The sequence below is a fragment of the Canis lupus genome, chromosome 14, assembly GCF_011100685.1.
Source record: "Canis lupus familiaris isolate Mischka breed German Shepherd chromosome 14, alternate assembly UU_Cfam_GSD_1.0, whole genome shotgun sequence".
Lineage (NCBI taxonomy): Eukaryota > Metazoa > Chordata > Mammalia > Carnivora > Canidae > Canis > Canis lupus.
In genome coordinates this window covers 11,623,232-11,767,410 of record NC_049235.1, presented here as the reverse complement: position 1 = coordinate 11,767,410, position 144,179 = coordinate 11,623,232, and the positions used below count along the sequence as shown (strand labels likewise).

Sequence of the window (144,179 nt, the reverse complement as noted above, 5' to 3'; positions counted from 1 at the left end):
CAGCTCAGGGTGCGATCTTGGGGTTCCTGGGATCAAGTCCCATATCAGGCTCCCCACAGGGAGCCTGCTTCTCCCTCTGCCTATGTCTCTGCCTCTCTCTGTGTCTCTCATGAATAAATAAATAAAATCTTAAAAAAAAAAAAAAAAAAAAAGAAGTACAAGGACCAGGACAAAAAGTCAGACTGGCCATCCTTAGGAATTAGGAGAGATAGACTAGTAGTTCTCAAAATGTGGTTCCTCCAACCAGTGGCAAAAGAATCACCTGGGAACTTGTTGTAAATACAAATTCTCGGGCCCCATTCTTGAGTTAGAAATTGAATCAGAAACAATGGGGGCAGAACCCATGAGTCTATATTTTAAAAAGCCCTTCTGGAGATTATCAAGAGGACATCAAGGGAGTTAAATTTACTACCACCACCAACTACCTTCCTCCCCCTCCTCATCATATAAGGTATACAGAATTCTACACACTGTATCTGAATCCCATTCCTTTTTGGGGAGGGAACTATAAAAACCACTGGGGTTTATTCTTGTCAGTTTAAGGCCTAGATAATATAGTATCTGTAGGCACAATGTCTTCATTGTTCACATCTGGCAAAATAGCTGCTAGGGCAAATGGATTAGCTATTCCAATCTGAGTACTAATATTAACTGGCCAGGTAATCTTAGTAAAGTCACTTCTGTATGCTTCCATTTCTGATTTCTGAAATGAAAGGAATGAATTGATGGTTGCTAAGGTCCTTTGCAGCTTAAAATTATATAATCAGTCCCATATTTTTTGGAATGAAAAGATATCCAGTATTTTTTTTAAATGGGAAAAAAGGCAACGCATTAGAGAACATAAGCAATACTATTTTTTTCGTTACTGCAAATGCCCTTTGGTGGCATAAAAATGAATATATAAGTCTTACAATAAGCCCACCTCTATTGCAAGAGGGGCTGGTAAGAATTTCAATCCCCTAAGGATAACAATCCTATTTCTAATTATCACAGCAAAAAGGAATGGGTAATTGGTGACTATGGTTTCATGGAAATGTCACTCTAATATGTATCATTTATATTCAAAACTAGATTGTATAAAACTTGATAATTGCTAAATCAGTCATGCTTCTCAATTTCCCATGACTGGGAGTTAATAATAGTTTTTTGGTTTTTTTTTTTTTTTAGTAGATGAGAAAAACATTGAAGAGTCAAGAATTTAGCCAGAGTTAATGGTTATATTATAATAAATGCCTTATTCCATGTTTGGAAATCTTTCAGCTCAAATCATTGTGTTAGAGGACCTTAGCAATTATATAGTTCAAATTCCTCTTTGATCTATGCCTAAAAACGGAAAAAGCAAAAAAGTGTAAGAATATGTAGATATATTTGGTTTGCTACATAGCAATAGCTGTTGATTAAATTTATCTAAAAATTCCATTGAAATGCAGCATAATATAATGAAAATAACGTAGAAATTATAGTCTGACCTCTATTGATGACCAACTCTGCAATAGTCAAATTGATTTCACTGTACCTCATTTTTCTCATCTGTAAAATGGAAATAATACCTATCCATGGGATTGTGGTAGGGAGTAAAATTGAAATTATGAGTATAACAGCACCTGCTACCAACGTGGCCTTTAATTGTTGCTCAGAAAATGTAGCTATTACTACTAGACAGAACTAAAGTTCTATATAAAAAAATAAAAATAAAATAAAATTCTATATAAACATGCATAACCTGAAAACCCTATAGCATGTAGATCAAATTTTAAAACATTTCCCTGCTATTTTCTCAATTCTCAAATTTCTCATCTAAGAAAAATATTTTGCCAATCTCATCAAGAAGTACAAATTTGCCATTTGTTTTAAGATTGAATCCTTAAATCTTAATATTAGATTACTAATTATATCTTATTATTTAAATCATTACTATCTTCCTCCAGAATCTATTTGTCCTTCTGTAGAGGTTTAAAAATTCCTATAATTACTGCTTGTATTATACCGGGTTTCCTAGAAGCAGAGTCTGAGATAGGGATTCAGGCACGCATGATTTATGGAGGGACTGTTCTTTGGGAAGCACTCAGTAACAAAATGAAGGAAGCTTCAAGGGGAAAGAGAAATAAGTCTGGCCTTAGCCTCATCCGGAGGATGAGGCTCTGAAGTATAAATTACTGCACAGAAATGTCACCTTGAGGCAAGAGGATCAGCCTTTTGTGGGTCACATATTTACACACCCAGCCATTGGCTTTGGGAGGAGGGAGCAGTTTAGGTGGTGATGTCCACTAGCCAAAAGCAATGTCACGTCTCTGGAGAAGAGAAGCAACTGTGAGTTGTTAGCACTTTCGACACTGGGAGCTGGATGCATGGATTGGTCAAGGGGATGGGGGAGGTAGGCCAACACTATCGTTCCTTCCTGGAAGGTTTCTAAATCCATGATTTGTCCTTTGCACTCACAGCATGCTGATTAATCATTTCTAGATTTTTATCAGCTGAAATCTAGTTCATGTTCTACAGCCAGGTCATGGGCCTTGGCACCCAGAGGGGGCACTTTTTGCTAATTCCTACAAAAGCACTGAATAGGCTAGTGACAGCGCTTGAAGCATAAGCTGCAAGTGAAGGGCCTCAGTATAGACTGCTCGGCAGGGCCAGAAAGGCAATACTAACAAATAAACGTTTAAGGAAAAAAAAATAATACCTAGATACAAATTTTCCTTTCATCAAAGCCCAATAACTGCTTTTCTCGTTTGAGAAAGCACTTAATCTTGATTTCATCACTTAATCTTGATTTCACGTGTTACCAGTGAAATGCAATCATTTCTTAGTCTCTAAAGCATCTGGAGGTTTATATTTTGTTTGGGTTAGACTCTTGCCTTTGGCTCTAACTCTGGAGTATTGTGAGACTTCAGAAAAACTTTGGCAATCAAAAACCCACAGAGGGGCACCTGGATGGCTCAGTTGGTTAAGCATCTACCTTAACCTCAGGGTCACAATCTCGGGGTCCTGAAATTGAGCCCCATGGTCAGCTCCCTGCTCACTGGGGAGTCTGCTTCTCCTTCTTCTTCTCCTCCTCCCCACAATCCCCAACATGTGCTCTCTTTCTCAAATAAATAAAATGAAGAAAAAAGATAGCGATGCTCATATTAGTCGTGGTCTAACTAAGGAATCATAAATGAAGTATTTAAGACAGAATACATTTAACCAGGATATTGTTTCCACAGGTGCTAGGAATGCTGAGAAACCAAAGAGGGAAGAGTAGAAACAGAGATTAGCAGAAAGAGAAAGTCACTAGAATTTCCTCTCAGGGGGAACCAGAGATACCTGGCGTTAGCTGGATCCTCAGCTGGTCTACTCAGTGGAAGCTCTCTACTGTCAGAGACCATCTCCAGAAAAGAAGGGGAGAAATTTCTTGACTTCTCTCTTTCTCTAGTCCTCCAGTCCTGAAAGGGCCTGAACCTAGCTGGAAATCAGCTGATTTGGAATTGAACCTCTGTAGGAGTCACCTCATTACAATAAGAACAGAACAGAGGAAGGGTGATAAAATTGGTTTGATAGCAAATTCTTAAAGACAGGTATGATATTATTTGCTAAAATAACCTTAGAAAGTTGTATGTAGCCTCCTAAGTTCCCAGTCCCTATGTCTCTCTCAGAGATAGCAGGATATGTATATATTTCCAAATTCATTTTCTCTTGACTGGATTTTTCTCATTCAGAGTTTCTACTCATTACTAGCTTTTATTTATTTTTTTTAAGATTTTTATTTATTTACTCATGAGAGACACAGAGAAGAGAGAGGCAGAGACACTAGCAGAGAAGCAGGCTTTCCGCAGGGAGGCCAATGTGGGACTTGATCCCAGGACCCCAAGATCATGCCCTGAGCCAAAGGCAGACACTCAACCACTGAGCCACTCAGGCGTCTCTCATTACTAGCTTTTAAATAATTTACTGACAATCAGATTCCACATAATATCTTTACTCTTCCATTTTCCTATAGCACATACCTGTTCTACAAAAGCTAATGTCCATACTGTCAAGTAGTGGTAGCCATGTTTATATTTTGTGACCTTGCCCTTAGAGAGTCAAATATAAGGTCTAAGACCCTCCTGAACATAGAAAATTGGACCAGGGCTGAACACCTAATCTCAGCTGGGCCAATCGAATTTGTTTCCTGAGATCTGGGAATGATATGTTCTAGATGCTAGCGCATGGTAACTGCATCAACTGAAGAATGCAAGGAATGTGTGGTAGCCATTTTCTGCTGGAATTTTCAGAGAGAAATTAAAATGAAGCAGACTTACAGAAAGAAGCAAAGATGGGAGCTCATGTGACCCCCAGACAGGGAGATCCAAGAAGAGTAGCCTGTATCGCTGCTAGCAGTCTAGTTCCTAGCTGCGGCCCAGTAGGGCTTCTACTCTTGGATACTGAAGATACCCATTATCCTATATAAATGCCTCTTTTTTGCCTTATTCCAGGGAAGGGGGAGGTACTATTACCTGTGACTAAAAGATCCTTGCTAAAGCTAACATTTTAACTAATTTAAACAAGGTAGTTTAAAAATTAAGTTACATATTTTGTTTCTCATATTTCCTTTTCTTCTCCTTTAGGATAGTTAGGAAAATATACACAGTGGAATACTGTTGTTGTTTTTTTTTTAATACTATATTTATTTGAGAGAGAGAGAATGCACGTGGGGAGGGGCAGAGGGGGAGAGAGAGAAAGGAGAAGTAGACTCCCTGCTGAGCAGGTAGCCCGATGCAGATGCAGGGCTCCATCCCAGAACCAGGAGATCATGACCTGAACTGAAAGCAGATGCTTAACTAACTGAGCCACCCAGGCGCCCCACTGGTACTTTTTTTTTTCATCTGGATGCTCTTCATACTAAAGCTATTGTATGTTTGTTTATGTTATATTCAGTTAGACTGGGACTTGGAACCAATGAAAGAGGAAAGCTCGAATAAGCATCAAAACTGACGTAGTATGTTGATTCGGTTCCTACATAATGATGGTATCTACATGCATGCACATTATAATGTTCTGATACTCATAAGGAAAAAAGAATGTGTCACCCTGTCACAATATCCTGTTTTAATGAAGGCTCACACAACATCCTAATCTTCCACAGACTCTCTAAGCACCATTGGATTTACTGAGTCATAAGAGACAAATTGGCAGACCACTTAACCTCAGGCTGAACTTACTGGAGAGCCTTCTTTTTACTTTTTACTTTTTACTTCTTTTTACTTTTTGGCTCCACTCTATAATAGCAGTTTGCAAACATTGGATTAATACATTGAAATAAGGCATTCAATTATATCTACTGACATAGCCATCCAAAGAAGTCCACCAAGCCTCATTTTTTTACTGGAAAGACATGTTAGGAATGGCAACATGTCCTTTATTTTGAAGATGTTTTTACATGTCCTCCTGAAACATCCCTATGGTATCAGACTTTTGTATTTGGTGATATTCACTTCCCCATCACATCTGACCAAGGCACCTAGAATACTTGCAACCTCCTGATCTACAGGTCAGTTTCAGTGTGATACTATGTTATCCAGTGAACTAACACAATATCAGGTGGAACGGGAACATGATCCCGGAGATCTAGCCTATGTTTGAGAAATAAACTGATCTGTGAGCCTCACAATATCCCTCCAATAAATTCCCTTTTGCTTTAGTTATTCAGGGTGAGTTTCTTCTTTGGACCTAGAAAGCCTAGATGGTTCTAAAATTTCTATCATAAATTTGGTTGCAGGTAACATATCATCAGGGAAGCTGGGTTACTTGGAATTGGTTTTCTGGCTATGATGGGGCAAGAGGCAGTGAACCTGTCATTCATATTTTAAGTTGGGAAATTAGTAGTGAAACAGCATAACATTACTGCCTATGGTTATTACAACCTAGAATCTATCAAGATTCTAGAAAGCTCTAGAGCAGAGGTCAGCAAACTATGGCCGGAGCTCCATCTGGCCTGCTGCCTGTTTTTATAAATAAAGCTTTATCAGAACATAGCCATGCTCATTCTTTTAAGTATTGCCTGTGACTGCTTTCATGCTACAATAGCAGAGCTGAGTAGTTGCAACAGAAACCTGTATAACCCACAAAGCCTCAAATATTTACTGTTTAGCCATGTATAGAAAAAGTTTGTTAACCCTGATCTAGGTAATTAAGTAATTTTTTGTCATCAAATAATAAAGGTATGAATAATTCAGTAACTGAGATAGCATTGAATAAATTAACCAGGGAGAATGACAAGCTTTAGTTTATAAATTTCTGCCTCAGAGCATAGCCTGATACTTGGGGACATTCAGTGATAATTCTGAAAAACATCTATCTTGGACTGATAGGACTATAAGACTGAGATAGCCACAAGTGAAGTTCATAATTTTATCCAGGGTTGCTGAACTAATGACTTACGGATTAGAGTATCTTAAATACTTTTTATTTTATTTTATTTTATTTTATTTTATTTTATTTATTTTATTTTATTTTATTTTATTTTATTTTATTTTATTTTATTTATTCATGAGAGACAGAAAGAGAGGGAGAGAGAGGCAGAGACACAGGCAGAGGGAGAAGCGGGCTCCATGCAGGGAACCCAACGTGGGACTCGATCGTGGGTCTCCAGGTTCACGCCCTGGGCTGAAGGCGGCGCTAAACCGCTGAGCCACCAGGGCTGCCCCTTTGGAATTATATAGGGATGACCGTTAAAAATACAACAAAGAAACTCACTGCCTATTTTATTGTAAATTTATTATAAGAATCATTGAACTTAAGATGTTACACTTTTTTGTTTTTATAATAATAAAGACAGCTTGAATCTATCCTTCCAATGACAATAAAGGTAACACAATATGCATTATGTCTGGCATCTCTATGCTCAATGAAGCAACATTTTGCCCTTCCTAAAACCTTTTATTTGCTGTACTCTACACTGCTCTGTAAACTTGCTGCATCAATGATTCACCTTCTTTTCTATATTTTAAGTATTTTCTTCTTCATTGGCTTTCTCCAAACAACATACAAATATGCTCAAATATTTCTCAAATTAAAATTAAAACTACTCTGATTGCTACTATCCTCTATCTCTCCTTTTCTTTCTTTCTTTTTTTTTTTTTTTTAAGATTTTATTTCTTTATTCATGAGAGACACACAGAGAGAGGCAGAGACATTGGCAGAGGGAGAACCAGGTTCCCTGCGGGGAGCCCAATGCAAGACTCAATTCCAGGACCCTGGGATCATGACCTGAGTCAAAGGCAGATGCTAAACCACTGAGCCGCCCAGGTGCCCCTGTATCTCTCCTTTTCACAGTCAAGTTTCTAAAAAGGGTTCTGTTCATTCACTGTCCCTATTCTTTCCTTTCTACCCCTAACATTCCAGTGACTAAGTTCACCAGTGACTTAGTAACTACTAAATCCCTCCCAAATGTATTAGTTATGTGACATATTGGTAGAATCTGACATTTTCTCTTCTTTGTAGGCTCTCTATTGTTAGTCAATAATTATCTATCTCTCCCGCGAGTATGATCACTCACTTTATTTTCTCTGTGGGCTTTGCATCTTAAAAATATTGATCCAACCAGAGTTCTATCATTTTGCTTCTTTTCTTTGGCTTCAAATATAGTAGGAGTTCTAACATGATCTGATGAATAGATTAATTCTAATTTGTTCATCCTATTTGTCAGAATAACATAAGCAAGCATTTATTGAGCACTAATTACATGCCAGACACCTTACTGAGTGCTTTAAATACATTCTCATTTAATTTAATTCTTTCTTGGCTTATGGGAAATATTTTTAACATTGCTTTTCAGATTTAGACAACTTGAGGAAGTCAGTGAGAGAAAAATTGGATTCAAAGCTGGTTATTTTGACAGATAGCTTATACCCTTAAACCGTGATACTTTTAATGCCCATGACTTTTTACTGTCATCTTTTTTTTTTTTAAGATTTTATTTATTTATTCATGAGAGACACAGAGAGAGGCAGAGACATAGGCAGAGGGAGGAGAAGCAGGCTCCATGAAGGAGCCCAATGTGGGACTTGATCTTGGAACTCCAGGATCACATCCTGAACCAAAGGCAGATGCTCAACCGCTGAGCCACCCAGGCATCCCTTTACTGTCATCTTTGTGATTCTTATATATCTCTCCAGACTTTTCTCCTGAGTCCCAGACCTGTAGCTTCAACTTACCAGCTCCTCCAAGTCACCATGCACAAATCTGAACTCATAATCTTTGCTACAAGTCTTTCCTCTTTAGGTGTTCCCTATCTTTGTGAATAGCACTGTCATATACTCTTCCCCAATCAGAAACTTCAAAATCATCTGCCCTTCTATCCCTCACACTGTCTCTGTCCTCTAAACTTCACTCACCATATCATGTCAATTTTACCTCCTTTAAGCTCTCTGTCCATCACCGCTTTCATCTCTCCTGCCTTTGCCCCAAATCAGGCCATTCATGACTGCCTTTATAGTCTCCCTGTGTTTAGCCTCACTGCCCTGCCCCCAATTCATCCTGCACATTATTGCCAGCAAGCACATAAGAAGCTCATCGTGCTACCCTCCCTATTAAAAATACTTCAGAGGTTCCTCATTGCTTACAGAGTAAGATTTAAGTTCCTTGCTCAGATGTCTGAGGCCCTTCAGTAGCTCTCTCTACCCACCTATTTGGCCTCCTGCTCTGATGGCTCCTCCTTCCCATCCTTCCTCCCTTTTTCCTCTCCCCACTCCTCCCTCTCTTCCCTCCTCCCCTTACACCGCATGCTTCATTAGTATTACAATGGCCTAAACAGGCCACATTTCTTATACCTTATTCCCTCTGATTGGAATGTCCTCTCTCCTTTTCTTTGTTTGTGTGACCACCTTTCCTTCAACAACCAGGTCAAGTATTGACCACTTTTGTGAAGCCTTTACTGAATTTCCCAGGGTAGGTGTCCCTTGCTCCTCTGTGCCCAGTTGCAATTTGCATGCAATTCCACCATAGCTTAAAATGAATTAAACGTGTTTGTACTTACTTGTTTCCTCATTTGATTCTAAAGAGATGGATCCTGTATTTTTACATGCATATTGTAGATTTTTCTTATACATGCTTCCCCTACTGCCTGGCACAGAGTCTCAATAAATATTTCTTGATTAACAATTGACAATTTCATAAACAAAGAAAACAAAACTTTCTTTTGAAAATGACTCTTGGGACGCCTGGGTGATTCAGTGGTTGAGCATCTGCTTTTGGCTCAGAGGGATCCAGTCTGGGACTGGGATCCAGTCCAATATCTGGCTCCCCACAGGGAGCTTGTTTCTCCCTCTGCCTATTTCTCTGCCTCTCTCTGTGTGTCTTTTATGAGTAAATAAATAAAATCTTTAAAAAAAAAGAAAATGACTTTTAATGACCAAAACACATTCAATAATAGAACTAGATTGAGCAGGAATCATATATTTATATAATTTGAATATATTTCCACTGCAAAAAAATGCAACATCATAGACTTAGAAGCTAATCATTTTGAACATTTTATTCATCATTCAAAATATATATTAGTCAAAACACTTGTCAATGTCCAGAGAAAATTTTTGTATCTTATTTCTTTTGTATTAACAAAGTCACAAGTGGTAAATAAAGAAAATGAGTTGTCACTCTGAAGGTGAATAAAGATGATAACCAAGTGGTGATGCTGCCTAGATAGAACAATCTTCTTGCTTTCTAAGCAAGTTGGGGCAGGGGTAGGGAAGAAAGACCAGGTCCGTATAGGTAAAGAGAGAAATTGACAGTATACAATTGTCAGGGATAAATATGTTAGGCATTATTGCAAGTCAAGGGTTTAAAACATAATCATTATGTGGAGAAATCACTGTTCTTAACATACGACAGTACTGGGTATCTGTTAATTCTATGGGGAACATGGTAAGAAAGGGACTTAAAGTCCTTTTCCCTAAATTTTGCCCTTGATACCCTTCTCAGTTTTCATAAATTTCTCAAAAGCAATAACTGCTAAAGAAATAGTTTGTCTTTTCAAAATTAATCCATTAGGTGGCAAATATTTATGTGGGTAGAAGAAAACATAACTTTTCAATATTGAAATGCTCAAAAACTAAGACTGAGAAGAATAACCACTTTTGCTGTTCCTCTTTCTGGAGTCAGCATTTCTTCAGCTAATTTGCTACCAAAATAGTGCAGGTCTTTATCTTCATCTTCATATTTCTTTAAACCAAGGCTACAACTGAAGCAAACAATATGCTCTTCCTGCTTCCTTAGTGTAGCAAAACATTGTTCCAAGGAGGTTTCTTCTCTGGGCATGCTCTGTCACTCTCTCCTGTGAGGTCAGGTTTCATTTTTTTATCATTCTCCTTTTCCTTTAGCTATTTTCATTTCCTTCCAAAGATATGTTTTCCAAGGCCAACTCCTGATATTTCTCTCATTTGCCTGTTGCTGTTGTTCCATGATATTATTCACTCTTTTTTCGACAAATGGGTTCTTAATTTTCTCACTCTCCAGTTCTTGTTCCTATAGTTCCTGGTTCACAGCATCTACTAAATTTGAATTAATAATAACTCCTATTCTGTTCTGAAAGACATTATGTTGATATTTTACCTATTATGAAAAGGATCCTAGTTGTAGTTGCTACAGAACTCTTCGTGTTACAAAAAGTCTTTTCTTTTTGTCATCAATAATAGTTGCCTCTGTTCTCTTGATTTTAAAGACATGTGAGTCTGCCCTTAATTAGAAATATAGGACATCAATACTCCAAAACCACCTCAGGCAGCAAAACCATAATTTTTTGCTACTCAGCTACTCTCAAACCCAGTAAGAAATGTGAAATTTAGAAAAGTTTTCAATGGAAATGCTCCCCATTGAAACCCCTAGGTAACCTAACTTTTATTTTGGCATGAAATTAGATCCCTGGAAGGCTACAGAGTTGTACCACATTAACTTAAACCACTTGTGGGATCAGAATACACTAAGTTATAGTTCCAAAAGCACTATGTTATAGTTTAAAAACTATTGACTTCAATAGAGGATTGTTATAACAAAAACTATTATGAATTCACTTTCATATTGATTATAAAATTATTGTTTGGGATGTTTTCCTTAAGTACTATGAGTTTAACAGGCTCTCTTTAAAAGTGCTTACTGAGAAATTTCATTTAGAATTTAGTTGCAGAAAATAGGCTCCCCAAAAGTGTTGACATAATTGCTCTTTTCTGATAATAGCTGTAAAATAATGTATTTCTACCCTATCCCCCAAAGCCCCACCTGCTCCACTCAGGCTAGTAGGATACTCAGAGGAAAATTTGATATCATATGAACACTCAGTGTTTTCAAAATTTCCAACATTTGCCTGATACCTTTGAGATGTTTGCCATCTCCTTACCCTCCCACAAGAATTTATAATCTCACTTTAATCAGATCTTCTTTTTTTCTTTTGCTTTAACAAATGTATTTTAAAAGAACACTTGGGTTTGATACACTAGCTATCACACTAAAATATTAAGCTGTTACAATAAAAAGTTACTCTATGCATCATGCTTAAAATCATCTCACACACTACTGGTGGTATAATTTTATCCATTGGAAAACATTGAACTGCTTTAACTTTTAGGATTGGCTTATTTTGGTTCTGATTTTCTATTAATAACCTCATTGTATATATTTTTTGCTGCCTCAAAATAACTTGCTAAAAGGGACCCAACTGCAAGTGATAGAATTCTAAGTGCAACGGGCTCATGCAAAAAAAAAAAAAAAAAAAAAAAAGAGAGAGAGAGAGAAAAGATTGGATTTATTGGTTCTCATAATTGAAAAGATCAAGACAGACTTCTTTTTTTTTTATTTTTTATTTTTTTTTTTAATTTTTATTTATTTATGATAGTTACAGAGAGAGAGAGAGGCAGAGACACAGGCAGAGGGAGAAGCAGGCTCCATGCACCGGGAGCCTGACGTGGGATTCGATCCCGGGTCTCCAGGATCGCGCCCTGGGCCAAAGGCAGGCACCAAACCGCTGCGCCACCCAGGGATCCCAAGACAGACTTCTTAAGGTGTAGGTGGATTTAGAGCTCATTGATGACGGTAGGTCCCAGCCCTTCATTCTCCACATTTCATCTTTATTCTATGTAGCTACAGTTCCTGGGCAGGTTCTATCCATGTGTTGGCTCACCGAAGCTCTAGGACTTAGCACCTACCGGCTTAGCAATTTAAGAAAATCTGCACTGCTCTTTTCCCCCAATCTGAGCAAAAGTCTTCAGTCTGTCTCTCATTGTCCCCATGGTCACATGTTCCTTACTTACCACTGTGGCATGCAGTGTGCAGTGTTCTAACAGGGAAAGGTTGGATCATGCACCTAGGGAGACGGATCAGTTCCACCCACACCACATATGCTTGTAGCAAGGTAGATAGTTTCTAAAGTAAAAGAGGGGTAGTGGTAAAAGAGCTGCTATGGACTCCATGTTTGTGTTGGCTTATCCCAAGAAACTTTAGAGCTAAAATGGCCTTGTAGAATATTTCCAAGATGATGTCAAAGAGTCACAGGATGTGACAAAAAGTCCATGATTTTGAGTGAGGTGGCTCTTTATATTTGGAGCAATCCCTTTAGAGGCCGGCAGCTGAAAGCTGTTGGCCAATAGCCCTTCCAGGAGCTGGGGTAACAAGTCCTCCTGAGATGGGGACCAGAGTGACTCATCACAATGTCCACCACAGTTAACCATCTCAAAGTTATAAGATGCAAATATCTGTCTACTTCATAATTTATATAGTCCTTTTGCAAATAATCTCATGGTGTATAACAGCTATCACAAAACCACAAGGGAATGAGATTTGAAGGGAAAAAGGTGACCATTTACTAATATAAGATAAAGTGACATAGGCAGATTTTTGGATTTCATAGACCAATGAAATTGCCCTTAAAAATTGAGATGACAAACATAAGGTTACCAGATTTTATATTTGCCAAGTAAGAATTTTTTTTTAATATGATCACTAAAGAAACAGTGTATTTTAAACTAAAAGTTAGGATGGACACAATACCAGAATAAAGGACTACTTAAGTTTAAATAAATATACCTTCATAAAAATGTACTGTATTGTTTTTTGTCTTATCATGGACAGGAGAAAAGTATGTCACCAATAGTGTGACTGTGAACTGGTATTAGGAATCATTACCATACATGACATAAAACAATCAGACAAAATGAACAACCAACTTCAGAAGTTCCATGTAGGATACCAGGAAAAACTTTGTAGGAAAGGTGACATTTAAATCTGGACAGTTCTGGAAAGCTATGTAGCATGATGAATCAGGGAAGAGGTTTCAAGTTAAGTGAAGAATGTAGGCAAAGACATGGAGATTGAAAAGATAGGGTGTAATCACATAATGAAATGTAGTAATCCTGCTCAGGAGGGACATTAGTCATATAGAAGAGTGTTGAGCAATGAAACTAAAGTATGTTGGGACTTGATTATTCAGTAAGCAATAGAGAAATATTAGAGGTTTTTGAGCTAGGAATGTACATGATTATATTTGTGCCTTAAGAAAAATAACTTCTTAGTAAATAGCTTTTATTCATGAAATATGCTTAAAATGGATTATATGGTGGAGATTCTGTGTCTTGTTATAAAGCTATTGTTGTAGTCGGCGAAAGGTAAAAGGAAGCCACAGATTAGGAATGTGGCATTGAGAATATTAAGAAGGAAATGGATGTGGAAATAGAATAGAAACGGAATCAACAGGATTTGGCCATGTATTGAATATAAGAGCCTAACGAGAAGGAAGAGAAAGATAGTGGGTAGTTCCATTAATGGAAAAATGAAAGTGGGCAAGAGACAGATTTTGAAAAAAGATAAAACGTTCAGTTGCAGGCATCATGAACTTAAATAATTTGCTTTAGGAAGAGTAGGCTGGAGAGAAAGTCTATTTCTAAAAATGCTTTTTCTTGTTTGCTATTATACTGTGAATTGTTTGGCTTCACCCAACAACTAAATAAAGGTAGTCTTTGCTCTGATATGAATCTTGTTCGTATCAGAACCATTTCCTCACTCCTCACTGAGATCAAATCTCAGTCAACATGGTACCATGCAAAATGAGAGCTGCCTGTAGGTAGATTTCAATAACTATATCAGGGTTGCTGTACCTCAGCACTTGGTGTTTTGAACTGGATAATTCTTTTCTTGGAGGGCTATCCTATACATATCTTTTGTATGATGTTTGGCAGCATCCATGTCCTCTACCCACTGAATGCCAGTAGCATCCTCCATTGTGACAGTCAAAAAATATTCCCAGATATTGCTAAATATTGCCTTCTGAGTAAAAATAGCCCTAATGGAGAACCACTGTGATACATGCACAAGTAGGTATAGATGTACAAATATAAATTGACCTTTATAGTGAGAGATGAACCTCCTTATTTTTGATCCATGTTGTAATTGATGGTAAAATGCCCAGTTGACAGTATGACGACCACTCCATGACAACATTTCTGTCCTCATTACGTCTACACAAAGACTAAACTTTGTTGAACGACCACTGATGAAATGTATTGAATTTATTGCTCATACTTCTGTGTCTTTACTCATGGATTCATCGGTATTTGCTCTAAAAAGGAGAGAAACCAATGTTTTTGAACATCAGGAGGATCTGTCAGCTGCTCCTCTCACAAACACTTCTACAGCCATTACTTATATTTGAAATTGTATTTGATTTCAGTCTACCCAAGTTGCTATTCTTTTACCTCATCGTCCATGGATGTTTGTAATCCTGTATTTTTCCCCCATATAAATTCAAGAGTTAGGCTATATTGCTTCACCTTTCTGCTAGTATAGTAGTTGCAATTTAGAAACCTTTGGTTGTTATAATACTTTGGCATTTCTGTTATGGGTACTTTGTACGTGATACCAATTACTTGGATTTGGAGAGAAGTCGCTAAGACCAGAAGCAGAGTGGTTAGTAGGTACAATCCATGGTAACAGCAACATCCAGTTAGAGGTCAGGCAACAGTGGGTACCAACATCTAAAAGTGGGGCATCTCGATGGGTGGCAAGAACATAATCAGATATGTGATACTCTGACATCTAGATGCAGTTGCCATTTGAGAGGCTGATGCACAAATAATACACCTTCCAACCATTATAATGTTGTTTCTGGTACAAAATTTCGAACCCAGAGGCTGAAGTGGTGGAAATGAGCAACTAGGCAAAACAATGGGACTGAAACTAAGAATTTCAGTGGTTTGAACTATATGGTAAAAACTGTCATTTACGGAATGGTAAATGAAACCAGAAGTACGATATCTTTGGAACAAAATTATAGAAGATTGGCTTAAAACCAAGCTTAGCCTTATGAAAATTGTTCACTGCCTAAAATCAGAAGAAAGTGCCATGGGGTGGGCAGATCAAAGGGCCCAGAGGACTATCTATCAACTGATGACCCACAGAAGCTGATTAGCTGATATTACAGTTAAAAAACTAGATTAGACAGCAAGCTACACAACACCCATGAAAAAAGAATGAATTCCAACTATTGGTGACACACCATGATGTCTCCTAAGATTCACTGGTTGTCTTGATTTGGTTTTCTTTTTTTCTATGACATTAAAACCTATATTCTCTCAGTAAAATATTTTTATGATGGATTAAATCTATTCTTAACTATGGAAGCTACTGGACATCTTTAGTCTTTTTTCCTGATTCTTGCTTAGACTTATTCTTTGTTTCTTCAGATTTTATAATCAATTAAGAAGTTTTTGCTGTTAATAGAAAAAATGGCCCATGTGCTCTTCTTGGATGAGTTTCTCTTTGTTAGGAAAGAACTATGAAAAGAACTATGCAAACTGTGATTTATCAGATTTCAGTCTAGTTTTACATTTTGAAAAATTAGATATTTACTATTTTAGTAATTTAGTAATTGTATTTAGGAATAATAAGTTTGCTTTGTTATTCTTTTTAATTCTTTCCCTCTTTTTTTAAAATTTTATTTATTTATTCACGAGAGACACAGAGAGAGAGAGAGGGAGGCAGAGACACAGGCAGAGGGAGAAGCAAGCTCCATGCAGGGAGCCCGATGTGAGACTCGATCCTGGGACTCCAGGATCGCGCCCCAGGTCAAAGGCAGGCGCTAAACCGCTGAGCCACCCAGGGATCCCCTCTTTCCCTCTTTTTAATGGAAAATTAAGATACATATAACCTGATCACTACATGAGATTACATTATTGGTTTATAAATTTCATATAATTTGTATTAGTTCAATTTTATACTAGTTCAAAAAAAAAAAAAAGGATAACCACAGTGGATGTTATATGCTCTTGGGGTAAATTTCATCACAGAGAATGTTTTTAGGTAGCATGCATTTCTCTCATGGTATTAGCTTTCAACAACTCAGTTTTACCAGTGTATATGTGTTCTTTATATCAACCAACTCATTGTTTGAGTCAGATCTTTATTGTTTGCTTTAAGTCCCTCAAGCTTGTGATTCAGAGTTCACAGAAATCTTAATCTAGATGAGAATTTTTAATTGTTCAAATTGAATTTCCTTCTTTTTTAGCAATATTCATTCTTTGTTTTAACCTCTCCCCTCAAGTTCTCTGCTTTTTCAAAAAATTTATTCATGAAGGACACAGAGAGAGAGGCAGAGACATAGGCAGAGGGAGAAGCAGGCTCCCTCCAGGGAGCCTGAGGCAAGACTTGATCCCGGGACTTGATCCCAGGATCATGCTCTGAGCCAAAGGTAGATGCTCAACCACTGAGTCACCCAGGTGCCCCCCTCTGCTTTTTATTAATGAATTCATTTAGTCAATCAATAAATCTAAATTCATCCATCCATTCATCAAACACTTGTCTCACCCTGTGTCATGCATGGCAGTTAGCTAGGCAGAGGACAATCAAGGGGAATGAGACATGGCCTCGCAAGCCGGATTCTTGCCCCTCTGCTTTGCTTGCTCGGTGGCTTGCCCTTCAATTGGTGAGCAAATTCTGTCAATTCTGCCACTTTTCCTGCTAAATCTGTCCCTTGTTGCTCCTACCAGTCTCCATTAACATCACCCTCGATCAGGTGTCTTTATCATTTCTCATCGGGAGAAACGCAACGGCTAATTACTGAAAACGCTCTTTCTCTGATTCATATTCAACTCTGCAGTCCTAGGATCTTCCTGAAATGCCAGTCAGATCTTGTCACAAGATACTCAAAACCCCATCAGTATCTTCTGGTCCCCTTACAATGACATCCCAATCTTTAATTCTTTTCCTGATCTGGCTCACATATATCTCATCTGTCTGATGCCTTGGCACTCTTCCCTAAAACTCTGCAGTAACCTGAACATGTGCTATTTCATCTTTGGGTCTTCTGATGAGCTTTCCCTTCTGACTCTTCACCTTGACATTCTTTATCTCCCCACCTCCTTCACCACCCTTTCCCTAGCTAATTCCAACTCATATTTAATGTCTCAGCTTTGCTATCTCTACTTCCAGGTAGCTTTCTCTGGGTCCGGTATCTCTTCTATGTGTACCTTTACCAGGGACAGTATTGAAATTGATTCTCATCTTTTCCTGTTGTCCTTTATATCCCTGCCTTCTTGTTTTTATGTCTCATCTTGTCTTTGTAAGAGACGGGGAAATGTCTATGTCACTCCATATATCCGGAAACTAGCTTAGTGCTTGTTACATTGTATGGGATAAATAAGTACTTGTTGAATGAATGAATGAATGAATGAATGAATGAATGAATGAATTAATGAATGATAGATCAAGAGAACACCCCAAACAAACATTTCAAATATTTTAAGAAAATACTTACAGGGAAGCTTGGCTGGCTCAGTCGGTGGAGTGTAAAACTCTTGATCTCAGGGTTGTGAGTTTGAGCCCCACATTAGGTGTAGAGATTTACTCTTAAAATTTTTTTTTAAATACTTTAAAAAGAGAATATATATAAATCTTTTAAAAATGCCATTAGTGTCCATTTTCTATACTCCATACTAGGACAATAAATAGAAAATAACCAATAATAACATGGTTGTTAGTTCTCACATCTGAAATAACACAAAAAAGTAAATACAGGAACAGAGTCACTATGCTTTGTGTCATATATAAAATGCTGAATGCAGCCCATTTGTGACAGGGACTTAGATTTAGACTTCTTAATTCTAGTCTCTGGATTTTGTTTTCTTTTTTCTCCCCATTAAGTGACCCACAAAAAGACCCTCTCCCTTTTGAAAAATCATTCTCTATACAAATCTCTAAAATAGTAAACTTCCCTAGGCAACTGATAAAATGGAAAGCCACTCAACCAGGAGTGGAAGATTCACAGCAATACAGAAATATAGAGGGGACCACATCTATCTCAAGTGTAGGTGCATACCTGTCAGGTCACTTGATTTATCTAGAAAATTAGAGGAGTTGGATCACCTAATACTTACTGCTCTATAGTACATTTTAAATAGGAATTAACCTACAAGTTTTCAACACATATAAAAGTTTCATGAAAATATCTACTTCATAAAGTAAGATATATTTATATATGTATCTGCATTTGAATTACTGTAAATTGTGGGTAAATCCTTCTATGACAGGAATGTCAGCTTTAAACTGGACAGGGTCCACTGTTGGAACTTTTGAAAACTAGTAGGGCAGGCCTAAGAAGAATCTGGTTTTTATGGGTGGGTTGCCATGAGGATTTTTGTTTTGCACTATAGGAAGTCTGAGGAAGTTTTATGCCTGGGTCCCTGGGAGCTAGAAACAAATGTTTCGGGCGCAACCTGTCTCTTGATTCACCTCTTACTGAATCCGAGCCTCTTGGAGAGAAGGGCTTTGAGTGGAAGCTGAAGGAGCATTTTCATGAGATAAGACAAGGTTTGGGAGAGGAACATTTTCTACATTTTGGAGGACACTTTGCCACCTAGGCATAATGAGTTTTTACCGGAATGTGGTACCATTTTTGATCCTTCAGCTTAAGATTTGGGATGCACTGGGAGACACAGCTTTTGACAGTGACCATATGTCCCTTCAACCGGCTTTTCAAGGGAGGTTGAAAAAGGGATTGGTGTGAACACAGGCAAGACACCCCTGGAGACTTTGAAAAAAATACTGTGAAGAATTTTGCAACAGACAGTTGTCCCATGAAGTACAAAGGAAAACAAGCTCATTAAATTTGATTAATTGCTATTAATAACAACTCCTTTGTATTCCCAAGATGATGAGACTGAGGAAAATTTGGGTTAAATTTACAAAAAGGTCACGTGGATGCAGTGTCTAAGGCCTTAGTACACTGCCTGGTGCTATTTTTATGGAAGAAATTCTCCCCCATTCTCCCATCACCTTCCCATGCTCTGTGCAAAATTGTAGCCACAGGCCATAGCGGTCTATTGTGTACTTGAAATGTGGCTGATCTGAATTGATCATGTAAAATACATGCTGATTTCTGAGGCTTGGTATGCTTCTTTTTACTTTTTTAAATGTAACCACAGGAAAATGAAAAATTATATATATATATATATATATATATATATGGCTTACATTATTTTTCCATTAGGTAAGACTACAATAATGAATATTTGGACACTAAATCATATGCCATTTATCTTATTTTTTTGTTGTTGTTTCAAGTTTTTACTTAAATTTTAGTTAATTAACATGTAGTATAACATTGGTTTCAGGAGTAGAATTTAGTGATTCATCACTTACATACAACATCCAGTGCTCATCACAACAAGCGCTGTCCTTAATCTCCATCACCCATTAACCCATCCCCCTCCCCTCCCCTCCCCTCCCCTCCAGCTATGTTCAGTTTGTTCTTTATAGTTAAGAGTCTCTCTTATGGTTTGCCTCGATCTCTCTCTTTTTTCATTTATTTTACTTTTTAATTCATTCATGAAAAATTTTTTAGCTTGATAAAATTATAAGGTCCTGGAGGATAGGTTCTAAATTTCTATTTTTTCATTTTTCCACATACTTAAAGCACTGATAGCATGTGATAGTTTTTACTGTACCCTTATGAATTTAAATTGATTTAAAAGACTATCCATTTATTTCCATAAATCTGTGAGCTACTTTTAGATTGTGTCCCAGATAAGCGTATTTTGATCATAAACAGAACTTTGTGTTGTTATAAAAAGTATTCAGTTCAGAAAATGTGCTAATGAATAACAGAATTATTTTAATTCCATCATGAACTCATTTTTCCATCTCTTGCTTTATACTCTAAAACAGGAATTTTAAGAAAGAAATTAGGGCAATTTTCTTTATTAATGTGTTTATTTCTATAAGCCTTTGATAATTTGATATAAGTGGGAGGATGTTAGCTAAATTTCTAAAATTCCAAATTATGATTTTTATTTTTAAATATTTATTTGGAAATAATTTTCCTACAGAAGATTTATAAGAATAGCATAACCTTCAGTTAGATTCATCATTTATATTTTGCCACATTTGCTTTAATACTCCATATCTATCATCTATCTATCCATATTTTTTTATTTTTTCATGAATCACATAAGGTAGTTGCAGACATTTTCTTTCTTTATCCCCAAAATACTTCAGTTAGTATTTCCTGAGAACAAGGATATTCTCCTATAAAAATCATAGCACAATGATCAAATTCATGAAATTTAACATAATTCAATGTAATTATCTATTATATAATACATATTTATATTTCACCAATTTTCTCTATGTTATTCCCTGCTATCCTCCTCATCTAGGATCTGATTCAGGAACATGCATTGTATTTAACTGCCATGTCTTTTTTAGCTGCCTTTAATTTGGAACTATTCTCTGGCCTTTTTTGTTTTTTAATTTCATAACAACGATATTTTTAAGAGCCTGAGCTAATTGTTTTGTACTGCATCCTTTGATATGAGTTTGCAAGTGATTATAAGCAGGTTATGAATCTTTTGACAGGAGTACAACATAAGTGATGCTGTGACTTTCTCATCTTAGGCACCACATCAGGAGAACATATCAGTTTCCCATTTTGGTGATACATTGATAAATGTGGTGTCCACTAGGCTTTTCCACTGTAAAGTTACAAATGCAATCACAAAAAATTTACAACTTTTAAAATTAATTTGTAATTCATAAATAATTAGGACAGATACTTTAACTAACTAAATACCTATTCCACCCATATTTTTAGCCTATGTTGATGATTCTTTTTTTTTTTTTTAAGATTTTATTTACTATTCATGAGAGATACAGAGAGAAAGGCAAAAACATAGGCAGAGGGAGAAGCAGGCTCCATGCAGGAAGCCTGACATGGAACTCCATCCCGGGTCTCTAGGATCACACCCTGGGCCAAAGGTGGCACTAAACCGCTGAGCCTGGGCTGCCCTATATTGATGATTCTTATCTGAACTAACTCTACTTCATATTCAAGCAAAACAATATACCTCAGTAGAGTAAATGCAGAAAAAGATATGAGAATCCAGATGAATTCTATCAAGCAGACAGTAAGAGATTTGTGAAAATGTAGAATAATGCTACTCTTCTCCACTAGTTTATTTATGGTTTGGAGAATTAAGTTATTTCCATACAAATATGTTATTCATGTTAATGAGTTATAGGTTTATGATTCCACATTTCAACTAACCTTTATTATTTTAAAATGAATTAAATACATTTTTTAATTTCTCACTATTAATTTCTGACATAGTAAATATCAATAAATATAACTCATATAAACCAAAGCTCTGTGAGATCCTCTGTAAGTTTGAGCGTGTAAAGGTGCCTTGAGAACAGAAAGCTTGAAGACCATTGTCTAAGACCAAATGACATGCTGATATCAGTGCTATATTCTGGAAATTTCTTAGGAAAGTGTCCATGACATGGAACTGAAACTAAAATTCTAGGAGTAAGTTTACCTTTTAGACAAAAGTATCTTCAGTATAGGCCTGAGTTTTTCCACAGAAAATTCTTATCTTTTAGAGGTATGTAATGTAATATTAAGAGGTAAAGTAATATGATGTCTGAAATTGGTTTTAAAATAATACAAATGATGATAATGGTAGCTGTGGTAGTGTTGGTGGCAGTGCTAATGGCGTGGCAGGGGGGATGGCAGCGGTGGCGGCGGTGGTGGCAATTGGCAGCAGCAGTGGTGGCATGGTGGTGGATGTGGTGGTAAGGAGGGTATAGATGAAATAAAATTGTGTGGTTAACCACTGAAGCTGTGCAATTGCTACCTGGAGGTTCATTATAAAATCCTATTTTGAGTTGGTTTGAAGATTTTCAAAGCAAAAGTTGTTTTAAAGTCTTCATCTCTAGATAAGCTTTTTAGTAGTATAGGCTTAGGAGAGACTCAAGCTTAATTGCCTGAAATGTCATAATTATTTAAAACATGTTAATTATAGTTTCATGGATTTATGTAATACCTTTCTTCGGAAGAGTTCAAACTGACTAACCTTGGCTGGTTTTTTAAACATGAATACTCATTATCTATTTCTTTGACATTTTGAACCCCTTAAAGAAGTTTGCAAAGTAAGAACAAACACGTTGAGTACACAGCAAAAACGATCATTCAATAAGTAGTATTGTGTTTTTGGAATTAGTTGCAATAAACTAATTGATGCTTGCATGCAGATTGTGTTGTTCTTTAAAAAAGTGTAGATCCTAAAATCAGATAGATCTGAGTTTGATTCCTGTTTCTGCTACTTTACAATACTTACAATAACATTAACAATAATAGAAATAATATACTAACAAAGCCAACATTTATTGTGCTTAATATGTTACAGGTTTTGTGCTAAATCCTTACATTAGTTTAGTCATTGAAGCCTTACAACAATACTATAAGTCACTTTTGTTTTAAAGTTTATTTATCTTTTTCCAGTAATCCTCTACTCAAAGTGGGGCTTGAACTCACAATCCTGAAATCATGACCTAAATGGAAACCAAGAGTTCAACACTTAACTGACTGAGCCACCCATGTGCCCCAGTTTAGTTTTTCTTTTTTTGAAAGTGTATTCCAAAAGAAAACTAATCCTATAAGATTAGGGTGACCGACCATACATCCTGGATTGCCTGGCATAATCCCAGTTTACAACTATTATCCTGGCATAATTAACAGCTCTCTCTTTTGTTCCCAAAATTGTCCCAGTTTAGGCAACAAATTACATGGTCACCCTTTATGTAAGATCTTTGCTGATGGAACAATTCCTTGGTCAAATAAGTTTGGGAAATGAATCTATCCTGCTCTTAGAGATTTATAACACATACTAGCATTTGAGAAGTCATATAAGACAGAAACTTTGTTTAAATCAATGTTTGCTTAATTTACTTCATTATGGAGTTCCTTTTGTTCCTATAGAACATATTAACATCCCACAGAACATACTTAAAGCTAATTTAGTCATATTCAGAATTTTTCAAAGCCAGATTTTTGACTAATAGTTGCATTACTTTTTATCATATATAAATAAATACAAAAAAGTTTTTAGATTTATTTATTCCAGAGAGAGATGTTGGGTGAAGAGGGGCAGAGAGAGAGAGGGAGACAAGCAGACTCCCTGATGAGCAGGCAGAGAGCAGGCTTTATTCCAAGACCCTGAGATCATGACCTGAGTTGAAACCAAGAGTCAGGTGCTTAACCAACTGGGCTCCCCAGGCACCCATAAATATACGATTTTTATATAATCAAACTCTCTGCCTTTTTCTAGAGTATAGCAGTAACATGAACAGATACCTACTTAAATATTTTTCTTTTATTCATGATCAGAAAATCTGAATTTCAGCTCTGAAATTCTGATTCACTTCGGTAAATACTTATCATATGTCTTTTCTACATCAAATGCTAGCCTAACGCTGATAATCCAAAGATGAATCAGATATGATCATTATCCTCAAATTGCACATAAATAAATGGATTGATTTGCCTCCTCTATGCAGGGACTTTTCTATTTTTGGTTGGTTGGTTGTTTTTTAAAATTGTATTTCTAGTTAGTTCTTGCCAAAGATTTCCAAAATCCTATAAATGTTAGTGGGGTTAATCTAGCAGTAAAGTACAGATGATTGCATTAGGTGCTATTTGCTTGAAACGGAAGTATATGCAAAATGACTTCCAAAGGCTGAAGGAGCTGGAGAACCAAACAAAAAGGCTAAGAAGTACAGCTTGACAGGAAATATTTTATTAAGGGGACTTATGAACAGAGGCATGTCTTGTGGGGCCACAAGATGAGATCTCCACAACCCCACCTCCCATAAGACCTGCTTTTATAGCCCTACAGATTAGCGAGTACATGCTGGGGGACCACCCTGGAGGGGAATGCTTGAGAATACATATGTGTCACAGTCATATCTCCAGAGTAGATCAAGGACATTATGCCTTAAGTATGTACTTAAGGGTGTGGTTAAACAAAAGAAAAGAATGGTGGGGGGGGGGGGGGGGGAACGCTGTGTTCAGGAAGGCTTCAGGTCATGAAGCAGTCATGGCAGATTTATCCAGGATGGTGTTAATCTGGTTCACATAACAGGTATAAACAAAGTGACATTAAAACACAGTACCAAAACAAAAACAAAAACAAAAACACAGTACCTGCTCACCTCTACCCAATGTCACTGAAAAGGATTTTACTGAGGAGGTGCTATGTGAGCAGAGAAGATTAAAATGACAGGCAGAGGTAGAAGTATTTCCAGGCAAAGAGAATTGTTTGTAGAAAGAAGAAATACCAGAAAAACCCATGATTCACATTGCTGGGAGTAGGCAAGGGTGCTGAGGGGACAAATAGAAATTTAAAGATAATTGGGAACAAAATATGAAGGCTCTTTAAATAGTAGTTAAGGATTTTGAGGAAATTACCTATGATTCCCATGACTATGACTTTATGACACAAGTGAGTACACTTCAGTGTTAGAGGGCTAATTCTTTAAGATCCTGAAAAGGAACTTTCACAGGTATGTTAAAGTTCTACCAGTGAGATAAAATACAGTGAATCACCACTGTGCACAATAGCATTTGACCACTCTCTTTCAATACAGTAATTGTCATAAACTATGTTTATAAGCTAATCTTTTTTTTTTTTAAAGATTTTATTTATTCATGAGAGATAAAGAGAAAGAGGCAGAGGGAGAAGCAGGCTCCCCACAGGGAGCCTGATACGGACTTGATCCTAGAACCCTGGTATTACAACCTGAGCCAAAGGCAGATGCTCAACCCCTGAGCCACCCAGGAGCCCCAGGCTAATCTTGTTATTTTAGCAAGAACTTTCCAGGTATCTGGCTGCTGTGTATATGTGACTGTGTCCATGTAACAGCAGCAGAGTATATTTGTAAAAGAGGGTTTAATTCTGTGGTTTAAATGTTATTTACTTTAGTCTCCCATCTGTATCATAAATAATTATACTGGTATTTTCAAGTATGTCCAGTTTTGATTTTTTTCAAATTCTTTAATTTCAGTCTATTTATTAAAATAACAAGGAAAAAAACTAAAAGAAAGCACACACACACAATGAAAAAATAAAATTAAAATGTTGCCAGATGAATGATTTCAACATATTAGTCAGAAATTTAGCACACTTGCTGTGTACTACATAAATAGCAATAGTAATTGAGAATCTTATATTTTTCACCAGTTGAAAAGCTGCTTAATTCAATTACAAAGTGTGACATAACCCCCACACTGACCTCACTTAATGACTAACCAAATAAAAACAGAAGTTTAGAGGTTTCACAGCTGCTGACTGAGTCCGTGGAAAGAATTATTTTGGAATATTCTTACTGTTGCTAAAGAAGGGAATTAAAGAGGTCAGAAATAAGAAACCAGGAAGAAAACAAGCCTGTCAGCATTCAAAACTGATTACTAGGGAATTACTTTGTGGTTAAAAATCCACAGTGTTTCAGCAACTTTGTTTAGGAATGTTTATCCCAGAGGACTTTCCTTGCATGTATTTTGCTACAAATAACTTTGCTTACCTTAACTCTATCAAGAGCCTTATAAGCCACAACTGCTTAGATTTGAATTTGCCAATTTTCACAACAGCTACCCACTCCATTGAAAACCAAGAGACTTTCAGGATGTGGGAGGGGCCCTGGCAATCACTGGGTCCAATTATGTGGTTGTCCCTTTTGTTGTGATTCACATCTTAGAAGGAGTCAGATCATGAGCCACAGTGTCCACCATTTGCAACTAGGAGCCTGTTAATTGTGTAGAGGACTTTTATGTTGAGTGTAACAAAGGGAAAGATGGTGTTTTTCTAACCTAAACCAGTTACTTTACTTTCATCCTTTCAGTTGCTTTAATATTTGTGGAATAAACAATTACTGAAACATTTAATATATTGATTTCTTTGAACAAATGAAAGACTCACTTGGATTGGACAGCCACGTGCCTGTTTTGGGGGATGGGGTGGGTAGCGGGGCAGCACATCAACTGAGATTCAGGGGACCTACACTCCATTTTCTACTTATTTACTATCAGATTACCCTTGTCTAAGATAAGTTAATTTCCTCAGTAGTAGCTTCATAATCTTTAAAATGGAGGTGATGATGCCTCATAATGATGTGGAGATCAAGAGAGACCGTGTATGCCCAAGCAGTTCATTAAAATAATAATTTGCTATATTGCATCAATTCCTCTCCTTCCCATAAACACATTTTAAGTTCTCAAAGTGCCTTGAACTCAGAGTTAGATTAAGGCATGGCATGGACAAATCCAGCCCAGTGCCAACCTATAAAAGTGCTGCACAGCCCTGGATTATGTTGGTAATACGTTGCCAGATAATGCAGGCTTTGACCTGTCATCCTTGGCCAAACTTCATTTCTGCCAAAAGAGGCAAGCCCTTCAGTGGAAATAAAAATCTAAAACAAAACTCCCCTTGCTAGAATTAGCTATCTATGCTGAACTTTCTTGCAAACAAGCAGTTACAAACAGCCACAATTCCAAGGTCCACAATGCAGGTCACAATACTACTTACTGGGGACATAATCTTTTTATTTAAAATTGTAATCTAAGGATCTGTATCCAACTAAGTGGTCACATTCTTTCAGAACATTGACCATGCTCTGACCAATAGATGTCAATCAGTAAAGGAATTTATTTCTATGTCAAATTTTTATTAATATAATTTTCCATACCCTCTAAATAAATGCCCAACAAGTAGTTTTTATATATTAGTTAAAAGAGATGCCAAATCATTCCCTTGCCAATAATGCTCAGGTTTTCTTGCACTGCTGTGTTTTCCCACATATTTCCATCTACACACATGCTGTCTTTACTTCATTTTGTTCACTACTCATCTTTTTTTTTCTTTTAAAGATTTTATTTATTTATTTATTCATGACAGACACAGAAAGAGAGAGGCAAAGACATAGGCAGAGGGAGAAGCAGGCTCCATGCAGGGAGCCCGATGTGGGACTCGATCCAGGTACTCCAGGATCATACCCTGAGCCAAAGGCAGATGCGCTTAACCGCTGAGCCACGCATGAGTCCCTACTACTCGTCTTTTGAATCAATCAAAAAATCAATTCTATATGGTGCTTTCCTTTCTCCCTCTTAGCTCCCTAGCGGATTTTGATATTTTCTTGATTCTAAGGTATCAGCTTTTTTGCTAAATCAAAGCACACAAGTAGAATATTAAAGATATGCATCAGTTTAAGACATGTGACATTTAAGACATTTCCAATACGAAAATGTTAAAGTGATCAAACACATTTTAAAAGCTAGAAAATACCGTAGTTGCTTACTACTATGAGCACATAGTATCCACTCTATTTTAGTAGTTATCACACCATATGTGTTATAAGGGATACAAATTTGCCACATGAGACGTGGACAAAACAAAAGTTGTATTACCTTATTATAAAAAATCAAAATAAGTTGCACCTGGGTGGCTCAGTTGGTTAAGTGTCCAACTCTTAATCTCAGCTCAGGTCTTGATCTCAGGGTTGTAAGTTCAAGCCCCATGTTAAAAAAAAAATAAATCAAAATAAATCTTGTCTGAATTCCCTTGTCAACATATCGGTTTGTTTGTTTCTTTGTTTGTTTATTTATTTATTTATTTATTTATTTATGTATTTATTTATTTATTTATTTAACGATTTTATTTATTTATTCATGAGAGACACAGAGAGAGAGGCAGAGACATAGGCAGAGGGAGAAGCAAGCTCCTCACAGGGAGCCCGATATGGGATTCAATCCCCACCCTGAGCCGAAGGCAGACGCTCAACCTCTGAGCCACCCAGGCGTCCCAACACCTTTAATATTAATCACTAGAGAGTCCTTCTTTGAGGTTGTTCATGATTCCCCAGGAGTATTATATAGTTCAATTCTACATCATCATGGAGAAAGGATTCTTGACTTGAGCTCATTCTTGTCGCCCAGTTGTCATGTCCATTGCTCAAGCCCATGTGGCCTACTGGAAGGTAGGCTACTCCGTTGCTTGTGTAGTGCCCTTTCTACAACTCAGACTCAGGGCTTGCAAGGCTATAGCTGTAGAGACTGAACCACCAGCCACTGATGTGCGCTCCTTACCACCGGTCATTCCACCTACTGGGATTCTGATTGGATATAGGACCCTTGTCCTTACCCACTTCAGGAATTCAATTCCAAACAATAATTCAATTTCTCTATCCACTCTCCTTCTGAGATAATTCAATATAATCTTCCTCAATGGGCCTGAATCCCAAACAGTTAAATTTTCTGAATTGTTCTGTTTGTGTATTTTGGGTGAGGGAGGGGCAGCTGCCATATAAAGAGAAAATAGACCTTATCTTTTCAGGTACAAGTTAGGAAAGGAGACCATTTATTTTACTATGACAAACTGACTAAATTTGCAGGGAAAATTAAAATGATATTAAACAAAAATAAAGATTTACCAGTTGGTGTTTGTGTCTACTCCCATAAACAGTGGTCTCTTTGAGGGTAGGGGCTAGATGTTGGATCTTTAGCATTCAACATAGTGCTACTATATGTTATCAATCAATCAAAATTGGATCAATGAACACAGTATACTGTGGATTATTATTCTTATCTTCTAGAGTGATTCTGGTTTTAGGATTTTTAGGTGCATTAAAATGTAAAACTAGTTGAATAGAACTGAAGAACAAATCTCTATCCTCCAGTCATACCATTTTGATGAGCTTTTCCCCCAAGGTACAAGGAATATTGGATGTCAAACACATTGAATTAGAATTTTAAAATTCTTCGATCTAAAATAGATTTCAGCTCTGCTTTTTTCCCCTAAGAAGTCCTTGTATCTCTGTGATACTGTGTCTATTTACGTAATGTGAAGTTAGTAAAGTGTTCCAAATTTGGATGGAAAGTACACATTGTTCATTGGGGGCACAGAAATATCTTTGAAAGTGAAATATTTGATAAGTACACAGACATTTGTACTTTGCTTTTGTTACAATTTTAGCAGTGAGTTTATATCACTGATAAATATCAGGAACATGTCATGGGAGAACAAGGAAGTACCTTGATTACTGTATAGTCACCAGAGTACACTTCAAAGCCTGTGCGATTTTACTACCTCTGTTCACAAAATTCCCTCACTTAAAATGTCATTTTAAGCCAACTCTCAAACTCAAAGCTAAAGCCCAGGCTGCTACTGTTCATTCCTTTACTACCTAATAAATGCTTACCACCAGACCACTACCATACATAAAAGGTTACAGTCACTCTGATAGAAGTTTCTTTTAGGACTTGCTATTGTACAAATTAGAGAGAATAACTTAAAGCCCAGAAACCAAAATGACCCAAAAGTTTATTTATTCACCATGTATTTATCAAGACATCCTAGGCAAGGACCTGGAGCAGGCTCTGATGAAAACACTGATTTATCAGTAACTGTTACCTTCAAGAAGACTTTTTGTCAGGGTGGGAACAACAGAAACACACACAAACTATAATTCTGGACATAAAGTGATGAATACTAAAAGAGGAACAGAGTTCAATGGAGGTTGTAACCACTTTCAACTAGAGGCATTGGGCATTTCAGTACAGAAGGGTCATTGAACTGGGCCTGAAAGAATAGGTCACCTCCCATCTGGACAAAGGATGACTGGGAAGGCAGGTATTTCTAATGCAGGGAATGTCTTGAGCAAAGACACACATTCAGTCCCCAAAGGCAGATCTGCTACCCCAGATAATACCAAACATTCTTGTTTCATCCTATTTCCTATGTGGGTATATTAAGTGTGCATATTTCACAGATATAATGGAAGGTATTATTATGAAATACACTCTGTATTTGCTCCATATTAATTTATTCTGTCTGGGAAGCCCCGTGGGTGAACTATGCCTGCACTCATTTCATTCTCACAACTCTTCTCTTATCCCTAGGTTGCTGATCTTATGCTTCTCTTTCCTTCTGGACAGTAGAGAAAAATCCTTTAGGGTCCCATGATCAGAGATACTTCAACAGTTAAGCCCCTTAGGTCCCTGCCTTCTGCTTTCATTGCCTATTCAAGCTGAGGGAGAGAAGGGAAATGTCAGGGAAGATCAAGCACAGCCTCTTGCTGCCACTACTCCTTCTGACATTTGGGCAAACTACCAGCTCAGGCTTGTTCTTCCATAGCTTTCCATAGGTTCTGAGGTCCCTGTCTCCAGACCAACCTCCTTTGGGGGATTCCAGTTCCATAGACTGATTTCTGGATGCCTGAATACAACATGTGAACCAGGTTTGAGCACTCTTTTACAGATCCTGGGAGCATGCAAAACAAGATGTACGTCTGGGCATCTGTTTCAGTCCTTGGGAGCATTCTGTGATGGTCACAAAGCTCCTGGAACATTCTGTCACCCAAAGCTGTGTTATCAGGGGCATACAGAGGACCTTATGTCATGCTCCGACTTTGACCTACTCTAAAATATTCCTTAAAGCAACTAGTGTCTGCTACATGGTAAGCTACTAGTAAACATAATTCCCCTTTGTCTTCTTTGCCAAAGAATAATTTGATATATTTGGTGGATAGTTAGCTATAAAATATATTTGATCTTTATGCCAACCTAACTGTTTTTGTAGGGAAAAAAAAATCTGTGAGCCAGAATCCTCTGGGTCGTGTTAAACAGAGCATCTCAGGACTTGAGAGCTTACTATCAATGTAGCCTACACAATTATAAGCATGATTGGGTTTTATTTTGTTTTGTTTTGTTAAGATTTTACTTATTTATTCATGAGAGACACAGAGAGAGAGGCAGAGAAAAAGGCAGAGGGAAAAGCAGGCTCTTCGCAGGGAGCCCGATGTAGAACTCCATTCGCAGACCCTGGAATCATGCCCTTAGCCGAAGGCATACACCCAACCACTGAGCCACCCAGACATCCCGCATGACTGGCTTAATCAGAAAAACTATTAGTAGAATGTATAATAGTTACCAGGGAAGAGACATGGCCCCATACCATGTTGAGAGCCATTTCAGTTTGGACCCCAAGAAGCAAATGGAGAAGAATAAAATGAGTTCCTCCGGTGCCATGTGACAGAGACACATAGGGTAGGATGCTCAGGTTAAGAGTAAAGAGCCAAGAAAATAAATAAAAACCTTCCCCACAGTTTATAAGTAAATCAGGAAGTCAACTGTTTGCAAACTATATTGCAGGGAAATGAAGCCTCTATAAAGCTTGTATTAAAGTGAATTTTGAACTTTTGCCAATGCAAATAATAAATACTATTTAAAACCCTGTAAGACACTGAAGAAAAGATGTAACAATTCAAATAGGGAATGGTATGGAGGTAGACATCATGGGAGAACAGAAAATGATTGGCAGAGCTGGGACAGTTGAGGAAGAAGTATCCAGATCTGACCAAACCTGAGAATATTCCTTATGTCATTCTGGTTTAAAGATTCTCACAAAATCTTTAAAGAAGAAAATCTGGGAATTCATTTTAAAAATCCACTTAGGTGATGTTTATGGATATATTATGAGTCTTTCACATTGTTATTTGTTTAATCTTTAAAACAACCACATGAAGTACTATTGGTGCCACTTTATAGATAAACAAACTGAGGCATAACTTGCCCCAAAACACAGGGCAAGGAACAGAGAATTAAAAAATCAGGTAGTCTTGATTAAAGACAGAGTTATCATATGATGTAGTAATTTCACTCCCAGGGCCTACTAACTCTGTTCCAAGAGAAATGAAAACATATCCACATAAAAATGTGTGCACTAATATTTATAGCTGCATTATTAATAATAGCCAAAAGATGGAAATAATTCAAAAGTCCAAGGACGCCTGGGTGGCTCAGTGGTTGAGCATCTGCCTTTGGCCTGGAGCATGATCCTGGGATCCTGGGATTGTGTCCTTCATCAGGCTCCCCACAGGGAGTCTGCTTCTCCCTCTGCCTATGTCTCTGCATCTCTCTCTCTGTCTCTCATGAATAAATAAATAAATCTTAAAAAAATAATTCAAAAGTTCATGCTGGGGGAATGGATGAACAAAATGTAGTATATCCATACAAAGGAAATTATTCAGCATAAAACAATGAAGTGCTGATATGTACTATAACATGGATGAACTTTGGAAACATAATGCTAAGAGAAAGAAGCCAGTTATAGAGATCACTTATTGTATTATTCCATTTGTATGAAACGTCCAAAATAGGCAACTCTGTAGAGACAGAAAGTAAATTAGTAGTTGCTTAGGGTGAAAGGCATGGGAATTAGAAGTGAGAGCTGAGGGATAATAGAATCTCAGAAAATTGGGAATCTGGTAAAAGAGTCTGGGCTTTCAACCTTTGGGCTATGCCATCTCTCTTGACCACAGAAGCCTGCTGACCAGAAATTTTGGCTATATATACTCAGATACTTTAAAATACACATGGTTTGGGGGCACCTGGGTGGCTCAGTTGGTTAAGTGTCTGCCTTCAGCTCAAGTTAATGATCCCACATGGGGTCCTAGGATTGAGCCCTAAGTCTGGCTCCCTGCTCAGTGGGGAGTCTGCTTCTCCTTCTCCCTCTGTGCTCTCTCTCTTGTTCCCTCTCTTAAGTAAATAAACAAAATCTTAAAAAAATATATATATATGGGGGCATCTGCATGGCTCAGTCAGTTGAGTGTCTGCTGGGATTGAGCCCTGCATTTGACTCCCTGCTCAGCGGGGAATCTGCTTCTCCCTCTCCCTTTGACGGTCCTCACTGCTTGTTCTCTCTCTCTCTCTCTCTCTCTCTCTCTCTCTCTCAAGTGAATAAGTGAAATCCTTAGGAAAAAAAATACAACATATGGTTTTGAGATGCATGGAGGAAAAGTCAACTAAAAAGAAATCTTAAAGAAGTCTGGCTTGATAAGGCTCAATGATAAATGAGTGGATAGCTTGTACCCTTCCCTTCCTATGTAAAATGTCTACTATTCTCTTTTTGCTGCTGAACATCACAGAAAATATGAGATAAAAGTATCAGGGTAGAATTCCAGATCAGATTTATTACATTGTTGCTCTATTTAACGAAGTTAACCTTTCAAAAATGGCCAAATTGAACTCCAAACTTAATCTCGCAAGGAAGCAATCTTCAAGTTGTGAAAAAATGTCAGCTAAGTAAATGGATACTTCAGAACTGAAAAGCTGAAAACTTTTTTATTTCTCTTGCCTTTGTCAAAAAAAGAAAAATTTAACAATTATTTCTGGTACTGACCAATAAACAGGTATGAAGAAAGGCTCCCTGTTGGCGCTTTACTAATAATTGGAAGCCAGTACTCAGTGTCTGGGCCTGGCATGTGTAAACTGTCTAAAATTACCAAGATACTAGGCTCTTTGATGCTAATAGTCTCAGGTTGTAAATAACCCTCTCATCATCACCAAGGCTGCTTTAATTGACCTGCGTTTCATGTGAACAAACATCAGTCAGAAATGGTAATACGAAAAGGCACATACCATGCATTTGTCCCTGTTTTCTCAGATGAGGATTTGATTCCTCAGGTCTCAATTCTAAAGCTCCCAAAAAGTCTCATTTGAAAACCTGATTATGTCTATGGCAATAATAATTTTAAAAAGCACCCGCAATACGCATTCAGTGATTCTCCACATTCTTTCTTTCTTACCCACCAGATGGTGCTACTTCCTTACATTTCCTAAATATATCAATTTCTTATTACGTTAGGTTTTAGGGTACCCCATGTTCATATTCAAATTTGCACATTTCTCTTATTCCACATTCTGTAATGTAATAAGGAATTCTGTAAATGGAAACCTGTCAGTGTAAGTGAAAAGCTGGGCGCTTGACTTTTTAAGTCACTCTTTTATATTTAAACCAGTAGAAAGGCCAAGTAAGTGGTCACAAGCGAGTAGTGGTGACAGAAACCACACAATCACTAGAGACCCTACGTTTCTACTTGCATGGGTATCTTATTCCCAACATGGGTAAGAATAGATGTGTTCTCATCACATAAACACTACTTCATTAAAAGCAAAATAGAAGGCAGCTCCTGTGGCCCAGCGGTTTAGCGCCACCTTCGGCCGGGGGTGTGATCCTGGAGATCCTGAATCGTGGCCCACGACGGGCTCCCTGCATGGAGCCTGCTTCTCCCACTACCTGTGTCTTTTTCTGTATCTGTCGTGAATAAATAAATAAAATCTTAAAAAAAAAAATAGATTACCTGCAACGACCTTAGAACTGTAACTTGGTCTTTTTTTTTAAGATTTTTTTTTTTTTTTAATTCATGAGAGACACAGAGAGAGGGGCAGAGACACAGGCAGAGGGAGAAGCAGGCTCCATGCAGGGAACCCAGTGTGGGATTCCATCCCAGGACCCGGGATGACAACCTGAGCCGAAGGCAGACGTTCAACTACTGAACTGCCCAGGCGTCCCATGTAATTTTACCTTTAATAAAGATTTACAAAGCTCTTGAAATATTCTTCCCCAGTCACAAAATGTAAAGCAGTCTCTAAAACAAGGATAATATTTATTCTGAACCTAAAAGCAACCTTGGAAATGAAAGATCTGAAATTAGGATTTCAGATCCTAATTAGGGAAATTTCCTTTCCCTAAGCTGAATGTGTGGATCAGGGTTCACAGGGCTGTGACAGAGACAGAGCAAACATTCCATTTGCTCTCCTACTCTCCCTGGCTCCCTTGCAATTGGGTGAGTATAAAGGACTTGTTCTGACCAGTGAAATCTTAGTGGACATAAGTGTGTTATTTGCAGGCTGAGAAAGTCAAAAGCCCATGAGAGTTTCTCAAGTATCTTTCTTCCCCTGATGAAATACTAAGGAAGGTGCATGCCCAGGATGGTGAAGCTAACAAAATGGTGGCAGCTTCATCTCTGTGTAGATCTCTGTGTGGACCAGAAAGTCTGTCAACTCAAATGGGAGATGTAATGGAAACAGAAAATAAATTTTTGTTCTATTAAGCTACTGAGATTTTGGGTTGATCATAACGCTTGAGCATTTGCCCAGAACAATGCCAGCTTGCTTCCTGCTCTGTGGCTTTCTTACATCATTCCTAAGCAATATATTAACTTGATTCTGTTTCAGATTATTTGCTTTTTTGGGCTTTTGTTAGAATGTAAATTTTTAAGTTGATCTGTCTTCATCCATGTTACATACTGGAATCCTTGACTTTTATTTTCCTTTCTTTGTAAGTATTAACTACAAAAATTTCAAGAGAAAGCATTTTAGCATGAGTTTTGTAGACAGAATGGTTGGAGTCCCAATAATGTAATTTGATAATTTGTATTATAAATTAAAAAGTAAAAATATCTTCATAAGTATCAGTTTCTTCCCTAAAATAGAAGTAATAAGATCACTGGACATATAAATTTGATGTGAAGATTGATTGACTCAAATAGTAATTATGAGTACTTTAAAAAAATTGAGAATATAATTTTCTTTTTTGCTTTTCTGAGCTCATGACTTTCATCTTGGTTTTAAGGAAGCTTCCCTTTGTGTAAGATGAATTTAAAATTTGTTATAGTAGCAATGCAAATGGAATAAATTAAGATTCGAGGCACCTGGGTGGCTTAGTGGTTGAGCATCTGCCTTCGGCTCAGGTCGTGATCCCAGGGTCCTGGGATCGAGTCCTGCAGCTGGCTCCCCACAGGGAGCCTGCTTCTCCCTCTGCCTATGTCTCTGCCTCTCTCTCTGTGTCTCTCGTGAATAAATAAATGAAATCTTGAAAAAGAATAAATAAATTAAAATTCTGCTTTTCATATGTAAATATGAATTGTGCAGCAAGATAATAGCCATGTTAGCTTGAAGGATATTTGGCTAAGCAGTTCTCCAGCAATAGAGAGATGCCACTCCTACCTATGATTGCCAGGCCTTCTCTGGGATAAGATACATTCCTTTTTGAACTAAGGAGAATAATGGGAAGAAGAAGAGAGTAAGAAAATAAGATTGAGGGGAGCAGATGTCTCTGTACTTTTCCCTCTGTGGGTTTTGGCTCTGGCCTAGAGCAAGCATTCTTTAAGTGAGAAGAACACTGAGAGCAGAGGAGTACTTTTCCCTCCTATTCACCATTTGAGATTCTGGAAGGAAGCAAACATGCTGGCTGCCATACACCAATTTTAAGCAGAGCCATCTAAAAATGAACTATGGTCACGTAGCTTTCCTGGGCTGCCTCTGATTCTATGTGGTACGCATTGACCCCAAGTTATTGAGCGTCAGACTGGAGAGCATGCCAGAAGGAGTCACCTTAGCAGAGCAACAGGCCTAGTGGCCAGGATGTTAGAAGAGACTCGGATCAAATAGAAAGCACAGCCAGATCTAGAGCAGGGACCTGGACCAGCGGGACATAATGATATTTAGCCACCCAGGAGTTATTACCATGAAACTAGACAAACCAAATGACAGCTGCGCCCAACTTAAACTTCAGCCTTAAATACCTCCAAAGGTAGGCAATATCCTGGTAGATAAAGAATATTATATTACAAACCAGAAGAAGCAAAAGACCTTACACTCAAGATCTTTGCTTTTTTTCCTGCTGCCATGAGGTTATTTAAGCTCCCCTTATGTACCCCTACATGAAAGGATACCACTCTTGTTGAGAGATGTAGAAAAATGAAGGAGGCCATAGAAAGATTGAGCACTTTTATTCTATAGAAAGAAACATAATACTTTTAAAGATGTTGGATTTGATTGCATTTAAATGGAATTAAACAGTTAATTTGTTTTTTTAATTCAGAACTAGAGGGGTTAAACTGAAGACCAAAATAGTTGTAGACAAAATCAATGAATCCAGGCATCGCCCCCCCCCCCCATCCATTCTTTTACAGAAACCAATGAAAAATTTAAAAACATAAAAGAAATCCAGGCAATCCCCTGGTTAAAATCCTTTCATGACTTTTCTCTACCTTTTTAGAATAAAATCTAAACCTGTCACCTTCAACAACAAAGCCCTACATGGTTTGGTCTCTGCTTGGCGCTGTAACTTCATCTCTCACCTTTCTTCTTCCCCCGGTACAAACCATACAGGACTCCTTGCTACTTCTCAGTCATGCCAGTACTTTCGCACATGTCCCCTGTCTGAAATTCTCTTTCTCTGGATCTTTGCAAAACTAGCTCCTTTATAGTCTAAATACATCTCATCTCAAATATCACTTTCAAAAGACTTTTCTGACTATCCCAGGTATTCTTTATCAAATGTTTATCTTCATTATAATATTTATCACAATATATAACTATTTTGATTTTGAAATTCTGCTTACCTGTTTATTGCCAGTGTTCTCCCAGTAGGCTCTGTGGGAGGCAAGAATCTTTTCTATTCACTGTTGTATCCCTATTACCTAGAGCCATTAGCTATACATAGAAGGGTTCAACAAATATTTGCTGAAAGAAGAAAGAGGGAAGGAAGGAAGGAAGGAAGGAAGGAAGGAAGGAAGGAAGGAAGGAAGGAGGAAGGAAGGAAGGAAGGGAGGAAGGAAGATATGAAATGCTCCCAAGTCCAAACCACTAATAAAGTTCATTATGATTAATGTAATATATCTTAACCTATTTTTTTTTTTTTTAGATTTTATTTATTTATTCATGAGAGACACAGATAGAGAGGCAGAGACTTAGGCAGAGGGAGAAACAGGCTCGCTGCAGGGAGCCTGATGTGGGACTTGATCCCAGAACTGCATGATCACACCCTGAGCCAAGGTAGACACTCAACTGGGGAGCCACCCAGGCGTCTCCTTTAACCTATTTTTCTACTATATAAGTCAAGATTAAGCCATTTATTATTTATAATGAAACTGGAACTTACTTGCTTTTTACAGTCATTGTATATTCTGAACTAATTTCACATGAAATTTTATTAATCTTGGTTATTGAATTGATTTATCAAATGCAGTAGTGCTATTTGTCAAATATTTTCAGGTTCCTGCCTTCAGATAAATGGTAGGAGTATACTTTTGGTCCCTTTTTCGGTTGGGTGGGGCCAGGTGACTAGTTCTAGCTAATAAGTAATGAACAGTGATGGAAGTGGTGTGTGTCATCCTCAAGCTGGAGCGTATAATTACTGATACAAGATGTTTCAAAGATTTCTTTTCTTCTGCCATAGGTTCACCAGAAAAAGTTGCAGTCTTTATGCTACTTTTATTTTTATATGTTCTTTAAATGTTTTTCCCCAATTAAATTTTGATGAAAGTATATATTTTCACTGCATTTTGTAAAGCCACTATTTCAATATGTCTTGGAAATATATATATTTAAAATTTTTATTGTTAAAATATAGTTGACATATCATATATTAGTTTCAGGTGTACAACATAGTGATTTGGTAACTCTATATATTATGCAATGCTAATCACAGTTAGAGATAGACAATAAATGTGATATTTAAGTAAATTATATAGTATGTTGCAAGGTAATAAATACCATGGAAAAGAGAAAATGTAAGGAGAATGAGAAGTCTGGGATTGGGAAGAGGTGGTCAGGGTAGGCCTTACCAGGATAGTAAAGTACAAGCAAAGTATTGAAGAAGGAATAGGACTGAGCTGGGCAGATATCTGAGGCCAGGCTACCCCAGGCTGGAGTGGATTCACGAGAGGCATGATTCTCAATGCTTTAGTCTCAGGACTCTTTTATACTCTTAAAATATGTTAAAGACCCCAAAGATCTTTCATTTTATTGTTGACCATTCATTTTATTGTTGACCATTGAGATCGCATGAAAAGATCCTGAGGACTTACAGGAATCCCTAGGTCATCCTTTGAGAACCACTGAGCTGCAGCAAAGTCCCTGAGGGTGTGGCCTGGTCTGTTGCCGGGACTTCAAGGATGCTGATGTGACCAGAGAGAGGTCTTTGGGGGAGATGGGAGAGGAGTCAGAGAGGAAACTGTGACCAAATCATATAGGGCTTACTAGGATGCTATAAAACCTTAATCTACTCTGAGGGGCATGGAGACCATTGAAAAATTATGAGCAGAAGAAGAGTGGCATGATCTGACAAGTTTTTAGCAGGACGCTGTGGTTGCTGTGTTGCAACTAGACTGGACAAAGCAAGAGAACAAGGTGAGAGACTGGTAAGAGGCTGCTGCAATAGTTCAATGAGGGTGCCCTCATTGGTCAGTCAGCTCTGAATGCATCAGCAAACTCATCACAAGCTCCTTTAGTACCCGTTATATTAATGCTATTTCCCTTTGATCCTCATTCAATGTACTATTCTCTCCTCTTCCTTTCCCTAAGCCTTATGTAGACACTGTTGTTCCTTAATTGCACATTTCCTTTAATTTTCTTGTTAAAAGGCAATGCAGAAAAAATTATTTATTTTTATAGCTCATTTTTAGCCAATATTTTCAATTCCCTATTCTTTTATCAGTAGGATCATTTTTCTAGGTCTTTTAAAAAAATACAATACTTTCAAAGGCAATTATGAATCCTTTTGTTAACACTTTTGTTAATCATTTCCCATTTATTCATTTGACTCCATGCTTTTTGTTCATTTTGTTCTTTTTATCAGACATATTTTTCTACAAACAAGGGTCTTGTATTTTAAACTAGGTCTGTCTTTGATTTCAATTCTAGTATAAACTTTTTTCTCAATATATTTATTGGTATGTGAATTCATTATAAAGTAAAAACAGAAGTTCCTTCTCTTTTGGTACTTAAAAATCAAGTAAGTCTATCATCTGCTATGATTCAATTAGAATGTAGTCACTATTTCTCTGCATTTAAAAAATTCTTTCTAGTGTAATACTCATTTTTAATGTCAATGTTATTTTGAAATATCGTTCATTATGCCACATTGTTTTTTATGCCTATTTCATCCACTAGATTGTAAACTTCTTGAAAAAATAGGCTTCACTAATCTTCCTTTACCTATTACCTATTTATTTCCTTACGCTTTGTTGGCTTATAAGAATATACTCAATTATGGCATTTGTTCATATTATTTCTCATTTCATTTTTGGTTTCCATAGTGAAGCACTTGGAAAAAAAATTTTTTTTAAAGTACTCTATGCCCAATGTGGGGCTTGAACTCATAACCCCTAGATCAAGAGTTGCATGCTGCACAGATGGAAACTACCAGGGGCCCCCGCACTTGAAAAAAATTTATAAAACTTATTAAAAATTTCTAAAACTTAATTATTAAAAGTCTTTTTCAAATTTAAGTGGAAATAAGTGGAGGTGGGAGTAGTATTGGGAGTTATTAATCCAGGAAAGAAATTTTGGTCCATTTTCTATCTGTGGACCTTAATAGTGTCACAAAAATAGATGAGATATTTCAGTGCACGCATTAGCTTCAACTAATGACTATATGGGACCTTTTCCCTCCTGGGAACAAAGAGTAAAAAAGTATAAATCACTTAATTGAAGATGACTAACAATTCTACCCTTTTGTTATTTAAAAATATGTATTTAAAAATATGTAAAATATGTAAAAACTGCGTATTCCTGGGGTGCCTGGGCGGCTCAGTCAGTTAAGTGTCTGCTTTGGGTTCAGGTCATGATCTCAGGGTTCTGGGATCTGGTCTTGAGATCGAGCCCCACCTGGGGCTCTCTATTGATGGGGGTGGGAGGTTCTGCTTCTTTTCGCTCTTTCTTTCTTTCTTTCTTTCTTTCTTTCTTTCTTTCTTTCTTTCTCTTTCTTTTCTTTCTTCCTTCCTTCCTTCCTTCCTTCCTTCCTTTCTTTCTTTCTTTCTTTCTTTCTTTCTTTCTTTCTTTCTCTTTTCTCTCTTGCACTTGCTCTCTCTCAAATAAATTAAATATTTTTAAAACCCTGCTTATTCCTACTCAGTTTAACTCATATATAAAGTTAATCAAAGTATCATATATAATTGACATCAATTTTATTGCGTGTTTGATTTTATGATTTTTTTTTTTTTGCAATTTCAATTCCTCCATTTTGTAGGCTAAGTAGAAAGTTTTAAATAACTTTTCTTCCTTCCTTCCTTCCTTCCTTCCATTTCCTCATCTGCATCCTCCCTCTCTTGCTCCCCCGAAGGAAGAGAAGAAATAACCAATATCAATGGTGAATGGTGTTGCAGAAGCAAACACTAAAAACCAGCTTCACAGTCTGGAGAGATGCTGCGCCTCCTCCCGGTAGTTTCCGGTGCTCTACACATTGAGAGAAACTTCTCTAGTAACAAATTGTAGAAATGATCCTTGAAAGTATAGTCTTTAAAATTTTTATTTTAGGTATTGTGTGTCTCCTGAGTATACATAGGGCAATTGCTACATATGTAGGGTGTCTATAAAATTTATTGTCTGAATTGGGAAGTTTTGAGAATTAAAAGGTGGCACTGCTATTAACCACCTGGGAATAATGAGTATAAACCATGACTGTGCCCAGCAAACCAGAATGTGTGGTCACCCTATAGACAGACGAGGTGTTAGGCTTTTATGTCCTTGAGGGGAAGGAATTTTCTAGAATAGTAAGGAAAAGAAACCACCTTTATCCTTTCCCTCATCCCTCCCAAGGAGAGGAGGAGTGATTTTGCTGATTGATGAGTTTGGGAGAAGAAACAGAGTATGTAATCTCCAAGTATAACTACTGCCAAAGCAACCAATGTAATGCTTTATACCTCTAAAAATAAAGATTTCTCCAGATGCTTACTGCAGAAGTTTCTGACATTATATAAAATAATATTTTTTTTTGCTTGATAATTCTAATTTTAAATGTCCATATGGACTTTTGGAAAACTAAATTTAAGCATATCCCTTTCTTTACCGTAGCTCCCTCTACTGTAAATCTTTTCATATGTTCAGGTAATATGTTCTTCAGGAAAGCTTTCCTATTTTTACACATCACCCAAGAATGCCTTCTCTGTTTCAGAGAATCCTGTTTAATTAAATTTAAATTGAACTCTTATCTTTTTGCATCCACTAGCTTTTTGATTTAGCTAATAAATCAGGTTTAATCTACTTTATTTTGTGTATTATTGAGCTACATTTATTAGTAATCTAAAATTTTTTTAAAAGATTTTTTTTTAAGTAATCTCTACACCCAACGTGGGGTTCGAATTTACAACTCTGAGATCAAAAGTCACATGCCCTACGGACTGAGCCAGTCAGGCACCCCATATTATTAATCAACATTATAAAATTTAAACTAAATCATAGAGATCAAGTTGGGGTGATCTCTTTTTTTCTTTTTTATTTATTTTTTTTTCAAAGATTTTATTTATTTATTCATGAGAGACACAGAGAGAGAAGCAGAGACACACAGGCAGGGAGAGAAGCAAGCTCCCCAAAGGGAGCCTGATGCAGGACTCGATCCTGGGACCCTGGGATCACACCCCGAGCCAAAGGCAGTTGCTCAACAAGTGAGTCACCCAGATGTCTTTTTTTCTTTCTTTCTTTCTTTTTTTAAGACTTCCCTGGGAAGGAGTATAGCTTGTTTGTTACTTTTGAGCATGGTATAGATCTTTCTATGATACTGAATCTTTAATGTTAAAGATAAAATCAAAAGACACCAAAGGCAAAACTAAAGAATAACAAATACCTATTTCTCAACTGCTTGCAAAGATGAGAGTGGTTTAATAAATAATCATGAAAGAAGCCGTGCTATTCCACATATATCTTTTATATTAGGGACATCTACAGTTGTTTAGTGCTCTCTTACGCCTCTCTCTTAAATCTCTCAAAACCAGCCTTTCTGTTACTTCAGGACAAAAAGACACCAAGTTCCATGCACCTAACTATTTACTAGGACTTCAAATTGAGTGTCAATCTCTTCCTTTAGCTCTTCAGGAGTATATTGAGTTGAGTACCCCGACATTGAGAAGCCTGTACCAATTAGGCATTCCTTCTTGAGAATGGCTCCCCCTCCACTCCAGCTGAAAGCGCTTGAGTGGGAGATATTGAGAGGTCACAGGGAAACTATACTCAAGTCTAAGGAACAATACTGCTTTCACTCAATTAATTTCCTCATAAACCCCTTCATATTTTGAAACTAGTCAACATCTAACTGCCTCAGCAAGTTGCCTTTCCCTGGTGTTCATCTTCTACCTTCCTTCCTTAAATAACAAGGCCCCTCATTTTTAGGTACACTACTGTCCTCCAAAATTCTGTGATTTTTGTTTTTTCTTTCTGTTGTTGAATATTTTCTCCCTTTGATTTTGAGATTATCCTCAAAATTCTGTCTTCAGGTCTCATCTCTTTTCTGTAGATATTTCCCTCCTTTGTGTTAACCACCATGTCAATGCAGAAGACTGCCAATTCTACACCCCTAGAAAAATTCCTAACTGCTTGCCAGATGTCACCATCTTAAGATATCTACACCTCAAAAAGCAATGTCTGTTACCATTTGTATGTGCCCTTTGTCTTCCTTCCTCTGTATCTTTCTTCTTGTGATTCCCTCCATCTGGAGTCCCTTTGCAATTTCAGCCTGTTCAAATTCTGCTGGCAAGTTAAGCCTTAAGTATCATCTCCAGCACAAAGCTTATCCAGTTTTCCTTCTTTTTTTTTTTTTTTTTTTAAGATTTTATTTATTTAATTAGAGAGAGAGAGCATGCATGGGGAATGGCAACAGGGAGGAATAGGGACAAACAGACTCCAAGCTAATCATGAAGCCTGATGTGGGGCTCGATCCTAAGACTCTGAGATCAGGACTCAAGCTGAAACCAAGAATCAGACGCTAACCAACTGTGCCACCCAAGTGTCCCTTATCCAGATTTCTTTAACCACATGTGATGTCTTCATGTTTTGAATTCATGTGGCATTCCAGGTATGTCTAACTTAGAGAACTGGATTTTATTCCACATAATTTGTAGGTTATTTATATAATCACCTTATACTATAATTCATAAGTTAGTCCTACTATATACTATATACATGTTAGTATAGCTTTCCTCCATCTATAGCTAAGCTGATTATCCTCACAAGCTACCATCTGCCTGATGTGAATAAAGCACAGAAGTAAATGGCATATATGACATGACATTGTTTTTCTAAAGAAATGTATGATAGTAGGGTTATGCACATATTTTTCCTGACTTCATCTACCACTGAGGATAGATGTTTCACATGTGAAATAATACACAGAACCCCAGGGCTCTGATATCCCTCATGTGGATGATCATTTCATTCTGATTGCCCTCTCCAATTTTTACCTTGTGGATTCCTAGAGGAAGGGAGAAGAGTCTCACTTAATCAGCCCTTCACATTCCTTCTGTTCAAGCATCATATGCTCTTACATTGTGACCTAGTTTGCTCAAGGGTCTGGTCCCTGCCCTTTCCTGCATGGTCACCAATCTATTCCAGACCACTACAAACTGATCCTTTTATCTCTATCCTGGTAGGTGAGAATCTTGTCTGAATTCCACAGGAGAACTATAGGTCCCTACAATGGTGGGAAACAGGGCTTTTGAGTAAAGGACAGGAAGGGCTAGGTAGGGAGAGACAGGTAGGGGTCTATGGGATCAGGCTCACAGAAATCATAAATGCAGACGTGTAAGAAAACCAGAGGTATGGGAACACACTAGATCACCCTGCCCTGTGTGTCAAGGGAGGGGTGGTGGTAGTCTTTTTTAGGACAGTCACTTGTGACCAACAAAGAATAACCAGATGCTAAAAAGAAAGTAAGGCATTAAAGATGTTATTACTAGTCCTTACTCAAACCAAGACATCATAAGAATAAAGCCACAGGCTCCTTGGTCAATTCTAAATAAGACTGTCAGTGGAGGCCCACATTAGAAATCCTGTTGGGACCTCTCTCAATCCTGAGAGCTTTTTCTGTATCTTTGCTTAATAAAACTGTTGCTTTACTCACTCTCCTTTGTCCATGAGATTCACTCTTCGACTCTGGAGACAAGAACCTTACTCTCCTGCCTTACTTTCTCCTATCTCACAACTCCTATATCCAGAGCATGCAGGCTTCTGAAGGAGCCAAGAAGAGCTCGAGAGATGGTCAAGCCCAATCTCACACAATCATTGTACCTGTTCCCTCCAATCTTTGGATGCTGAAGTTCAATCTACCTAGCCCTCAAGACTATTATACCTTCTGGGGCACATGACTGACTCAGTCAGAAGAGTGTGAGACTCTTGATCTTGGGATCTTAAGTTCAAAACCCATGTTGGGCTAGAGCTTACTTAAAGAGAAAAAAAGAAGGAGAAAGAAAGAAAGAGAAAGAAAGAAAGAAAGAAAGAAAGAAAGAAAGAAAGAAAGAAAGAAAGAAAGAAAGCAAAGAACGAATGGAAAGGAAAGAAAGAAAGGAAAGGAAGGCAGGAAGGAAAGGAAGGGAGAAGGAAGGCAGGAAGGGAGGAAGAAGAAAGAAAGAAAGAAAGAAAGAAAGAAAGAAAGAAAGAAAGAAAGAAAAGAAAAGAAAAGAAAGAAAAGAGACTAGTATACCTCCCTTGTATTTCCCTCCAGGACTCTCCCTCTAGCCATCTCTTTCAGGGAACCTGAATTAATCTAACTGAATTTACACATTAGAAGCCTATCTACAAGGGAGATTCATGTTTTCTTCCACAGTCCTGGGCTTCATAAAAATCAGAAATCATGTCTTCTGGACTTCTGTTCCAGTGTCCCTATCTCTGATATTAAGTGTCTGCTCTACCAGGAGCTCACAGAGAGCCCAGATATCCAGACTGCCTGATGCTACACTCTAGTGGAACAGAGTCTCTGCTCATACAAATGTGGACTAACATTTAGAGAAATCTCTGTAAAAGTGCACAGAAAAATATTACTTTGAGGGTAATGTAAATACAATCAATCCGAATTTTTCTTTATATACTTCCATATTCAGTACAATAATAATTAATTTTATAAGAAAGCAGCTGTTTTTTAAAAAGAAAAAAGTTAGCACTTGTGTCTTTCTGCCTGGTATTTTAATTGAGATGTATATTTCCCTAGCCTCCCCTATTCCCAGTCTATGCACACACACACGCACACATCTGTATATATATACACAGGTCCCCACACACATTAGCCTGAGTTCTTGGACCTAAGAGACAATTTGAATCAACTTTTAACATCAAGCATGGTGTTGTGAATGTGGTAAACTGTCAAAATTCATCAAATCCAAACGTTAGTATCTCTATAAACTTTGGTGCAATGAACCAAATGTTTGCATACCCCTAAAATACATAGATTAAAATCCTAATCATTAATGTGATGGTATTAGGAGGTAAAACCTGCTAATTCATGGGTGGAGCTCTCATGAATGGGATTAGTGTCCTTATAAAAGGGACCCCAGAGAGTTTTCTCACCTTTTTTTTTTTTTTAAGATTTTATTTTTATTTATTCATGAGAGACACAGAGAGAGAGAGAGACAGAGACACAGGCAGAGGGAGAAGCAGGCTCCATGCAGGGAGCCTGACGTGGGATTTGATCCCCAGTCTCCAGGATCAGGCCCTGGGCTGAAGGTAGCGCTAAACCGCTGAGCACCCCCACCCCCACCCCGGGCTGCCCTTTTCTCACCTTCTTTTTGCTGTGTAAGGCTACAATGAGAAATTGGCATTCTACAGCCTGGAAGAGGAACTTCACTGCAACCTGAGGGTGCTTGTATTCTGATCTCAGAGTTTCAGCCTCCAGAACCGTGAGAAAAAAAAAAATCTCTGTTGATAAACCACCTAGTCTATGACATTTTGTTATTGCAGCCAGAACTCACTAAGCTATTTGGCCATAGCTGAGACATTATTGATCTCTTTATGTTAGTGAACTTTTACCAGACCTTATAATTTTTTGCCTTAAGCATAATAATTTCACAGATTAGGAATATAATCTATTCTCATGTCCAGAGGTGAGGGTGGGTTTTCCTAACCAGGATCTCAGAGACAAGTCTCCTCCTCCTCCTCCTCCTCCTCCTCCTCCTCCTCCTCTTCCTCCTCCTCCTCCTCCTCCTCCTCCTCCTCCTCCTTCTTCTTCTTCTTCTTCTTCTTCTTCTTCTTCTTCTTCTTCTTCTTCTTCTTCGTGCTTTTATTTATTTATTTATTTTAATTTGGGAGAGAGAACAGAGCACAAGTGGGAGAGAGGGGCAGATGGAGAGGAAGAAGCAGAATCCCTGCAGGGCAGAGATACCAGTGCAGGAGGACTCCATCACAGAACCCTGAGATCATGACCTGAGCCAAAGGCCGAGGTCTAACTGACAAAGCCACTCAGAGACAAGTCCCTTCTTAATCTCTGGCCTCTCTTCCCCAAGTAGTTTGGGAAGGTGGAGACAGCATGAGTCAGTAGATGCACTGTTATGTAGTAAATGGCAAGGGTAGAGAAATCACAAGTCCATTTATTTGGGTCTCTGATAATATATCTCAATGCAGATTAATAACTTTTATTTGTAGCAGTCTTACACAAGTTTTCAATCTTTAATTACATTCTCTAGCTATTTCCTTCTGGTGAATAGAAATACACCAGACTTATATATTAATCTTATATCCAGCTACCTGTTAAACTCTGCTATTTCTTTTTTCAATTCTTTGTGGATCCTTTTGAGTTTTCTACATAAGCAGTAATGTCTGAATATGGCAGTTTTACTTTCCTATTATGTCTGTAAAAGCAGGGGCGTGAATAAATAGAATTATACTGTTGTTGTAAAGTTATTACATTTGTGGAGCGTGGAGTATAAAATGTCAAGTGGAAAGTGAGAATTGAAAAATGGGAAACAGAAACTGTCAGGTATAAAAGGTCAAGTGTGAATAGTGATAATATTGACAGTAAATAGACATTGATGAGCTAAGTAATCCTATTGTTAGTTGTAGAACAAACATCAGCAACATAATAAGAAGAGATATGGCTAAGAAGCCAGTAGATAAAATGGAATGAGAAAAAAAAATATTCAGGTAATCCAAAAGAAGGCAAGAAAGGCCTAACAGATCAACAAAAAAGAGAAGATGTAGAATGAAAATAAGTAGCCATATTAGAGACTTAAATCAACTATGCTGAGAATTACATTATGTGCAAATGGACTAAACACATCAGTTAAAAGGCAGAAATTGTTGGACTGTGTTAAAAAAAAAAAAGCAAGTCTCAACTGTGTGCTACCTACAGGAGAAACACTATATATATATATATATATATATATATATATATATATATATATATATATATACTTAGATTTTATTTACTTATTTGAGAGAGAAAGACAGACAGCATGTGCAGGAGAGGCAGAGGGGAGAGGGAGAAAGAGAATCTCAAGCAGACTCCACGTTGAGGGTGGAGCCTGAGATAGGGCTGGATCCTAGAACCCTGAGATCAGGATCTGAGCAAAAATCAAGGGTGGACACTTAACTGACTGCACTACCCAGATGCCCCAGGAAAAACATTTTAGATAAAAAGATACAGACAGCCTGGAAGTAAGAGGAAGGGAAAAGATACGGTGCTATGAAAACAGTAAGCATAAGAAAACTGGAGAAGCTATATTAATATCAAAATAGACTTCCTGACAGAGTACTGTAAAAGATAAAGAGGTTATTACATAAAATAAAAGGAACAAAAAATAGGAAGACATAGCAATGTAAAATATGCATCCACCTGTTATATTACGATTTATAGTAAGAAATGTTATTGATCTTTGGTTGTCATTGCCCTTTTTGGCCAGAACTGCTAAAACCCTTGCAATTTCCCTTGAGGAGAGGATGAAAGGTGTCTCTTGTTATGGTAATGAGGTGACTTTGGAGGCACCTAAGGTTACCAGGGGAACCAGTCAGTAATGAGAGGGTTGGAGTATTCAGTCCCACAAGTTTAGAGAGCAGTTCTCAAGGATTCAGCTTGGTATAAAAGCCTCAGCCCAGTGCTCCTTGTGTTTAAGAAACGGGAAGGGACAACATAGTCCAGCTATTCCATATGAAGTCCTTTTGTTGCTGATGCTATGGTTGTTCTACAGTTACCCCTGCTCTGGACATTTTTTGGGGAAAATAATGTTGTTTTGAAGTGGCTCTAAAACCATAATGGCCTGCATAAGTAAATCCAAGTTTATGCTTCAAGATGACAAAATTGAGATCTAAGGACAACCAATCACAAACAGCCAACTAGGCCTTTAAGCTATAGCCAATCAATAATTGCCTTGCTTTACTTTCACCTTCACCCCATAAAAGTCTTTCCCAGAGCTCCTATCAGAGTTCTTTTAAGCACTTCTAGTTTGGTGCTGCCCAATTCTAATTGGTTTTTGTTCAAAAGAACTCTTAAAAATTTAAATATGCCTCAGTTTCTCTCTTAACAGTTCACATAATTTCTTTTACCCAAATTTAAAGCCTATATGATAAATAGCAACTTCCCTACTTATTTCTGGGGAAAGTATAAATCTCATAAGCTTTTCAGAGAATTTTGTTATTTCCCTCTTTTTTGGTACAGAAATTTAAATAACTTGAATTTGACTTAGGTTGTCATTTCATTAGAAATTGGAAATATGGGTGAATTTGAGCAAAATACTCTATTGAATCAAATCTGCTTTAATCAATCTTTCTCTTCTTTTTCGTTTTACAGAACTATAGCTCTTTCTCTGAGAAAATAAAAACCATAAATAACCGGCAGGTAAGAAAAATAAGTACAAAACCTATTCTAAATGCTTTCAACAGGGCTCCAATTTTCACTCAAACAAGACCTCAGCTTGAGAGAAAATTTCATCTTTGCCCGAATGGCCCACAGTGTATTTTAAGAGGTTCTAAAGAATAGTCACAAACTTTTTTTTTTTTAAACTGGATGCCTGCCCTCAGGCCAATGCTTTATTTTATTTTGTTTTTAATACTTTATTTATTTATTTGAGATAGAGCAAGAGAGCATGTGCAGGGGTAGGGGAGCGGTAGGAGAGGGAGAGGGAGAAGCAGGCTCCTCACTGAGCAGGGAGCCTGATGAAGAGTGGGGATCAAGCCCTGAGCTGAAGGCACTTAACTGACTGAACCACCCAGGTCCCTCTCATTTCTTTTTTTAATTTAAAATAATCTCTATACCTAACCTGGGGCTTGAACTCAGGACCAAGGATCAAGAGTCACATGTACTGCTGACTGAGTTAGCCAGGTGCCCCTAAACTTTTGTTGGTTTAAAATTATAAACCCCAGAGAGATTTTTTACTGGATCCTAAGTTAATAATGTATTATCATAACAAGCTTAGTGATTAGTCATTTTATCATGTGTAAAAAAAATACATCTCTCTGGGAGACATCACAAGATTTGCTATCATTGAGTGGAAAGAATAAAATCCCCAATCATAATGAATTTGGACTCTAATATATGTACACATACACACCTATATTTAGAACCATCTTAATAAGTCCACATTTCAGTTGAAGAAAATGTATAACAAAAGCATGGTAAAACCGTATCTTTCTCACCTTTGACACAGTTCTTGGCAGAATTGAAAACAGAGACCACAGAACTCTGAATGCTATTGGCAAAATGACCCCCTGTCCCCCTACTTCTCACTGCAAATACCTAAGATACCAATAACAAGTAGGTTTTCATTGGAACTGATTATTAACCTCCCTTTAAAAGCCCATCAGAACTCATTCCGTCATGCCTTTAATGCATAAAACCCAAACTCCCAGGTTATTTTTATCACTTGTATTTTCCTCTCTGTATCTTCTCATTGAGCCAAATTCACATCACTCCCTGGTCTGGCAAAACTGTCCGTTATATCCTCTGTAACTGAGAATCTGCAATCAAGAAAATCTCCTACATCATACAAAGGATTCAGGCAGCGACACAGCTTTTCTCCCCCGAGTCCAGACCTTAAGCCACAGTTTTTACAGTCAGGGGCATGGTGGTGAGGTCAAAGGGCAGTTATCTAAAGTGGTGCCACCTGCACATCATAGGCTCTCTACTAGTTATCTAATGTGGAGCCTTCTAGGCACCATTTAGGGAGATTAGAACAAGTCTTCCCATGTTCCAGGCAGGGCTTACATTAACTTCCATGGGGCCTGGAACAATAGCCCCAAAGGAGGCATGAACAAGATGGAGGACCAGAGATGGAGTCAGTGTCATCAGCACTCCTACAGATTCGTTGAACAAAAAACAAAGTGCATGTAGGTATGTGTATATGTGCATGGATGTAGGTTAAAAGTCAGAAAATTTCGATCTGGCTTTATATTCTGAGTAATAAAAATCGCTAAAAAATGGAATAAAATCTCAGTAAGCATCATGGGGAAAGAATTAATTATATTTAAAAATTCATTGTTTAATAATGCATAATTTTGTTTCTATAATAGAAGTTAATTACAAAATGCATGCCAGGGCCCAAGATAATGCCAAAGTCTTTACAAACTAAGGTGCTATTTTGCCAGAGTCAACATATGATTTTGGCTGGCATCATTTCTTGCATTTAATATATTAAATAAAGACAGCAAGAACTACACAAGATGTATGACTCTCAAAAAGATACTGAGTCTAATTACATCAGAGAAAAATCTGTGATTCCTTTATGTAAAACTATACATGATAAAATAATTTTGATATATAACTTCAACTCTACTGCTTTCTAAATGAGATCTCATTGGCTGGAATGTGTCATTTATTAGGCAGTCTTCATATTCTGGGAAGATTCTTTGGCAGTTTTTGGTCAACTGACTATTTAGAAGGGATTTTAAAGAGCAAAGTTTCATTGGGATTTAACTGCTGAAAAGACAGTCTAATATCTTGATGAGAAAACCATGAATTTAAAGAACTAATACATGTTTTAAGGCTTATTTATGTTCCTGAGAGAAGACAGCACCAAATCCATAGTCAATAGCAGGTAAATGTCATGTCTGTTTTGTATTCTAGCCTGTGCTAAATCCAAGGGTGATTGCTTTCTTTTATAAACAAAACAGATAAAGAAGTAGACAAATCTTTGAGGCCAGTGCATTTCAAATAGCAAGAAAAGTATTGCTTATTGCTGATATTAGTTCTTTTTAATTCTAATTAATAGTTGTTAAAATGTCAATATTTGTTAATTTTTAACAGGGCATATTCTTGGTCACTTTTCCAGTAATCAAGGAGCTATGGCAAACCATTCATACTTTTATTTCCTAGTTTCCCTTACAACCAAAGTTTTGTCTATACAGGATGATTTATATCAATGTAGTCAAGAATAATAGGAAATTAAAACCAGAATACCTCACAGGTAGAGTTGACATAACTGAGAATTTGTGTGAAGATTTTTACTTTAGTTTTTATTCATTGGATTTTGCTTTCACATTTCTAGTGTTAAAAAAAAAAGTTTCATTTTCTCTCCCCTTGTTCAAATGAAACTATAAATTAGGCCTAGATATCAATAAACCTCATAAATCTATAAAAAAATTGGTCTATCATTTAAAGAATAGCTTGAACACCACTGTGAGTTTACTTCATTTGCTACTCACTGTGTAATATGAAACTAAAGGGGCATTTGACTCCATCACGTCTAATGATTTTTCCTTTTCTTATTTTTAAGGAGACTGCTGTAATGGTGAAAAAATGTGTAACCCATGGGTAGCATGGTTAGGAGTGCTGTTGCCCTTGATCAAGTTCACTCATTCAGTCCTCAAACCAGCACTGCCTCCAGTGATCAAGAACCAACCTTTCAACATTTTCTGGGCTGTCCCAACAATGCAGTGTCAACATTTCTTCAACGTGGATTTGAATCTCCAGTTATTTAATATTATATCAAATCCTTTAGAGACTCAGAAGGGATCAACAATTGCCATATTTTATCCAAATGAATTAGGGTATTATCCTTATTTCTCTCAAGATGGAAAACCCTTTAATGGAGGGATACCACAGAATATAAGTATTCCTAAACACCTCAAGAAGACAACTGATGACATTGCAAAAGTTGTCTCTTGGTGGAGATCAGAAGGTCTTATTATCATTGACTGGGAGAGCTGGAAACCTCAATGGGATAGAAATTGGGGCAATAGACTAATATATAAAAACCACTCCTTAGCCTTCACTAGAAACCTCCATCCTGACTGGTCAGAAATGAAAGTGAAAACAGTTGCCCAACAGGAATTTGAAAATTCTGGGAAGAATCTTATGAGCACCACTCTCACACTGGCTTTAGAAATGAGACCAAAGTGCTTATGGGGCTTTTATCTTTACCCAGACTGCTACAATTATGATTATAGGATAAATCCACAAATGTACACAGGTAAATGCCCAAATGATGAAATTTTACGCAATGACCAACTCCAGTGGCTTTGGGAAAAAAGCACAGCACTTTATACTTCAATATATTTGGATAAAATATTGAAGTCAAGTTTAAATGCTCTGAAATTTGTTCATTATCGAGTTAGGGAAGCCATGAGGATTGCTGAAATGGCTAGACATGACTATGTTTTGCCAGTTTTTATTTTTTCCAGACCATTTTATGTGCATAGTATTGAAGCTTTGTCACAGGTAAGAAAAAGTACAGTCATTCACCTAAAAATAGAAATTTAGTACAATGACTATATAAAATCTGTGAAAAAATGTTTTAGTATAATTATTTCCCTTAATAATAGAACACTATTTTATTATTAAAGGTATATATTTCTTCAAATGTCAAGCTAATTCTGAAATAGTATCACTGACAATTAGATGTTTACTTGGTTTTAAGATGATGATTCTTATCAGCTTAGCATTTTCAGGGTTTTCCTGCAGAACAGTTGTTAGGCTTGAGTTAAATGATGCAACAGATTAATTTTAGCCCTGCAGAAATTTCAGAATCAGCTTTTTAATGTGAAATAGTAGCAGCAATTTTTCAAATCTAAAGCATACAGAATAAACCTTGGGTAAATTATTAAGCAATTAGTTTCTGTTATACTGCCTTTTTATGTTTTAATTGTTCATTGCAAAATAGTAGATTCTATTGATTTTATGTTTAAGAGTCTACAAAGTGATCTAGTGGCCAGTGTCAAGGTGTTAAAAATGGTTTATGAAATAGATATTTAGTCCTTAGACTTGACACAGAGTAGGAAGCATAAAGAGGTTGGAATGAGCTGGTTTGGAAGATAATGGTTTGAAGACACTTGGAAGTATTCAAGCTTTAGCTAATTGTCATTTAGATAGAACATTGTTATAGGACTTCAATCATTGGATAAATAGATAAGAAAAGCTTGAAATCTCCATCCATACCTGTGAGACCACAGCTCTCTTATTCCACTACCCAACACTATCCAATGGCAGGGCCATTGGATAGACTTCCTAGACCACTTGTCTGAAATGAGGAAACCTAAAAGCAGTATCAATTCTTCCTCAAATATTTCAGAATAAATATCTATTGACCCAAATGCTATTGGTTAGACTTGACATTTCTATCATTGAAGGATTACTCATTAGTGGGATGTTCATTCAATAAGTTTAGGAGGAAAAGAATCACAGCATTTTGACAAAAAGCTGGAGGATCTCAGAAGTGTCTAATCCACCTCTCACCCAAACATGGATTCTTACCTGGCCTCTGCTTCAGCACTTTTTAATGGGGCTCTCCCTATTCCAGAAGAAAAACTGCCATTTGGGGACAATGTTAATTCACAGAAAGTTCTTGAGTATGTTCAGTCTACTCTGCCCCTGGAAAACTTCATACCATTAATTCTACTTCTACCTTCCGGTGCAATCTAGAATACATAAATCCTTTTTTCAAAAGTCAGGTCCCCAGGTATTTGAATACATCAGTTATACCTACCCAAGTCTTCTCAATAAGTTGTTCCTCAAGTAATGGGTCTCAACTCAAGTCACTTTCTGAAATCCTTTTAGGAAAAAGACTGGGTTATATTTATTATTCCAAAATTATTTATTGAGTGACTATACTGTGTTATTATATTATTAATAATAACAGTAATAATATTATTAATGTTAATAATAAAAATGGTAGAAACTGGGATCCCTGGGTGGCGTAGCGGTTTGGCGCCTGCCTTTGGCCCAGGGCGCGATCCTGGAGGCCCGGGATCGAATCCCACGTCGGGCTTCCGGTGCATGGAGCCTGCTTCTCCCTCTGCCTGTGTCTCTGCCTCTCTCTCTCTCTCTCACTGTGTGCCTATCATAAATAAATAAAAAATTAAAAAAAAAATTTAAAAAAAAAATGGTAGAAACTAATAATAGTCCATATAGTTAGATAGTTTGTCTTGATAGAAAATGACAGAATGAGGGTGCCTGGGTGGCTCAGTTGGTTAAGTGTCTGCCTTCAGCTCAGGTCATGATCCCAGAGTCCTAAGGTAGAGTTCCTCATCAGGCTTCTTGCTCGGGTGGGAGCCTGCTTCTCTCTCTCCCTCTGCCTGCCTCTCTCCTTGCTTATGCTCTCTCTCTCTCTCTCTCTCTCTCTGTCAAATAAATGAATAAAATCTTAAGAAAAGAAAGACAATGAGAGAATGATATGAGCCACATTTTAATGAAAGTCTTGTTCATAACCTTTTCTTTTCTTTTTTTTTTTTTTTTGTGCTATTAGACTTCTGATGTAAATTACGGGCTAAGTATCACCTCTGAGCTCTACTTCAGGAATCAATAGACCACATAATCTACTCACTAAAAACCAAAGAATTAATCTGAGTATTATAATGAAACATTTTCATACTATGCTATTGCCTTCATCAATCAACAAATGATATGGGTCTTCTTTCCCTATTGTCTAAATAACGTAACTTTTCAATGAAATAATTTAAAATACCAACTTTGTTTGATATTTTCTTTCAGAAGTGTCTCAATTTAAGTGAGAGACTTGATTTACATTTAAGGAATGTGATACTAGCTAGTAAAATAAAAGGATGGTTTCCTTTCTTGTTGTATTACCTATATAAATTACAGAAAATAAGCTCTAGTATTACTGGAGACATCCCAAAATGCCAGGATGCTTTGTAGTGGCATGGCCGTTTTCTCATCCTAATTTTTGAACATTGTGTCTTTGCACCAGATCTCTGGTTCTCCATACCTTGGAGGGAGGGGAACAATGAAGATTCCTTCATCTATCATCTTCTCTGTTCCATCTCCCCTTATTCCTTGCTTCTTTGTTCTTAATCTATAATCATAAACATAATGTCCTCAAGTCTTGGTAAATTATAATCTACTTAATCACTCAGCTTGAGAGTCATTTGTATCCTCTCTTCTTTTTCCATTATCCAATAGATAACAAAATCTTAATTTTCAAATCACTTTCAGCCTGTCCCCTCTGCTTTATAAGGACTGACATTGCCTTTGTTGAGACCCTCATCATTTCTCATTGAGCAGTGTCCATCACTTCCTAATAGGTGTCCCTTGCTACCATGTTGACTTCCTCCTCCAATACATGTTTTATGTGACAGCCAAAAACATCTATCGAAGTTGCAAATTTGTGGCTTTCTGGTACTAAAATTTTTTTCATAGTCCTAACAATTTAAAATAGCATAAAATAATTCTTTGTATTTGGATCCTACTTATATACAAAGATTTAGATTCCTTCACTTCTTCCCAAATCCCCTGTGCTTTACCATAAGAGTTACTGGCAGCTCTCTGAGTTGATTGTATTTTTCTACATTGGAAACTCTGCCCTTATTATTCCTACTGTACACAAAATTCTGCTCTCTCTAATCAGTCTTACAAATTTTTACTAATTTCCAAAGACATATCTGAAATCTGAACTCCTGAAGAAAGCTTTACCAGACTCCTCCATATAGCATTAGCAGTACCTATAATCTATATGTCTAGTGGGACAATATAGAATTTAATTTATTACACTATAATTACTTGTTTTTTTTATCACAGCAAACTTTGTTCTCTTTATTATTATTATTATTATTATTATTCAGTGTTAGAGGTAGTATAACATCAAAGTTAAGAGTTCCAGCAAATTAGGGGCGCCTGGGTGGCTCAGAGTTGGAGCGTGGGCCTTTGGCTCAAGGTGTGATCCTCGGATCCAGGATCGAGTCCCACATCCGGTTCCTAGCAGGGAGCCTGCTTCTCCCTCTGCCTATGTCTCTGCCTCTCTGCCTATGTCTCTGCCTCTCTCTCTGTTTCTCATAAATAAATAAATAAAATATTAAAAAAAAAGAGTTCCAGCAAATTATAATTACTTGTTTATATGTCTGCTTCAACCATCACACTAAGAGCTCCGTTGAGGACAGGAACTGGAATCTATTTCATTTTTATATTCTCGGTGTCTAGAAAACTGCCTGGAACATTATAAATATTTATCAAATCAAACTAAGTATCCAAGGCAGAATTACTTTTTCTAATTCTGCTCTACAGACCATCATTTCAAAAACAAGGATAACATTATCAGTGTGTTTTTCACCACTATTGATGGGTTGAGTCTTATCACTGAAATGTCAATGCCTAAATTTAGTTTGGCAGAAACTATTTGTGGTACTTCTCTTTTTTAGGAAGATTTAGTACATACAATTGGTGAGAGTGCCGCATTGGGGGCAGCAGGAGTAATATTGTGGGGAGGATTTGAATATTCTGATTCAAAGGTAAGCCGTGATTTCTCTGTCAGCATCGTGAATATATGCTAGATATTGTTTTTTGTTTTAATTTTTCACATCAGAGGCAAATAGTTATCTGCTCTCATGACTTTAAGTTTAAGGAATATAGGGACTAACATTGCTTGAGCACCAGTTCTGTACCAACCACTCTGTTTAGCAGTAGCATGGAAAGAGCACAGGTTTTCCATTCAGACACCCCTAAAGGAGAACTCAATTTTCATGTTCTAGAAGTGTAATCTTGGGCAAATCAATTAACCTTGCTGAGTCTCAGTTTCTCCACCTAAAAATAATACCTACTCTGCAGGGATTTCAGTAAATGCAATGATATAATTTATATGTGACAAAGAGAAAGAATACTAAATTTAAAAAATATTATTTCATCTACACTAAGGAGGATGGCTTTTCTAAAAATGGCTCTTTATTGCCTGATTAATCATGATAGAAATGCTTGTGGGAGGAAAAATTGTATGTATACAAAGGTTTATTAACAATCTGCTCTTGAGAGTAGTACATACACAAAATAACTATTATTTTCCACAACTGACTTTGAACATGTTCTATTGGTTACCTGTCGCACTGCCTAAGTGAAAATTCTGAGCCACAGCTTTTCCTCACTTCAAGGTATGAACAGATAGTCTCATTTTCAGATATTAAAACATCCAGTCTCATAAAACATAAAAACAGCCAGCATTTTTCATTCAGCATGACATGAATCAGAATCAGCATGGTGGAGCTGGTAAGAGTAGGAGGCCTGAGGTTGGGTTGCTTGGGGTCCAGTGCTTGCTTTTTGTCACCTGCTAGCCATGTGACCTTGAGCAACTCGTTGACTCTACAATTTCTTTATCCGTAAAATAGGGAAAGTAATAGTATCTGTCTCATTGGGCCATTATGAGAATTGCATCATAACATATATAAAGCACTTAAAACAGTGCCTGGGGTGGCATATGTGCCAGGTATGTGTTGGCTATTATTATCTGGATTAACATTTCCAGTCCTTTGTCCACACACCCCACACTTAGGTCCTAGGTATGGGGAAGAGGAATATGGGGCAATTTCTTTGTCCATTGCTTTAAGGATGGGTGTGAGAGACTGGGTTGGGGAGGAGACAAAGCGGGCAATGTGATTTTTATTTATTTGGAGGCATTTATAACTATTTTTGTTTTTCGAAGTTCTTCTCCCACATGGGGTCTAGCTCTTTCTCTCATGAGAGGTCACTGCGGTTTGGTTAGAGACACCCCCAGTTTGCACACAACACCCCCCCCCCCAGGGCTTTGGTCCTGAGGCACTGGAAAGAGGAAACTGGCATATTCTCAGATGGGGAAGGCTGCCAGAGTTGCAGGCTGGCAAGAGGATCAGGAGATCAGATTGGAGCATAAGTTTGAAATGCTTGTGAAGCATGCAGGTGGAGATGTCACATAGGTAGGTGGGTATGCAATTGGTTCAGGGATAAAGTCTGGGAAATACACATTTGGGAGTTCTATTTAAAGCAAGGATATAGGGTGGAAATATCCAGAGAAGTACAGCTAGAGAAGAGAAGGGGTCTAAGAATTAAGCCTAAAGTACTCCTGTGCTCAGAGGCAGGAAAGATGAGCAGGTGCTAGTAGAGGGCACTATGAAGAAACATTCAGTGAGGTAGAAAAAAACCAGGAGGGTATGACGTTCTGGAAGTTGGGACAGAACAGGAGATGCCTAAGTTGAACTGGATTGTATTTACCTGTGTTCTCTGCTCTCCGTGATTACAGTCTTCCCCCAATCTTTTTCTCTCTCCCTTTTTTATTCAATGGTTTGCTTGTTTTTATTTTATTCCATCTGTCCTGAAAAACTCCTCAGATAAGGAGTCTTATTTTGATTAAAAATAGCATTTTACCCTAAATATAACATGAAGCTAGCTTAGATTGATGTCCCTGGACCAAAAAACATTACACACCGGATTTTCAGCACTTGTTCCTGCCCAAAGTGATACCTTGTTTAACCACCTGTCTTTAGGAGCTTTATTCTGCTTATGCCTTTCCACTGGAACCCTGTAAGTCCTTAGGAGATGCATTCACAGTGCTGGTGCCTCTTCTCATTGAGAAAACATTTTACATTAATTGGACTTTAATTATGGGCCAGTGTTCATATTGATCAAAATAATTGAAGTGCTAACAGAGAATTCAATGTATTTTATTAATAGATCTACCAGGATTTTCCCAAGGTTCTTTCGATATGGATCAAGGCAGGAATTTATCAAGGTTCTAGCCAGATTCTTTTGGGCTAGCTGATGATATCATGTCAATTAGTCCAGGCTATCCTAGCAAGATCAACAGGAGAAAATGTATCCTAAAGTCACATCAGTGACATGTAATGGCAACTTGTGAGAAGACTACCTTCCTCACTATCATTGGACCCTATATGCTAATACAGGTGACTTGGACATTTGGTTATAAATAATGATCTTTTATATTGTACCTACTAAACCCTGACTGATAGATAAAGTATGCTGTATTTATACCATAAATACCGAATTACAGCTAAAATGAAAAAACAGACCTATATATATCAACATGAAACAAAAATCTTGAAAATGTTAGGTTTAAAAGGCAAGTTACAGAAAATAAAAATCTCTAATGATATAAATTTATGTGAAAGTTTAAAAACAAGATAATATTATAACTGCTCATAATTACATATATGTGTGAAGATTATATATATATATATATATATATATATATATATAAAAGTTATAAAAACATGGATGCAAAGACGACTACCCCCCCTTGACTTCAGGAGGACTGTTACATCGGTTGAGGTAGGGAGATGAATGGCATAACTTGGCAGTCTTAGAAAAATCTGACCTATAATATTAATGTATATTAAGTATTGGTACTGAAGATATTTCACAATTAAAGTTAAATTTAAAATAATCCTACCATATTAGTGATGATCTTTTCAAAGTGTTACTACAACTATCTCTTTATATTAATTCCCAGTTAAAGACCTGGGTCTTCCTCCTCAGCTCTACCAAATACAGGTTTCAGGTATGAGTACTACCTGCATAACAGAATCACATTTTGAGAGTGATGTAAATGGATCTCTGTTTTTCCTACAGGAGACCTGCTTATCTGTGCAAAAGTCCATCCAAGGGCCATTGGGCCATTATGCTGTTAATGTGACATCTGCAGCCAAATTCTGCAGTCAAAGTCTATGTAACAATAATGGAAGGTGTATCCGAAAAACACCTGAATCCTCCTCCTATCTGCATATGCCTGAAAGTAGCACTAAGAAATACATCCTAAATAAGAGTTTCAGATTCATCATTTCTTCAACCAGTAAACTGAAGACAACAAAGGTCATGAAGAATGGATTTGTGTGTCATTGCTATTATGGCTGGCAGGGAGAATCTTGTCAGCAACCCTCTTCAGATATCTTGAGAGGGAAGAATAAGGCTCCAAGGACTAGCTTTATTGTACCAGTTTTTCTCAGCATGACCTTATCTGTGATTCTATGGAATGTTATCACCTCCTCTTACAACGTCAATTTTTCCTTGAAATACTGAAGAGTAAAAAAGGCTGCTTTTCTTTCCTTTAACGTTAAGATACTCCTAAAATATTATTGGCTTTAAAGTAAAAATAATTTTTTAAAGGGATCATTGGCTCCATTCCTTGCTAGAGGGATTATTTTATTGGGCACTTCTTTCATGCTAGGCACTAGGGATGGGGAAGTGAGTGCACGGAAGTCCCCACCCCTGGGGAACTGAGATTTGCGGGAGAAACTGAACAATAATAAGTAAACAATAAATAAATACATATATATTCAATGAAGGTAAGTGGGTGGAAAATAATAAAGCAGGGTGAAAGGAGAAGGGGTGTGTGGAGGAGCACTGGAAATTATATGTAGACAAATAAGCCCCCTGTGAGAGGACCTGAAGACAGAGGCAGATCGCTAATTACATCCATGTTCTTGGAATGAGGAATATGGAAGAGCAAAGGCAAAAACCAGTAAGTGGGGGACGCCTGGATGGCTTAGCGGTTGAGTGTCTGCCTTCAGCTCAGGGCCTGATCCTACTCAGAAGACTGAGTCGCCAATTGGGCTCCCTCCAAGGAGCCTACTTTTACCTCTGCCTATGTCTCTGCCTCACTCTGTATGCCTCATGAATAAATAAATGAATAGAATCTAAATAAAACAAAAAACAAACAAAAAAAAAAAACAAAAAACAAACAAACAAAAAAACCCAAAACAAAAAACCATTAAGTGGGAGCAGAAGTGGAGTAATTCTGGACATCAAGAAGGCCAGTGTGGCTGCTGCAGGAGGAAGAAGAGGGGAAGTGGAGAGTAAGGTCATTAACTTTGTAAGAGCTAAGAGTCTGAGCAAAGGTACCTTTTTTTTTTTTTTTTTTTTTTAATAAAGACAAATTTCTGGAGGAAAGCTGGTCAAATAAGATATAATATCTACATTTAAAAAATAAAGACACACAAGTTGGATAGAAACAAGAGCATCTTTTAGGAGTAGATGGGTATTGTTACAATGTTCTTGAGACTCCCAATCATTTATAACAAATTGGAAACTTTAAATTAGGTCATATGGAATATGGCACACACAATAAGCTAAAGAAGGCAAACAGTATGTTCTAGCTACTTGTGCTCCAAGGATTGGGAATTTCTAAGTAATTCTAGTGACCTCAGGATACCAAGTCATAGGGCAAGAGGGAATCTATGCTGAATTCTGTTGGGTTCAATTTTATCAGAAGTATCACTAGAGCTCTTAGAAATTGATTTGGCAATCATCCTTATCAGAAGGTAAATCTTAGTAGACTCCTATAAAATGGAATTTGTATAAGAAATTCTTTGATATTTGTTGCTTTCTTAAAGTATACTATATCTAAGCAATTCATTTCCTTTTAACTCTTGATGCATGGTAAATGATTTGAAAAATTCATTTGGTCACTTGGGCTGACCCAGTTATAATCCAGATTAATGTCTTTTATAAAGGCTCAAAAGAGATTAATAGTATTAATAAGTCTGACACTTTCCAAATATTGCATTTTCACATGTATGAAATGTGGATATATAGAGAGTGTGGATAGGTCGATCATACTCAGATTTGGACTTCATTTATTCATTTGTTCATTCATTTTCAGGAGAAGTAGAAATTGAGGCAGTGAAATAGAGTAAATCGGATTGAGAGCTATTTGTTAAATTCCTCTATTTTGTTAGTATTCTGCTACACCAAGGCTGAAATTACAACCATTCAATCCCTTTACCCAAACAGGAAATGGTTGTTTTTTTTGTTTGTTTTTTGTTTTGTTTTGTTTTGTTTTTTGAAATGACTATCAAAGTTGGTACTAAGGCATGATAAGTGAAAAGGAATGGCTCTTATCCTTACAATGATGTTTTAAACTTTTATCTATCAAGGTTTTGATATGCAATGAATCCCCCTAAAGCAGGAAAAGGCAAATATTAATAAGTTTTGAAAAATATTTTATTTATTTATTCATGAGAGACAGAGAGAGAGGCAGAGACACAGGCAGAGGGAGAAGCAGGCTCCACGCATGGAGCCCAGTGTGGGACTCGATCCTGGGACTCCAGGATCAAGCCCTAGGTGGAAGGTAGGCACTAAACCGCTGAGCCACCCAGGGATCCCCTATTAATAAGTTTTATCACCAGTTTGAAGAAGAAGAAAGTAAGATAAGGAGAGAATAAAAGGTATAGCCAATTTTACCTACTAATCAAGAAATAAAAAGTAAGGATACACATCACTGCTCTCTACTGTTTAAACTTACAGTGCTTCCAAAGTAATCTGGGAATAAAAATTAAGGTAGATGAAAGAGAAAGGGAAAACATATAGAAAATACATTGAAAAAAACAGGAAATATCCCAAATCTATAACTCACAGAAAATCATTTTTCTCTGAATACAGAATGTTAAATTTTATGCCAGTTAAAATTATTTTAAATATTTTATTTATTCATGAGATATACAGAGAGAGAGGCAGAGACATAGGCAGAGGGAGAAGTATGAGCCCCATGCAGGACCCAATTCCAAGGACCCCAGGATCACGAGCGAGCCAAAGGCAGACACTCAACAACTGAGTCACCCAAGAGTCCCGTTATGTCACTTAAATTTAATAGCAAGCAAAAGAAACTAAGACCCAAGGAACTACCATATTTCTAATAACCGATTCTTCAAAATTTTGTTTTGTAAAAAAAAAAAAAAAATTGCTCAAGTTAAAAACAAACTATAATATTTTGCTTTGTTGTAATTTATTTTGACTTACATAATTTTGGGTTTCCAAACTATAATACTTAGTCAACTATCTCATAAAGATGGGAAGTCATCAATTATGTCCAATCCAAAGACAAACATGCACCTCTCTATTTTCCTTGTAAAAGATCAAAATTTAACTCTATTCCTATGCTATGATAATTCATCAAGAGACATTAATAAAGGATACAGCAATAAAAATAGCTTATAAGTACTACAAATCACTTTAGTAAATGAAACATATTTTCCCAGATGATAAGTAGTCCCCATTAGAAACCCAAAAAGCATCCATCTCTCTCCTGAATAGCCTGAACAATGACACTTTGTCTCTTCAGGGAAGTGTTGTTTCTTACCACTCATTAATCGTTCAAAAATCACAGTACCTTTTCTTTGAACACAAACTTTTTGATCACATTCTTGTTTTTTTTCCAGTGTCTTAATTGTTTCACACCACAATTGGATGGAATGTGTGTCTTCATCTCAGAAACAGAATGTTGTCATTATACTTTCTGGTCCTCAGTAAATTCACGTCATCATCTTCATTTTAAATTAGAGATATTCTTTCAAGGCCTTGTAGCTTTCCCTTTTAATTTAGACTCTTATCTTTAGCTCAGGATAATTTTCTTGCATTATTTTTCCATGGTTTCCTTTCTTCCATTCTCTCTATCCATTTATGAAAGTACTATTAGATGGATCTTAGGTCCAGATCTACACTAGATGTTGTTTTCCTTTCCAGGATTCTGAGTCTTTGTCTTTTTTCCTTTGTATTATAGATTCACCCACCTTTTCTTCTAGGATATTAGTTAAGTTTCATCATACTTTTAATTCCAAAGAACTCTTTATTGGGGGTGGAAGGAAATCACTCCTTTTTCATAATAGCCTTGTTTTGGTTTGTGGATTTGATAGCTTCCTGAATCTCTCTGAGAATATCAATTGGATTTTTTTTTAAATTGTAGCTGTTGTTAAGTGTAATATTCTGTTCCACTGTCTCTAAGATCAGTTGTTCCCTTTATTCATTTCTTCTCTTCCATACTGTTCATGTGTATTGAATGTTTGGCGATCCTTGGTCATCTATTTCTATTTATGAAGGACCAGCATGATAAAAAATACTGTCACAGGGATTTCCCATCCCCCCATTTCTCTGGGCATATTTACTTAACAAGATTCTTATGTGGGATAGGAGAATGGACTGCATGTGGACAGTGAAAGGGGCTGAGGCATGTTCAGAATCTGACAAATCAGATTCTGTCTGGAGCATGTAATTAGAAAGTAGGCAAGTCTGGAAGGAACCCTCATAATTATCAAGGTAAAGAGAAACTTATCCTGGATGAAGAGTATAATTCTTTAGGGGCTGAATAGCCTTTCTTTTTTTATCCCCTTCAGGCCCAGTAGGGAGACCAGTTCATCTCTGCTTTTGTAGTTGGTCCAATTGCTAAACTCTGAATTCTACCTAGGAAGATCTTTATATTTAAATGTCCTGGGGTCATGGGGCACCTGGCTGGCTCAGTCAGAAGAACATTCGACTCTTGATCTCTGTGTTGTGAGTTCAAGCCCCACATGGGGTGTAGAGATCACTAAAAGAAATAAGTAAATAAATAAAATAAAAATAAATGTCTTGAGGTCAAACACCTTTGCTACTTGTCATTCTACATACTCTGTGAAGTTGAATGGTCTGACTGGCTCTGCTACACCAGAAGAAATATTTAATTGATTGCTCTGATAATGAGTCCTGAACATACTTCATCTTTGGGATCTCTTATCTCTGCACTTAGGATTTCTCTCTCCAAAGGAAGGAATAGTTCATACCTCTGCAATTAAATTTTTTTTTAAAATTTAAATTTCTGATTCAATTTCATGTTTTCAGTCTTTGGATCATCTCACCACTTCTTGTTTCAGGTTTATATTATATTCTTTTCTAAGGGCATATGCTGAAAATGATGCAGTAAACACATGTGCTTAGTTCTAGTAAATTAATGTTATATTTACTCAGGATGATGGCTAATGCCTTGTTAAGGGTTAAGACAGCTCATTAGAATCTATTTTTTAAATAATATATATTGTAGTACACATAGATTTGACCTCCTTTTTTCTCTTTAATCTGGAAATCTTTTAAATATAGTTTTCTTTACCTCTCTATTTTCCAACTAAAGTCTCAATCAAAGTTTTCTTTCTTTCTTAAGTCAGTGAATTTAAGTTGGGTGTTTTCAGAAAGCAATTGTCACTTCTACCAATATGCTTTCAAGAGAGTCTGAGTTTGGTTTTAAAGAGATTTAATGCAAGCCTCCAGTTTAACTTGGAGGACTGAGTCACCCTTGTAATGACATGTTTCTCTGAACCACCACAGGGCATCCTTTGCCACTCAATCTCTGCCTGGCATCAGGTGACTAAAGAGCCAGCAGGAGAACAAAAGAAAGGTAAAATATACTTTCTATCCTGTTGGGAAAAATTTAAGGACTATTTTTAGAAATATGCTCTCTTAGGGGAGTTAGAAGGAAACTTACTTTGTTCCTTGGAATACCCCAATTTCTTTTCTGGACTAACTTATTTACTTCTTATATACTTTACTTTTCAAAATGTGAGCTTGCTTTTATGAACCTAGCACTCTACAAAATATATCTGTCACTGATAGTTTAAGTTAAATTTCAGTTAGTTTTTTATTTGTTGTAAATTTATATTTGAAAATGATTCTTATTAAAGACTTATTTCTCTTCTACATGCACAATTTCTTTGAAAAGTAGCTTTTTGCAGTATGTTGGGTTATTATAACCTAATAACTTACCTTTTCATAATATCAGAATGTATTCCCTGAAGTAGATTAGAAAACTAACTGTAAATAAGCCACAGAAGAGACACTATTTTTAAAATATTTTTAATAACATAGCTGTGAGGAATTCCTCAAGCTAACTTTATATACCTAAATATTTTCTTTAGAACATAAGTGCATTTCTTGATTGGATAAAATCGATTTTATTTTTGCTCAATTTTTAATGAAGGATATTTTTAAAGATATGTTCCATAGTTATTATCATAACTACCATGATGGGCAATATTAGAAGACTGTTATTTAGAAAAGGAAATTCAGTTTTTAGGAAATATATGGCATTTAAAAGGGTTCAAAAAATGGATTTTTTTTTTTTTTTGGTTACACAAATGGGTTTTAAGTTTTGTTTTCAAATACTAATAATGGGATGAATACTTAGAGATGACAATCAACAGCACTTCAAATAAGAAAATCTCTCAGTAATTGGGAAGAAGATATATACATAGATAAGTAGATTTAGATTTCCAGAAAAGAAAGAACAAATGCCAAAATGATAAAAGAAGATAAATCTTAAACCATTTGATCCAGAGACAGGAAATCTTAAAGTCAAGAAATCTCCTAATGATGGGGAAAAAAAGTTGTCTACTTCAGTGGCTACATATATCAAAGGTAAGGTGAAAGATTTGAAAAATTATGAGTTGAATAAGGTAATGTAGGCAATAAAATTGGTGTCTCTAAAACCTTTGCCAGTTCCTGAATAATTAACTTAAGTCTAGAACCATTGTTAATTGAGGTACTTATCTTACAGGTAGCTACTCACATTGTAGTGATAGCTAAGAAAGTTTAGTTACATGATTTATTTCAGCCTTGTTTGTAAATTCAGTTTGATGACGGAGGAAAGATATCTTGCTGAAGTATTCACAGATTCTTAACATTTAAGTGGAGTCCCAAGCAAAGAATTGAAATGGTGTTAAATGGAGAAAGTTAAGAAAAACTAGAAAATAAGTTATAAAAAATTCATGTGCAAAGATTCAGGTTTCATATTCTTTATGATTTTTTTTGAGAATTATAATGTATACCATATTGTCTTAGCAATAAGCTTCTTTGTTGGAAAAATCTTTATCAAGTTCAGTAGAGTTATATTTATACTTACATCATCATCTATAATTACTTGTTTGTTGAAATATTAGTGTCCTTGGTTTTAGCACATTCCTTGACTTTTTCTATGTATAATAGAAGTGTAAATGCTGTGAATTTCTAACAGGAACAGTTTCCAGTTGTCTTTTTGACAGAACAAAGCCTTTCACCTGAGCACCGGTCTAGTGTTCATTATAGGTCCAAATGAATGAATTCCATTTTCCCTCTTATCAAGTATATTTGAAAAATCCTACTCTTCAAGGAGCACTATATCTTAGACATATTCTACTGGATGGCTCCAGAATTGGCTCTTATTCTAGGCTGGCACTGCTCTGCCTCCGTCATAGGCATTCCAGAACAACCTTGCTGCATCCTTAGTCTAACCCAGAACCTGCAAGTGGAACATTTCTGCAGTTCCCCATTCATAGGAGACCCTCTCAAGGTTACATTTGGAAATTAAAATCTATTTCCTAATATTTTCAAGGTATATGGTTTGCATAATTAGATTGCATGCAATTATGGCCTTGAGTAAATAGCCTTATTTTTTAAAAATTAAAGTCTGTGTATGAAAAAGTACTTATGCCATATTTATTGTTAACTTGCATGACTGCGAAACTCAGTTAACTTTTTGTTATTGTTTGCTATTGTTTTGTTATTGAAAGTTATTGTTAACTTTCATGACTGCAGAAACTCAGCTTTCTTTATTAATCTCCAAATGTAACAGAGTTCTCATCTCTTATGAATGGGCAACCAAAGTAGAGAACACGTTCTCTAATGATCTGTTTAAAATATATGCAAATTGTTGATTAGTTATATACTATCTTTGGTGTTTCAACAGTTTATAATTATTTTATTAAGAAACAAAGCATAATCCACTTGGTTGCACAACAATACGTATTATTTATTATTCAAACTTGATGGAAATTAGCCTAACTGGCAGGGTCAGTTGCAATCAAGAGCGCATCATTCATCCAGCAGGTGTACCTGGAGTGAAAGCCCTAGCCTTAGAAGGAGCTATGAGATAGCTCTGTAGCTCCTTATACAAGATCCAAACCTAAAGAGTGAAAAAAATACAGGTGAACATGACTTCACCGGCTCTTATTTTTATTATATGCCACAATCTTTTCAGATAACTTAATTTTGATGAGCTTGACAGTTTATCATAAAGTTTAGCAACAGTTGATGGAGATATTTCAGGTAGGAAACATTAGTTGCAATGCCAAAGGGCACTGCAAACTCAGGTGTAATTCAGTTGAATACCAGAAGATTAGACCATAGTGATGATATGTCCGAGAGCAATCCAATTCAGAGAGATAGGCATATTGAATAGAAAATCTGTCCTGTGTGAAAATGCCAGCAAGAGGGCTAGAGTTGCAGCGAGGCATGGGGAAGGGTGATGGGCAATATTCTATCCCATATTCATACATTTTAAAGATTAAAATGAAATTTTAATTTTCAACAGCCAAGACTTCAGCTCATTGGCAGAGAATAGACATCTATATTGTGTTTGGATTTATAAAATGCTATCATTACTTATCATCACTACTCCCCCCAAAAGACAGTATTGTGACACACAGGAAAGGCTATTAGAAACAATAAAAATTAAAATTAAATAGGTAAGACCATGAAACTTTTTCTAGTGTGTTGGATGGTAACTAGCCCTGGAGTCTAAGTTTTTATCTTTCTTTTTTTTTTTTTTTAAAGATTTTATTTATTTATTCATGAGAGATAGAGAGAGAGAGAGCGAGAGAGAGAGAGGCAGAGACACAGGCAGAGGGAGAAGCAGGCTCCATGCAGGGAGCCCAATGCGGTACTCGATCCCAGGACTCCAAGATAAGGCCCTGGGCTGAAGGCAGCGCTAAACCTCTGAGCCACCCATGCTGCCCATGGAGTCTAAGATTTTAAACTCTGCTACATACTGGCTTCTGTTATATTACACTGAAATTTCCTTATTTTGTCTTGTAAAATAACACAAAAGGATAGCTGAGCAGAATTTTTTAAAAGCAGTAAGAGTTGAGAAAGGATTTATTACAGGAAAGTGTGAGGAAGAATAAAAAGAAATAAAAAATAATGCCGTGAACATCTGAAGAATTAAAAAACTGTCAGAATTTAAGCTTTGTCAAAAAAGTCTAATTGGATAAAATATAATGGAATTGAAGTGCTTAGGAAAATTCAAGGAAAAATGATCTGAAGTTGAATAGGTAAAATGCAGCTACCTGAGTTTTAATTTAAAATTATGCTAGATAAATAATTGAAACTAATACATAGTCAAGGAAGTAAGGAGAACCAAAGCATCTTTTTCATATTCAATTTCTCCAGGCACTTTTATTGTTCTAACTAGAATTTTGCATTGTTTACAATCAGACAAGGCCTATTACTCTACAGCATATTTTTCTACTTGTAATAAGTAACAAACTCATGTTGTGTACCACATTTTGTGGTGCGTAATAATACTAATCATTTTCTTCAAGCCTATCTTCTGTGTTTCTACTGAGCATCTCCTAAACCATTAACCCCATTAGTTTTTCATTACTATAGATAATTAACCAAACTGTAATTAGCCACATGTCAGAATAGAGTGGTAACTTAAAACTGGATGATGGTATTCACTTCCACTACAAAAAAAAAAAAAAAAAAAAAAAAAAAAAGGAGGAGGGGGCTTTCTTATTTCCTGAAAAGGGCATTTCTTGCCAGATTTCAGCAGATCATAGCATTTTCTCAAATAACTTTATAAAGAAATAATCTTTGTAATAAAAGCCAACTCAGATGTTACCTTTTTAGGAAGGCAAGCCTGATTCCTTAAAGTCAGAATCAATTTGTATCTTCCTTTTTTGTTTGTTTCAAGAGAACTTTACTAGTTTTTTAATTCAAACAATGGTTTTGAATAACTGGTACATTAACATAGGACAAAATCCCAACAGAAGTTGCCGCTCAAAGAAATTTCACCTACTCTTTCCCTCTACCACCAGCTATCCTTCCTAGAGGCAAGCAACATAATTCTTGAGTGTGCCTCCAGATGCATTCCTTAGTACTCAAATTACATGCATATGCATGCACAAATAAATATAAACACATTCCTTTCTCAGAAAAATAATGGCGGCATTCTATACACATCTCGCTTTTTAAAAATGTTAAATATGTGTACGGATATGTATATAAAACAAAATATACCTTAAAGAATAATTATGGTATCATGAATATCCATATCAATATGTAGAAGCAACTTCATCTTTTGCTATAATTGCATAGTATTCCATTATGTGGAAATCCACAGTTTAACCACTTCCTTAATAATGGCCATCTGTTCTCAACTTAATAATTATAGGCAATGCTACTATGAATAACATAGAAGCAGAATTTCTAAGTAAAAAGTTTTATGCATTTGTAATTCAGACAGAAATTTCCAGTTATCTGTTTCCATCGGGAATACATCATAGTTCTTTACTCTTTCCTCATTACAAACAGTTTGGAGTCTATGCCTGCATATTTCACCTTGCTCAGATTTTTACCTGGCTGAAATATGTATGCCGTACAGAGAGATGGGTGCCAGCTGGAAAGCCAGGCCAACCCTAATTTCCCCCAAGGTATTGCTGTCAGGACTCAGAATATGAAATTACGCCATTAAATTAAATCAAAATTTTGTGATCTGGCTACAACCTCTGGCCTCTCGTGTGCCTGTCCTTCCACTCCAGCCCTGTACCCTGACATTCCCATCTAGTATCTGGAGAACGCAGATCAAACTCTCCTGTGTAAATATGGCTCAGGTCCTCAGGCCTGAGGTTGGGCCTCCGCTCCCAGTTCCTGTGTACCCTGCCTGGTCTGCCACCCAGCTCTTCCAGTCAGTGGCTTGGCTCATATCTTGGGAGGAAGGAGGTGTTTTCAAATATCATCTTGACTATGGACACAGAAAGGACTTAAGTTAACATTTCACAAACCATTAGATTGCTTTACAGTTCAAAAACTTTAATTAGAAAGCTGAAGATTCAAATCAACCTAATGTTATTTTAAGGAGCTTAGTTAAAAACAGGTTGACAGAGAGAACATTTTATTCAAAATGTGGTCCTAAGACTTTGTGTGCTTTTCCAAGAAAGCTGTTGATCTTGGCTGCAAGAAATTTCAAGTCCTAAAGGAAAGTAATAACTTTTTGACAAAGACTAAGTATATACTCTTGCATAAGGACAATTACATTCTCTTTCAGATCACATTTCTCAAAACAGAAATTGTTCTTGCTTCATAAAAAATATGGCCTTCCCCCCCGAAGGGTGAATTTTCCATTAGCACGAGTGACACTGAAATAGTCGTTTTTATGTACTTAACAGAATTTAAGCTTATATTTTAGGAAGACTGGCAGGGAAGCAGTTTCATACAATCAAGATAATCCAGGAGTTTTAAAATTTGTTCTGATGGAGGGATATCGTGCTCTTTGATAAAGGCATGAAATAGAGTTGTAATAAAATGAGTACATAATGATGAATTTGGGGACTTAAAGAGACATTATCACATAGTGGATTCTATTATAAACCAAGTTTATAAGATATTGGCACCAAGTTTTTAAGATAAATGTATGGGGAAAACTTAAGTGAGAAACTTCTATCCATTACAGTATATTTTTTTCTTCTGCTGGAACATCCAGCTTTCACAGTATTGATATTTCACAATACTGATGAGAGAAGAACTTAATCATTAGGAGAAGACACTGATTGACAATCTAAGTCAATTGACAATGACTAAGGCAGTAACATCCTTTAAAGGAAAGAATAGATGCCTATTATTGGTTTTGCTTTAATGAGATTTTATTAGAAAGCAGGTCAGCAATTAGCTCTACAGAGCTGAGGGTACAGCTTTGAACTAAGTGGTTCTGCTGTATCTTCCATTCTTTTTTTTTTTTTTTTTTAAGATTTATTTATTTATTCATGAGAGACACAGAGAGAGAGAGGCAGAGACACAGGCAGAGGGAGAAGCAGGTTCCTCACAGGAAGCCTGATGTGGGACTCGATCCTGGATTCTGGGATCATGACCTGAGCCCAACCGCTGAGCCACCCCGGCGTCCCTATATCTTCCATTCTGATAAATATTTATGCATATATTTGTATTACTAGCAACAAAATTTCACTTTGGTCAAACCTTTCCTGAAAGGCTTGGAAATAAAACACTGCATTTTTAAATTTCTCCCCAAAATGGGGTTCACTGGGATCCCCGCTTAGGGATCATGACCTTCAGGATACTCTTTTAAATCTTACTGATTGGGGGGGGATCCCTGGGTGACCCAGCGGTTTGGCGCCTGCCTTTGGCCCAGGGCGCGATCCTGGAGTCTCAGGATTGAGTCCCGTGTCAGGCTCCCAGTGTGGGGCCTGCTTCTCCCTCTGCCTGTGTCTCTGCCTCTCTCTCTCTCTCTGAATAAATTTAAAAAATAAATAAATAAATCTTACTGATTTAGGGGCAGACACTTGGCATCTTAAAGTTTTGATAACAAAATCTCAATATCATGAAAAAAAGAAACAAGAGTTGTAGATCTGGAAAATTAATTCCTCCTACCAATACATTGAGATGGGTGTGGGTATGTATATGTTTAGAAGCCTTCCCAGAGTCTTCCATCTATTTAGAATTTAGAGTTGCAGTCAAAATTAAAACAAAACTAGCAGGATTAATTTATAGATTTATAATATTATTATATTTCTCTTCTGGTGATTGATACAAATACTGTAAAATTCTGAATATCTGGGTTGCAGCACTCTCATCTCTATCCTGGATTATTGCAAGAGCCTCCTGTTGGGCTTCCTGCTGCTTCTCTTTTGTGCTCTTTCCCTTCTGGGCTTGCCTAACACAGCAGCCAGAGGAATCCAGTTAAACCCAATTCAGACCAGGTCATTCTTCTCTCAAAACCTTCTAATTCTTTCCCATCTCACTTAGAAGGAAAGCCAGAGTCCCAGCAAAGCTCTACAAGACCCTCACACTTACTTCTCTCTTTTACCTGGCCACCAGTTTCTTTGAAGTTCTACAAACATGGCAGGCATCCTCCTGCCTCAGGGCCTTTGCACCTACGTGCCTCCCATGCTTTCTCAGACATCCTTCAGGCTTACTTCTTTTCTCTTGTAGATCAGTGAGGCCTTCCCATCTACAATGAATCCCTGCTTTTTTTTTTTTCCATTACAACCTTCCAATGTACTATACATTTTATGTACTCATCATGTTTATCATTCGTCTCCCCTGAAAAGGTTTAAACCTTAGAGGGCAGGGTTTTTTGTTTGCTTTGTTCACTATTGTATTCCTAGTACTTACCGTGGGAAACCTGGTATATAGGTGCTCAATAAATATTTCTTGAACACTAACTACTGCCTTCACACAGGTGTCAATGCCCCGAAGACTACCTGGACCACACCTACAGTTGAATGAGTTGGGTTTATTACATGTTACAGCAAGGGAAAATGCGCAGCATGAGGAACTGTGAGGTCTCTCAGTAAGAGGGTATCAGCAAGAGCCTGGGAATAGAACTTCAGTTTTAGTTGGGTCATCTGGCAGAGGGTCTAAGAAAATGGATGTTTGGTCCATTGGATGCTGTCAAAAAGCCGGAGCATATCTATAATTGGGTAAAGAACAGCAGTTGTTCATTCAGCAAGAGAGAGGGATGTTCGATATCATATGGGGGGCACGCTGACCTTGTTTTATAATTTTTTTTAAATTTTTATTTATTTATGATAGAGAGAGAGAGAGAGAGAGGCAGAGACACAGGCAGAGGGAGAAGCAGGCTCCATGCACCGGGAGCCCGACGTGGGACTCGATCCCGGGTCTCCAGGATCGCGCCCTGGGCCAAAGGCAGGCGCCAAACCGCTGCGCCACCCAGGGATCCCCTGACCTTGTTTTTATCTGTGCTTGGGCAAAATGAAAACGTGGCCTTGCTTTGTTTCATTTTGTCACAGCCTGAGATCAAACTTGTTTGAGGTTGGTATTCTGTGAAATTGTTAGTCTGACAGGAGAATAACACGGCATGGCTCTAAGTGCCTCCAGCTTCTGAAATCTGGATGTTGCTTTTGTTTTTCCCCCTTAAATGTATCACAAGCAGCTACACACTTGTGGGGAAGGAGTGACTGGAGAAATAGGTGTAAGGAGAGGATAGAAACTTCTCTGTTCTCTGCAGACTCTTGTATGTCCACATGTCGGGCCTGTCTCACAGGGGACCCCCCTTTTTCACCATCCTCCACGTCGGAATGGGGTGAGGACTGAGGCCTGCTCAATGTAAGGCAGTCCCCCCTTTTCTGTTATCTTTGTCACATTCCCCACTAGTGGGCTAAACAAGTCAGAGCAGTTTCAGCTAAGCCTTCCTCATGGTGGCTCTTCTTTCTACTGCGGGAGGGGTTTGAGGAGAAAGCTACCTCCCTTTCCTCTCGGGTTTTCAGGATTGTGAGACTTTGCTGGGAGTCATTTGTTCAGGGGCTTTCAAAATACCTTCACAGAACTTTCCATGGTGAAGGAAGGGAACTAGTCCTTCATATATGTTCCCAGAACAAACCCTATTCCCACAAAGAGAAAACTAGGTGATAAAATCTAGGGGTGACGTCCAAGTGAAACTCCTCACTTATCCCCACCTCCGATATCTTGCCCCCAACGCTTCCTAAAATTCCACCAATTAGATTTGCTTAAAGAAGCAAACCTTCCCAGGATGATTGTAAGGAAGCAAAGAAGGGTGTTGCTACTGGTGACTCCTGGTTCAGTGTAACTGCGCAGACAAGAGACAGGTGGAGCTGGGCGGTGAGGATTTGAGTGGTTCACAGCGGTCCTGAGGCCAAGGGCACGTTCGGAAGGGCAGGCATGGGGAGGTTCCCTGATGCAGAAAGGAGGGTGGGAGAAGCAGCCAGCCAATGATTGCACAGTGCAGGCAGGGGACCCCAAAACTTGCTGACAGGTGCCGAGTGAAGGGATCTCCTCTCAGCGAGCTATGTTTAATTAGGTGAATGACAGAAGGTGCACCAGCACCCTGTCCTGCACGCGCAGGAAGCAGAAAGCTGAGACCAAACAGGTGACGCAGGCACTGAATTGCCCTTTTTCTTTTTTCTTTTTTTTTTTTTTTTTTTTGCTTGTATTTGTTGTGTAAAGCTGCACATTTTATTAGGAGTTCTAGGGACACCTGGGTGGCTCAGTGGTTTAGCACCGCCTTCAGCTCAGGTCGTGATCCTGGGGTCCTGGGATCGAGCCCGCATGGGGCTCCCTGCCAGCAGCTTGCTTCTTTCTCTGCCTGTGTCTCTGCCTTTCTCTCTGTGTCTCTCATGAATAAATAAATAAAATCTTAAACAAAAAAAAGGAGTTCTGCCTACCACCTGCCATGGAAAGTGCACCTCCCATCCATCCACCAGAATCTGGGGAATAAGGAGGAGAGAATCGCTTGGTAACTTTGTAATGAATGGGCGAGGATTTCTGAGGCAGTAATGAGGGGGTTGACCAAAGGGAAAACAGTAATCAGTGGAAAGCAATGTTTTGAATAAAACTCAAAGCAGAAAGTGTTCTGATAGGTTAGATTTTTATATATACATATATAGCCTTCTCTAACATAAAGTGAATTTTAACTTTAGCGAAAGCTTTTTCTCCCCTATTGATGAACACATGTGCAGATAAATCCATTTTTCTTATCTTGAGGCAGACTATAAAAAAAAATCAAAGATAAGGAACACTTTTAAGGACCATGATTCTTATCGTATTCATAAAATTATATTCCCTTTAAAATACCATTCTCCTGGGGCGCGTGGGTGGTGAAGCTGGTTAAACATCTGCCTTCTGCTCAGGTAGTGATCCCGGGGTCCTGGGATCACCCGGCATCAGGCTCCCTGCTCAGTGGGGAGCCTACTTCTCCCTCTCCCTCTGTGCATCCCCCTGCTTGTGTTCTCTCTCTCTCTGTGTCAAATAAATAAAATCTTTTAAAAAGAAAATACCATTCTTTTCAAATCATAATTTATACCTTCAGTATAACATATATGTTGATAAGCGAGGTAATCTTACCCATCTTTGTGCTATGGAGGAATACAGACATTTATTCAATTTATGGATGAAGAAAATATCTACCTCCATAGCACTTGAAAACTGATATTTTTGTATCTATCCATTTACTTAGTACTCCTTAAATGTCTTTGAATAAAGCTTTTCATATTATTTTAGTAATTGGTCTGTTCAGATTTTCTAGTTTTCATAAATTATTTTATTTATTTATTTTTTCGTAAAGTATTTTAAATTTTGGTTTTACCTCCGTGTTCTAGACCTAAAAAATGTTATACAGTTTAGCTGGTGACATCTAGTGGTGAAAAATGTTGATTACATACAACATGCAGTGCTTGCAGCTTTGCTGATACTCAAAAGCCACAGATTCCATGGAAAAAAAACCTATGTCAGTCGAAGTTTCTAGTTGTAACCAATCAAAACAAAATCTCACTGATTTGAGCCAAAAAGTGCTGTCCCAGGAGGACAATGTTGCCACTTAACACCAACACCATGGATATGTGGTTCTGGATGCCCCAACAGGAGCTGCCACTCCTGGACATGGGAATTTCTGGCACCACCACCTTTCAGGTTCTTTGGTTCTTAAGATGTCAATTCAAAGTCTAGGGTAGGAAGAAAGGCACACACACACACACACACACACACACACACACACACACACAAGGTCTAGAGTAGGATGGATCTTGGCCACTAACACATATGGGTACCCTAGCTGCAAGGGAGCCTATGTAAGCATCTGGACGTTTGCGCTTACTTAATGAAACAATAAAAAGTTATTATAAGATTAAATGAGATGACTATTTGGTAAAGTATTTAATCTTGGTGCCCAGAATTTGATGAGTTTTCCAGAATGATAGTTGATATAATTCTACATTTTTATTCAATCGTGAGCTTTTTTTGAGGGTAAGGACCACATCTTGTTCATTTTATATTCTGGACATAGGGCATGAAGTTCTGTGAGTGTTTTTCTTTTTTTTTTTTTTTTAGATTTTTAAAATTTATTCATGAGAGACACAGAGAGACAGAGAACATAGACAGAGGGAGAAGCTGGGAGCCTGATATGGGACTCGATTCCAGAAACCCAGGATCACTACCTGAGCTGAAGGCATACGCTCAATCACTGAGCCACCCAGGCATCCCAGTTCCATGAATATTTATTAAATTGCACTGCTTGCCTCTGAATAGAAGCAAGCTTCTATTCTACCCTTGCTTCTATATCTCAATTTATGTATAGTCCTCTTTCAAACCTTTAAAGAAAAAGCACTTTAAAATAGAAATATATACCAATAATAATAATATCCATCCAGTATTTGAAATTTTTTCCTCCAAATTATCACTAATAGAAAATTACATCTCCCTACAGGTCTTCCACAGTACATTAATGCAGAAGATAAGATTTTATCTTATGAAAGTATTATCTGATGGACAATTAAGGCTTTGTGTTGTTCAACCAATACATCTCACATCATGGCTGCTCATATTCTTCATTCTGAAGTCTATCTCCTCTCTAAAACCTGCCCGGCTTCCAATTTATCAAAGGAAACCTTTTATAGCTGCTTGGAATGCCCCAACGGATCAGTGTTTGATAAAATACAATATAGGATTAAATTTGAAAATGTTTCAGGTTATTGGAAGCCCACTGGCCAAGGCCAGGGGGCAAAATATCACTATATTTTATGTCAACAGATTGGGATACTATCCATGGTATACATCACAGGGGGTTCCCATTAATGGGGGTCTCCCCCAGAACATAAGTTTGCAAGTGCATCTAGAAAAAGCTGACCAAGATATTAATTATTACATCCCTGCTGAAGATTTCAATGGACTGGCTGTTATAGACTGGGAATACTGGCGACCTCAGTGGGCCCGTAACTGGAACACAAAAGATGTCTACAGACAGAAGTCAAGAAAGCTGATTTCTGACATGCAAGAGAATGTATCAGCTACTGATATTGAATATTTAGCCAAAGCAACCTTTGAAGAAAGTGCAAAAGCTTTCATGAAGGAAACCATCGAATTGGGAATTAAGAGTAGACCAAAGGGCCTCTGGGGTTATTATTTATATCCTGATTGCCACAATTATAATGTTTATGCCCCAAATTATACTGGGTCATGCCCAGAAGAGGAAGTTTTGAGAAACAATGAGCTCTCTTGGCTCTGGAATAGTAGTGCTGCTTTATATCCTTCTATTGGTGTCAGAAAATCTCTTGAAGACAATGAAAACATTTTGCGCTTCTCGCGATTTCGAGTGCATGAATCCCTGAGGATCTCCACCATGACATCCCATGATTATGCTCTGCCTATATTTGTCTACACAAGGCTAGGCTACAGAAATGAGCCCTTATTTTTTCTTTCTAAGGTAAGACATCCCTTGCAAAGATGGGGAGATTTCCATCCTGTTCTTAAAAGAGACTTTTTTTTTTCTTCAAAAATTTATTTTATCTATCTATTTATCTATTTATTTGAGAGACAGAGAGCACAAGCAGGGAGAGGGGCAGAAGGAGAGGGAGAAGCAGACTCCTGCTGAGCAGGGAACCCCATACAGGGTTGATTGCAGAACCCTGATGTCATGACCTTAGCCAGAGGCTGATGCTTAGCCTACTGAGCCACCAAGATACCCCTAAAACAGACATTTCTTTGTTAATTCTCTTCTTTGAAGAATTCCCAATTATGCTCTTTCCTAAGAGCGTAATTGTTCCTTTAACTACCATCCACTTAGACTCTTTATTTATGCCAACTGAATCTTAATTATTTATCATTCTTTTAAGGAACATGGTATGGAAGGAAGGTTAGAAGGCAATAAGAACAACTCCTCCCCACTTTCCTCCCCAATTGATGGTGCTCCCTCATGATTGGCCTTTATTGGGAGCAGGTTGTGGTGGACCAGCTGGAAAGTCAGAGAGGGGATTTTAAAATGGAGTAGTTTGCTCACACATGTGAAAGTGTAATTGGAAGTGTTCTTGCTTCTGGCCTCACCATCTAATATCAAGAGGAAAATATTTTCTTTTTAATGTTTTTAATGTTTTAATGTTATTAATGTTATTTAATACCGGTTTTGATAAAAGGTACAAGAGAGGCACAACAATGTGAACACATGTAACACTACTGAACTATACACTTAGAAATGGTGAAGGTAGTAAATTTTATGTCTTTTTACCACAATTAAATAGTTCTTAAAAATTAAAAAAAATTTTTTTTTAAAGGCATAGGGGCATTACAAATCTGCAAAAAGTAGGTGGATCTATAGATTTAGCCATCTGGTTTATTCTTGACTCTATGACCATAGCTAATGGAAAGTGGGTAAGAATGGTGCAAGTTTTTAAATTCAATCATAAATTCATCACCAGTCCATGATTTTGCAATCCTAGGTTAAAACTTACAAATACAAGTTTTAGTCTATTTATTTTACTATTGTATCCAAAGACCTCCCATAAACCACAAGCGTAACTTTTAAAATAGATGAACTTTTGGCCCAATTATCTCTCCCTTCTTCTCCCCTTGCTACTCTACTCACTCAGATGGAAACTTCTAGAAATAAAAACTTAGGGATCCCTGGGTGGCGCAGCGGTTTGGCGCCTGCCTTTGGCCCAGGGCGCGATCCTGGAGACCCGGGATCGAATCCCACGTCAGGCTCCCGGTGCATGGAGCCTGCTTCTTCTCCCTCTGCCTATGTCTCTGCCTCTCTCTCTCTCTCTCTCTCTCTGTATGACTATCATAAATCAATAAAAAAAATAGAAATAAAAACTTAAAAGCAGATGACACTCTAGTGGTTAGACTTGGATAATTATGTGTAAACTTACTATGTTAAGAAGAGTTGAGACTTGTTCAGGCTTTCACATGGATGGTATAGTGGTATTTTAAGATATTATTGGATACTATGGGCTTATCACATTTCTTCCTTCTCCACCATTACAAGTTTCAACTCATCAGTGTGTCTTAAAATATAAAGATGTTCTGACTGTGAGGCACCCAAGGGAGAAGGCTCAGGAAACATCCAGATGAGGATGTTAGTATGACCAGTAGGTATCTATGGAGCATATAGGGAGTACAGCTTAATCCTCAGAGGAAGAAAAGGCACAGATGTATCGGGATTTGGTAAATGCTAAGCCTTGGACACCATTGATGAGGTCAGTAAGAAAAAAAGTCTTTATTGTGAACTGATATTTGTACTTCCAGAAAAGTCAGCAACAAATGATTAATAATGATAGGAAATCAATACTACCCAGGAGGTTTAAAAAGTTCTCTAGAACTGCTTGACCCTGGAACTGAAAGTTAAATACTACTTCCTTCTATGAAACTTCTTTACATTTTATATTTGGCTTAAACAAGTTTCTATCTTTGATGATAATACATTTACTTTTGAAAGAAATAAACTTTAAAGGATGAAGTGTTCATATTGAAAGATTAGACTACTGGTACATTGTGCACATTCTATAAACCTAGATAAGCTTCCTTGAGTAGCTATAACCTCAGAAATGTTTCTGTTCTAAGGAAATAAGGAACAAAGGTTAGGGTCTCATTAAGAAACAGCTCTCAGGCAGCCCTGGTGGCTTAGCCGTTTAGCGCCACCGTCAGCCCAGGGTGTGATCCTGCAGACCTGGGATCGAGTCCCGTGTCAGGCTCCCAGCATGGAGCCTGCTTCTCTCTCTGTATCTCTAATAAATAAAAAATATTAAAAAAAAAAAAAGAGAAGAAGAAGCAGCTCTCTTTGACAGGCCCAGGAATCATTCTGTAACATTCTGAAAACTTTCTGAATGGGAAGGTATTTCCAAATATTTCAAACCATCAGTTCAGCCACCATTTTACTATACCCTCTGTAAAAATATGCCCACAAAATTTTTGAAACCTGATATTCATTTACACCAAATCATAAATGACAAATAATGGCTTCCATTTCTAATCTTCCCCAAGATAGCTGCACTTTATTTTTAAGATATTTTTATTTTTAAGTAATCTCTATACCCAATGTGGGGCTCGAACTTAACAAACCTGAAATCAAGAGTCATATGTTTCACTGGCTGAGCCAGCCAGCACCCTGATATCTGCACTTTAGAGTAGTCGTGTATGTGTGTGTTTGCACAAGTATATACAAACACATATAGTTAGGATTACAAAAATGATTTAACAGTAAGTAGCAAATTTCCTCACCTATCCAGACCTCAGTACCTCAGTGTCTTAAGATATACAATGAGGCACTATTACCTGCCCTACCTACCTAGCTGTAATATTATGAAAATCAAATGAGAAAATTTGAGACGCTAAAAAAATATATGTAATATAGAGTTTCTGATTCAGCATGGTAAGAAGCCTGGACATTGCCACTCCATCCTAACAAGTGAAAAACTAAACAGACTGAAAAATCAAAGCTTCATAAAAAAAAGAAAAAAGAAAAATCAACTATTTTTAGATTCATGAGGACACAAGACAAATTCCTGCCCTCAAAATTTGAGAGGCAGACAGGTGAATACAGAGAATCACAACTTACTAGATCAGAAATCTCTGTGGGAACCACTGCCAGAGTAGGGAAATCTGAATTACAATTGATGAGTTGCTAGAGACTCAGTGAGGACAAGTCTGAGAAATAAAAACTCCAGGGGACTCAGTCATGGGTGGGTATGTACTTTTGTGAGTTTTCCCTCTAAAAGCTTATCAGGTGCTCACAATGAATATCAGAGAAAAATCTTCTTATGCATCTAGCAAGGGGCAGGAGAAAAAGAACTGTTTTGAATACTCAAGAACATTCTGTTCTTCTTAACAAGGTCTGCTCTCAGGAGAAACTATTTAACCAGAGCCAAACCTACTGGGGACTTAGCAGAGCCTAAGTGAAGGGGGCAGGGGGAGGGAAATAAATACTCAACTCCAGTTGGCTCTGGTCTCCCACTTGCAAGGGAAATGCCCTGCTCTAGCCCCATCTAGCCAGCCTATCTCACCTAAGAAGGGGCTAGACCAAATTAGAGCCTGCAGGGCCTTAACACTGTATTGCTTTGCCTCGTCCTGGGATCCAAATGACACAAACCCCCTCCGGGTCCCTGTGGAGGCAAAGTCCTCAGGGGAGTGTTGCAAACAGGGAAGAGAATTTAGCTAAGAGGAATGCAAGGTATTCTTCACATTCGGAGAAGAAAAATTTCTGGGTCATGTACGGATGGCTGGTTTGTGTGCATGTGGCCTTAGTTGACTTTGATTAAACAGCTTCTGTTGGCTATTTCTAGGCTGTCATCAAAATAATATCCTGTTTGGAAAAATTCAAGCTTTTCCTTAAAAATATTTAGTATGCTCTTCCATGTGAATATGGAGTATAACTTTGAGCCTTGGTTTGTTCAATATCTATTTTACTCTGAGAACTAAGGAATCATCCTATTATATTGAACTCAACCTCGAATCCTAATCCCTGGCATGCTGTTTTATAGCCAAATGAATAATGAACTCTATTGTCTTCAATCTAGCAAGATCTAATCAGTACTATTGGAGAAAGTGCTGCCTTGGGAGCTGCAGGCATTGTTATCTGGGGAGACATGAATTTAACTTCATCTGAGGTAAGGCAGTACCTTGAAGGTATAGTTAATATTATTTAAAGTATTTGCTCTTTTCTTTTATAGCTAACTCCAGTCGGAGCTCTCATGACTCCCACAATAAACCAGCTTTAGACTTCAAGTCCAAATCAGTGCCTAATACATAGAAGGAGCTCAATAGTATTATTAACTTTTGTTAAGATAGTAATCATATTACTGACATTTGTAGACTATTATGTGCTGGGATTGTGTGCTAATTGCTTTTTGTTTTGGATGTGCTCACTTACTGGTCATAATAACCCTAATGCGGTAGGGTTATTTATTTATAAATGAAACAAAAGAGGAAATCCAACTAGGGTAAATTAACTACAGTTTGACTGGAGCCCTTGCATTTAACTACTACATACAATGTGTCATATCCTATTTTGAGAAGAAGAAGAAGAAACATATGGTAACTTTTTAATCTCTGCATTGAATCTATTTTTTCTTTATGGAGAAGTTAGCTGAAAATTAATAGCATTTAAAATGAGACCTATATAGTTCTTTTCAAATTTCTCCCAGCTCAGATATTATTTACCCTAATAAGTCTTTCTAGTTTTCCCCAATCCACATTAGTCACAGCCTCTTCTGTATTTCCAGATGCTGTTTGTTTATATCTCTATAATACGATATGTTTGCCTGGAATTGTAATGCTCATATCCTCAACACTTTTTGTTAAATTGAATTTTTTGCAAGTTCATGATGATATGACATTATTCTTAGGATTGCACAGGCTCAATTTGTTGCTGTCAAGGTATCTGTCATGAAACTGTGACAATATAAGGTTAAAGTTTCCTCTGTCTAATATAAGAATTTGGTAGAAGTAGGGAGAATCAATTCCTGACCCTCTAGGTGTGACATTCCCTCCCCCAGCCCATGCGGCTCAAGAGAGGAGCTCCATCAGGAAGCTGAGTGCACAAACCAGGTGGCCTCTGTTTAGAACACATAATCGGAACCACAAAAAAATGACCCAGTCAGCCTTCCAGGCTTTCCTGTGTTTCAATTGTGTACAGATGTCCAGAATCCAGGGCAGTTGATATTTGAACATAATTAACAGGAAAATCTAGGAAGCTACAGGTTGCCACTTAACAATTAACTGGTAGAATATGAGAATTCAGGTTCCTACACAACCCTGAAAGGTGGCCAGAGGACAGCAACTCTGGCATGATTTCTAATTTGGGTTTGTTCTTTTTTTCACATTCCATTAATGTGGGGGGCCAGAAGGAGAAAAAAAGATGTAAATGGAAAGAAGGCAAGGTCATCATATGCTGACTCTGGGACCCATTGACAAGTTCAGTTGCTTAGCCCTAGTGTAACCTATTCTCCATCTCCTGCCTCTTGGACTTGCTTCCTTTCTTTTTTCTTTTTTCTTTTTCCCTTGGAAGGATTATATTTATTCATGAGAGAGAGGCAGAGACATAGGCAGAGGGAGAAGCAGACTCCCTGTGGGAAGCCTGATGTGGGACTCCATCCCAGGACTCTGGGGTCACACCCTGGGCTGAAGGCAGATGCTCAATAACTGAGCCACCCAGGTGCCTCCTTGCAGCTTTCCTGATCAGGTTCCCTGTGTTGCAGCATCTGAGCCTAAGAGATCAACAACAGGAGCCAAATGTTAGGTTTCACTCAGGTCCAAAGAACTGCCTCGTGGGCCCAAATGCTCTAATCCTATTAGTGCCAAAACCCACTAAAACCCATTTGTTTCTACATTTCTAGGGCAACTGTACAAAGGTGAAGCAGTATGTGAGTTCTGACTTAGGACACTACATAGTCAATGTGACCAGAGCGGCTGAGGTGTGCAGCATTCACCTGTGCAGGAGTAATGGGAGATGCATAAGGAAGGTATGGAAAGCTCCTGATTACCTGCACTTGAACCCTGCAAGTTACCACATAGAGGCCTCCAAGGATGGAGAATTTATTGTGAAAGGAAAAGCATCTGATATGGACCTGGAAGCGTTGGAGGAGAAGTTTTTCCTGTCACTGTTATCAGGGATACGAAGGAGCCGACTGTAGAGGAACAAAGACGGCTGACAGCTGCTCTGGGGTTTTCTCTTTTTCTAGCTCACTAATAACACTATGCCTGCTGGTTTTAGCAGGTTATCAGAGTATCCGGTCATGACATAATTGAATTTAAATGGAACTGTGTGCCCTGTAGAGTAGTCACTTAAAGAAAAGATGAAACTTAGGACCTTTTTTTTTTCTCTTATGAAATACATTGAAAAGGTAGCATAAGCAGACATTATGTATGTCACTTAACATAAACAAGAGCATATTGCTTTATTTGGCCCTGATTTGGCTAAGAAACCAGATCCAGGAATAAAATCAGTGCAGTCCTCTTCCTTACTGGAATGTTTAAGTTGTGTTCAAACTAGACCTGTATATTTTAGTCTTTATATGAACATATGTGTATGTACATCTACATATTAAATTATTGATTTCAAAGCCTGTGGGTGTTTTTGTTTGTTTGTTTTGCTTAGAAATGTATTAAGGACAGATTGCTAAGCAATTATCTGAATCAATGGAAGAAGTCACCTCAGGGTATGAACTGGTCACTCGATCTACTGAAAAGGACCAAATGCAAAGTTCCTTGTCCCAGCCTAAGGTTCACACTGGGCTTCTGTTCCCCACCTGAGCTCACTGAGTGCAAAACTAGGTCCTGATGTGGCTTCTCATGGGAGGTGCAGAGACTGAGGCAAATGGAACTGTTCTTAACTCATTGCAAAGCCATCTATTCCAATATGGTGCTTCTCTTACCCACTATGAGTCCTTCTTTCACAGACCTTGGCAATTTAAACATCGTAAAAGGCTTCAGGATAGTAGTCACGTTTGCCTAGGCTGACATTGTTCTAAATCCAGAAATTGATGTCATGCTAATAAAAATGTAGTTTGTGTCTTTTGCAACAAAAATCATCACTAAAAATATATTTAATAAACACTTAAGGGACCCAGAAGTGCCATTGAGAAGGGGTTCTACCAAAAATATTTGATATTTTGGTTCCCACATGTAAGTTTTTAAGCAGTGGTTTAGAGTCAGTTTGAATCTAATTTGAATCATGCTTTCATTATTCAACTGGATGTGCAACTCTAGCTAAGTTATTTATATTTCCCATTTTCTCATCTGAAATTTGGTAATACAGTTCTCAGCTCAGTGGATTCTCAAAAGTAAATGGAATAGCACATCCCATGCATACTTTGGCTCTTATACATGTTGCTAATCTTCAACTATCTTCCCTTAATCATCAAAGTAACAGAAACACTTAGAATAAAACAAAGTCTTGGCCAATTTCCTCCTTCTTCTTCTTCTTCTTCTTTTTTTTTGAAGTTTTTTTTTATTTCTTCATGAGAGACCCAGAGAGAGACAGAGACCCAGGCAGAGGGAGAAGCAGGCTACATGCAGGGAGCCCAATGCGGAACTTGACCCCAGGACCCTGGAATTACAACCTGAGCCAAAGGCAGATGCTCAACCACTAAGCCAGCCAGGCGTCCCCAATTTCCTCTTTCTGATGTTATGTTTTCTTTTTTTTAAAGATTTTATTTATTTAGTCATGAGAGACACACAGAGAGAGAGAGAAAGAGAGGCAGGCTCCATGCAGGGATCCCGACGCGGGACTTGATTCTGGGACTCCAGGGTCACACCCTGGGCCAAAGGCAGGTGCTAAACTGTTGAGCCATCCAGGGATCCCCATTATGTTCTATTTATAAACCACTTATGCGTTGTTGAGAGGCATGTTCTACCCCTGGAGAAAATTTACTTAGAAGGTAAACCCTAGATACATATAATGCTATAATAGAAGGCATCTTTTCTCTTTTCTAGGAAACCTTTCAATCCAAGTGTGCTGTTTTTAGCTCTGGGTCCAGCTTGTCAGACTATTGGACATGGTTAAGGTCTAATTTCTAAATGTGAAATACAAGTGAAAACAAAAAACTTTTATAATACTATGAATGAGAGGTATCATTGCATAAACTTTTACAAATTTTATTTTTTATATCAAAGATGATATAATCACATAGAAAACTTAGAAAATAGAAAAATAAGGAAAGTCACAAATAATCACTCTTGACATATTGGTCTATTGGTAACTTTTGGTGTATTTCTAGCCTTCTAAAGAGTTTTTTTTTTACATGATTATAATAAAAATTCATGCATAATTTTGTGTCCTGTGTTTTTCACTTAACCATGCTATAAGCAGACTTCGTACTATTTCATAATCTTCATAAATGTCATTTGAATGTCATCTTTAAAGCCACATAAGAATCTATCGACTGGATGGAGCAAAATTTCATCAACAATTTTCCATAAGTTTGTTTGTTTGTTTATTTATTTATTTATTTATTTATTTGAAAGAGGAGGCAAGGGGCAGAGGGAGAAGGAGAGGGTGAATCCCAAGCACATTCCCTGCTGACCAGGGAGCCTGATGTGGTTCTCCATCTCATGACTCAAGACCATTACCTGAGCCAAAATCAAGAGTAGGAAGCTTAGGACTGAGCCACCCAGGTGCCCCCCATAAATTTTAATTTTTAAATGTCAAGCTTTTACCGTTTAGTCACTTCATCAGAGAATACTTTCCAGATCACCCTCCTAATTCATTCATTCACCTAATAATCAGTTTTTACATTCATCAATTTATTAAGCATTACTTCTTATCAGGCACTGTTGAAATGTATGCTTGAACAAAACAGAGGTTTGTCTTCCCAGAATTTACATTTTAGCTGGAAGAGACAGATATTAAATATACAAATAAGCAATTTATATCAAATATTAGCTCTTTTTATCTTTCGGCCTGTAGTATTTATTATCATCTGACATGGTGTATATTACATATTTGTTTATTTCTGTCTTCCCTTACTAGAATGTAAACTAGAAAAATGAGGACTTCATTATGTTCAGTATTTGCTAGAATACTACTTGCTATAGTGCCTAGCACATAGTATGTGTCCTAAGTATTTTGAATGAATGAGTCATTCAATGGTTCAGTAACTTGAATCAATGGCAGCTACATTATTTATGATAAGGGTTGTTTTTTTTTTAAATTCTACACATTAATAGTAAGATATTGCCAAACCATACTCAAATACTCAAGCATTAGTGTTCTATTCTAATCCTAGAACAATAGCTCTTGAAATCTGTAGTTTAACTCCTCTGTTGAAGAACTCAGGCCTAAAGAGAATGAATCACTTGGCAAAGTCAAAGAGCCAGTTTGTAAAAGAACCCAATCTGGTGGTGGGGGATGGGTGAAGCAGGTAATGAGCATTAAAGACTACATTTATCATGATGAGCACTAATTGTTGAATCACTATATTGTACCCCTGAAACTAATACAACACTGTATTTTAACTATAGTGGAATTAAAATAAAAAGCTTAAAAAAAAAAAATACTCCTCTCACTCCCCCCACCCACCTCCCCACCCCCCTGGCAAAAGGAAAAGTTTTCTTTCCTTTTTGGAAAGGAAAGAGTTTGGAGTTGCTGAATTTTCTTTCCACCCTAACTGGTTGTAATAGAATCCAAATATATTCTTTCAGCTTTTGACCATGAATGTAATGCATTTTTAAAATTTAATTTGGCCTACTATTTCTAATCATGTTCAATCAAACTCCAGATATTCCAGTCGTAGATTCTCTGTTTAATTTGGCTCACTTCTGCTGGAAAGGATATCTACTTCCTGAGCTGCTTAATGACCATAGCTTCTTTAGATTGTCCTAACTTCCCTTTATGGAAACAGCAAGGTACTTATCCTCTCTAATCTGCAATATTCTATTTTATAAAAGGGAGATAATAATGGTTTCTTTTGTCCTTTTATCCTGACTTAATGAAATCAAGTAGGTAAAATACTTAGCATAAAACCTGGCATATAAAAAACCCCTAACAAATGTTAACTATTATTATCAAGTACTTTCAATATGGGTCTTCATAAAAGCTGTGACAGGCAATATTATCTCTATTTTGAAGAAAAAGTTACGTATGATTCAGAGTATTGAAATGACTACTTAATATTGCAAAGAAGTATCCAGGCCTTGAGCCCTTTTTTGGGAAACTTGTTTTTCTTTTTAAGATATTTTATTTATTCATTTGAGAGAGACAGAGAGAGAGAGAGGGCACAAAAAGGGGGGAGCGCCAGAAGAGGGAGAAGCAGACTCCCCACTGAGCAGGGTGCCCAATGCAGATGCAGGGCTCAATCCCAGAACCCAGGACCCCAGGATCATGACCTGAGTGAAAGGCAGATGCTTAACCAACTGAGCCACCAGGTGCCCCTTTTTGGGGCATTTAAGAAACTTAAATTAGTTATCTTTTCATCAGATCTCAGCAGAATACAGGAGATTTATTTGTACCAAATTTCTTTATACTAATCTATAGATATATAATCTACAAATATACTGATTCTGGTATCAGGTATTCAGTGCTTTTTTTGACCCCATGTAAGAAAAATGGTTAAATTAATCTACTAGCAATGTACCCTTAGCTTGCATACTCTAAATATCATTTACATATAAAAGAAACCAAGTTCTCTTAAGTAAATGTCCGATTTTAGGTCTAAGAAGGAAATGTACGCAATAATCAGAAATATCTTGTTATACCATTAAGCAGGGATGCTATCAAACATCACTAGAATTGTATCAAAAATACTCACTAGTCAACTTAGAGTCTTCTGCTGCCAAATGTGGGAAAATTCAAGAGTCATTAAAGAAGTGCAATCCATGAAGTCAAAATGATATTAAAGAAAAACCTTCATTGATCACCTTTGAAGAATATTAAGGAACCAACTTATTACTTTGAAAACTGTTAAATACAAGGGAAAAACCAACCATTTATTATCCATATCGTATATGAACTCTATACACCTCAGGGTAACCAAATAGTGGAGTAAGGAAATATTCAAGGGAATAAATGAAGAAAGTATGAGACTATTGGAATATAACTATTTTGCAATTCCTAATGAATTAATGAATAAGGCACAGATCATCACGGCTGCTAACATCATGATAAAAGATGAAGCCAGACATTACATACCACCTAACCAAAGTATGTAACACTAGCTAAGGATAAATCCTTCTAGAAATCAGCAGAAATCTGATCAGGTATCTTCAAATTCACAGGAAACATTAGGAACAAAGGAAAATGCAGAACAAGATGACAGGGATATAATAATCAAAATTCAGCTTTTAAGGAGCTTTATAGGACAAATAATCAGTTTTATCAACAAATAAATTGCAAAAAAATAAATAAAGGAGAATGAACCCACCTGTATATCAACATAGGGCTTGTTAAGTGAATTATAGCAGATCTAGACAATGGGATAAGATTCAGCTCTAAAAGGGAATGAGGAAGTTCTCTGTATGCTGTCAAAGGATCTCTAAAATACAACTGTCTTGTTTGGGTTTCATTTTCACTTCTATCTAATCATATTGGAGGCAACTCATGACCTTATACATTAGAAATGTATTTCCAAAAAGAAAAAGAAAAAAAGAAATGTATTTCCATCATGTTTTAGATACACTTTCTGGGTATAGCTAAACTAATCTAAAATTTCTTAAGATCTAGTGGTTATGGGACTCTGAAAGGATCCAAATACAAAAGCCAAAATTGACCAACTAACCAACATAAGCCATTATTAAGTCATGTACCTCAAATATAAAGTAATATATAGGTTCTATTCAATATTTTTTAGAAATTTGCTTATTCTAAATCTTGGGCAGCAGCTCTATTATTAGAATTTAAAATGATAGAATAAAATTCAATAATGGGAAAAATAAATGTATCAAAGTGAATCTTAATATTGTGCTTTGTGTTTCTACTAGAGAACTAAATGTATAAACTTACTGCTTCCTCTGTCTTTAATGCTAATTTTAAGAACTTGGAAAATTTTTAATATTGCTGAACATTTGTTTATGAACTTGACACTTTGTTATTCTCTGCAGATCCAGGAACCATCAATTTTTCACTTCAATGAAATTCACTTCAAATCCCTTTTGTTATGGAAACTTAGAACAGAGTACATACTCCATTCTTTGTATTTGGAAAATAAAAATCTTAGGTCACCATTGAGACTGCTTATTGCATTCTGTTCTAATAAGATACTAAGAGAAGTAATTTTCTGCAATCAAATTTATTGCTACACCCAAAATAACACAATTCCTTTGTCGAGGAAAAAATAAACAATAAATATTATTTTTCTACCATATTGTCTATTGTACTGTTTATACATCTAAGTGTACAAGGATGCTATACTCTTTCACCTAGGAGCACTTATTGATTTTAAATTAATTTGTTTGTATTTTTAGAATCTATATTTCCCTCTGGGCATATGAAATCTGTCCTTACTCTCTTTAAAAAATATTAATTTATTTTGCCCTTTGGAGGTAGACAGTGCAAGATTCTCTTCCACAAAGAACACAGGGACTAAATATTGTCAAACTCACTACCTGATCATCTCAAGATGGTGCATGACATTCTAGCTATTGCCTCTGAATTCCAGGCAGCACAATGGAAGAAAGTCCAAATAAAGCAAACACAATAAATCTCTGTTAGTTTATATTCCCAGAAACTGTCTGGGGAAATAATGCATTAGTTTATATCCTTTGGTAGAATTTGATCACTCAACTCCATTTAGCTGCAAGGAAGACTGGCAAATGTGGTCTTTATTATTCCTGACAGCCATTTGGCTAGACCATTAAAAAATGGAACAGGAGATTGGGAAATAATGAATAATCTATGCAACTACTACATCCTGCACAGTGGACACTTTTTTCATTTAATTTTTTCCTTTTGCTACTCACTAAAATTTCCTGAAAAGTAGGGACATCTTATTCACCATTGTATCTCTAGACCAAACTCAGACCAGGCACACAGGAAGTACCTGAAAAATGTTTGTTAAAACAATAAATAATAACTTGCTAGCCAGAGACGCATATTAAAATCATTTGGGGAGCCAACCCAAAACAAGCATTCTTGGGCCTTCTAGCTACTGTGGTGTCAAAAGTCTTGAACTTACATGCATATTCTGAAAAAGGTCCCCAATCAACTCTCATGTGTATTCCCAGTGAGAAAAACATTAAGCTAAATAATAAGAGAAGAAAAAGTAATGTAATCTTTTAAAAAACATTAATTGGAGTTCTGCTTCACAACCTAAGTGGTACTGACCGCAAACAGATTGTTCTTAAGAATTGTGAAAGCCATAATGTGGGAATGCTTTCCTCTCTCTACTTCTCCCTTCTTTCTTCTTTTCTTTCTCCTTTCCTTCCTTCCTTCCTTCCATCCTTCCTTCCTTCCTTCCTTCCTTCCTTCCTTCCTGTTAAATTGCATTTCTGTCCAGTATTTTACTTCTTTTCATTTTAATTTCCCAAATTAAACATGATTACTATTTTTATTATATATAGACACTTTAGCTTTACTTACACATTTACCTTTGATTCCCTCATTTTACATTTTTATATATCAAATTTCTGTCTAGGATCACTTTCCTTTTTACTGAGGGTCATCTTTTATAGTTCCATTAGTGAAAGTCTACTGGGGGAGAACTCTCTATGTTTTTAATTTGATAATTTCTTAATTTTACCCTTAATTTAGAAAGTTAGTCTCAGTGGGTATAAATGTATAGATTGATGGTTATTTTCCCTTAGCATTTTGTAGATCCTTATCATAGTTTCCTAGGTTTTTGGTGATAAAACTGCTTTCTTTCTTTCTTTCTTTTTTTTTTTTTTTTGATAAAACTGCTTTCTATCTAATTGCCTTCCTTTGTAAGTAATCTGGCCCATTTTACAAGTCTAATTTTGGAGTTTTGTAGTTTTGGTTTAGGGTCTAAATGTTTTTTTTTCTGCTTATCCTGCTTATCATTTGATAGTCTTTTGCTTAATCATTTTTATTATTCCATATTGCTACTTTTTAGCCTTTTATACATAGATATTTAATATTTTATATTTGATATTTATAATTCTTGAACATTAGGAGATTGTATATTTAATGTTTCTTATTCTTGCTAACCTTAATAATAATACCATATTTGTTTGTGTGTTTAGCAATTTTTCATAATGAATTCATATTTTCTTGATTTTAATCTGTGAGAATTCTAAGTGTCAAAAATTTGGGCTGCTTTCTTATACAGAGGATTTTTAAAAAATTGTACAACTTAATTGAGATATAATTCACATATTATATAATTCATCAAAGTATTCATTTCAGTGGTTTTTACTATATTCACAGAGTTGTGCATTCATTACCCCATTAAATTTTAGAATATTTTTATCACTCCCCCCAAAACTACAAACCCTTTAGCAGTCACTCTTCATTATTCCCCAATTCCCCCATCTAATCCTAGGGAATCACTCATCTACATACATGACATGCCTGAAAGTGACAGGTGGAAGAAGTCAGCCCCAGAGTTAATGCTCTGTTCTAGAAAAGTCTTCACCATTAAACGAGTCATAAGAGTTTTTCAAATGCTCTCAGCTTGATTCTTATAAGATAAAATTTTACTTCACAAGAGGATTAAGAATGACATTTCCTCCTGTTTGTATTCTCTCATTTTCTCATATAAAGAAATAAATAAAATCTTTAAGAAAAAAAATAACATTTCCTTTGTGGAGCCTATATCCTCCAAGAAAAAATAGTCTGAGATGCTGATGAGAGTCAATATCAGGGGCTATTTTCCAGTTGCTCCAGAAATACAGCAAAGATGTTCTTTATTAGCAATAGTACAAGGTTAAATCTTGTATTCCTTAGCCAAGACCAAGCATCCCCTTTTCAATCTATCACCTCTTTTCATAGACTTCCAAAGTTTAACCTATAGTTATTTACTTGGCTTTCAACTTATTCAAAACTGACTTTCTCCAAAACTTTGTCACCATCGAGGTTGATTGTCAAAATCCAGGAAGAGGTAAGGGAGAGGAGAAAACAAATTGTACATGAGTAATCACTAGTGACTAGGTCAGGGTGAACTAAATTGTCCTGACTGTGTAGATTGTTTCTGTTGCCTAGTTTAATAATTAATCACAAGTAAATAATAAGATTTCCACACTGAAATCAAATGTTGCTTTTGAACTTCCCTATTCTTTCTGTTCATTGGTCCTTGAACCATATATTATTAACAGACACTGGCACCGCTCACACAGGTCCCCCTAGGTCCCTTATATAATCTGTTGTGTATCTTGTTCCCAGAGTTAGTGTGCCATTCACTGTGGTTTTGCTTCCCGCAGCCCTTACCTGGATCCCTTGAGTGAGCAAGCTTATGCTGCCCTCCTCAGGACCTTATTGAAATTGCATCATTTCTTGGCTACATCTCCTTCTGCTTCTTTTATTCTCCTTAAGCGTTTTTTTCCTGAGAAAACTTCCTTAATAAATCACTACACATGAAACTTTATCTTAAGTTAGCTGCTAGGGAACCTCACCCAAAATTCTTTTGTTCTCCAAATATTTAGAGACAAGCATAAAGAAGGAAGCTTACCTTTTATGTGGATATAATATCACAGCAAGTTAAAACACTAATTGGAGAACACATTAGAACATGTGACAAAGTGCTAGTTGTTCTATATAAAGAACTCTTAAACAGATCAATTCAAAACAATGCAAACCGGGACGCCTGGGTGGCTCAGCGGTTGAGCGCCTGCCTTCCCCCCGGGGGTGTTATCCTGGAGTTATGTGATCGAGTCCCACATCGTGCTCCCTGTATGGAGCCTGCTTCTCTCTCGGCCTATGTCTTTGCCTCTCCTTCTCTGCGTCTCTCATGAATAAATAAATAATCTTAAAAAAAAAAAAGATGTAAATCTCACATGGGAAAAGGACATAGAAAATCACAGCAAAGAAACTATGAAATGGCCCAATTTCTTAAATAAAAGAAATTGTGATTAAAATGACAATGAGATGCCATTTTTACATCACCTAGGTTGGCAAAGTCTTTATAAAGTATAACAATACAATGTTAGTTTGGATATGGGGAAATCAGGCTTCTCAATTCTTGGAGAGAGTGTTAACTGATATAATCTCTTTAAGAGTCAACATGGCATATTTCACTTAAACGTGGACAAGGCTTACCTTTTCAACCCCCATTGCTATCTTTCTCATTCTTCTTTCAGGTTTTATAATAGCATTTGCTATAGTCTCAATATTTGTGTCCTCTCAAAATTCATAAGTTGAAATCCCAAGGTAGTGGTATTAGGAAGTGGAGTCCTTGGGAGGTGCTTAGGGCATGAGGGTGGAGTCTTCATGGATGGGATTACTGCCCTTATGAAAAAGCCCACACAGAGCTTATTAGCCTTCTTCCACTATGTAAGGATACAAAGAGAAGTCTGCAACCCGGAAGAGAGCCAACACCTAACTATACTGGCACCTCGACCTTAGACTTCCTAGCCTTGACAACCGTAAGAAATAAATTTCTGTTGTATATAAGTGACTTAGTCTGTGCTATTTTGTTATAGCAATCCAAATGGATTAAAACAGCATTTATCATTCTGAAATCATTTGCTTGTTTACTTGCTTATTGTCTCCTCACACTAAAGCTCTACAAGAGCAGAGACTGGCCTAAGTGGTGTCCTCCATGCCTGTGCTTAACTTGTAATAAATGCTCCATTTAAGATAGTTGAATCAGGGTGCCTGACTGGCTCAGTTGGTGGAGTGTGTGACTCTTAATCTCAGGGTTGAAAGTTCAAACTCCACAATGGATGTGGAGATTAAAAATAAAATCTTTTAAAAAATAAAATAATTACTTAATTTATTAAGTATTACTTAATTTATTGATTCAACTAAGTAATCAGCACCTATGGTATAGCTGGAGATGCCCCAGTGAATCTAGAACATCTCAATATTCTTCTGTAGTATCTAAAATTCTCACTTAGGCAAATAATTAAGACACTAGGGAGCTTATTAAACTAAAAAAATCTAAATAGAAGTAAATTGACTAAGGAATCGGAGCAATAGAGAAGTTGTAACTGAGGTTGTGAGCCAGGTAAGATCAGAATCATGAGGTAATCTTAATTAATTGCAAGCAAGTAGATGGCAGACCTTGGCAGTAGTGTCAGAAGCTTTACTTGGGTTGCAGAGCTTATAGCCAAGAGATGTTTTAAGATAAAGTACAAAGGAGAAACCAGAATTAAAACCAAAGCAGGCAGAGTACTACAGTGTTCACACTGTAGCAGAGAGGTGTTCTAAGCAGAGAGGTGAAAACCAGGGCACAGGAGAATATCCTTCAGGCATCAGAACAAAGCAAGCGATGAAAAGCTGTGGGGTACAGCCAGAGCCTATGGAGGGCAGCCCATGAGTGCAGGCATAGAAGAGTTAAGGGGAATATATGACATTATTTCTAGATGAAGAGAGAGGCATTAGAGGTGCCAGCAAATTTAGGCAGATTATGACAAAAATAATGGAGACCCTCCTTTTTGCCACAGGTAGGAATATGGAAAGGGGCTGGGCTGAGGTGTGGAACAATTCTGTCACTTCGTACACTATCTTATATTTGACTACAGACACCAGTGCTGCAAGACTGAACCTCCAGCCATGACTCTTTGGGCTGTTTCTGGAGTTCTCTCCCTGAAAATTTAAAATTTGAGTCTAAATCTTTGAAGATAGTCAGAAACTTTTCGCATGTCACCCTTTTTTAATGAAACAAATCTCATGAACTGAAGAAGGCACCTGGGCCACACAGGAACTGGTTTATTTTCCTCATCTGAACTGCTGACGTAAGGCCCTCCAGGACTTTGGCAATGTAGAATATTGGTTCTGAAATCTGAATCTAAGGGATTCAACTGAAACTTGCCTGTCTGAAGTAAAAAATAAAGTTGAGTAGCATGTATAAAACAGACAAAACTTGTGCCTACCTCTGAGGGTTATTATTGGGAATAAATGTGTTAATATGTGTACAGTGTCTAGAGAGAGAAGGGAAGAAGGGAAAGGGAGGGAAGGAAAGGAAGAAAATTAAAATGTTAGTGACTATTCAACTCTCTTCTTAGATTTGGGACTGAAGCTAGACTCAAGCCAGTGCCGTTTGTCCTCTGTTATCTAGTGTGCTTTATATGACAAAGATGTAGGCTCAGTGCTGATGGGCACAGACTTCACCCTCTCTACATTGTACTTTTCTGAGAAAGTTATATGACAAGGCTGTATTTTATCACTGTTGGCAAAGTTAGAAGGTAATATACATTAACCAGGAAATAAAAGACCCCCATAAATAGTTCAAATATACTTCTAATTTAGATTAAGTATTAGTCTTTTAGTTTAAAGGATTTCTTATTCTAACTTCTCAGGTCCCATAATGTGGAAAGTTAGTAACTATGAACACAGCATTTCCACTTACCTGTTCAAAACTGAGTAAATGAAGTCAAAACATAAAACATAATTTGCTATCCTTCATACAATGTATCATTCAGAGTGAATGAACAAAAAACAATAGTTGTGCAAAAAAATTAATAGAAAGGGTAAAGTTGTCTAAACCCAAAGCAGACAAGTGGTTTAGGAGTAAGAGCACTGCAAATGGGGCCTAACTGCACACCTTTTTTTTTTTTTTTTTGAAGATTTTATTTATTTATTCATGAAAAACACAGAGAGATAGAGAGAGGCAGAGACATAGGCAAAGGGAGAAGCAGACTCCTTGCAGGGAGCCTGATGTGGGACTTTATCCCAGGACCCTGGGATCACGACCTGAGCCAAAGGCAGATGCTCAACCATTGAGCCACCTACATACCCCTAACTGCACACCTTTTCATGTCTATAATAATAGTGACTTGTCCAGTAGAGGACGTTGTAAAGAGCAAGATCTTCAGAATTAGCTAGAACTCTGTTGGTGGGCAAGTTATCTAATTTTTGCTAATGCTTACTTCCTCATTTAGAAAATGAGGATGATAATTCTTACCCCAGAGTGTTACGGAGATGTTCAAATACGATAATTAATTGTTAACTAAAAATCATTAGATGGCTTCATAATTACTTGTTGATTGTCTGATTTTAAAGATTGCTTGAAAGAAATTGCTTTTCTGTAAACAGTCTCTTAATGACATTTTGCTGAAAGGCTTGCTGTATTCATGTTAACATTTAATATATAACAAATATTGCACATTTGTGTAAAGCAGTTTAGGTGACCAATAAATATTACTTATATCTTGGATTTTTAAAACTGTAGCTATTGCTTGTTAAGAATTAAAAGCAAATAAGCGATACACAATTGAATAAAAACAATATTTTTTCTTAAAATTATAAACATTCATTAAGTAACTAAAGTACTAATTAGATTCAACCTCGAGAGACTCACTGCCCTATAATTATGTTGACAAGTGAACACGTGCCTTGGAAGTTTCTTCTTAAATCTTTGAAGTTATCTTGTTATCTACTGTTTTGTGCTTGTTTGTTTTGGTAGCAAAATACTAGGTTTTATAAAGATCTTATCCCCATCCACTAAACTCATACTTGGTCCATCCCCCACCTTCATAGTTGGTCCAAACTCTTCAAAAGTTCTAAAGCAGAATTTCTGCTCCAGAAATTCTGATTTCCCCATTCTCTCAGAATTCCTTTTTTTCTTGAGCTCTCTCCCAGTAGGTGAGTCTTAGGGACACTCCCATCCCGTCATAAATTAGCCAGATCCTAGTTGTTCGTCACTCTGAGTTCCTGTTTCCCTTGTCTCAGGTGAGAATCATAGGGTACTTCTGCTCTCCTCTGATCTTGGTGAAGAGACAAGTACAACTGCCTGCTCTTCTCATTTTACAAGGGTAAATGTGCTCAGGCTTTTATGGAATAGTGTACGGGGGCAGAAATAACTATAAATATTAATGGATCTTTACAATGTTATTAGAAGATTGACTTTGTAGTTAAGTTTTCTTTTTGGATAGCATCTGTCACACATTTTGATATATGTGATATGTTAGATGTATTGCTTATTTTAATAACAACAGTAATGATTATTTGTATTTGTAGACGTAATAAGCATGCTAATAGCCAAAAGAAATTTGATACTGAGAAATAATTTTGTTAACTATTGTATCTTTGAGTTTTGGTAACTGCTCTTTTTCTTTTATGAAATGGAAGCGGAGCCACCTCATTTGGCCAAACTAATATATAATCACCCAACATTATAGAGATATCTGAATCCTACATTAATAATTTTTGCCATTATTCATTTTAAATGTTATTTATTTGCCACTTACTTATTCCACTAATCCAATATAAAGGCTGAAAACTGTCTGGATAATCACATTTGACAAGCTAGAAAAATATTTCCATCAGGCTGAGAGAAGAGTTTGAAGTCTGAGCTTGAAGAGGTTGCTTTCTTAGTGGACTCCTCCATAAGATGCCAGGAAGTAGTCACAGCCAAATTAATGCAAGGCACACTAAGGCTAGAGCCAGTCTGATCTGCTGATAGAGTCATGATCCATGAGGACTTTCTCATGTAGGTTTCCTCTCAGATCATGCTATGTGCTGATGAATGCCATTGGTAGGCACAGCAACATCATCAGATCTGGCTCCATGGAGGTATGAATTTGTTGAGTATCTCACTTCCACCAGAATAAATCCATAATGCTTTATTATTTAGAGTAAAAAAATATATATATATATATATATTTTTTTTTTTTTTTAATTTCCTAGGGAAGCTTTAAAACTAGCAGGCTTATGAATCATGAAATAGTCTTGGACTTTGCCTCCGTTTGTCATGCTTTTCCCTGCCTTCACACAAAAGAGGGTGGAGGCAAGGGATAATATTATTAATAACAACAGGAACAACTTACGTTTATTTGGTATTTACTCTGTGTCAGGTATATGGTAGAAAGAAGAACTTGCCTTTACCCTGTTAGATTCTGCACCTGGAGCCTGTGAGTTGAGCTGACAAAAGACAGATTAACAGGAGAAAAATATATAGACTTTAACATTTTTACAGGCACATGGAAGCTGTTATGGTAGTTTAGTCATTTATGGACATTAAAGAGTCTTCAAAGGGATCAGAATTCTATACTGGGTGCTGAAGAGATTAAATTATTGAGATTTGAGAACTTGACTAAGGCCCACTCAATAAGAAAGGGCTTGTTCTCGATATTGAAAAACCCAGGTGCATCAGACTCCAAGGCTTCTGCCATCTGAGTGGCTTGAACTGTTCCACGGTAAAAAATACATTTTATGTTATGACCAAGGGGACAAATTTGTAAATATATAACTGACACATATGGTTCATAAAATAATATGTTTTACTGCATGTGATGATTGGTATTCTCTTGCTTCCAATTCTGTCCTGCCCTGTTCTATCCTAGCTTAGCCATTCCACTGTATGATAATTGATTTCACTTCTTTTTTAAAAAGTGCTCATTACAATCAGTTAAATCAGTTTTATGCCTCACCAATAGTCCATGGTCTGAACTTTAGGGGAAAAAAATCCTAGGAATAGGCCTATCGAACATCACTTTCTTGGATAATCAGTAGTTCACAACTACTCTCCATTTTTGCCCAAAATGCATCTAAAATACTGGGATGATGTTTAGCCCTTGCTCTGCAGTGCTCTTTTTCCTTGAACTAGAAGCATGTGATCTCCTTGGAGGTCAAACAGCAGCAACCTCCCAAACTGTAGGTGAAGATAAGGGGGCACTTTGACTGTAAATACAACTTTTACTGAGTTTCTACAATTTGAAGTAAATTTTGCAGCTATGATTCTTCCTCTTCCTTTCTGCCTTTTTCACTGACCACAATCTTTATTTTTTTAATTTTAAAATATTTTACTTATTTATTCATGAGAGACACAGAGAGAGAGAGAGAGAGGCAGAGACACAGACAGAGGGAGAAACAGGCTCCATGCAGGGAGCCCGACGTGGGACTCGATCCTGGGTCTCCAGGATCACGCCCTGGGCTGAAGGTGGCACTAAACCGCTGAACCACCAGGACTGCCCACTGACCACAATCTTTAAAGGATAGTTAGAGTCTGGCTATTTCCCCCAAACTTGTCCATATCATCTAAAAATTTCAGTATCTGCAGTAAACATTTCTTTGGTGTTCTTGGACTAGGAATTCACAATCCCTAATTTTTTTTTAGAGGTAGTCCTAGTCTAATTACATATTTTGACTTTTCCAATTGCTAGAAGTCAAAAACAACTGACACCTTGCACCTTACTTTAGATGTCATTCTTATAGTCTGGGATAAATGCAAATGAACCATCACAAGGAAGATTTCATAATATAAATAGTGCACTCTATATTTGTATAGCTTCTTGTAAAAAATACTTCATAGGTATCATTTCACATATTATCCCCGCATCCCTGCGAGTGAGATTGATCCAGGTACCACCAATATATTTCTAAAGAGTTAATACCTAAAGATTGAATAATTTGAATCTTCCAGCTATCCAGTGCTTATCCCATCAAGTGCCCTCCTTAGCGCCCTTCTCCCAGTTACTCCCCCCACTCTCCTCCCCTTCTGCCACTCTGTTTGTTTCCCAGAATTAGGATTCTCTTATGGTTTGTCTTTCTCTCTAATTTTAACCCACTCAAGATCTGAGCTCCTTAATCCCTTTAGCTGTGAGTGTCTCCATCCTTCAGGTCCCACTGGCAGATGGAAGACTCAGTTAAGATAGAGAGAAAAAAATTAAAAGTGAATGTATGAAGAGGAGAGAAGAGTCAACTGCCAAAAGAGACACCACTAAATGTTACTAGTGATACTCTGTGGCATATTTGTTCTACTCTTGAGCTATAGCACATCATTAATTGGACAGAATGGTAGCAGTTGGGGACCATCCTGAGAGGATGGGATTAGACTTGAATTAGTAATATTAAAAATCCCTGCTAATTATAATCTCTAGGATAAATGTTACTATTCATACCACAATGTGAGGTCAAAGTAGCCATTGTTACTTCTTTAACTCTTGTAACTCCTTATCTTGTTAATGTTTAAGATAAAATAAATTGGATTTTATCCAATAGGTAAATCTGTGCTTTGGAAGAATAATAGGAAATTAAAAATAATTTAGTGAAACTGGAAAAAAGGAAAAAAATAATTTGATCAAAGAATTAATTGATGGATAGATTCACTCATTCACCCATACAGTTGAGTACTTATGGACCTTCTACTATGTATCAGATACAGTACTGGGAACTGGGGACATAGTAGTGAGCTCATAGTTTAGTGAGAAAGATATTTGTTTCAAATGTGAATAAAAACTGTGACTGGTACTAAGAAATGAGTACAATTTTTCTGAGAGCCTGAACACATTTACACTCACCTTGGTGGCAATCAGAAATGAACACTTCAATAGTCAGATGTGTTTGGAATGGCTACACAGTGGGAGCAGTCATTGAGAGAGGTATCTCTAGGCTCAGAATAAATTTTTAATGATCCAGGGTAAAAAGACTTATACAAGACATGCAAGGCAGGATCCCATTAGAATGAAACATGTATAATTCTCATATGGAATTCATACTGCCCATAAGAAATGTCACCACAAAACTCTCCTTGTGGATTTTCATGTGGATAATTAAAGATTTGAGTTTTATTTTACTTTAGATCCTGGCTAAAAAGCTGGCCTAGACTGAATTATCACACATTCCTCAGAAGTGGAGAAAAAGATGAATAGCTTGGGAAGACATTTGCTTGCTTGAAACTTCAACCATAGTTTTGCTTTCACAAAATGTGCATTCTTAAGGTAGACTGTAGAACATGTATTTTTAGGAAGAAAGGTATCAAATCACTTAAAACTCTGACAAGATTTTTGAACCAGTCTTCTTCTCAAGAAAAAAAAAAAATCAGTCTGCATCCTAAGAGCCTAGTATCTCTATAGGCACCAAATATCGTAAATTGATAAGAAGTAAAACACCTTGTACTGTCTTTGAAATTGAGCTCATATGTTTTTCTTCAATGACATTTATCTTCAGCATTTGCAAATGTGCTTAATCACATTTGATGCAATTGGATCCCTATTGCCTTTACTTTTATGAGCAAATAGGTGCTCTCTGTATTAGACTATAGTGGCCATTTGGATCTTTAATATAATCCCACATGTAGATTTAGTAACTATGACTTTAATAATTCAGAGAAATAAAACCCAAAAAGTCATCTGGCTGATCAAGGAAAGAGAATCATTAGTTTGCTAACAGAAGACCAATTGTAAACTCCTAGCTCGTGTTATAACTGGCATACCTTCGTGAATTTCATTGTGCACAGCACTGGTTATCATGGAGGTGCTTGTTACTCCTAAACTTTGACTTGAGCAGTACTAAGGCCTTTGCCAATTTGTGCTAGGCAGCTGAGACACCGTAATTACAGAAGAACTAGGATTGGTCTCAGGTTTATGATGGGGGGATGTGGGGTTGACTGGAAGTCATTTACTTGCATTACTAAGCTCAGTCTGGGGCTTGACAAATGGCATTGCAGAAAGTAACCCCAGCGAAGCTATTGTGTTTTTAACTAGCTCAAATTTAGAGACTCCTTAAGACTTTATTCAATTATTCAAGTAGTTAGTTTTGTCATATCTGGGTGTGTCGGTGCTTCATGTTTGGCTATAGAAGACATAATTGTCTTCTGAGTAATGTTTGAACTCTGTGGCTTCTGGACGCTTTTATTTGAACATTTTCATCTTAAAGTGATGCCATAAGCCATGATTTTGAGTTTCCTGAAGTTCAGAGTACATTGGGTTCATTTACCTAATTATATTATTAACTCATCCAGGGTACACAATAGTGGGGACTGACAAAGATTCTCTATTGACCGTGACAATCAGGCTGGTTGACCTCTCTTTCTGACAAATCCTCAAATGGTGGGCTTCTGTATCCTTCCTGTAGAATCTAGTTCTGGCAGGAACCCTGGTAAGTCAGTTTAGCAAGGAGTCCCATCCTCTATATCTGGTCATCTTGGAAATCTGATTAGGTTTCCTGTCTTCCACTGTTCCCCTAGTGCTTGCCTCATCACCCTGGCCTGACTTCAGCAAGAATCCTGTTAGGTCAGCTTAGCCAAATTTTCCCTTGCCCCTGATGTTCCCTCTTAGCAATTTTCTATCCACAGACCCTCCACTTTGCTCTTTGGCTATAAAGTCCCACTTTTTCTTTTTGTATTTGGAATTGAGTTCAGTTCTACATTGCAGTCTCTTTCCCTTACTGCTCTGGTTTTTCTTTGACAGCTCTGTGGATTCTGGATGGTGTGTTTTGGTTTTTGTTCAAGCACTTTCTTTTTAAAATGTCCCTATTAGCTGTAACTTTGAGTTTACTGGAATTTAAAGTATATCAAGCTCATTCATTCAATTAATGAAGTAACTCACGTATGTATCTATTGAGCATAAGTCAAGTGACTTGGAAATTTGAAAAACAGCCCTATCCTCAGATTAAGGGTATAATGTATACATTCTATTATAAGGCCTCTGGTGTCTACAGAGATATTATAGACACAGAATGTTATTACAGGCACATTCACCTTCTTTCCAAAGGAATTTTCTTCTAAGACTAGGATGAATTGTTTTCTTATTTTCAATTAAACACTCTTGCTATTGAACTATTTTGCATTTTCAAAAGCTGAAATATTAATATCTTTCACAATATATCAATATAACTTGCTTAAGGCCTCAAAATCTAGAATTCATGTTTAATAATCCTATGGTTTTCTAGCTTCTTAGATCTATGACTTTCTAATTATATCATGGCCCAACAGGACAAAATTTTATTGCATAACATCAACATGTATAAATTACATCTCTATGTTCTACTACAGCAATTAAATAAAGTTTAATTTTGGGAACTGCTTTCGAAGGATTTTATTTGTTTGGTTCTTTTTTTTTTTTTTTTTTTAAATCTCCCCTCTCCTTTCCTACCTTAGGGGATTCAGAAAATTAGGATTTTTCTCTAACAAATGTCAAACCTGGCTTTCTTAATCACTTTGAAAATATAAATTCTTTTTAATTTTGTGAGGAGAAATTACTTTTACAGCAAATGCTGTGGACTTCCTTGAAACCAGTTCATTCTTCATCTCTATTATACTACAGAAATCTTTTGTTAATTTAACAAAATGCTTTAGCAATCAAAACAGCTGCAATTAGGACTTGTTTTACCTGGGTTCTTAAAATTTATAGCATTTTTTGTTAATATGACATCTTTACCAATCTTTTTTGCTACTATAAGGCTCTTGAATTTGCGAGGATGCAAAGCTCAAGTATACACACAGTAACATCTCAAAAGATTAAGTCTTCCCTTAATTGACTGGGCAAAGAGCTGTCTTTTCCCACCCAACACGTTGAATACTGATGAGCAATTATCTGGAGCAATTTCTGGAGCAGATCTGATATTTCAGAGGAAACTTTTACAATTCTGCCTCAGCAATAAGTTGTCTTTTTTTCTTTCTACTGCATAGTGTGATAGGGAAAATCAAATATGGGTATCTGTGAAAAAGAATGAGAAGTTCTATAATGTGCCATGTTTTTAAATCTACCTCTTTAGTGGAAATTGTTTGGCACTTAGTGGTTAGTAGTAGATATACAGATTAAGAATGAGCAACTTCTTTTTCTTTTTTTTTTTTTTAAGATTTTATTTTTAAGTAATCTCTACACCCAACATGGGACTCAAATTTACAACCCCAAGATCAAGGGTCACATACTCTAAGGACTGAGCCAGCCAGGAGCCCCAAGAATGAGCAATTTCTTTAGCCTTGAGGAGCTCCAGACTGTGCAAAAACTATCTGTGGGAGACACTGACAAAGTTAAGAATGAAGCAAAAGGAACAAAGTAGAGTAATAATAATGATAATAATAACAAAGGAAAAGGAGAAGGAAGAAGGAGTTGATGGAACGCCACCAAAAATAGTATTAACTTCTCTTGTTTAATCAAGTTTATCATCATATCCATTTCTGGCCAAGTTATTTATAAAACATCATAGCTTAATAAGAAATTTCCTACAAAAAAAAAAAAAAAAAAAAGAAAACTTGCTTGAAGGCTCTTTTCTTTCCTGAAAGCATGAATAAATTTTTGCTTTAAGAGAAGAAAATTGTACATGGATTTTTCTGCTTTGGGGACTATTATGCTGGTTTCTTACTTTAAGTTTGCTCAGAACTCAGCTGAGATCCAGTATAACTTGTAATTGGAGGTAGAAGTCAGCCTTTGAGTTGAAATTAGAGACCAAGTAATACTTCAGAAATGGAACATAGCCTACCAAATGTAATTAGTATACAAGGGTTACAAAGGTAATAAATTTGGGGCTGGCTGCTCACTTGAAGTTTTGTTTTCTTATTTTTTGATATTCAAGAATGATTCCCAAAGTATTTATGGAGGTAATCTAGATACATTAAAGTTACCTTTAGCATCCTGAGGCTAGAGGCTATTTGGTGAATATTGTAACTGTAACCTTTATCATGCTCAGTTGTTCTGAGGCCAGTAGGGTAAGTAACAGGGACCTAAGAAGTGCTGTGGAACATCTTCAACCTTGGGACTCTCCACTCTGGCCCTCCCTTCAGTCCTAATTTAGCTCTCACTAAAGTTATAATCTTGGCTTTATCAATTTTTGTACACATTTCTGAATTTCACTTTGACATTGATAATAATAATTTATATTCAAAATCTATAATAGTAAGAGGATAGTATATGAATTCAGTTCTTAATTCCATTGAGGTAATATATACATAGACTCCTTCTAGGAAATGAGAATAGCAGAAGAGTGGGTTCTGAAGACAGTCCTATGACTTGACTTCTCCATCTGTTAATTATGATTTTCTAGAAATAAAGCATTTGCAGTAGAAAAGAAGAGGCTAGAATTAAACCAAGAAATTTAGCTGTTTTGTTTGGCTTTTTCTGTCTTGATTGTCCTTACCTCAAAAATCCCAACCACAGCTCCTTTGAAAAGTAAAATGAGGGGCGCCTAGGCAGCTTAGCTGGTCAAGTGAGCAACTCATGATTTTGGCTCAGGTTGTGATCTCATGGGTCATTAGATTGAGCCTCATCAGGCTCCACTCATTCAGGAGTCTGCTTAGGATACTCTCTCTCTCTCTCTTCTTCTGCCTCTCCCACTGAGTGAGCAATTAGGCACTTGTGTGTATGCTCTCACTCTCTTCCTCTCTCTCTCTCTCTCTCTCTAAAAGAAGAAAAAAAAAGTTAAAACAAAAACACCCCGAACAAGCATCCTAATGAATAAACAATAAGAAGGTGGATGATTATATTCCTCTTCCCACTAAGGAGAAGTTGAACTTCAAATCTCTTTTGGCAAGCAAAAGGCTAGCCTTAAGTTTTATTTTTCTCCTCAGTTTTTATTTGAGAAACTATATGGTAGCTGAATGAAAGAAAATTAGAAGATCAAAAACATGTAATGGATCCTCAGGAAATATGAATATTCTTTTACATCCCTGGATATTCTTTAATTCCTTAAGCATGTGCTTATGTTTCTGTATATCTCAAAAAACTGCTTGTTTTCAGTAACATCAAGGCAAGGAGCTAGTTGGTCCCTAGTACTTTAGGCAAGCATCTTTACATGTTATTTAGCGATCTTTATAACTAGCTCTGATGCTGCACAAATTCCTTCAGGCTAAAATACTGTATTTATTTAAGCATCTCATCATTGGGTGGTGAAGTTGCTTTTAGTATTTTCTAGTCATAGATGCTACAATACATAGTGGTGAATGACACATTTTAAGTATCTATATCTATATCATTTTTATTACAAAATAATTTAGAACAAATTCTCAGATAAAACATTCCTGTTTCAAAGGTTCTAGCTAATGTGTTGTAATGATAAAATTTCTTTATAAGAGTAAGAGTTAATTAAATAAGATTTTGGATGTCTTCAAATCTTGAGCTTTTAAATTTATTCTGAGGTAAAACAATCTTTTTTTTAAGGAATGTTAATGACTTGCCAGTGCTCTAGGAAGATGTTAAAACCAACAGGCAGTGTGCCTGGGTGGCTCAGTCGATTAAGCATCTACCTTTAGCTGGGGTCATCATCCTAGGGTCCTAGGATTGAGTCCTATACTGGGCTCCCTGCTCAGCAGCAAGTTTTTATTCACCTTCTGCCCCTCGCCCCTGCTCATGCTTTCTCTCTCTCTCTCTCTCTCTCTTTCTCTCTCTCAAATAAATAAATACAAATCTTAAAAAAAAAAAAAAAAAGCCAACAGGCTTCTGGCCTGGGCACCACTGAAGACAAGCTGAGTGGTTGGACCCTGAAAGGACTTCTGGGCAAATACTATTGTTAGGAATTGGGAAGATACTAAAGGCTTAGCAGGAGGACTTTAGGAAGCATTTATCCAGACAATGGGCAAGAAGGACACTTGCAAAGCAACCTAGTTGATCTAAATTGAGAACAAACGTTATACACACTACTGGAGAGATGTTAATCATATGGAATTAAGTCAGGTAAGATTTTCTAGGGAGATGAGATTCTTGTGTAAAGTCTCTAGTAGATCCTCTCAATGAGGATGCCTTTCTAGATGCTAACCCAGGTCTGCCCCCAATTCTGTGCCCCAAGACTTTGTCTAAAGATGTATTAAGAAGAGATACTTTGTTTCATAAAAATATTTACATATTTTTTGTGCCTATACATAAGTTTTGTGTACGTATATATAGAGATACAGATATCTATAAGTATAGTGCATATTTTACTTATCTTTTACTCCATTACTTTGAGATATGATGGAGCACTATTCCAAATAACACTTAAACTTGTTCCTCAGTAGGAGATTTGGGTTAATTCAATAGTTTTGAACACACTTTTGATATATTACGTCTGGTAGAAGTGACTTTTGCTTCCTCCTCTAGGTGCCCCCCTTCAAAAAAAAAAAGATGAAATCTCATAATTCTATGATAGGTTATTTTCAATTTTTGGCATGCTACTATAAAATGGTCTTTCAAGTAATAACAAACAAAAACGAGAGGTTCAACTGGAATTTTATTTAACAGGTCATTGGCGCAGCATCCTACAGAAGCAGAAAGGAAAAGGGAAAAAATAGCCACATTCACCTCTCTGTAGTCTCAGTAATGATTTGGAAAGATGAGACAAATGTTAGCTATAACATGATTTGTATCACACAGAGGGGAAAATAATTTTATTGATTCAAACACAGGAGTTCTCCAGCTTTAAAAATTGAATTTAACTCCTACACTTAAAGTTGAAAACTTGGTAAAGTTTAAAGTCTTGATACAGAAACATAGTGTAACAATATATTCTATTTATTATTTTTTTCCACTTACAGATGAAGCAACTTGCAAAATATTCTTGAAACATGAAGTAAGAAGAATAATATTTAAAAGTAACACGATCGTTATACCTCTTTATCTATCAAAGTGGCCTCATTCCACTATCTCTCTTCTGTGCATGAAATATTGGATAAGCCAAAGCGGGAAGAAATCTTCATAGTCATTAATCTTTGCAATGGGAGTTCTCAGGTTCCAGAATATCTTCTTTAGGAGCTTTTTGGGGTCCAGTGGAACAACCCAAGCACTGTTCATCTTCCTTCTGATTCCATGTTGCTTGACTCAAGAGTTCAGAGCACCCCCTTTCATCCCAGGTGTTTCTTTCCTCTGGGGCTGGAATGCCCCCACTGAACTTTGTGCTAAAAGGTTTAATGTGCAGCTAGATCTGAATCTTTTCTCTCTGATAGGAAGCCCTCTAAAAGGCGTCATAGGACAAGGCATTGCATTATTTTATTCTGACAGACTGGGCTACTATCCCCACATAAATAAAACGACTGGCAAAATTGTGAATGGAGGAATCCCCCAATTGGGATCCTTAAAAAAGCACTTGGACAAAGCCAAGAAAGATATTTCCCATTACATAGAAACAGACAGCGTGGGCTTGGCTGTCATTGACTGGGACTGCTGGAGGCCTAACTGGGAAAGAAACTGGAGACCTAAACATATATACAAGGAACAGTCTATTGACTTGGCTCAGCAACAACATATACACCTTAATCTCACAGAGGTCACCAAGATAGCCAAGGCAGATTTTGAAAAGGCAGGAAAATGTTTCATGCAAGAGACTTTAAAGTTGGGAAAGTTCCTTCGGCCAAACTATTTATGGGGTTTCTATCTTTATCCTGATTGCTACAATTATAATTATAAAAGTCCCAATTACAATGGAAGTTGCTTTGATATAGAACAGAGAAGAAATGATGAGATCAACTGGTTGTGGAAGGAAAGCACAGCCCTTTTCCCATCCATTTATTTGAACAGCAAATTAAAATCTTCTCCATTCGCTGCTCTTTATGTCCGCAATCGTGTTTTGGAAGCCATTAGGGTTTCTAAAGTAAAAAATGTTAAACATCCACTTCCGATCTTTGTATATGCCCGTCCAGTTTTTACTGATGTGTTGTTGAAATATCTTACAGAGGTGAGTAAATCAAGGCATGAGGCCTATGAACTAGTGTCCACAAAAGGTGTTTAGTGGAATCCAACATCATTTTCAAAGGGAGTGAGATTTAGCTTTTAATATCCTTTAGGAATATTCACATTGGTGACTGTACACTGTTATACGCATATGAAAAAGAATATATTTCATTTTAATGTAATCATATAATATCTTAAGAACAATAAAAAACTAGGTAGAGTAGACAATATAGTAACTCAGTTCCTTTTTTTGCTTTCATGGGTTTTGCTCTTTTATCAATAGAAGCAATTAAAACAATAACAGAAAAATCTGTAATTTGTTATAGTAGCATAGTGGTGGCAACAAGGATAGAAATAAATAGTGGGGAAGACTTAAATTATTATTGTTGAGCCAGAATTCTTAGCTTTGGTGTTATTTTGTTATGCATAGTATTTCTATTTTATTTGTTAACTCTTTTTGTCACATTCGCCAGGAGGATCTTGTGAATACAATCGGTGAATCAGTTTCTCTAGGTGTCTCTGGAATGGTAATGTGGGGAAGCCTCAATTTAACCCAAAATGTGGTAAGTTGAATTGATAGGAAATAGATGAAAACATTTCCACTTTTAATGTGTTTGAGGATTGTTGTGAGTACTGAATAATAAAATAAGTACTATGCTTGGCACATAGTGGTAGGTGCTTAATTAATACTGGTTGCATTAAACTATCCTTCCTTTGTGTGGTTATGTTATAAGGCAGAAAATTTTGTACCTGTTATCCAATGAGGAAACAGAAATTCAGTGAAATTGACTGAAATTCTCTAGGCTATCTGGCTAGTAAGCGGCAAAAAACAGGACTACAACCTCAGTTTTCTGACACGATGTTTGTTTTTTTGTGATATGTCTCATCTTAAAAAGCCTATGAACTAGCCAATGAAAGAATAGTCAATTCTTTTATTCATTCAATTACTATTTATTAAGCACTTACTTTACTTATTCATTTAGTTATTCAGTGGAAGTTTATTACAAGGGCCAGCAATGATGGCCATGGGCCAAATCTGACCTACTTGCTTTTGTACAGCTCATGGGCTAAGAATGATTTTACCTTTTTAAATAGATGAGGAAAAGCCCCAAAATGATAGTATTTAAAATACGTGAGAATTCTGTAAGATTTAAATTTCAGCGTCTATTAGTAAAGTTCTATTGGAGTATAGGCATGCTCCTTAGTTTCAGTGTCTATGGCTGCTTTTGCAGTATAAAGAAATAATTGAATAGTTATGGCAGAGACTGTATCATTCAAAACCCCAAAATATTTACTGTCTGCCCCTTTACAGAAAATGTTTGCTGACACTCGGTTTATTGAACATCTCTTTTGATTAAGTGCCAGATAATTCTGTAAGTGCTAAAAAATGTAGCAGTGAACAAAGCAAAGTCCCATCACCATGAAGCTCCATCTTTACAAGTGGAAATGCAACATATACGGATAGGATATATTAGGTAGTGATAAGTGCAATAGAGAGCAATGAAGCAGTGTAGGCAGGATAAAGAGAGATAAAATGGTGATACTTAAGATAGGGCAGTCACAGAAGGCCTCTCTGATGAGGTGCTGTTGGAACAGAGACCTGATGGAAATCAGGGACCAAGATGATAAGTGCAATAGCCTTCAGGCTGGAATGTGCTTGTCAAGAAAGACCGAGGAGGTCAGCATGACTGGAATACAGTAAGCAAGGAAGACAGGGGTAAGAGGTGTGGTCTGCAAGAAGACAGAGGGTCAGATGTAGGACTTCATGGGCCACCAGGGGGCTTTCACTCTGACATGGAAGGCCACGAGGAGATCTGAGAGGAAGAGTTGCAATCTCAAACATTTCTTATTTAGCTGAGCTGAAGATCCCTGGTGGAGGGGCAAGAGCAGAAGCAGGAAGAGAAAGCAGTTGATGGTTTAGACCATAGGTGCTGGTATGTGAATATAACCCAAAAGTAGAACTGAGAGGACTGACTGAGGGATTGGATGAGTAGGTTGGATAAAAGAAGTGTTTAAGATGACTGAGGCTTTTGGTTTGAAGGGCTTGCCTCTGAGATGGGAAAGACTTTAGGAGAAATGGTTTGGTGGGGTTGGGCAGGGAGGAAGCAAAAAGAGCCAGGCAGGAGTGGGGAAGGGGTGAATAGGCAACTGGGAATTTTTTGAAATATTACTAAATTGTTCAAAATTTCTCTAAGGGAGATGAAAAGGAATGCTTCTTTATTTTCCACAGGTTATATTTAGTATTATCTATTTTAAGTAAAATTTTGAATAAAACTTGTTTTGTTAGGGAAAAAATGGTAATTTTTTTTCTGTATAGATGACTTGCTTTTATTTTCACATAATGCACTTTCTTTAGCTCAAAAAGATTTTAAGTATCACCCCCTAGTCCTTTCCCTCTTCCTTCATTTTCTTCCTTGTTTAGTTCTCTATAACAGGTCTTTCTTCCTCACCTCTTCAATCTTCTTGATTCAAACAAGAGTAAAGCTGTTACATGGCCACTACTGAATTGGAGCTCCACTTTTGCTTCTCTAACAGATGTGGAAATACTAGTGAGTTAGGTGCCATTGAGAATATCCTATGAAGCTCATGGTCCAGGGGTCTTATCCTAGGACCTATAGAGAAGACACTTCATACAACACTCTAAGACCAGAAGAGACCTTTTGTCTCTTGTCCTTCAATAGACTCATTGTATTGTTAACTCATTTCTAAAAGTACTCAGCAGTAGTCCTCATTATGAGATTCTTCCAAGTAATCTGAGTCCTACTACTTATTGGTAGAACTCTATTATCTCTGGCTTGATCACCAATAAAGAGAAATAACATAAAATAGAAGTTAGGAGAAAGGGATATGTCCCTTTTGCAAAATCTTTCATGTCAGAAAATCAATTAAAAATTATAATTCTCCTGAATATATTCCTGATTATCATTCACTGTTTCTCAAATATGTAAACACTCTTCTCAAGGGTCTTGTAATTCTTTAATGGAATAATTTTAAATTCTCCATACTACTTCCTTTTTTATTTTTTTCCAGAACTGAGAACTCCACCCTTATTCTGATGAGGAATGAATCAGGCATTCCCCAATTAGTAGTATGGTGTGACATACTATTTCATTGTCACATATGGTCTTTCTTTTGCACTTTAATCTTAAATTTACCTTCTTCTCTCATTACTCTCAGATAATCTTTAGCATTGTTCATGCAGGGACAGTTCTTCAATTTAAATATGGCTATTGTCTACCTAAGGACACTATCTTGAAATTGCCCCCTGTGGCCTCTGTTTTATATATTTCTGCTACTTTTGAATGCTAGTTCTATCATTGCTTCCCCCTTTTTCTATGTCATTTGTAATCAATAGAATCATGGATTACTCATCTTATTTCCTCTGATTCGTTGACAACTTGAGAAGCTGGTAACTACAGGTTTAAAGACTGAATTGACTTAAAACAATGGTTATCCAATGTAAGCAAACTATTTACACCCATTCCATTTTATTAGATCCATTGATGTGACAAGCAGCTTCTACTGGTCCCAGCTCATGAGACCTGATTGTTGAATATTTGGAAATTTTGTGAGCTGGTTGTTAAACACAACCATTATTAAAACTTAAATTACAAAAACTTAGAATGGAATAAATACTGTTAAAAACAGAAGTAATAAATACTCAAAATGTATTCGTTATGTACTTTACTACTATCCATAATCTTGAGGTTATGTATATCTAGTGTATCTATATAAGTGGAAATAGTATGTAATGATGTGCTTCTCCGTACCACACTACCATTATGCGTTCTTGATTCCCAATCACTCAGTGATGTTAAGTTGACAGCTTAAAATTGACCATGGCAGATGTATTTGCACAATGGATATTGACAAACATTGTAAACCAGGCCTTATCTTTAAGAAAGCCAGTTTCATATCCTTCCAAAGACTACATCTTGTATAGGCTAATCATTCTCAAACCATACTCATCCTTTACTCCTCTTTCTGCCCAGCTCTTGTCCCTGTGGTCACCCAGATTGTCATCTGAACTTCGTATAAATTCTCATATTGTGGCCCTGGGGATACACTGTTGAAGAATATTGACAAAGTCTCTGCAGTCATGGAGTTTATATTAATATTGGCTGGATAGAAAAAAATAAACAAGAGAAATATTTGATGTGATAAGTACTGTGCAGAGAATTAAAATAGAAAGATGTGAGAAAGTAGATAGGAAAGGTGTCTGAGGTTTAATTAAAGCTGCAGTCTGAATGACAAGGTAAAGTGACTATGTTAAAAATTAGAGGAAAGAACATTCCAAGCAGGGAAACAAGTAAGTGCAGTTTGAAATGAACTTGCCATGCTTAAGAAACAACTACTAGGCATAGTGGGTAAGGGAGGGGTGTTCAAGAGGAAGGAAGGGTTACCTCACATGAGGCTGTATTAAAATCAGGAGAAATGGAATTTTGTTATAAACACTATGTAAAACTAGGATTAAGAAGAGGTTTTCGGGATGCCTGGGTGGCTCATTGGTTGAGCGTCTGCCTTCGGCTCAGGGCGTGATCCCAGGACTCTGGGATAGTTCTGTAGTTTAGAAGTCTGGCATGGGTCTTATTGGGCTAAAATAAAAATGTTGGTAGGGTTGCATTCCTTTCCACGGGATGATCTTCTCTTACCTATTTGGGTTGTTGGTAGAATTCATTTCCTTGTGGTGGTAGCAACAAGATGTCTGTTTTCTGGCAGGCTATGGCTAAGGTCATTTCTGCTTCTAGAGGTCACTGCATTCTTTAGTTCTTGGCCCTCCCTTCTAGCTTCAAAGCCAGCAATGCTAGATTGAGTCTCCTTTACCTTTGAATTTGTTATCTTTCTTCCATCTCATTTTTTTTTTTTTAAATCCCAGCCAGAAAAGTTTCTACATTTCTAAAGGACTCACAAGATTAGGTTGAGCCCAGCCAGATAACTCAAGATAATCTCTCCATCTGAAGATCCATACTCTTATCTGTAATAATATGTGTAATATTCTTTTTGCCATGCAAGGTAGCATAGTCATGGGTTCTGGGGCATTAGGGAATGGACATTCTCGGAAGGCCCTATTCTTCTTACCATCAATGGTGTCACCTCAAGGAATATAACGAGATAGATTCAAGTGTAAGCTGCCAAGATTCCTCTACTTGCCTTCTGATCTACTACCACCTTCCTCTGGTTTGCTGGAGGATTAGCACAGCCATCTCACTCAATGGAACTATGGATTATGAAAGAAAGGGAGTGACTATCTTCTGTGTTGTTAAAAAGACAGCATCCCAGTTTTAGAATGCACCAGTATTGAGATGAATCATTTTAGTTATTCATCACTCAAGCTTTGCCGAATAAGTACATTTGTAAAAGAGTTGTCATAATTCACCCATGACTTAAACTATACATAACATTTAACATAAAGGATACTCAGTTGAACCTGTGTAGTTATTTTGAGCTAGAAGTTGAGAAATCTTTCTCACGCTGTTTAAACTTATCCTACAAAATGATTCTTATTACCTTAATTTATAATTTCTTGAGGGCTAGCCAATGGTATGCTGGGCCCTGTGCTATAAACACTTTTATATACATTGTATCTTTTCATCTCACAACAACCCTATGAGGTAAGTGCTATAATTATCCATATTTTACAAATGATGAAACTGAAGCATAACCAAGTTAATTGACTTGCCCAAGGTTACCCAGATAGGAAACTAAGACTCAGAAAGCTTGTGAGATTCCCAAGGGTCACACAGCTAGTCATCAATGGAACTGTGACCAATCTGTGTGCAGATGGGCCCCAGAGACCATTCTCTAACCACTGTATCATTCTGTCTTATTAGTTTATGAGTTATTGAAGAAGCCCAAGGCTAGGTTGAAATTAAGGTTCAACTGGTCAATTATTCAGTGGCATGAAATGACATGTGAAACTTACTTACAAATGTTACAAAAACAGAATAATCTTGCTAGATAAATTTTAAAAAGGTAAACTGTTTCCTATCTCTTGCTGGGTTCTGTTTTATCATGCTTCCTTAGAAATTGCATATCATAGTGAATTAATTCACATACTTGTCTCTTGATATTCTAACCTTCTTATACTCTTACAGCAAATTTGCACAGAGCTAGACGCTTACATCAAGAATAAGCTGAATCCTTACATAATCAACGTCACTCTAGCAGCCAAAATGTGTAGCCAAGTGCTTTGCCAGGATCAAGGAGTGTGTATAAGGAAACATTGGAATTCAAATGACTATCTTCACCTGAACCCAGTGAATTTTGCTATTCAACTTGAGAGAAGTGGAAGATACACAGTACAAGGGAAACCCACACTTGAAGACCTGCAGCTATTTTCCAAAAAATTTTATTGCGCTTGTTATGCTAATACACAGTGTAAAGAAAGAGTCGACCTGACTGACATTCATACTGTTAAAGTATGCGTGGGTGAAGATGTTTGTATAGATGTCTATCTAAACTCAGTACCCAGTGGTCACCCCTCTGACTGGAAGGGGAAATATGTCACTTCCAGCAATATCTTCTCTGCCATGCCACCACCGGCTACAGGGCCTCCATGTGTTCCTGGTAGAGATCTCAACAGGTGCCTCAAAGCCAGATTTATAGTAGAAGATAACTCCAAAACCACTCAAACGGGCTATCAGAGTATACATATTAAAAATAAGAAACAATAAACCTATTCAAGTATAAGTTGTGTTTATTAAATTTTCTAATTACATTGTTTTAATATCTTTTGCATTTCTATATTTAATAGTTTAGCTAGCTTAGATTTTTCTTAGGCAAGTAATAATAACTATACACTTGAAGATTTATTTTTGAGATGTGAATCAAAACTCATGGCTGAGATAGTATTTTGATTTTTGAGCACAGATTGCATTTTCATGATCAAATTGAATTTGAGATGATTATTAATTGATACACAAAAGATGTTGGCTAGGACTTTTAATTTTCAAAATTGTAGTCAGAAAGTGTTACTCTTCTGAGTAATGAAATGAAATAGTAATGAATGAATGAATAGTAATGAAATCTATTGATACTACATTTTGCTTTTGAAAATCAAATAGAATATTATTAATATTGCATAGAATTAGTTTCGTAAGATGATATCTAATTTTGTATTTTTTCATTGCCATGAGCCTTTAGCAAATATCTCACATGCCATGAGGTATATACAGAACTAATAGGTATCTGCTATATTCTTGGTTTTATCTATAAAAGACTGATTGTAAGGTCTATAACACTTAGAGATCTAGTTTTCTTCTGAGAAAAGTAAAGATTTAAATAATTCTAGTTTACTGCAAATGAATGTCCTTATAAGTAGTTCTTAATTTGCAACAAAAACATCATGAAATTATTATGGTAATAAAGCTTATCTTTTAAAATATAATATCCCAAGTGTACCTGTCTGGCTGAGTACAGAACTATAGGTTTCAGGGATTTCATCTTGATAATTCAAGTTATGTTTTATAAAAAGGTAACCTTTAAAAAGTGATTAGCCTGTCAACCCTGTACATGGTTTAAAGGTATTCCAAATAAATATTAAAAAAATAGTCCAGTTTTTCTTACACTTTTGATGGTCTTTGACAACCTTGTGTCCTCAAACGGCCTTATTTTATCTGAGCACCCATTCACATCCTTCATCAAGTATTTATTCAGTGTTCACTCTCTGCTAGGCTCAGTATTAACTGTCACAGATTCAAGGTGACGTTACCATGGTTCTTGTCTCAGTGAGTTTATTTGTATATTTGAAGAAGACAGAAATTTGAAAATGACAATGTGATATAAATGCTATTATAGAAGTTCAGCCTGTTCTGGCATACAAATAAGAATTTGGAGGTGTCAGAGAAAATTTCAAGGATGCCATGAAAGAGATGATGTGTCCACTACTCAGAAGACTGAATAGCAATTAGTGCAGAGACACAAGACAAAGGGAACTTCAGAAAGATGGAACATTGAGTGTGGTCTTTATAGTGGTATACAGTAGATGATGGGCCAAATGGTGAAAGCTTTGTTCCACCATACTAAGAAGTTTGGAGTTTACGAGGAAGACACTCCCAAACTTTTTAACCTGCCCTGTTTTCCCATTCATACCTGTCACAACATGACTCATTTATCTATTTTTACTCCCCATCAGCTTCCTATAATGTAAGCATCATGAGGACAGTTGTCGGGTCTATTTTACTTGCTGCCATATCCACAGTGTGATAAACAGTATCTGGGACTTAATAAGAGCCTACTAATTATTTACTAAGCAAATAAAAGCCAAGAGGGAGCCACAAAAGAATTGTAAGAGAGTCGTCATGGCCACTTTTTATAATTGGGGTCCTCTTGGATCAATGCTGCCTTTTTCCTTAGCTCTGTCCTTTGTTCTCTGCTCCAATCACAATTCTATGGTCAAAGCCGTGTTTTCATAAGTAAGCCATGAAAAGAGACAATTTGATAATGATCTGGAAAGGATACTATATATGGACTAGTTTAGTTTACTTAGAATACATAAATGGCTGTCAAGTGACCAGGACTTAGAAATAATAGAAGCTGCAAGGCAAACTGGAAAAGGCATGGATTCTGGAGTTTGACAGCTTTAAGGGCAAATCCCAGTCCCCAACAGTTATGAGCTATTCAAGCCTGAGAGAAGTAACCTTCTATATAACAGCAAAAATACATACTTTTTAGGGTTCTTGGGAGGATTGACTAATATAACACATGGAAAGCATTTGACTTTAGAAGTAACTCTGTAAACATCTGTAGGAGAAAGGAGATGGATATGTTTTTATTGGGTGTGAGATGTTACCTGTATTGCTGTCATCTGGTGAAATATCAAAACAGTAGACTTGCGCCATGGCAGACTTGGCCATGAACCCAATTAAGAAATGAGACTACTAAATAGAAAAAGAGAATTGGCACAAATAATTTATATAATACACAACTTTATATACCATCAAGTTTACAAAAACAAAGTTGGATTTCCATTTATATCCAATATTTTCACCAGGGATCATGTTTGTATCTGAGATACAAGAATAATTTGGTATCCCTGCTCTTCAGGAGCTTGCACATTGATAAAGATGATATATTAACCAAAACTGTGCACAGAATGAGGCATATGCAGAAATTGTAAAAAATGAAGAACTATAAGAAACATAGTTTCATCCTGTTAACACAACATACTAAAAGAATTGAGCATTTTAGCTTCAAAAGATATGGAATTCATTTGTTAGATACAGACTGCACCCTAAACTCTCAAGTGTCATACAAAATATCTCCCTGGTACAGCAGAAGGCTCAGCTCCAAAGGTGTTAATGAAGATAACTGCTTCTATTTTTGAAAGTAAATTTGAAAGAAGTATAGATATAGACTATTGAGTTTATTATATAAATACATTAAATGTTGTTGGAAGAAAATAGATGTTTACTAAGAGATCATGAATAATCATTTAAGCATACCTACTGAGTAGTGATAAAGACATAGAATTAAAAAAAAAAGCTCTTGTCAGTGAAGTTGGATATATATACGCATTTGGGAATATTAAGTATTGGATTCTTAATATAGCAAACATTACACTGACAAAAGTGACTAACAGGAAAATGATAGCCCATAGGAATACAAGGACAAAATGGAGAGCAGAAGTCCACAAAATTAGAAATATTTCCAAAATGTTAACCTTTATTTGGTAATTAAGTAATAGTGAAAGAAATTTCTCAGACGTTTCTATAAATTGGCTTCTGGCAAAGTAATAGTGATATTTACATGGTGTCTGACCTACTGAGGAAGAGGATAGGTAGGCACATTTTATTTTGTAACTAGATATTTCAGAACTGTGAGGACATTTATTTGCAATGTAACTTCACACTCTAATGAAAGCGCAATGATTTCTGGTTTATATCCTTTCCACTCCACTCCCAGAGAAGCTCAGTGAAGGCACAGCTGTGTGCTTGGATTCTATGACATAGCACAATTCTTGGCACAGAGTAGGTGCTCAGAAAAAGTCGAAAAAAATGTTGCAATGACTTGAGCAAAATTGCTATTGGTTGAAAGTGAATTTGATAAATTCCTAATTCAGTTGGTTAGCTACTGTGATTGAATGTATTTTTTTCCATTTGCTTGAAGATATTTATTTTTGAAACACTTCATTTGAAATTATTTTTGACTTTGGAAATGCTCCCCATCACGTTCCTCTGTTTCTTTGGGTATACGTCAACAATGATCTTACTCCTAAATTTCTGCCTGATAAGTCCAAGGTAATAGTGTGTTAATTATGTTTTTTTATTTTCTGTATATTAGGATGTTTTGACATCTTAACATACCTGTCAGGGGAGAGACTGCCCCCGTCCCCAGGGAGAGATAATTCTTAGAGATCACAAAGGGCATGTTATTTGATAAGCAAACCAACCATGCCATAGCCCTACCTCCTCTATCTGGTCCATATACCCCAGAAGGCAATATTCCCTTGTTTTTATCATCCCAGGACTAGGTCTCTAGGCAACTAGAGATCACCTCTATAGCCCTGTTGGGGTTCAGGACACATTACTCCAAAATATGGCTCCTTGGCATATTGAATATTTTAAGCTAAAGGATTTTGAGAAAGTGGCAGAAGCAGAAAGTTCACTCTGATCTCCTCTCACCTTGCCCTTCTTACCATAAAACCCTCATGTGAAAGATGTCTTCCGTATACCTGGACAAAAGGATCATCCTTGTCTCCAAAGACAAAGAGATGCCAAGAAGAATCCAAACCAACAGGCTTTGCTAAGTTTCCTCTAGTTTCCATAATTAGCACATTCTCGTTATCGTCTTATTTCCATACTACTTCCCATCCTTCATCAAACCTATAATGAAAATACACAGGTCTAACTTTTTTGGGGTCTTTTCCTTATGAAGGCTCCTGTGTCCCATAAATCTTTTTTTTTTTTTCATAAATCTTATATTAAATTAATTTGTATGCTTTGCTCCTGTAATCTGTCAGTTTAATTTTCAGATCCAGTCAAGGACTCTACAAGAATAGAGAATTTTTTCCTCTCTGCAGTCCAAGGCCTGCTAAATTATTCAAGCTAGCCAGTCGTAAACTGTTCAACCTACCCTTGAACACAAACCTATGCCTTGTAGTTCTCAAGGACACTCCAATAAAGGCTTTCCCCTCTCTCCTGGTCTGCTTCCTGTCCAAAATCTGGTGTTCCTCATATGTTCCTCTGTGTCACCTTTATTTTTACATTTTTAAAAAGATTTTATTTATTTGCGAGAAAGAGAAAGAGCATGCGCACGTGTGCAGGAATGGGGGAAGGGGCAGAGAGAGAGGGAGAAGCAGACCTCCACTGAGTAGGTTGCCCAATGTGGGTCTCCATCCCAGGACCCTGGGATCACAACCTGAGCAGAAACCAGATGCTTTGCTGACTGAGCCGCCCAGATGCCCCCTCTGTGTCACCTTTATAAATTAAGACGCCAGCACAGAACAAATGGGAAAGTAGAAATGCTTTTCTCTTTGTTCATATTTGTTTTTTACCATGAGTTCTTCTGTAGTAAGTTCATACTCTACATATTAACTGAAATGAGCAATATGTCCATTAAAGTGTGTTTTTTGGACTAACTGTGAAGGAGCATCTTCACAGTTAGTAATTTTTGGAAAGGACTTTTTGAATTATGGTACCTAATGGATGGCAGCTTCCTTTGAACTCGGCAAATACTGCAATCTTGACCTTGGGTGTAGGGTTCATATTCCAGAACTCAGAGGCTTACCTACCAGTGTTCCCCAGGTAAGAATACCAGGCTTCACATTATGTTTCACTTGCAAAACTGCCAGGATTGCTTCCACACAATCATTCTGCACAAGATACTAACATTTTGATGACACTGAAATTTGACATGGTGTGATTAAAGAATTTGAAAATCCACATCAAACCATCCATAAAATTGAAAACCTGGATACTGCACTCTTCTCTTTCTTCCTCTGCTTGCAATCCAAGAGAGAGGGAAGGAAGGAGGTAGGGAGAGAAGGTAGAGGAAAAGGAAAAACACTCACTGCCCAGATGTCACAAATATCACAAGTGTCACTTCCTCCTCCTTCTCCCCTTGCCTCAGATTCCCTTTTTTTTTTTTTTTTAATTTATTTATTTATGGTAGTCACAGAGAGAGAGAGAGAGAGAGGCAGAGACACAGGCAGAGGAAGAAGCAGGCTCCATGCACCGGGAGCCTGATGTGGGACTCGATCCCAGGGTCTCCAGGATCACGCCCTGGGCCAAAGGCAGGCGCCAAACCGCTGCGCCACCCAGGGATCCTGCCTCAGATTCCCTTTAAGAAGCAAAGCAGATGAAGCAAAATGGCAGTATTGTTTGGGATGTGCCAAATCCAGTCTGCTATGTACCTACAGGTTATGATACAAAGTCACTAAGATCTTAAGGTCAACTCTTCAAGGCATTAAATTTCCTGTGAGGAACAGGGATAATGTTTTGTTTAGATCTTCCTTCTCTATGTCTATAAAAGCACTCAAACTGATTAAAATAATTATTGTACATTTTTAAGCTCTAATAACTTTTTTTTGAAAGCCATAGACCGTCTATCTTCCTATACATCAGAAGGGAAAAAAATGAAAGAATCCATTGGTAGGAAGTCTTCTAGGGTCTGGCATTTGATGAGACAGATATTTAGTTACTGGGCATTTCCATTGTTTTTCCATGGCAGCACATACTGCAGAGACTTGGGAGCACACATGTCCTGACACCAGGTTACTCTTATGTTCCAGAACTATGTTCCTTGCAGAGCTGTTGTTGCCACAGTAGTTAACTGTACCCCAGACAAGTGGGGTTGCTGGTCTGTTCCTACAGATCTTTATCTCAGTTTTCATCCAAAGGAGGACACTGCCATGTGCTTTCAGGAACAGGCTTTTGTCCAAGGTTCCTGGTTCTGTTGGCAACATCCTGCTCAACAAAACTTTTATCATAAACAGCTTGAGATATGATGACTGATTTTGACCAGAGGAACATGGTAGCAAGCATTGAAAGGACAAGTAGTCATTTTGCTTTGACAACAGGATGATTCTTTCTGCACTTGATAAGATGATAAGGAAACCTGGCAGCCCTGATCTGGTGGTTTTTATCATAGTGGCATTGTAATAACTTTGGGTTATTTCATAACCCAAAGTTATTACAATGGGTCCAGGGAATCAATGTAATTTTCTTCCATGTTGGAAATGAAGAAACAAAACCAAGTGCTCTGTGGAGACACACTCTCCCCACAATCATTTCTCCCCACATCTTGGCCCCTGACGTTAGTTAGGGCATGGGACTCCCATTTCCTGTGACTCCAATAATTTTTTAAATGTAAACACTTGTCTAACCTTTTATATTAGGTTGGTTTAAAATCTATTTTGTTCTTATCAAGTCATTGCTACTCATGGTGAAATAATGCAAAGTTACACAGTGGGAAACTAAAAGTCCTCTTCCCTCCTCCCTCTGCCAGTGATAATCCCTGGTTATAGTTTCTTGTATGTTATTCCAGAAATTTCCTAGTCATGTGGAAGCAAATGTTTGTGCATATTGTTAAAAGATAAACTGAGGTATATTAGAATTTTTAAGAGCTTATTTGAGCAAAAACTGATTCAAATCATGTAGCACCAAGCCAGAAGTGATGAAGAGTGCCCCACAGACAGGGAAAAGGCTTATACAGAGAAAGAAGGGAAGCAAAGAAAGGAACTTATTGACTGGTCAAAGCTTTGAGCATAGTTGGCTGTTTGTGATTGGTTGTACTTAGTATTTTGATTTTTAACTTTGAGGCATTTATAGGTTTAGATTTTGGTTTGCCTCTATAAGCTGCCACAGCAATAGAGCCACATCAGTCAGTCTAAGTGGCCCTTTGTTTAATTAGTGTAACAGTATATTTAACACAAATAGGGCTATGGTGTTAACTTGCTTTTCCCACATGACAATATATTTGGAATATATGTAGTTAACCACACTGTACTCCACTGTGCCCTCTACGACAATTTTTTTAAAGTTCTTATTGATGAAAATGTCCTTTTCTGAAGATTTTTTTCTCTGTCAAAAATGTTGGAGTTAGCATTTGTATGTATGTATGTACATGTGTGTATATGTATGTATATGTATATATGTGTGTGTATGTGTGTATATATATATGCACACTTTTGCCAGGATGAAATGGAATTGCTAACGGAAAGTATATATACATTTCAATTCAGATACACATTGCGGAATTGTCTTCTAAAAAGTTTGTTCCAATTAAGGATCTCAGCAATTTCATTTTGGGGAATATGATATTCAGTAAGATGTATTTATAATAGTTCTTTACTTAAAAAGAATAAGTAAGTTTAATTTGATTGAAAACAAATTATCTACTTCTGGCGCAATGCACAATGTGTTGCACTGGTAACAAACATTATCAAAATAAAGTTAATACCTCTGGGGGTTTCTGTCTTGTGCCTGATATGCCATGCTTCTTATTAGACTCCACAAAATTCTAACACATTGTAGTAATACAACTATGTTCACTTACTTGGTTTCCAATTATTTCATTATAGCACATCTTTAATAACAAACATCAGATTAGGAGGTAGAACATACAGTTTTTACTGAAAGATATTTCTTCCCCCAAACCAACCTGCTAATGTTAAATAATAGATATAGAGACAAGGATGGGCTTGGGTTAACATACAATTATGTAATTTTGGGAGAACAAATCATAATGGATAGTTTCATTTTTCTCTTATAGGTTTTAATTGAAGATCAGAGGTAAAAAAAGATTTCTGGATTAATCATTTTATAAAAGTAGCAACAATCACGAAGTTTGTGATACGTAGTATACAAATATTTTTGAAAGTTGAGAAGCCAAAAGTATACTTTTTGCATCATACAGAAAACATTAGTCCTTAAATGGTGAAAGACGATTTTAGTGACTAATAATTTTAGTGAGGTCATGTCCCATATGAAATTGAGAACTACCCTTGCTGAAATTGTCAATCACTGCCTTAGAAGCCTTCATAAATAAGAAGAGATTCCATTTGTCACCCAACATTTGTGTGTTTTATATACAACTTCCCACTTAATTTTTTTCTCCAATGAAGAAACAGCCTTAGATTAAGTGACTTCCCAAGGTCACATAAGTACAGCTGCAAAGAAGGCCCTAGTGCTTTGACTTCCAACCCTGTTATTTTTTACCATTCTACCATGTTCTACCATTACAAAATACTTCCCTCCCATAAGGTTATGAGATGAGATAACATGGCACATAGACCTTAGAACTACTTCGGATTTCTTCTTTTTACCCCATAGCAGCATCTGACCATGAGTCTCTGCCAACTACTGAGAACTTTTCTGACTGCTAGACCCAGGGTGCAGGTGATCAAGGGCCACTTAATTTCATATATATTTTAAATATATAGTTTTCATGAATTAAAGGAGAAACTGTCATTCAAAGAAAAAGGAAGCCCCAGTATCAGGACACACAGCGATAAACTTTCCATTTACACCAGCAGGGGGCAGTAGGATAACAGTGTCAATCCCAAGGCTTTTTCAACAATACCGTCTCTGTCCTTGAAGCCTTTCAGTTTCAGCAAACAGAAATGGTAACTGGTCACATGCTAGCCCATTATGTCACCAGAAGAAAATCAGTCGTCTTATCTTTCCACTAAAACATGGGGTATTTAGATGGCTAAAAACAGAGTATAAATAATTGCTGGTTTGTGGTTACTTTAGAATTTTTGTCTTTGAGTGATGATGCTTTAAAAATTTGCTTACTTATAAAACTGATTGAAAAGGGATTTTTTACCCTCAAGCAACAAATTTTTTGGTGGATATTTTGGCAGTGAGGAAAATGGTGGGTGGGGAAAGTAAGTGATTATATCTTTCCCGCAATTGCTTTATGTATTCTTAATAGATAAGCTGAATGATTTTTTTTTAAACATAGATTCTGATATACTAGCTGTGAAACAACATTTGAGAGAGACCTAAAGAGAGACAGAGACAGAGAGAAAGAGAGGCAGAGATGGAAGGTGACTGAGATGAAGAGAGCACCAAGGAATTGCTCAAGTACAGGGAGGTGTGGAATTCGGTGGAAGGGGAGTTAAGGCTGGAGAGGTAGACAGGAGTCATATATGAGGGTCTTCTGGGCTATGTTAATGAACTCCAAATTAATCTTTTAGGCAGGCCTGAAATGGTCAGGTTTGTGTTTTAAATCTGTGGAGAAGTTAGGGTGAGGAGATGAGCCTGGAAAACTAGTTAAACAAGGCTGTTGCTATTATCTAGAGCAGAGATGATGATGTCCTGAATGAAGCAAGTATGAAGGATGGAAAAAGGTGGGTAGAAATAAAAATCAATAGATTGCTGGGGTTTTCGAGGGTTAGGAAAAACAAGGAACCTAATGTGACACCAGGTTTCTTCCTGGACAATATCATCCACTCCTGAGAAGAGAGGGGGAGGGCAGCAGTGTGGGGGGCTCATTTGAGCATGTTGTATCAGAGGTGACTGGGGAATCCAGATAGTTTTCTGTCGTTGTTTTTATTTTTGTTTTTAAGCCATATGATTTGGATGCATAAGAGAGAAAGTAGGACTGGTGTCATTAATAATAAATAATAATAGTTGGAGAGACATAGTATGCCTAATAGTTTGAGAAGATAGTTATCTGGAAGCAGACTACCTGAGTTCGAGTTCCAGGTCCATCATTTGCTGACTGTGAGTTTGAGCAAATTACATAACTTCTCTCTTAGTTTCCTCATTTGTTTTAAGAATTAAGTAAGTTAATTCATGTAAAGCTTTTAGATCCGAACATGGCAGGTGTTAAGCACCATATGCCAATTTGTTATATTGTTGTTATTTTTATTTCATTTCTCATTTATGGGACACCCGCTCTGGGCTCTGGGCCTTAGCTGTGCTAAGGGCTAATAGGCAATTTCTCACCTAACTCTCGGTAACACCCTGTGATGGTGATACACTTAACTCTCGGTAACACCCTGTGATGATGATACTGTTGGGACCTTAAGAAACTCAGAGCTCAGGAAGGCTGATGAGATTTTCCAAAGCAATCCACTGGGAAATAAAGGGTGGAGCCAGGATGCAAACTCAATCCTAAAGGACAACAGGAGTCCAAGCCCATTAAGATGATACTTGAAATCATAAAAGTGTGTAAAGGGAGAGGAGCCAGAAAACCCATCATTCCTCCATAGCTGGGGATAAGGGCAGAAAAAGGCAACTAAAGACTCATAGTGCAAGAAGCAGAAACAGGTTAGTCAAGTCGATTGTAGCTGGAGCCCAGTAAGGTAAGGATTTATTTTTCAGGCTGCTCTCATAATTCCTCCTCTGCCTCTATCCCTAATATTGAGATTTTACATTTTACACTTCTGTGCGTGAAAAAAAATTACTAAGTAGACACACGAATCTTGACTCCTGTACCAGAGGCCTCACATTATCCAATAGACTCAAAGTATGATGAAGGCACTTAAAACTTTGAAGCTCAGAGCTGCTGATCTATGTTAGGTCCTAAGAGCTTTCTCCTTCCCTAGGCAGTGGTTACAGGGATTAATAATCATATCTGCTTCTATGTCCCAGCTTAGTGTTACTTCCAGGATGTATTCCAGCCTATATTCACTGTCTTTGCCTGGAGGTCCTGGGACTTATCCTATATATATGTGCTAGTTTGCTAGGGCTTGCCACAACAAAGTACCATGGACTGGGCAGTTTTAACTACAGAAATTTATTTTATCACAGTTCTGAAGGATAGAAGTCCAAGGTCAAGGTGTCAGCAGAGTTGGTTCCTTCCAAGGGGCATAGGGACAAGATCTGTTCCAGGTCTCTCTCCTTGGCTGGTAGGTGGCCATCTCCTCTCCTTGTCTTCCATCTGTCCCTGTATACGTCCAAATTTCCTCTTCGTATAAGGATACTAGTCATATTGGATTAGAAGCCACCCTAATGACCTCATTTTAACTTGATTACCTCTGTAAATATCTTGTCTACAAATAAAGTCACATTCTGAGGTACTAGGAGTAGAACTTCAATATGAATTTTGAAGGAACATAATTTGGCCCATAACAATATCAATACCCTAATGATTTTAACTTTAATTGTTACAGACTTTGACTTTGAATCCAGTATGGAAATGCAGTACAAGTAAAGAAACATTCTACTCCACCGTTTTGAGATATCAACAAAAGGAAACAAATTTTCATTTTACATCCTCCCAGTCAGATCTTCCTTTTCCAATTCATAAGATATTTAATAAAGTAGCTTTCAGGGCACCTGGGTGGTGCTGTGGTTGGACTCTTGGTCTTGGCTCAGGTCATAATCTCAAAGTCGTGAGATCAAGACCTGTGTCAGGCTCCACACTCAGCACAGAGTCTGCTTAAGATGCTCTTTCCTCTGCCCCCCCACCCACCTGCACTCTCTCTCTCTCTCAAAATAAATAAATACAACCTTTTTTAAAAAAAAAAAAAAGAGGAAGAAGAAGCTTTCTTTGTTCTCTTGATTAAGGAAAAAGATTTGCACTCATTTTAAAATAAAAAATCATGAGTTTACATGCTCATTCAGCCTTTTCTGTCTCTTGTAGTCAACATCCTTTAGGGAATGGGACAGCCATGACTACCACGACCAACATACTAGGTATTAAGTGCAGTCACTCTCCCAGATGCTGTGGAAAGAGAGGTGGGTTACAAAGATTCTCTGACCTCAAGATATTTATAATTTCATGCTATTAATTTTAACCCTCCTTGCATCATAGAGGCTTGGTAATCCAGTAAAAGCTAGAGCTTCTCTTCCTAGAGATATTTATATATAATGATAAACAAAAGTATATATACAGCTGATTTTGTTGCATTAGATCAAAATACTTTCATATGCAGAATTGTGCTTTTTTCATCATTCTTTGCATGTAAAATTAATTTAAGGCAACATTCTTTAAAAATAGGAAGCAGGAAAGAAAGAAATCCAATGTATGCAAATAAAATTAAACCATAAACTTTGTCTTTGTTAAAAAATAAATTTCAATGAAAAGGCATGTCTCCCTTGGCTTAATGAGAAGCTAAAATTACTGAGTGGTCTCTGGCATGGTCTCTACACATATACTTTCCTGTACACTTTGTTTTGATGGTAACATACACTAAAAAGCTGAGCTCACAACAGCGTGTGGTAGCAAACAGAATCAGTTCATGTTCACAGATAACACAATGGGCTTATGACAAGAGAACACCAAGATATTCCAAGATTATCTGATATGGACAGTGGATTTATGTGGTTTAATTTCTGTTGGCTTCACATCACTGAAGTTTCATCTTCAGCAAGGGGATGCTGTTGATGTCAGCAAAGGGAAGATTAAGAATTCATGTTTCAATTTTCAGGTTGTCTGATCAGAAGTACTTTAAGAGTTGCAGAGTTTCAAGTTGTCTGCATATTTCTGTATCACAGATTTGTAAAAGGGAAGAAGTTCATATTCTGCTTTCATTTCATGAGAAAACATTTTGAAAAGGCGATGATTCAAGGTGCTGGTGGAAACAAATTGATACCTTGCAGACCCAGAGAAAGGAACGGGTGTAGAGCTTCTAGCATCAAGATATGTCCTCTAAGCTGTGTTACCAAGCACCACAGGTGTTCCATCTATTCACAAAGTGCCCAATGAGTTACATTTGCTGAATAAACTTTTCAGCATTTCAAAGACATCAATGGACTTAAAATTTCTGAAGGGACTTTCTAAATAGGAATTTATTTTTGAAGGCATCAGCTGGCTGCATAAAGAAGCTTCCAATTCCTCCATCATATGCCTCAAAATATTTTTAAAAAGTCAACCATCATGGAATAATTTCATATTTTGGAGGCACAGCTTTAACTTGTCTCTTCTGCTCCAAACCATACCCTTAACTTGACCATTTCTGGGGTACTCAGATTTTACCATTTACTTTGTTGCTATTTTAAGAGTAGGCTGACTCATCAGGGCAGACTAAATTTTGGGAAAGTCTTGCCTTTTCAACTCTAGTCTTCTTAGAAAAGATCTACACTAGTAAATTTTTGGAACAAAAATTATGAGACACTTCTTCAGCATTTTTGGCTTCATGCTTCTTTCACTGACAAGAATGGTGTCATGCAAAAGGACCAGGGCTTTGGTGTTCTATCACACACAGTGAGAACCAAAGCCAAAAGATATTTGACATTTCTTCCTTATTATTTTCTTTGACATTTTCTAATTTAAGTCAATCCTGAAGTAAACAAAGACAGATGCTCATCATCATAATGATGGCACATATTTTTTAATTTCTACCAATAGAAAGCTGTTCTGACATATGACAACACTGATGACTACAGTGCATGTGTATAGGAGCAGCCACAATAGACATTGAAAAAATGGATTCACCAAGGTATTTTGGAGGAATCACATAAAAAATTACTGTTGTAGATGTATGTATGCATTTCTGTCCCCATGTATGTTCACACACACATCCATATGCCTGATTCACAGACCTCCCTCTAATGCCCTCCTGTGGAGCACTGGTAGAAATGAGTGGACAGTATCTTCAACAAAACCCAAATTCCAGTGTGACTACAGAAGGATGTGAGCCCAATGGTGGGAGAGACCACTTTCCTGGTAGTGTTAGAAAAGAAAAGACCTCGATAAGATAACATTGGAGCAACAACTTAAAGACTGAGTAGAAGATCTTTAGGTTGAGAGGAGGACAAAGGACAGAAACTGAAAATGGAGATGCCATAACCAAGGAACTTCCAGTACTGTGGGTGGGCAGCTCTAAGAAGCTAAGAGTTATGTTGGAAATGTTTAACTATCAAGACAGAGAAAATTACATAGGCTTGAATTTTAACTCTGCTGTTTTTCTGTGTAACCTAGATAAGTTTCATAAAGTCCTTTTACCTCTGTTCCCTCATTTTTAATGATGGCAGTTTAAAGTCAAATTGTGCTGGGATCTTATATTTGTCCAAATAAGATTTCTTTAAACCCTCCTTGCCATACCAAGTACATGAATACCCTATGAAAGTGGATACAGCCACCCTCCCCTTCATTTAGGGTCAATAGCAATAGCGATAATAAGGAGTAGAAGGAGTCTGTACTCTGTGCAAGTGTTGTATTAAGTGTTTTACATGTATCATCATGTTTTGCTTCATAACACTTGATGCAGAAGCTCTCACTGTGTCTGTGATGCGGAACCAGGTTAAAATAGTTTAAAAGGCATAGCCAAAATTTCTTAGAGAGCAGCTGTAGAGCCAGCCCTTAAATCAGGCTCTTTGCTCTACCTCTTCTGCCTTAAATGTCCTATAGCTAGTCTTCTTCAATTGTCTCCAATGATCACCATGCCTGGATTCACCTTCTCTGGCCAGGCCCTCAGGTTGATGCTTCCTTTGAATGGTCTGTTCATATTTGATTGACTTCTTTCCATGAGGCTGCTTCTCAGACCATCCTGGGTGCTCACGTGTCTGTGTGCAGGTGACACATGCCACCACTTCACCTGGATTCGAGGGACACGCATCTGCCAGGGCCCCATACTGCAGGTCCCTGTATTTCTGTGAAAGGGAATTGCGTGCACTATTGAGTTACTGTCAGGCCCATCTTAAATGCTTTCTCCTTGAATATGCTAGAAATGAGTGCCCCTGTTACCTCTGAGTGACATAAAATCATATTGAGCAGGAGTGGTGACTGCTCTGCGTCTTACTTATATGTTCAGAAAACTGACCCTGGGGAGGGCAGAGAACAAGAGGAAGAAAAAGGAACACCAAAAAAATAAAACACATTTTCTAAAAAGGTGCTCATGGAGTGGAGGCTAGGTGTTTCTCTGGGATCTGTACAAACACATGCTGGGTTTCTTTTCATTTCTTCTAAGGAATTTTGTCAGGTTATCAACCATGGAGTTTGTTCTGCCTGAGGGAAATGACTCCAGCTGGATCTAGCTTGATTGAACTGTTTACATTTCTGAATTTCCTCCCTTATATCTTCCTCTGTCAAACAAGGAAACTCAAAGTTAGAAGAAGAAAGTATCTTAGTTGATATTTTAGTCTGTTTGGGCTGCTATAATAAAATTCCACAGATGGGGTAGCTTATAAACAACAGGAATGTATTGCCCCCAGCTCTGGAGGCTGGGAAGTCTAAGATCAATCCACCAGCATGATCGTATTTTGGTGAAGGCTTCTTCTTGACTCACACCTTGCACTTTCTCACTGTCTCTACGTGTGGAAGGGCTAAGAGATCTCTCTGGAGCCTCTTTTGTAAGAACACTAATTTCAGTCATGAGGGCTCCACCCTCATGACCTAAGCAACTCCTAAAGGCTCTACTACCTGATATCATCATCTGTGGGAATTAGGATTTCTTCATCTGAATTCGAGGGGGACACAAACATTGAAGCTGTGCCAGTTAATTTCTGCCATTTTTGTTCATTTAGGTTGATTCTGTGAAGTAACAAGGGAAAGACAATAAGGAATAGAAGCAGAAGATTAATCTCGAGACTTGTCAAGTTCAACTTCCTGCCCACCCCACCAGTCTCAAGATTTGGAGTAAGTGTACTGTCATCCACAGCCCCATAAACTTCCCAGATTGCTTTCTGATGCCAATTTGAAAACAGTGTCTCATGCTCTCTGCCACAGTGGATTTAATCCTTCCTCCTGCTTTAGATAGTACGTTGTAAGTCACCCAGATGGACCCTCTGGGTAGCATCATCTGCTTTTCTTAGTGTCCCTCACCCACATTTTGACTAGACAATATATTTTGAGCTACATTGTATGTCACAGGCATATTTAGAGGTATAAATTAGCAACTGATTTCTTTCAACCAAATAACCTAAGAGAAACTTTTGCCTGAAATCTCAAAGATTACTTCTTTATTGTAAAAAAATAATATTCACACACATTCTGGCATATATTAACCATTGGGTCTCCTCCATGAAAGCCTCCAACTGAGAAAGTCAGAATAAAGAAAATGCTACATTTATATTCAATGCATTGTGGACACAAGAAAGAGCACAGTGCTAATAGCTCCTTGCATTATGGCTGCATCTGAAGTGACAGCTGACCACACTGCAGTTGAATTTCAGTCCATTCCTACCTCAAGGAAGTTGTAGCAAAAGCCCAGTCCTAAGAGCTTGTTATGAGATGCCATGTTTACAATAAAAATGTGCAGCCATGCTGTCAAGGCTGCTTCCTCTGCCTGAGACCAGACAGGTTCTCAAAACACTTCAGGAGCTTTTAATGAGTCCTCACAAATCCCCTGTGAAGTGGAACATTTTTCATCTGCCTCCAAGCAGGAGGTAAAACATTTGTTTGACTTGCTTAAGGTCACAGAGAAATAAAGAGGCAGAGAGAGCCAGAGCAGATAGAAAGAAGAACTGAGCTGGATGTTGAAACAATCTGTATTATTCCCAGAGTCAAAGAGGTGGGCACAGGTGGGATGCAGCAAGGCTATGGGTGTTTTTCACAATGTCATTACTGCAACTCAGGGGGATGCTGAAAGTATGCCATGTGCCTTTCCTTGCACTGAGAAGGCACCAGAGAATGAGGTGAGAGGAGGAAGGGGCAGCATGGGGATAGAGGAAGAAAGAAGGATCTTTCTTCTTGGGTACAGGGCAGGTAGAGACAAGGGCTGAATGTAAAGTGATAGGGATGGGGGCTGCCAAGTAGGAAAAAAGGCAGGGAAAGGTTTGTTTTGTGTCTGGGTCTTCATTTATGCAGGTGACTGAGTGACTATATGGAGAGGTCAATACCACTGAGAGAAAAGGTTAATGTGATTCAGTTCTACTAGGAACAAGAGGCACAGCTTACCACACATGGACACATGAGGAACTGCAGGTTTTTGTTGGGAAGCAGAGGGAGGAGTAGGTGTGGTGGGGGCGAGGGTAGCACCTAGGTTATGCCTTTGGGGTTTCTGTGGAAAAGTCAAGGCAGGGCAGGGTAAATAGTTTGGGATTGGCTAGTTTGAATACTTTTGGTAGGCTTGGGGTTATAGGGGTGGTCTCTAATTGCCTGGTACCTAGTCCTGGGATGATTAAGACAGGGGAATATTGACTCCTGGGGTGTCCAGAGAAGATAGAGGAAGTAGGACTCTACATTGATTCATTTGCATATCATATAGCATGCCCTCTGCTATCTCTAAGGATTAGCTTGCCCTGGGAGGAGCAGTCTCCCCAGCCAGAAAGGTGTTTTAAGATGTCAAAACATAATAATATACAGAAAATTAAAAAACATGATTAATTCACCATTACCTTGGATTTATCAGGCAGGAATTACTTCATATTTATAAGAATTTCTTCTCTAATATAAGAATGTTAATAAATGTCTATGTGACACATATGATTATCATGAGAACAAAATAACGTAAGGGACAATAGACGAGAAAACACTTATGTTTTGACATAGGCTGCAGGGTCTCCCAGAGAGTCTTCCTCCTCCACTCTCTGCTGTCATCAGGAGGCTCTGCCCAAGAAAAAGGAGCCCTTTGGTAACCACACATGGCACCTGGAAGAGTGACCACCGTGAGCCAAATCAATGCCACCCATCTTAAGATGTGTTATGGCAGTTCACAAGTCCATCAGATGAAGATATATATCAAAATGGAGCAAACTGTGAAGAAAAGATAGACCTATGTCTAACTTCATCATTCTTGCCACATAACTAGCTAGCATGGATGTGAATCAGGCAGATGTGGGTTTAAGATCTGGATGCACATTTCTGAGCCATGGACCCAGGGTTAATGTTAACTCCTCCCTGAGCCTCCTTCACCCATACAATCAGGAAATTGTGATGAGGATTACATGAGATAGAGCATGAAAGACTTTAGTCAGGTTAAAAAAAAAAGAATTTAGTGAGATGCATGGCATAGAGGAAGTGCTTCTTGATTATAATAATATTAATAATTTATTAATAATCACAAAAAGTAACTCATTAGCTGACTTATTATTATTACTAGTGTTATTCTTGAGTTTGTATATAATTTCTGCCTTATCACTGCTAATAATGTCCTCAGTTATATTTCCTGGGTGAAGTTTGTTATCCCCATTTAATAAACACTGAGTGTTTTAGGATTAAAGATGTGTATTTCAAGATGAGTGAGAGACCTTGAAATTACTATTGCCTGTGACAGGGGTACGATTACTCTTTCTCCCAAAGTATCAGCTCCCAGAGTGTGGAGAGAAGCTGCCAGCCATCCCCTAAATGTTGATGAGAATGTCATCCACACTAGGAATCTGCTCAACTACATCCCATTCTCTGAGAAAATTATTCCATTGGAAATACATTCTCAATATTAGATCTGTTGCTTTTTCAGAGATCATTTCTATCTTGATAGCTGACTAGTTGTCCCTCCAGTGATCCGACAGCAATGACACTCTACAAAGTAGGTTCCTCAAAAAGGATGTCCCTTGGCCCATCTTCATACCACTGAGGGGCCTCTGAAGAGTAACATTTGAACAAGGAATGCCTTTGTTATTGGCCAACATGCTTGTGAAGCCTGTTTTATTTTTCCATCAAACTCAAATGAGGATGCAGTAATACATATTCCCTAGAGAGATGAGATCAAAACAGTAAGTTCCACAACCTGTTGAACATATGAAGCACTAAATTTTTCATTTTAGACTCAAAGAAGACCATAGAATATAATTCCTACTAAAAAGTGTAATGTTAGAAAATCAAGCAATAAAAACCAACTCTGAAGAAAAGATGCAATTCATCAAATTTGTTTAGGTTATAGAAGTAAGGTAAATAAAAAAATAAGGATGATACATTTAAAAATGATATATGATAAATGGAGTAATGAAAATTACCTTTAAAAAACAGCAAATTTTATCTGGAAAAGACTGGTATGCTAATAAATGTCCTGCCTAATCAGAAATATGTAGAGTTAAGTCCGGTAATTATCTTAGCTGAAATTCAGTGATTTTTTTGGATTATCTAGCTTACAGCTCTATTAATTCCTTTTTTTTCTAATCAATTCCTAATCAATTTCACAATTGATGACTATTACTGGAATTTTTTTTCCTTTTTATAATAATTGTCTTATTGAAGTATAACAATACATTCAGAAAGAGATACAGATCATACATCGACAGTTCAAAGCATTCTCATATTGAAACACTTTACTGTTTCTAATTTTAATGTAGCCTGATTTATTAGTCTTTTTCTCTCAGGTAGTGCTTTTTCTGTACTGCTTAAGAAATCTTTGCCTAGGGATCCCTGGGTGGCGCAGCGGTTTGGCGCCTGCCTTTGGCCCAGGGCGTGATCCTGGAGACCCAGGATCGAATCCCACATCGGGCTTCCGGTGCATGGAGCCTGCTTCTCCCTCTGCCTGTGTCTCTGCCTCTCTCTCTCTCTCTGTAACTATCATAAATAAATAAAAATTAAAAAAAAAAAAAAAAGAAATCTTTGCCTAGACCAGGGTCATTAATAAATTCTATGTTATTCTAGGAATGGCCTGGGTGGTTCAGTCAGTTGAGCATCCAACTCTTGATTTTGGCTCTGGTTATGATCTTGGGGTTGTGAGATTGAGCCTCATGTTGGGCTCCATGCTGAACATGGAGTCTGCTTGGGATTGTTTCCCTCCTTCTTTCTCTGCCCCTCCCCCCATGCTCTCTGTCTCTCTGTCTCTCTCTCTCTCAAAGGAAAAGTCTACAGTTATCCTCTAGAAATTCTATTGTTTTACCTCTTAGATTTCGACCTGCCATCTATTTAGAATTTATTATTTTCTATGGTGAAAGGTAGAGTCAAGGTTCATTGGTTATCCTTTTTAGATGTCTGATTTTACCAGTACCATTTGTTAAGGCCATTGTTGTTCTTCAGTGTCACTTTATACAACTTGTTTTAAATAGTCCTAATCAAATAGAGTAAAGCCTGAGAAGAATGTTTTCTTTTCCACCACATATGCATCTTTTTGTTATGTACCTGGAATCCATGATAAAAGATTTCTCTAATTTTGTTGTTGTTGTTATTAAAGCAGACTTTTTTTAAAGATGCATTTTAATGATCTTTAAGCCAAGACCACCACAAGACTCCACCACAGTCTTGGATTTTTGCCATAGTCTTGAGTAAGCAACTTAAATTGGTTTTTGCTCTGCTTTTGTTTCTTTTTAAATAATTGTCAGGAAATGAAAGGGATAATGCTTGAGGTCAAACTTCTTTCCCAAGATAAATATTTTTGCTGAAAAAAATCTGTACTTCCATAAAAAGAAAAAAAAAAAAACAGACTTCTCAGTGAAACATAACTGGAGGATTTTGTTCTTTAGGTTATGGAAAAATTTGATATACAAAGCAATCTTGATTTTCAAGGTTAAAGAAAATCACACACTTTGCTTAGGTGCCAAGGGAGGTAGCTTGATAGAGTGACAGAGTTGAAAGAGCACTGGACTCAGAGCCATGCTTCTGGTTTCCCATTCCTGCTCTATAACTAGATATTTTTCCTACTCTCAGTTTCCTTCTTTCATATAATTAAGGATTCCTGGTCAGTACTTTTTTTTTCCCTTGCTGTGACTGTCACATGTGTTTCATTGTGCAACCTACACTGATGTGTATGCCTGTCACTTCGTCACTGTCTGGTCTCCGTTTATTACTTTCGTTACCTCCTATTCAGGAAGCTTTCCTGAAGACAAGAAAATAAAAAAACTTTATCCTCTGTAACTTATTAAGCATAATTTTCAAGTTACCATTATTAAAAACTCACTTGTAACCACATGAAGCTGAGAACTTGTAATAGTCTATAATTCCTCATGGACCCTGCTCATTTTTTTTTTTTCTCAATTTTTGTTACCAAAAATCCTAGACACTTTTGGCTTTTCCTGCAATACAAAGAGTACTGATTTTTTTCCAACAGTCCTAAGGAAATTTATAGTTTCTTACATGTCCTTAGCGAATTCCACCTTATAACCAAAGGCATGTATTTATTTACCTAGAACTTAAAGATAAAAGATAAATTTGTGACTCTGGAACAGAGAAATTAATTTACAACTTGTAACACCATATTTCACTGAATCTAATATTCCATCCCAATGGAAGCAGCAGCAGCATTTTAAGTTCCACTAAGAAAGAAGAAAAAGTTCTCAAACCATAAATGAAAAAAAAAAAAACCATAAATGATCAATTGTAAGATATAGCTTAATAAGAAATATTAGAGGGCATAAAAATGTCTTGGATCTATGGAATACAGTAATCATATTAGTTCTCTAAATGATTTACTGCATCATATATAAGAGAAAAAAAATAGTGGTATGAGCATGATAATTCCCAAACTCGGCTGTTTGTTAGAACTTCCAGGGGATTCCTGGATGCCTCCCCTTGCCTGCTGAACCGGAGTACTGGGGAGTGGGTCCAAGGAATGAATGTATGTTAAAACAAATCTGCCAACTAGTTTACCAACACTCCTTGCTTGGCTCTGCTGGTCATTTATATTTAGGGACTTTTGGAATGGAGGAAGCCTATTTCTGATCTTTGGCTTTTATCTCTATTGCTCTGCTGCTGTTGCCAAATCTCTAGAACTAGCAGTAGGTGATATCAGTGGAAGAGCTACCTGATATGTTGCTGGATTTTTTTCTCTTCTGTAAAAAGAAAATAGACTGATGGACTACTGCTGCTCATATTTTCAAAAAATAGGGATGTGAATACTATTAGTACTAAAATTGATTCTTGGCAAAAAGTTAAAAATGAGTATTAAGCTGATGGGTTGGTATTTTAGAAAGGAATAAGTTGATCACAAGAACCATATGATAGATTTGATAACTAAATTAACCTATTTTTTCTTTTTTCTATTTTCCCATAACTATCTAGTAGGTTATCAGGGAATGATATAAACATAGTGTACTGTCAATGCAGCAAGCCATTTGACAAGCCTCCTAGGATATCCTTGAGGACTTGATGAATTATGTACTGGATAATATTAAGTGAATTCATTTCAAGGAGTGCCAGATAAAGAAACCAAGTTTTTACCCTTGACCCTATCTTATTTTTCTTTTTCACAAATGATTCTCTTGAAGACATAGTAACATTTTTGTCCACTTTGAATGTGACCAGAGGTAAGAGAGGGCTCACTAGCACTACAATCAATCAAAAATTGGCTGTATGATCTTGACATGCTGGGAAATCAAGGAAAAAAAAAAACCAAAAAACTGTGAGCCTTCATATTTTGGTTAAAAAACATAATTCAAACAGGTACTGTATGTGTATAGAAGAGATATCTGAACATCTAGAGCACTTTAATTGATCTGAAGTGTATCATAATTTTAAGGTATGATGTCATTGTTGAAAAGCTTAAAGTATTAGCATGCTACAAAGAAGCTCACCAGTTCCCTTAATAGAATAACTCATTTCCCAGGCTAGGCCATGGACAGAGAGTCTCCAGATAGGGATGAGCAGTTGGACATCACAGCTTTTCTCTTATCCTTTAAGAGATTACACTGGCACAAGCTATAATTTAAGGGAAGTCACCAGGAAATGAGGGAATTTCCACAAAAAGACTACCCTACGCAATCAGCTTCTAGGAATGGCTCTTCTAAACAACAGAACTAGGGCTTGCCTCAGAACCCCCTGTGGGTGTGACCCTCTGCCCAACCACAGCATTGTTTCCTTGCTAACCATTCAGTTACCTCCCTGTGTGGTATCTAATTTCCCCAGCAACCAAGACACCTCCAAACATCTCCAAAGATCCTGAGTGGAGTGAGGAAAATGATCCATTTCTTTCACATGATAGGCCCCCTTCCAGGTCTTAATTCTATTCCCAGCATGTGTCTTTTCCATGGACAACTGACATTGGGAATGACTACTTCATCACAATGAGATCCTAGTTTCTACTCTTGTGATTGGCATGAGAGTACACTTTGACCTCAACAGGACAAGTGTGTCCTAAGATGATAGTTCAACATTGGTACGAGATACACACATATGGGCAGAACAGAGATGTCCTGCCTATCAAACTATAGTAGTAGCTGCATGAAGAACTTATGTCTCTGATTTTGTAATATATCAAATCTTGAGTGCTAAAGTCAATTCTGCATATCAAGAAGAGAAACTTTGACAAGCAACTCAGGTTGAAGAAACTGAAGGAGTGAAGCTTGCAGAGTAATCCAGTGAGATATGACAGCTTTCTTTAAATACCATTTAGGTGAAGAAGCACCGGAAGGATGTCTGAACTTAAGGTTTATTCTACTCAAAGATCTCTGATTCTCTGATTTGTTCTATATTGTTCTAAATAGAAGTACTAAGACCCATGGGCATAAGATACAGGGAAGCCAACTTTGGTTCAATATGATTAAAAACAAAAACTCTTCAATATTTAGGACTGTCCCTATAAGAAAAGACTGCCCTATGATGTGTGCTGTCTATTGTTTAGTCTAAGAATAGTTCTGGAAGGACCACTGGTTACTGAGTGGTAAATATACAGGGTCTGCAGCTGGATTGCTTAGTTCAAATCCTAGATCCACATTTAATACCTTTGACGTTGGGCATGTTATTCAAACTCTCTATTTCTCAATTTCTTTAGCTGTATCATGCAAATAACAATAAGGTTGTTAGGGGATAAAATAAGTTATAATTGAAAAATTCTTAGAACAATGGAAGGCAAATATTAAACACAGTAATTATTTGGTATTAAGTTCCCTATTTTGTGATTCTAATCTTAGCTATTTTCAGTGTTCCTGACATTCTTAACAGATAAGAAAGAGTCCGTTAATATCATATTCAAAGAGGGCAAATGCTTGGTTGATTGGCTTATTTGACTGTGTGCTATGATTTAAATGCCAATTTGGTAGAAATATGGAACAGATATTAAACTAAGTTTAGCTCTTATAAAAACAATTTATAATTTGGTGCTTTTTAGGTGACTGAGTTACATTTGGTTTAGCATTAAGAAAAAAATTAAGCACAAGATTAGTAAATTCTAAAACAAATAAGCATCACAGAATTGTATAAGTAAATAAATTTTTTCCAAACTAGTTTCTAAGCTTATAACTAAACATACATCATTTAATATAGTTTACCAAAAAATGGAATCATACACACTGATTTGCAGTTTACTTTTTTAAATAAATTAAGACAATTTTTAAGAGTAGTTTCAGGTTCAACAACAAAATTGAGGGAAAGGTACGTAGATTTCTCACACACCCACCACCACTACACACACACACACACACACACACACACACACGCACACACTCACACAGCCTCCTGCATCACCAACGTCCTTCATCAGAGTAGCACATCAAATGAAGCTCTCAGAAGACCAGTTCTTCAAACTCTGAGCCTATGCCCAGTTGGGATGTTAGCTGTTTGGTATTTTTTTAAAAGATTTTATTTGTTTATTCCCAAACTGTAGGTGAAGATAAGGGGGCACTTTGACTGTAAATGCAACTTTTACTGAGTTTCTACAATTTGAAGTAAATCTTGCAGCTACGATTCTTCCTCTTTCTGCCTTTTTCACTGACCACAATCTTTATTTTTTTTATTTTAAAATATTTTACTTATTTATTCATGAGAGACACACAGAGAGAGAGAGAGAGAGGCAGAGACACAGGAGGAGGGAGAAGCAGGCTCCATGCAGGGAGCCCGACGTGGAACTCGATCCCGGGACTCCAGGATCATGCCTTGGGCCAAAGGCAGGCGCTAAACTACTGAGCCACCCAGGGATCTCCCTGATTTGCCTTTTCTACTGTATTGTCTACTGTCTGCTTTATATTCTACCCTGAAAGGATTTTTCTATTGCTCTGAGAACAGGAAAGAAGCAAAATTTGTATATCATATTCGCGGTTGGTTTGAAATGATCAGAAAAACAGCTGTTTAGGGCAATTCTTTTTCCACTCCAGGGTTCCTTTGAATAATGTATCTTGGGTATTTAAAATGTGATAGGATTAGCTGTAGATCAATTTTAAAATGTTGTGTCTCAATCTATTTTATAGAACAAGGATAATTGTTTATGTTAAATTTCCAAAAAGAAGTAAGTATACACAGATGGAGAAAACACATAACTTTTTTAAAAAAGTAATACATATACTCCACTAGGAGTAGTTTATATTATAGTTTTCTAGTTTCTAGACATATCTGGAGGCTATATAACTATATTATCCATATATTAGATTTCCACTTCCTATTAATTTCGACACTGGTTTAATCAAGTCCAATAATAACACTGAATACCTGAGGTGGTCTCTGCAGAAATAAGGTGATAGCTTAAGCTTCATTCCAAACAAGTACATGATGAAGACATGACAGTGATTTCTACGCAAACATCTCTTACTGAAACAGAGACTTATTAAATTCATAGATGCAAGAGTATCTTGCTAATTCCATGCAAATCATTGTGGGAACTGGAATGAGACTCTGATTTGTTCTTTTGCAGGATTAGCCCTAAATCTCCTAGAGAACTCAACCCTACCTCACTTCTTTTTGTTGTTGTTGTTTAGTTTTTTATTTTAATTCCAGTTAGTTAATATAACCCCAGCTCACTTCCTTGTGCCATAATCTAGCTCTTTGCACTGCCTAAAGTATAGACTCACATATAATACAAAGATAATATCTTTTATACATTGGTATTTCCTGTTGCTTTTTTGCTTAGGATTTTGTTAAATATTTGGGGGACATAACTCTTCTATAAGAAGGTGTTCTGTAGTCTCTGTCCTTCTTAATTCTTTTATTCAACATGTATTTACTGAGGTCCAACAACAGCCAGGCACTGTTATAGATGGAGGAGAGGCATCTGAGAAGAGACAAAAATTCCTTCCTGTGAAGATTCTAATGGAGAGATAGATGATAGATAGATGAAGTCCCACAGAAAACAGGGAAAAAGGACTAGGGATAGGGAGACCAGGGGCTTCTAGAGGAGGTATGGGGCAGGTTACATCATAAACATGACAGTCAGGGTGGATGTCACTGAGAAGTGACAAAGACTTGAAAGTGCTGAAGGAGTTTTTATTTAACAAAAAAACCCCACTTTGATTAAAACAATACTTTTGGGTGCCTGGGTGGCTTAGTCAGTTAAGCAGCTGCCTGCCTTCAGGTCAGGTCATGATCCCATGGTCCTGGGATGGAGTCCCCACGTGGTGGTGGTGGTGGTGGGGGTCCCTGCTCAGATGGGAGCCTTTTTTTCCCTCTCCTTCTACCCCCTCCCCCTGCTTGTGCACTCTCACACACTCTCTCTCTCAGATAAATAAAATCTTTAAAAAATAAAAATAAAAACTTAAAAAATACTGAGATTGCCACAAATTTCCCTACATTCAACATTTAAAAAAATATTTGATTTATTTATTCATGACAGACACAGAGAGAGAGGCAGAGACACAGGGAGAGGAAGAAGCAGGCTCCATGCAGGAAGCCCAACCTGGGACTTGATCCCTGGTCTCCAGGATCACACCCCGGGCAGAAGGCGATGCTAAACCACTGGGCCACTGGGGCTGCCCCAACATTTTTGATATCAGCCTTAGATACAGGTTAGAGTTTTTATATTTCCATTCTTTTTCATCTGCATTGAAATTGAGTTTATTATCATAGAATTGTCTTCCAAATTATTTTTGGATTTTGTGCTTAATGAAGGCAAAAGGAAATGTTAAAGAGATAATGCTGTATTTTAAGTCAGAAAAGATCTACTGGATAATCCCTTTCTTCTCAATTAAAAAAAAATGTTCTTGATGTGAATAGCATTTTTTTTCATCTTCATTGAAGAGAATGGAGCTTGTAAATTTTATAAGTAACACTAGCAGCAATAATGAGTATTTATTTGGTGCTTATCATATACTAGTAAGATCTTGGGCTTAATATTTACTCTACATTATTATCTTAACGAAATCCCTAGAATAGTCCTGTGTTCAA

At 37.1% G+C, this 144,179-nt stretch overlaps 3 protein-coding genes, 1 non-coding gene and 1 pseudogene across 7 annotated transcripts; 3 read left to right on the top strand and 2 right to left on the bottom strand.

Moving 5' to 3' along the window:
- Positions 1-41,194: 41,194 nt before the first annotated feature.
- On the bottom strand, positions 41,195-41,408 carry LOC119867662. The gene has a single exon (XR_005369845.1). It is a non-coding gene; the product is annotated as a small nucleolar RNA U3 (small nucleolar RNA).
- Positions 41,409-49,646: 8,238 nt separating this feature from the next.
- On the top strand, positions 49,647-61,169 carry LOC609321 (hyaluronidase-1-like). 3 transcript variants are annotated; one of them, XM_038556642.1, is made up of 4 exons: positions 49,647-49,697; positions 52,570-53,513; positions 57,443-57,532; positions 60,633-61,169. In XM_038556642.1, the coding sequence occupies exons 2-4, from the start codon at positions 52,593-52,595 to the stop codon at positions 61,077-61,079; spliced, it is 1,458 nt and encodes a 485-aa protein (XP_038412570.1). In that variant the 5' UTR covers positions 49,647-49,697; positions 52,570-52,592; the 3' UTR covers positions 61,080-61,169. The 3 variants fall into 3 exon arrangements, with proteins under 3 accessions (XP_038412570.1, XP_038412569.1, XP_038412571.1); XM_038556641.1 differs by lacking the exon at positions 49,647-49,697 and adding an exon at positions 51,685-51,891; XM_038556643.1 differs by lacking the exons at positions 49,647-49,697; positions 57,443-57,532 and adding an exon at positions 51,685-51,891.
- Positions 61,170-65,487: 4,318 nt separating this feature from the next.
- Positions 65,488-85,654, top strand: HYAL4 (hyaluronidase 4). The gene is given in 5 exon segments (XM_038556640.1): positions 65,488-66,198; positions 78,028-79,023; positions 83,108-83,197; positions 84,926-85,174; positions 85,176-85,654. Coding segments are annotated over 4 exon segments (1,470 nt in total). The 5' UTR covers positions 65,488-66,198; positions 78,028-78,045; the 3' UTR covers positions 85,329-85,654.
- A 13,022-nt stretch (positions 85,655-98,676) lies between these two features.
- On the top strand, positions 98,677-117,125 carry SPAM1 (sperm adhesion molecule 1). 2 transcript variants are annotated; one of them, XM_038556638.1, is made up of 4 exons: positions 98,677-98,808; positions 109,304-110,439; positions 110,909-110,998; positions 116,531-117,125. In XM_038556638.1, the coding sequence occupies exons 2-4, from the start codon at positions 109,483-109,485 to the stop codon at positions 117,107-117,109; spliced, it is 1,626 nt and encodes a 541-aa protein (XP_038412566.1). In that variant the 5' UTR covers positions 98,677-98,808; positions 109,304-109,482; the 3' UTR covers positions 117,110-117,125. The 2 variants fall into 2 exon arrangements, with proteins under 2 accessions (XP_038412566.1, XP_038412567.1); XM_038556639.1 differs by having other exon boundaries at positions 98,777-98,891.
- A 5,946-nt stretch (positions 117,126-123,071) lies between these two features.
- On the bottom strand, positions 123,072-133,509 carry LOC100682821 (annotated as a pseudogene).
- Between the last annotated feature and the right edge of the window lie 10,670 nt (positions 133,510-144,179).

Bases quoted from the DNA above. Each gene is read 5' to 3' on its own strand.
- LOC609321 (XM_038556642.1), top strand. From the start codon at position 52,593: ATGTGTAACCCATGGGTAGCATGGTTAGGAGTGCTGTTGCCCTTGATC. The intron at 53,514-57,442 runs GTAAGAAAAAGT...TCTCTTTTTTAG, and splicing joins GTATTGAAGCTTTGTCACAG to GAAGATTTAGTACATACAAT. The intron at 57,533-60,632 runs GTAAGCCGTGAT...TTTTTCCTACAG, and splicing joins TTGAATATTCTGATTCAAAG to GAGACCTGCTTATCTGTGCA.
- SPAM1 (XM_038556638.1), top strand. From the start codon at position 109,483: ATGGGAGTTCTCAGGTTCCAGAATATCTTCTTTAGGAGCTTTTTGGGG. The intron at 110,440-110,908 runs GTGAGTAAATCA...CACATTCGCCAG, and splicing joins TGTTGAAATATCTTACAGAG to GAGGATCTTGTGAATACAAT. The intron at 110,999-116,530 runs GTAAGTTGAATT...ATACTCTTACAG, and splicing joins TCAATTTAACCCAAAATGTG to CAAATTTGCACAGAGCTAGA.